At 43.1% G+C, this 144,036-nt stretch overlaps 5 protein-coding genes across 6 annotated transcripts in view; all 5 read left to right on the forward strand.

Annotated features, from left to right (window-relative positions):
- LOC311107934 (cyclin-J-like) overlaps nt 1-29,641 on the forward strand; it is a 35,890-nt gene extending 6,249 nt beyond the window's left edge. The window contains exons 3-6 of the mRNA XM_084150553.1: nt 681-891; nt 23,614-23,913; nt 25,885-26,044; nt 28,981-29,641. Of these exons, the coding sequence (XP_084006679.1) occupies nt 681-891; nt 23,614-23,913; nt 25,885-26,044; nt 28,981-29,509 (1,200 nt within the window). The 3' untranslated portion in view covers nt 29,510-29,641. The remainder of the gene's footprint in view (nt 1-680; nt 892-23,613; nt 23,914-25,884; nt 26,045-28,980) is intronic.
- A 29,180-nt stretch (nt 29,642-58,821) lies between these two features.
- Nucleotides 58,822-66,243, forward strand: LOC311107797 (vesicular integral-membrane protein VIP36-like). Its single transcript, XM_084150349.1, has 8 exons — nt 58,822-59,106; nt 62,209-62,327; nt 62,502-62,619; nt 62,806-62,888; nt 63,371-63,532; nt 63,862-63,976; nt 64,331-64,450; nt 64,639-66,243. The coding sequence occupies exons 1-8, from the start codon at nt 58,947-58,949 to the stop codon at nt 64,797-64,799; spliced, it is 1,038 nt and encodes a 345-aa protein (XP_084006475.1). The 5' UTR covers nt 58,822-58,946; the 3' UTR covers nt 64,800-66,243.
- A 313-nt stretch (nt 66,244-66,556) lies between these two features.
- LOC311107879 (transmembrane emp24 domain-containing protein 9-like) lies at nt 66,557-73,118 on the forward strand. The gene is made up of 5 exons (XM_084150462.1): nt 66,557-66,740; nt 67,733-67,833; nt 67,989-68,114; nt 68,240-68,386; nt 71,070-73,118. Exons 1-5 carry the CDS (start codon nt 66,593-66,595, stop codon nt 71,217-71,219), a joined length of 672 nt encoding a protein of 223 aa, XP_084006588.1. The 5' UTR covers nt 66,557-66,592; the 3' UTR covers nt 71,220-73,118.
- Nucleotides 73,119-73,571: 453 nt separating this feature from the next.
- Nucleotides 73,572-80,865, forward strand: LOC311107997 (beta-1,4-galactosyltransferase 7-like). The gene is made up of 6 exons (XM_084150629.1): nt 73,572-73,950; nt 74,701-75,033; nt 75,277-75,502; nt 76,042-76,125; nt 76,371-76,475; nt 79,601-80,865. The coding sequence occupies exons 1-6, from the start codon at nt 73,898-73,900 to the stop codon at nt 79,754-79,756; spliced, it is 957 nt and encodes a 318-aa protein (XP_084006755.1). The 5' UTR covers nt 73,572-73,897; the 3' UTR covers nt 79,757-80,865.
- Nucleotides 80,866-88,137: 7,272 nt separating this feature from the next.
- On the forward strand, nt 88,138-109,382 carry LOC311107935 (homeobox protein EMX1-like). 2 transcript variants are annotated; one of them, XM_084150554.1, is made up of 4 exons: nt 88,138-88,513; nt 88,617-88,945; nt 106,670-106,854; nt 108,045-109,382. In XM_084150554.1, exons 1-4 carry the CDS (start codon nt 88,479-88,481, stop codon nt 108,213-108,215), a joined length of 720 nt encoding a protein of 239 aa, XP_084006680.1. In that variant the 5' UTR covers nt 88,138-88,478; the 3' UTR covers nt 108,216-109,382. The 2 variants fall into 2 exon arrangements, with proteins under 2 accessions (XP_084006680.1, XP_084006681.1); XM_084150555.1 differs by having other exon boundaries at nt 88,138-88,945.
- Nucleotides 109,383-144,036: the final 34,654 nt, after the last annotated feature.

Raw genomic sequence — 144,036 nt, forward strand, 5'->3', positions numbered from 1 at the left:
CCCCTCCCCTTACCCACCATGGGAAACGCTGTCTCCCTCCTCTCACCCCCCCCCCCGACCTAAATTGAAATGTGTCTGAAATGTAGAATTGGGTTCTCTGTGGAAATGTACTGTGTAGGCCTGTCTGGTAGTTTGAATGTACTGTGTAGGCCTGTCTGGTAGTTTGAATGTACTGTGTAGGCCTGTCTGGTAGTTTGAATGTACTGTGTAGGCCTGTCTGGTAGTTTGAATGTACTGTGTAGGCCTGTCTGGTAGTTTGAATGTACTGTGTAGGCCTGTCTGGTAGTTTGAATGTACTGTGTAGGCCTGTCTGGTAGTTTGAATGTACTGTGTAGGCCTGTCTGGTAGTTTGAATGTACTGTGTAGGCCTGTCTGGTAGTTTGAATGTACTGTGTAGGCCTGTCTGGTAGTTTGAATGTACTGTGTAGGCCTGTCTGGTAGTTTGAATGTACTGTGTAGGCCTGTCTGGTAGTTTGAATGTACTGTGTAGGCCTGTCTGGTAGTTTTATTGTCAGACGTGGCCATCTATGTTTGTTATAACCTATGTTATATGAATTCTCTCACTCTCCACCTTGTTTCTATTCCCTCTGATGCTACCTTGTTCTCTCCATCCTTTTTCTTCCTCTACCTCTCCATTCCTTCTTCATTTTCTCCCATCTCCCATCTTCCTCTCCCTCTAGGAGTTGAAGCTGCCCGTGTACCGGGCCCACTCCCCTCAGATAGGGATGCGTCGGTACTTTGCAGACCTGCTGGCCATACTGTCTAACCGCTACCAGCTGTGCCCTACAGCCAGACACCTGGCCGTCTACCTACTGGACCTGTTCATGGACCACTACGACGTAGCCGTCAAACAGCTCTACGTCATCGCTCTGTCCTGCCTGCTCCTCGCCAGTAAGTACCATGAGGCTTTACAGAATTAAAGCTCTGTCAGTTTCCTTCAGCTGACACGGTGGAATTACACAGCATGTTAATGACGTTCCAAAAAAACTGTCATGAATGGTTATAAGATATGTTATAACTGTGTTATTACACACAGCCTAACCCTCTCAGTTCCCATCCAGAACCTTTTTAATTATAATTTACTCCAGTTTCCAGACGATGGCTGGCTGGAAAACCGTATATCATTTCTGGTGCTGTGGCTTTTCACATTGTTTAGGTAGAAACCCAGTCTCCGTGACTTTGTGAAGATGTCTGTATGTCTTCACTCGCACAGCTTTGATCCTGCCTTTGATAACGCGTCTGGGGGTTTTACCTCTGTGCTTTAGGCATGCCTGGTGGCACCTGTCAAGGTCAAAATGAATGTCCCACACAGCAACGCGTATGAAACCCATTAGAGCAGGAATAAAGACATAAAAGGAAACTTGGACCTGGGTTTTGTCAGATAGCTGATTGTGATCTTGGAGTCAGATTATACCATGATCTAGGCTTCTACTGCTGTTACTATGTGTAGCCTAGTTTGTGTAGGAGTAGTTGCTATAACTGGGTCTGTGTGTGTGGTGATTAACTGCTGGTCTGTGAGTCTGTACATTAACACAGCACACAGAGCATCGTGGGTAATTACACTAATGATGCCATCAAACTGGGAGTCTGGGACGGGGCCCGCTCACTGGGGAGACGTGCGTGAGGATTTTTTAGGGGGAGCTCGTAGAGTTCACTGGAAGACTAAATGGAAAGATGAAAATGTATTGACCAAAAACCCTGTTAGAGGATTCTCTGACTAGATGAATTAAGGAGTCTTTTGATTGTGTCTTTCAGTGAGAGAACAGTCAGACTCTTCTCTTAGCTGCCTCCCTCCCCCACCCGCTAGGTTCCTCTAGGGATCAGCTCTGTGTGATTGATGAAAGCTTGAAAGGCCTGTTTGATTCAAGGTTGTCCTGGTTGGGTTTGCTGTTTTAATATCCTGAGGGGCTGGAATCTGGCCTAGTTATTGAACTGGACTTCTCTGGCTGGTTGGTTGGTTGTTCAGTACTCAGTTCCTCCTGGCTTTCAGTTCTGATGCGCACTCTGCGCTGGGTTCGTTCTGTGTGTCCCAAATGCTACCCTATTCCCTATATACACTGTGCACAATTTATTAGGCAAGTTGTATGCTTGAGGATTAATTTGATTATTGAACAACTACATTCCTCTCGGTCAATCCAAAATGTTTAATAAACCTCAAACCTGAATATTTAAGAAAGTAAAAGTGAGGTTTTGGCTTTCTTTGGAGAATATCTATGTGCGCACTGGCACTGCATCGCAGTGCTAGCTGTGCCACTAGAGATCCTGGTTCGAATCCAGGCTCTGTCATAGCCGGCCGCGACCGGGAGACCAATGGGGCGGCGCGCAATTGGCCCAGCGTCGTCCAGGGTAGGGGAGGGAATGGCCTGCAGGGATGTAGCTCAGTTGATAGAGCATGGCGTTTGCAACGCCAGGGTTGTGGGTTTGATTCCCACAGGGGGTATGAAAAAAAATAAAAAATATATGCATTAACTGTAAGTCGCTCTGGATAAGAGCGTCTGCTAAATGACTAAAATGTAAATGTATTAGTGTGCAGAATTATTCTGCAACAAAATGAAAAGTTCCCCATCTCACCTGTTTATTTTCATCTGTTAAAGTGAGAATAATAAACAAACAACTCAACATTTACAAATAAACATTTCTGACATTTCAAAAAAACAAAAATCAGTGACCAATATAGCCACCCTTCTTTTCAATAACAGTCATAAGCCTTCCATCCATGGAGTCTGTCAGTTTCTTGATCTGTTGACGATCAACTTTTTGTGCAGCAGCAACCACAGCCTCCCAGACACTGGTCAGAGAGGGGTACTGTTTTCCTTCACCGTAAATCCACCGTTTTAAGAAGGGATCACACGTTCTCAATAGGGTTTTAGGTCAGGTGAGGAAGGGGGCCATGTCATTATTCTTTCATCTTTAAGGCCTTTACTGGCTAGCCACGCAGTGGAGTACTTCGATGCATGCGATGGAGCATTGTCCTGCATAAAAATCATGGTCTTCTTGAAAGATGCAGACTTTTTCCTGTACCACTGCTTGAAGAAAGTGTCTTCTAAAAACTGGCTTCAACCCATCTTCAACCCAAAAAGGTCCAACTAGCTCATCTTTAATAATACCAGCCCATACCAGTACCCCACCTCCACCTTGCTGGCGTCTGAGTTGAAGTGGAGCTCCGTTCCCGTTACTGATCCAGCCACGGGCCCATCCATCTGGTCCGTCAAGAGTCACTCTTCTCATCAGTCCATAAAACCTTATCTAAATCTGTCTTCAGATATTTCTTGGCCCAGTCTTGACGTTTCAACTTATGTGTCTTGTTCAGTGGTGGTCGGGTTTCAGCCTTCCTTACCATGGCCATGTCTCTGAGCACTGAACACCTTGTACTTATGGGCACTCCAGGTAGGTTGCAGTTCTGGAATATGACAGCACTGGAGGATAATGGGTTCCTGGTAGCTTCACGTTTGATTCTTCTGAAATCTTTGGCAGTTCATTTGCGTCTTTTTTTCTCAACACGGTTCTTGCGACCCTGTTGACTATTTGCAACAAAACGTTTGATGGTTCTGTGATCACGCCCCAATATCTTAGCAATTTCAAGAGTGCTGCATCCCTCTGAAAGGCTTTTTAAAATGTTTGACTTTTCAGAGTCAGTTAAATCTCTTTTTTGGCCCATTTTGCCTGAGGAAAAGAAGCTGCCTAATAATTATACACACCTTGATATAGGGTGTTGATCTCCTTAGGCCACACCCTCCCTCATTACACATACACATCATCTGATATGCTTAAATCCAATAAGCATTCCAGTTTATACAGCTTGGAGTTGGGAAATATGCATAATAATGATGATATGGTCAAAATACTGACTTGCCTAATCATTGTGCACACAGTGTAGTGCACTACTTTTGACCCGGGCCCTGGCTAAAAGTAGTGCACTAAATAGGGTATAGGGTTGCCGTTTGGTACTCAGCCTTTGACAGGCACACATTGTCTTTGTTAAAATTCCACGGGCTTCTGCGCTGGGTTAATTCATCACTGCCTCCATTGTGCCTCTCAACAGTCAGAACTTTAGCCTATAGGTAATATCGCTCTCTGGTCTCTCTCTCTCTCTCTCTCTCTCTCTCTCTCTCTGGTCTCTCTCTCTCTCTCTCTCTCTCTCTGGTCTCTCTCTCTCTCTCTCTCTCTCTCTGGTCTCTCTCTCTCTCTCTCTGGTCTCTCTCTCTCTCTCTCTCTCTCTCTCTGGTCTCTCTCTCTCTCTCTCTCTCTCTCTCTGGTCTCTCTCTCTCTCTGGTCTCTCTCTCTCTCTCTCTCTCTCTCTCTCTCTCTCTCTCTTCTCTCTGGTCTCTCTCTCTCTGGTCTCTCTCTCTCTGGTCTCTCTCTCTCTCTGTCTCTCTCTCTCTCTCTCTCTCTCTCTCTCTCTCTCTCTCTCTCTCTCTCTGGTCTCTCTCTCTCTGGTCTCTCTCTCTCTGGTCTCTCTCTCTCTGGTCTCTCTCTCTCTCTGGTCTCTCTCTCTCTCTCTCTGGTCTCTCTCTCTCTCTCTGGTCTCTCTCTCTCTCTCTGGTCTCTCTCTCTCTCTCTGGTCTCTCTCTCTCTCTCTCTCTCTGGTCTCTCTCTCTCTCTCTCTCTGGTCTCTCTCTCTCTGGTCTCTCTCTCTGGTCTCTCTCTCTGGTCTCTCTCTCTCTCTCTCCCTCTCTCTCTCTCTCTCTCTCTCTCTCTCTCTCTCTCTCTCTGGTCTCTCTCTCTCTCTGGTCTCTCTCTCTCTCGCTCTCTGGTATCTCTCTCTCTCTGGTCTCTCTCTCTCTCTCTGGTCTCTCTCTCTCTCGCTGGTCTCTCTCTCTCTCTCTCTCTCTCTCTCTCTGGTCTCTCTCTCTCTGGTCTCTCCCCTCTCTCTCTCTCTCTGGTCTCTCTCTCTGGTCTCTCTCTCGCTCTGGTCTCTCTCTCTCTCTCTCTGGTCTCTCTCTCTGGTCTCTCTCTCTCTCTCTGGTCTCTCTCTCTCTCTCTGGTCTCTCTCTCTCTCTCTCTCTGGTCTCTCTCTCTCTCTCTGGTCTCTCTCTCTCTCTCTGGTCTCTCTCTCTCTCTCTGGTCTCTTTCCTCAACCTGTCTCTCTCCCTGTGGTTGGATTATGTGTGTAATCTATTGATTTGTGTGTGTTTTCATAGACATTCACAGAAAGACGGGTAAAGAAAATTGTGGTTCTGTGGTATTTGTGTGTGTTGGTATTCGTCCGTAGTCCATTTGTGAGAGAAAGTTCTTCTTCCCAGTCAGTCACAGGGACATGAGACCTATTGTTCAAAGTCTGTCTATACATTTTAACATCCTTTCAACAAAGCCTTTTTCCTAAAGGAATCCATACCCTTTGAATTGTCGGATCATTTCAATGGTGCTCGTAGATGCCAAAAGTCCAGACACCCCATGAGCTCTGGTCAAAAGTAGTGCACTATATAGGGACTAGGGTGCCATTTGGGATGCAGACATTGTGTGTGTTCCCATGCACAGTGGCCCAGTGACTTCAACATTACTCATCCTGGCATCCCTCTCTTCTGTCCCTGAAGTCTGGACACTCTGCTCTGCATAGCAGCTATTTGTCCTCACTAATGACATCATTAGTGGTCCTCTGTAGCTCAATTGGTAGAGCTTGGCGCTTGTAACGCCAGGGTAGTGGGTTCGATCACCGGGACCACCCATACGTAAAAAAATTTATGCACACATGACTGTAAGTGGCTTTGGATAAAAGCGTCTGCTAAATGGCATATTATTTTATATTATCATAGACTTGACTCAATTGCTCTCGCATCTCTCTCTCAGCAGTCAGTGAGTTTGGCTCAGTTTTTATTTTTATTTTTTTCTTATTTATTTTTACAGTGTAGTGGTCTCTACATTTAAACTCTATGTTGCATGATGAGGACAGAAGTGGTGTCTTTCCAGTAGATATACAGCATTATGTTCACGCAATCTCATTGAGCTCAGATCATGTTGTTTCTCCAACATTGTATTGTCTCTATCTGTTCCCTCTCAATGAGCTCAGATGGCTGCTGACATTTTAGTTCTATGCTGTGTGTTATTCTGTACACGTCCCATGCTGCTGTCCTGCTACATGGAGCCTAGTAGCTGGAACTACGTAGGATCTGGTGGTACATTGGTTGAATGCGTTCAGTGGGTGGGTTTGAATGTTTTCTAATGGTTGTGTGTGTGTGTGGTTTGTTGCATTGTGTGTACCGGCTGTGGATGACCTGCAATAGGGTGGCTGACGGTTTGTGTTACAGAGAAGGGTCTTTTTTTTAAATTAATTTTTTTAAGACACACCACACACTGCAGCAGGCCTGCCTGGGGAACCCGGGGGTTGAAGGGTGGGGAGGGAGAGGGGCACCTGCCATATGCTCCATGAGGCAGGGCCAAACAAAAGCCTGTCAACAGGAGCAGCCAGCCCTGGCCCAGGGTGGGGGAGGGGGAAGGGTGCAGAGACACGGGGGTGGAGGTTATTGTGTGTTTTTGTGACTGACTGCAAGCGAGGTTGACGTGTCGAGGCTTCAGGCTTCCGCTTAGTATCTTATCTGACTAGAACGCCATTTCCAGGGGTATTTAGTTTATCAGATAAACCAGACGAGATCACAATACATCACTAAATCACTAGCCATTAAAGTGTTACTGCTAGGAGTGTTTCAGATGGCGTTATCCCCCACCATGGCCCCACTGCTAGGAGTGTTTCAGATGGCGTTATCCCCCACCATGGCCCCACTGCTAGGAGTGTTTCAGATGGCGTTATCCCCCACCATAGCCCCACTGCTAGGAGTGTTTCAGATGGCGTTATCCCCCACCATGGCCCCACTGCTAGGAGTGTTTCAGATGGCGTTATCCCCCACCATGGCCCCACTGCTAGGAGTGTTTCAGATGGCGTTATCCCCCACCATGGCCCCACTGCTAGGAGTGTTTCAGATGGCGTTATCCCCCACCATGGCCCCACTGCTAGGAGTGTTTCAGATGGCGTTATCCCCCACCATGGCCCCACTGCTAGGAGTGTTTCAGATGGCGTTATCCCCCACCATGGCCCCACTGCTAGGAGTGTTTCAGATGGCGTTATCCCCCACCATGGCCCCACTGCTAGGAGTGTTTCAGATGGCGTTATCCCCCACCATGGCCCCACTGCTAGGAGTGTTTCAGATGGCGTTATCCCCCACCATGGCCCCACTGCTAGGAGTGTTTCAGATGGCGTTATCCCCCACCATGGCCCCACTGCTAGGAGTGTTTCAGATGGCGTTATCCTCCACCATGGCCCCACTGCTAGGAGTGTTTCAGATGGCGTTATCCCCCACCATGGCCCCACTGCTAGGAGTGTTTCAGATGGCGTTATCCCCCACCATGGCCCCACTGCTAGGGGTGTTTCAGATGGCGTTATCCCCCACCATGGCCCCACTGCTAGGGGTGTTTCAGATGGCGTTATCCCCCACCATGGCCCCACTGCTAGGAGTGTTTCAGATGGCGTTATCCCCCACCATGGCCCCACTGCTAGGGGTGTTTCAGATGGCGTTATCCCCCACCATGGCCCCACTGCTAGGGGTGTTTCAGATGGCGTTATCCCCCACCATGGCCCCACTGCTAGGAGTGTTTCAGATGGCGTTATCCCCCACCATGGCCCCACTGCTAGGAGTGTTTCAGATGGCGTTATCCCCCACCATGGCCCCACTGCTAGGAGTGTTTCAGATGGCGTTATCCCCCACCATGGCCCCACTGCTAGGAGTGTTTCCGCTCTGTCTCACTCACCTTGACAGGGCCCAGGCAGGCACAACCAGTCCTGAGACTGGGCTGGGGCCCCTAAAGCACCTCTACCCCCCCCCTTCCACCTCCACCCCTGGGGGGGTTCGGAAACGAGCTGAGCGGTGCTTCAAAGAGATGTCGACCGCTGATGTTAAACGGGAGGGGGGCATGCAAAACAGCACATGTTTGAACTGAACCACTCGATATGTAGATGAACAGGATACCCCTACAGTCCTCCCCTCTCTCCCTCTACCGCTCGGTCTCTCTGATGCTTGATTGGAATTAAAGGAATTATGAGTCGATGGTAAAATTGTTATGCTCCAGGACAGTGATTTCTTCAAATGCTGCTTTTTTTCCCATCAGAAAAAAAAAGGTGAAAATAAAATAAAAACTGTAGGCTAGTTTATTATTTAATACTGTTGATGTATTATTGAATGATTTTGTGTTCTGGTTCTATAGAGGTCTTTATTTCTTACACAAATACCAGGCTAGGACTGAAATGTCATAACGCCATTTGAGTTATTGATTAGTGTTTCACTTTGGGGGGGGGGGGGGGCTTATGAGTGCCAGAGGCACAGTATGAGGGGGTCACCATTTCCCCCCCCTCTCCCTCGCCCCGAAAGTGTTCCACACCCCTTGGCAGGACACAAGATGAACCCCCCCCCCCCCCTCCCCGGCAGAGGGCCAAGGATTCTTCCTGGTCACCCAAGCGTTAGGCACTAGAGGTCAGAGGTCAGAATGGGTCTACATTGTGTGAACCGGCGGAGCCTATCGGACAGACTCACTCACTCATTGGGGTGGCGTTGTGAGGGGGGTTGTGGTGGAGCTGTGACCAATTTCATCTGAAAGAAAGACAGCACATTTTAAAGGAGTTTAAAGATATGAGAGGAAATTCCTCCAGAGACCGACACAGACAGAGAGGGAGAGAATTATACAGTGCCTTCAGAAGGTATTCACGCCCCTTGACTTTTTCCACATTTTGTTGTTACAGCCTGAATTTAAAATTGATTAAATTGCCATTTATTGTCACTGGCCTAAACATAATACCCCATAATGTCAAAGTGGAATGATTTTTTTCCACCTGAAAATTTTACAAATTAATGAAAAGCTGAAATGTCTTGAGTCAATAAGTATTCAACACCTTTTTTTTTATGTCAAGCCTAAATAAGTTCAGGAGTAAACATTTGCATAAAAAGTCACAAGTTGCATGGACTCACACTGTGTGTAATAATAGTGTTTAATATGAGTTAGGAATGACTGCCTCATCTCTGTACCCCACACATAAAATTATTTGTAATGTCCCTCAGTCGAGCAGTGAATATCAAACACAGATTCAACCACAAAGACCAGGGAGGTTTTCCAATGCCTTGGTGGCTGCATCATGTTATTGGTATGCTTGTAATAATTTACTGGGGAGTTTTTCAGGATACAAAAATAAACTGAATGGAGCTAAGCACAGGCAAAATCCTAGAGGAAACCTGGTTCAGTCTGCTTTCCACCAGACACTGGGAGATGAATTCACCTTTCAGCAGGACAATAACCTAAAGGCCAAATCTACACTGGAGTTGCTTACAAAGAAGACACTGAATGTTCCAGAGAGGCCGAGTTACAGTTTTGACTTAAATCTATGGAAGACCTGAAAAGGGTTGTCTAGCAACAATCAACAACCAATTTGACAGAGTTTGAAGAATTTTGAAAATAATAATGGGCAAATGTTGCGCAATTCAGGTGTGGAAAGCTCTTATAGACTTACCCAGAAAGACTCACAGCTGTAATCGCTGCCAAAGGTGGTTCTACAAAGTATTGACTCAGGGGTGTGAATACTTATATAAATTAGAGATTTCTGTATTTAATTTTTAGATTATTTAGATTTAAAAAACAAAACGTTTTCACTGTGTAGATTGGTGACCAAAAAGCAATTTAATACATTTTTAACACAACAAAATGTGGAATAAGTCAAGAGGTGTGAATACTTTTTGAAGGCGGTTTATCTATTAGGCTTGCGAAAGGGGGTTGGTGGATGTTGTAGGTTTTTGTAGTTTGATTTATTGATACTGTCTGTGACTGTAGAGGTGTGTTCTCTTTAGATTTGAATCATCTACGTATAGTTTTATAGGCTAGCAGTGCTAAAATTGTATTTCCCCTTCACATGAACTCCTTCAGAAGACTGAGGAGAGGTGATTATTTTAATGAAGAGTGCAGTGACAGGATGTAGCAGTGTGGTCATTCATAGAAATCAATACATTCTGTCTCTGTGGGTGAGGGAACGAGAAACACCATAACGGTAGTCTCCTTTCCTCTCTGTGACTTTAGTGAAGACCGTAACGGTAGTCTCCTTTCCTCTGTGACTTTAGCGAAGACCGTACTCTGTGACTTTAGTGAAGACCATAACGGTAGTCTCCTTTCCTCTGTGACTTTAGTGAAGACCGTAACAGTAGTCTCCTTTCCTCTCTGTGACTTTAGTGAAGTCCATAACGGTAGTCTCCTTTCCTCTGTGACTTTAGTGAAGACCGTACTCTGTGACTTTAGTGAAGACCATAACGGTAGTCTCCTTTCCTCTCTGTGACTTTATTGAAGACCGTAACAGTAGTCTCCTTTCCTCTGTGACTTTATTGAAGACCGTAACAGTAGTCTCCTTTCCTCTGTGACTTTATTGAAGACCGTAACAGTAGTCTCCTTTCCTCTGTGACTTTAGTGAAGACCGTAACAGTAGTCTCCTTTCCTCTGTGACTTTAGTGAAGACCATAACAGTATTCTCCTTTCCTCTCTGTGACTTTAGTGAAGACCATAACAGTAGTCTCATTTTCTCTGTGACTTTAGTGAAGACCGTAACAGTAGTCTCCTTTTCTCTGTGACTTTAGTGAAGACCGTAACAGTAGTCTCCTTTTCTCTGTGACTTTAGTGAAGACCGTAACAGTAGGCTCCTTTTCTCTGTGACTTTAGTGAAGACTGTAACAGTAGTCTCCTTTCCTCTGTGAATTTAGTGAAGACCGTAACAGTAGACTGCTTTCCTCTGTGAATTTAATGAAGACCGTAACAGTAGTCTCCTTTCCTCTGTGATAGTCTCCTTTCCTCTGTGACTTTAGTGAAGACCGTAACAGTAGTCTCCTTTCCTCTGTGACTTTAGTGAAGACCGTAATAGTAGTCTCCTTTCCTCTGTGACTTTAGTGAAGACCGTAACAGTAGTCTCCTTTCCTCTGTGACTTTAGTGAAGACCGTAACAGTAGTCTCCTCTCTGTGGAACATAAGTGATGGCTGCAACAGTGTTAATTTTTTCTTCCTCTCTCTGTAACTCTAGTAAAGAACATTCTCAGGTTTCTAAACTCCTTGAGCAGTAGTCTACCCCCCCCCAGAAGGTTCTCAGGTTTCTAAACTCCTTGAGCAGTAGTCTAATCCCCCCCCCCAGAAGGTTCTCAGGTTTCTAAACTCCTTGAGCAGTAGTCGTTTCTAAACTCCTTGAGCAGTAGTCTAACCCCCCCCAGAAGGTTCTCAGGTTTCTAAACTCCTTGAGCAGTAGTCTAATCCCCCCCAGAAGGTTCTCAGGTTTCTAAACTCCTTGAGCAGTAGTCTAATCCCCCCCAGCAGGTTCTCAGGTTTCTAAACTCCTTGAGCAGTAGTCTAACCCCCCCCCCCCCCAGCAGGTTCTCATGTTTCTAAACTCCTTGAGCAGTAGTCTAACCCCCCCCCAGAAGGTTCTCAGGTTTCTAAACTCCTTGAGCAGTAGTGTAACCCCCCCAGAAGGTTCTCAGGTTTCTAAACTCCTTGAGCAGTAGTCTACCCCCCCAGAAGGTTCTCAGGTTTCTAAACTCCTTGAGCAGTAGCCTAACCCCCCCCCCCAGAAGGTTCTCAGGTTTCTAAACTCCTTGAGCAGTAGTCTAACCCCCCCCAGAAGGTTCTCAGGTTTCTAAACTCCTTGAGCAGTAGTCTAACCCCCCCAGAAGGTTCTCAGGTTTGTAAACTCCTTGAGCAGTAGTCTAACCCCCCCCAGAAGGTTCTCAGGTTTCTAAACTCCTTGAGCAGTAGTCTAACCCCCCCCCCCCCAGAAGGTTCTCAGGTTTCTAAACTCCTTGAGCAGTAGTCTAACCCCCCCCAGAAGGTTCTCAGGTTTCTAAACTCCTTGAGCAGTAGTCTAACCCCCCCCAGAAGGTTCTCAGGTTTCTAAACTCCTTGAGCAGTAGTCTAACCCCCCCCCAGAAGGTTCTCAGGTTTCTAAAGTCCTTGAGCAGTAGTCTAACCCCCCCAGAAGGTTCTCAGGTTTTTAAACTCCTTGAGCAGTAGTCTAACCCCCCCCAGAAGGTTCTCAGGTTTCTAAACTCCTTGAGCAGTAGTCTAACCCCCCCCCAGAAGGTTCTCAGGTTTCTAAACTCCTTGAGCAGAAGTCTAACCCCCCCAGAAGGTTCTCAGGTTTCTAAACTCCTTGAGCAGTAGTCTAACCCCCCCCAGAAGGTTCTCAGGTTTCTAAACTCCTTGAGCAGAAGTCTAACCCCCCCAGAAGGTTCTCAGGTTTCTAAACTCCTTGAGCAGTAGTCTAACCCCCCCAGAAGGTTCTCAGGTTTCTAAACTCCTTGAGCAGTAGTCTAACCCCCCCAGAAGGTTCTCAGGTTTCTAAACTCCTTGAGCAGTAGTCTAACCCCCCCCCCAGAAGGTTCTCAGGTTTCTAAACTCCTTGAGCAGTAGTCTAACCCCCCCCAGAAGGTTCTCAGGTTTCTAAACTCCTTGAGCAGTAGTCTAACCCCCCCAGAAGGTTCTCAGGTTTCTAAACTCCTTGAGCAGTAGTCTAACCCCCCCAGAAGGTTATCATGTTTCTAAACTCCTTGAGCAGTAGTCTAACCCCCCCAGAAGGTTCTCAGGTTTCTAAACTCCTTGAGCAGTAGTCTAACCCCCCCCAGAAGGTTCTCAGGTTTCTAAACTCCTTGAGCAGTAGTCTAACCCCCCCCCCCAGAAGGTTCTCAGGTTTCTAAACTCCTTGAGCAGTAGTCTAACCCCCCCCCAGAAGGTTCTCAGGTTTTTAAACTCCTTGAGCAGTAGTCTAACCCCCCCACAGAAGGTTCTCAGGTTTCTAAACTCCTTGAGCAGTAGTCTAACCCCCCCCAGAAGGTTCTCAGGTTTCTAAACTCCTTGAGCAGTAGTCTAACCCCCCCCAGAAGGTTCTCAGGTTTCTAAACTCCTTGAGCAGTAGTCTAACCCCCCCCCAGAAGGTTCTCAGGTTTCTAAACTCCTTGAGCAGTAGTCTAACCCCCCCCAGAAGGTTCTCAGGTTTCTAAACTCCTTGAGCAGTAGTCTAACCCCCCCCCCCCAGAAGGTTCTCAGGTTTCTAAACTCCTTGAGCAGTAGTCTAACCCCCCCAGAAGGTTCTCAGGTTTCTAAACTCCTTGAGCAGTAGTCTAACCCCCCCCAGAAGGTTCTCAGGTTTCTAAACTCCTTGAGCAGTAGTCTAACCCCCCCCCAGAAGGTTCTCAGGTTTTTAAACTCCTTGAGCAGTAGTCTAACCCCCCCCCAGAAGGTTCTCAGGTTTCTAAACTCCTTGAGCAGTAGTCTAACCCCCCCCCAGAAGGTTCTCAGGTTTCTAAACTCCTTGAGCAGTAGTCTAACCCCCCCCCAGAAGGTTCTCAGGTTTTTAATCTCCTTGAGCAGTAGTCTAACCCCCCCCAGAAGGTTCTCAGGTTTCTAAACTCCTTGAGCAGTAGTCTAACCCCCCCCCAGAAGGTTCTCAGGTTTTTAAACTCCTTGAGCAGTAGTCTAACCCCCCCCAGAAGGTTCTCAGGTTTCTAAACTCCTTGAGCAGTAGTCTAACCCCCCCCAGAAGGTTCTCAGGTTTCTAAACTCCTTGAGCAGTAGTCTAACCCCCCCAGAAGGTTCTCAGGTTTCTAAACTCCTTGAGCAGTAGTCTAACCCCCCCCCCCAGAAGGTTCTCAGGTTTCTAAACTCCTTGAGCAGTAGTCTAACCCCCCCCAGAAGGTTCTCAGGTTTCTAAACTCCTTGAGCAGTAGTCTACCCCCCCCAGAAGGTTCTCAGGTTTCTAAACTCCTTGAGCAGTAGTCTAACCCCCCCCAGAAGGTTCTCAGGTTTCTAAACTCCTTGAGCAGTAGTCTAACCCCCCCAGAAGGTTCTCAGGTTTCTAAACTCCTTGAGCAGTAGTCTAATTCCTCAGCAGCACACCTGGGAAGAGAGAGGACATGCCTACTTCCTGCTGTTCTTACCTTTAACCTCTCTCTGGGCGCTCTACAGCCTCTCATCACACACGTCCAAGGCCGACTCGCAGCCCACTGCAAGGCAGTACTCCTGAGGGCTGTATCTATCTTGATGAGATGGTAAAGGAGAGGAGACCTATAGTTTCAGAAGAGGACAGGCATGCAGTTGGCTCAGCAGCTGAGGAATGAACCCTCTCTCTCTCTCTCTCTCTCTCTCTCTCTCTCTCTCTCTCTCTCTCTCTCTCTCTCTCTCTCTCTCTCTCTCTCTCTCTCTCTCTCTCTCTCTCTCTCTCTCTCTCTCTCTCTCTCTCTCTCTCTCTCTCTCTCTCTCTCTCTCTCTCACGCACATGCCTACAGCTCCTAGGTTAGTCACTGTGTTCATTTTGTTGACATGAAACAGAACAGGTTGTACTTGTAAAGAACAGAAATACTAAAAAGCAGCTGGCAGTACTAAATCACCCTTTTTGTATTTGTCCCTGTGAGTTCTACCTCTTTTCAGAAATGTAGTTTCAGTTGGAATAGGTTTTGTCTGCCCCTTGTTTTAAACACGCCCAATCAACAGCTAATACAGGTAGTAAACCAAAGAGCCATCATTGAAGACAATGAGAAGGCTGACAACACAATGTCCATACCGGTCCCCTAACCCTCCCAGGATGAAAGAGGGTTTTGTAGAGATGGTGGTGGGGGGTGTTCATGGTTGTGCCTGTGGACACAGGAGTCCAGCAGACCGACTAGACTACAGGAAATGATTGGTGAATGGGAAAGGAAGCGTAGACTGAGACTGGGTCCAGGCTGGAGAGGGCTGGGCCTGCCCTATACTAAAGCAGCTGGAGTGGTGGGTGGGTGTGAGTGAACAGAACAGCAGTTATTGTTTCCTGTTCTGGTTGTGAGACGCCATTACAGCCTGTGTGTTAACTGCCTCCTCTGGCCTGCTATAGCCTGCTGGTTAATGGCAGGCTGCAGCATCAGTAGTAAAACTCGCACTTGGTGACGACCCCATATATACAGCTGCAAAATTATCAGTTTCTCTGGTTTTACTATTTATAGGTATGTGTTTGGGTGAAAATAATATATATAATTTTTGTTTTATTCTATAAACTACTGACAACATTTCTCCCAAATTCCAAATAAAAATATTGTTATTTAGAGCATTTATTTGCAGAAAATGACAACTGGTCAAAATAACAAAAAAGATGCAGTGTTGTCAGACCTCGAATAATGCAAAGAAAATAAGTTCATGTTCATTTTTAAACAACACAATAGTAATGTTTTAACTTAGGAAGATTTCAGAAATCAATATTTGGTGGAATAACCCTGATTTTCAATCACAGCTTTCATGCGTCTTGGCATGCTCTCCACCAGTCTTTCACATTGATGTTGGGTGACTTTATGCCACTCCTGGCGCAGAAATTCAAGCAGCTCGGCTTTGTTTGATGGCTTGTGACCATCCATCTTCCTCTTGATCACATTCCAGAAGTTTTCAATGGGGTTCAGGTCTGGAGATTGGGCTGGCCATGACAGGGTCTTGATCTGGTGGTCCTCCATCCACACCTTGATTGACCTGGCTGTGTGGCATGGCGCATTGTCCTGATGGAAAAACCAATTCTTAGAGTTGGGGAACAATGTCAGAGCAAAAGGAAGCAAGTTTTCTTCCAGGACAACCTTGTACGTGGCTTGATTCATGCGTCCTTCACAAAGACAAATCTGCCCGATTCCAGCCTTGCTGAAGCACCCCCAGATCATCACCGATCCTCCACCAAATTTCACAGTGGGTGCGAGACACTGTGGCTTGTAGGCCTCTCCAGGTCTCCGTCTAACCATTAGACGACCAGGTGTTGGGCAAAGCTGAAAATTGGACTCATCAGAGAAGATGACCTTACTCCAGTCCTCTACGGTCCAATCCTTATGGTCTTTTGCAAACCTCAGCCTGGCTCTTCTTTGCTTCTCATTGATGAAGGGCTTTTTTCTAGCTTTGCACGACTTCAGCCCTGCCCCTTCAGCCTGTTTCGAACTCGCTGTGCCATTCTTTTTGTAGGTCACTTGATGTCATCCTACGGTTGTTGAGTGACATTCGAATGAGTTGGCGGTCATCCCGGTCAGTAGAGAGTCGTTTTCGCCCTCTGCCGGTCTGTAGCTTTGTTGTCCCCAATGTCTGCTGTTTGACCTTGTTCTTATGAACCGCCGTCTTTGAAATTTTAAGGACGGAAGCAACCTGACGCTCACTGTATCCCTCTGCCAGTAAAGCCAGAATTGAGCCCTTCTTTTCCTCACTCAACTTTCCTTTTCAACTCTTTTGGCATGGTCAATAGTTATTTTTTTGATTAATATTACTTTTGAGGTACTATTAGCACAGTTTTTGCCATCCAGCTGGTCCTATTGCAAGAGGATAGTGATGACCACAGCAGTGGTTTTTATACTTTTCCTCATCAAATAAGATTTGGTTCATGTGATCACCTAATCAGTACCTAATTCAGTAGAATGAGGTGTGCCTGTGTTGGAATTCAACAGACACTGGAATGGAATGGCTGTCATACATGTAGAGATGCTGATTTAAGAAAAATGTGCAGTGGTCTCTTAATTTTTTTCCACAGCTGTGTGTGTGTGTGTGTGTGTGTGTGTGTGTGTGTGTGTGTGTGTATATATATGTATGTATGTGTGTGTGTGTGTGTGTGTGTGTGTGTGTGTGTGTGTGTATGTATGTATGTATATATATATATATATATATGAGAGATGTTGGTGTTCACAGTTTGATGGTGTAAGGACTAAATACTCCCTAAGGTGGATTACACCAAAACCTCCAACACTCCTCTCCTGTCTCTTTGTTGCCATGACGTTAGTGCTGTGGTCAAAGCCAGTGTTGTTTTTTGACAGATGCTGTGATATTTTGATATCCAGAAGGGTGTGTACATTTTGTCCATAGACTGTTAATCCAAGCTATTGGGTTTTAGGACTTCTTCAGTAATACTCTAGTCGTGACTGTGGCACGTTCCTTCCAAACGCTGGGGAGGGTGACTGTGTGTCAGTGTTTGAGCGCCTTCCTGTGTCAATGTGTGTGTTTTAGTAGATGTGTATGTAACCTTGTCCATTCATTGTTTTTGAACAATGTTACATTGTGTGTCTGTACTCAGTACGGTATGCATGGGTATTGTACACATTTCCTGAACATACATTTAGCCATACTTCTGTAGAGGGTAGGCCTAGTTGTTGATGTTATCTCCCTCATATCAGTTCTCTCTGCCATCAGGGTGCCATGTGAGCCCATGTCAGCCCCCACTCCCAGTTTTCCTGCTGAAACGGGTTTATAGGAGAACCGAGAAGTGTATTAGGTGTTTTTAGGGAAATGTGCCAGAGCAATCTGACTCCTCACCCTTCCACACTCCTCCTCCCCCCTTCTCACTGTGAGAGAGGGAGGGAGGGAGGGAGGTAGTGGGGGTGAGAAAGGGAAGTGAAGGACTGTTTTTGGATTAGAGGCAAAATCATTTGGTGCTCATTGGCCACTCAGACACGTTAGACGGTGGCCTAAGGGCTGTTGCTATGGAGAGTTGAGGAGAATGTCTGGAGTGGTAGTGAACGGGTGCTGGTAAGTAGGTTGCTGGTAACGGGTGGTGGTAGTGAACGGGTGCTGGTAAGTAGGTTGCTGGTAACGGGTGGTGGTAGTGAACGGGTGCTGGTAAGTAGGTTGCTGGTAACGGGTGGTGGTAGTGAACGGGTGCTGGTAAGTAGGTTGCTGGTAACGGGTGGTGGTAGTGAACGGGTGCTGGTAAGTAGGTTGCTGGTAACGGGTGGTGGTAGTGAACGGGTGCTGGTAAGTAGGTTGCTGGTAACGGGTGGTGGTAGTGAACGGGTGCTGGTAAGTAGGTTGCTGGTAACAGGTGGTGGTAGTGAACGGGTGCTGGTAAGTAGGTTGCTGGTAACGGGTGGTGGTAGTGAACGGGTGCTGGTAAGTAGGTTGCTGCTGGTAGTGGTGATAAGGATATTGCTATAGAGTTACTGGCTTCTAGACGGGATGAGAGGACGGGGGATCAGATTTGAAAGACTTTGTTTTCAAATAAATCAGTCTTTGTTATTCTACAACAACGCCAGATCAAGTCCCCCCGCGGCCTAAAAAGACTGAAAAAGCCTCAGAGTCGTCTAGAGAGATCTTTTATATTGCTCTGTTAGCCTACCGAGTTGACATTTATAATACTGTAATAACTACGTATTAACAGTGGTCTAACGTTGTTAAATATACAGTTTGATGACAGTTTTTTGACTCATCACATACGCTGCTTCTACTGTTTTAATATCTATCACTTTATTCCTAGTTATATGTACATATCTACCTCAATTACCTCGTACCCCTGCACATTGACTCGGTACTGGTACCCCGTGTATATAGCCAAGTTATCGTTACTCATTGTGTATTAAATACATTTTATTATTACTTTTATTATTACGTGTTTTACTTTTCTATTATTTCATTATTTTCTTTCTCTGCGTTGTTGGGAATGTAGGTAAGCGTTTCACTGTTAGTCTACACCGAAGCATGTTACAAATACAATTCGGTGTGATTTGATTTGTAAGTCATGAGGGCAACGATCATTCTTAACTATGGGACATGATGAAATGTTGCAGGTTGGTAAGTTATCCCAGAGGGCTGTGTGCAGCCTACAGGGGTAAAGCTATGATATGGAGTCTTTACAGCTGGCTACCCCTCCCTGCAAGATCAACATGAAGCTGGAGACTCTCATCTCCCTCACTAACTTTAAGCATCAGTTGTCAGAGCACCTTACCGATCACTGCACCTGTACACAGCCCTTCTGAAATTAGCCCACTCAACTACCTCATCCCCATATTGTTATTTATTTTGCTCATTTGCACCCCAGTATCTCTATTTGCACATCATCTCTTGCACATCTATCATTCCAGTGTTAATACTAATTGTAATTATTTTGCACTATGGCCTATTTATTGCCTTACCTCCATAACTTGCTACATTTGCACACACTGTATATATATTTTCTATTGTATTTTTGACTTTATGTTTTGTTTATCCCATATGTAACTCTGTGTTGTTTTTTTCTGCACTGCTTTGCTTTATCTTGGCCAGGTCGCAGTTGTAAATGAGAACTTGTTCTCAACTGGCTTACCTGGTTAAATAAAGGTGAAATAAATAAATAAAATAAACATGGCCTCCTCCTCAGAGAAGGAATTAGTCTGTAAAGTAAAAACATGAAGGTCCATGTCCCATGTCCTTCTGACAGCCCTCCCTCCCTGGATGGATGGATGGATGATGGCTCTACTGTGTGTCTTTTACATTTCCATTGACTTTTTTGTGTGTTTTCACATGGACTGTTCCCCAACATGTATTATAAACAAAATCGCAGATTCAGATCAACCCATACAATTCTTTATTTGTATCTTATTACAGTGAGAATTCAATATTCTGGGGCACATTATAGGCCTGCTATGATTAAATAGCCAAGGCAATAGGAAACATTTTCCATGTATGAAACCCATGATTAGATAACCTAATATTTGTTTTGTAAATCATTGTATTGTCTGATGGGTCGTGTCTTCGGTGTATTACGGTAAAATGTCAAATCAATAGACTAGAAACACCCACAAGCCTCAATTTTGCGACACAGGATGCGCAATCCACTGATCTTCAGTGTTTCCCCTTCTAGAACGTGGATATTTAGGTCGGTCCAGATTGTTTTAAGATCAGTGTTTTTGATTTTGAAAAATAACTGCCCATCTGGTCGAGTTGAGCGAGTTGTTGTGAGTGAGAGAGCAGCACAGACCTCTTGAGAGACCCGACCACACCACAGCCCAGCCCAGCGAGGCGCGTTGTTCAGAAGAGTTTGTAACTCTAGACAAGGACTGGTAGGGTTGACGAGTGGACGCGGGGCAAGCATGGGTTGCAGACACAGCAAGGTGTGTGGCGGAATTTGCAAGAAAAATGTATTTATTCATATTTGTTGTGAAATCATCTAGGAAGTTAATTAGCGAACCGAGTGGTGTTTTGTTATTGTAGCTGCCATTGTCGCACCGATTCCTGGCACAACACAGGCGTGTTGATCACTTTTTAAATCGATCAAACAAAACTGTTTGTTAGTTTATAGCCTCATTTCCCATGTGCATTAATCTCGTGGATTTTACAACCGAGATTACACGTTCATTAACATCAGTGCTTTGCAACGGGTGATGTAGGCTATCAGTGAATTTGTGCAACGTTTTCTAAATTTTGATTGGAAACAGATGTGCTGCAAATAACTTCAGAAATGTAGTCTATCCTCAGATACTGACTTTTTCCCACGAGTTTGAAACCTACTTGTCAAATGTAGCGGTGCAGGGAACTAATCTGATGTAAATCTTCCGCATTAATTATAAGAAGTTGCAGGTTGGCCAGACATTGACAGTCACTGCTGATACAATGACACAGAAGGTTGAGATCATTGATACAATGGATCATCATCACCAGTAGATTATACACTGTATTCATTGATTGACACCCTATAGCCTACGTAGTCAGTGAATTACATCTGTCAAAGTTTCTACTTTCTGATCATATGAGTTGTTGGGTTTTTCTACATGGTTCACAAAATCAGTTCATGTTTTCTGTGACAACTACCGATAACTACAAACTGCTGCACTGTTTGTGATAGAACGGAAGTGACTTGAGGATATGAAAATTGTAATATTACATATGCAATTAAATGTATTTTTTTAGGCTACAGTTAATTAGATGTACTAGTACTGCCTCTTTGACATTTACAACCAGTGGCACAGGCTTATATTACATCCAGAAATTATACCCCAGATATGGATTATCCAGACATTTTACCCCAGATTGTACCACTTCTAGGAGGCATAGAGGAGAGCGACTACATGGATAAATCGTTAAGTTGAAGGGGATATCATTTCACTTATCTGTCAAACAGACACATTGAGACCACTTACACAGTTAAAAGCAGGGTGAATTCTTTGATTGATTAGCCAATATTCTCTTAGTGGATTCCTTCACGTATCAATGGGACCAGGTGGTGCTTGATATTAACACTCCCAACTCTCCTTGAGATGGAAAATTAATTTATTCTACACAAAATAAGTAAACACTTAGAGGTACTGCAAACCAAGCCGCTGGCAAGCTGCATAGCAGATCACAAAACCATCTGTTTGCCTGGTTGGCGCAGGCAACTGGAGAAGTGTGAAGGTCTGCTAGAGAGGGCTCGACAAGAGAAGCCTGGAGACACACTATGGACCATGATGAAAATACCACATGAAGAACCTCGGTGTTAATGAAATCTCAAGGAACATTTGTTTCTCCGCTTGAAAGACTTCATCACAGTCTAAAATAAATGTCCCTTAACTAAGTCTGAATGTTCTTTGCTGTGTTGAAGATGTGGTTTTATTTTTCTGAATTTCCTTTTGGTTGGCCTGGCTGTTTTTCTAGTTCTATCAACCTAGGGTACATTTCTGTGTCTTCTATGCTTGCACCTTTGACAGGCCACTTCTTTATTCTACAAGAAAATGTGACATTTTGGGCCCGTAAGTAAGCATTTCACTGTTGGTCTACACCTGTTGTCTACGAAGCATGTGACATATACAAGTTCCCCGCATAAAACTACAGTGTTAATATTAGGAAAGGCTTTAGGGTTGTCCCCGACATAAGAAATGATATATGTTGTTCGACCAAGAGTCGTCTGTTCTTTCGACCAATGGATCGGTCGATAGACACATCCTATGGGTTTTAATCAAATCAGCTATATGCACTGAGCTTGTCTGCTGCTTTAAGCACACTGTTTGATTAAATAATTAAGACACACGACTAGAGGGAGTCCGATCAGCAATTTATTTGATTGTGCCGGGCCGGGCTCAGACAGCGAGTGACTGTGTGACTAGCACCTGTTGTCTCCCTCTCCTCCCTGCTGCAGAGACCACTCCAGAAAAACGCATGTCAAATGTTAGAAATTGATTTGCATTTTAATGAGGGAAATAAGTATTTGACCCCCTCTCAATCAGAAAGATTTCTGGCTCCCAGGTGTCTTTTATACAGGTAACTAGCTGAGATTAGGAGCACACTCTTAAAGGGAGTGCTCCTAATCTCAGTTTGTTACCTGTATAAAAGACACCTGTCCACAGAAGCAATCAATCAATCAATCAGATTCCAAACTCTCCACCATGGCCAAGACCAAAGAGCTCTCCAAGGATGTCAGGGACAAGATTGTAGACTTACACAAGGCTGGAATGGGCTATAAGACCATCGCCAAGCAGCTTGGTGAGAAGGTGACAACAGTTGGTGCGATTATTCGCAAATGGAAGAAATACAAAATAACTGTCAATCTCCCTCGGCCTGGGGCTCCATGCAAGATCTCACCTCGTGGAGTTGCAATGATCATGAGAACGGTGAGGAATCAGCCCAGAACTACACGGGAGGATATTGTCAATGATCTCAAGGCAGCTGGGACCATAGTCACCAAGAAAACAATTGGTAACACGCTACGCCGTGAAGGACTGAAATCCTGTCAAAACTAAGTCATGTTTTGCAGAGGGGTCAAATACTTATTTCCCTCATTAAAATGCAAATCAATTCATAACATTTTTTACATGCGTTTTTCTGGATTTTTGTTGTTGTTATTCTGTCTCTCACTGTTCAAATAAACCAACCCTTAAAATTATAGACTGATCATTTCTTTGTCAGTGGGCAAACATACAAAATCAGCAGGGGATCAAATACTTTTTCCCCTCACTGTATACTAAGCCTACTAATGATAATGACATCACTTATTATTATAATGATGATCATAATAATAATCGTAATAACAAGGAGATCAAGGAAAAAGGAGGGTTGTTGTTATTATTATAAATACATAAAAATTGGACAATTTGGAACAGTGTAAACAACACTAAATAAATAATACCAGAGTCTTACGGAAAAAAATGTGTGAAGCCTTTATTACAGCATAACAAAGGTTAACAGCCGAATTTGTGAAAGTTTATCCGACATGTGGTTGCGTGAAACTTTGTGCTCACGGAATCAGTAGGCTATTAAACAAACAGGCAACAGAAGCAGGATCTGTCTTATTTCTGTAGATATATTGATGATTTATAAAGCCAGGCCCATTAACAGTTAGGCTATTGATTATAGACCTAATTAAGTTGGGGTTTCCTCTCTCCTCACTTAGATAATAAGGCGAGGGCTGTTTTCTCATCTCCTCATTCTGCTGCTACCTCCGCCGCATTGTTCTCAACACCAATATTCGGGTTAACTTTGCTATTATGCACATAGCAACATGGTCTAGGAAAGGGCGCCAATTCAACAGCGCGCTGATGTGTTTCAGAAACGTGGACAGCGACTACTATCCAACACGGGAGAAAATGCATTTATTATAAAATAATATTATTTTGTATTAGTGTTGCACCATTGTTCTTATGTAATATAACCATATACAATTTCAGTAGCACATGTCTTAGACTGATGGACTGTGCCATCCCCCTCCACAATGGATCAGTCCACTCAGACAGGAGCCAAACAGACAGGTGTCTTGTACACCATTTTTTTTTTTGGGGGGGGGGGCTACTGCTCGACTAAAGATCTCGGTCGACCAACAGCCTATCGACCAAACAATGGACCAGTCGACCTAAATGGGGTCAACCCTAAAAGGTTTTTGTATAGCCTACCTTCTAACCCCTCTCTCCCCCATAGGTAAGTTTGAGGAGAGGGAGGACCGGGTACCTAAGCTGGAGCAGCTGAACTCCCTGGGCTTCATGTGTTCTCTGAACCTTGTTCTCAACAAGAGAGACCTCATTAAGATGGAGCTGCTGCTGTTGGAGACGTTCAGCTGGAACCTGTGTATGCCCACCCCAGCCCACTTCATAGACCACTACCTCCAGGCCTCGGTGCAGGAGGGAGACCTGTACAACGGCTGGCCTCTCTCCTCCCTCTCCAAGACCAAAGGCTTTATGGACAAGTACACACACTACTTCCTGGAGGTGTCACTGCAAGGTGAGGGGTGATGAGGTGGATGGAGGGGTGATGAGGTGGATGGAAGGGTGATGGAGAGGTGATGGAGGGTGGATGGAGAGGTGATGGAGGGTGGATGGGGTGAAGGAATGAGAGCGAAGGGGGAAAGGTTAGAGGGATGGAGGGAAGGAAGAAAGGAAATAGAGGGACTGTTATGTAATATGTATAGCCTCTTGTGCTTGTCACAATTGGATTGAGTGAATCATGACATTTCTAACACTGTCTGTGTTCCTCTAGACCATTTCTAACAGTCTGTCTGTGTTCCTCTAGACCATTTCTAACAGCCTGTCTGTGTTCCTCTAGACCATTTCTAACAGTCTGTCTGTGTTCCTCTAGACCATTTCTAACAGCCTGTCTGTGTTCCTCTAGACCATTTCTAACAGCCTGTCTGTGTTCCTCTAGACCATTTCTAACAGCCTGTCTGTGTTCCTCTAGACCATTTCTAACAGTCTGTCTGTGTTCCTCTAGACCATTTCTAACAGTCTGTCTGTGTTCCTCTAGACCATTTCTAACAGTCTGTCTGTGTTCCTCTAGACCATTTCTAACAGTCTGTCTGTGTTCCTCTAGACCATTTCTAACAGTCTGTCTGTGTTCCTCTAGACCATTTCTAACAGCCTGTCTGTGTTCCTCTAGACCATTTCTAACAGTCTGTCTGTGTTCCTCTAGACCATTTCTAACAGTCTGTCTGTGTTCCTCTAGACCATTTCTAACAGTCTGTCTGTGTTCCTCTAGACCATTTCTAACAGCCTGTCTGTGTTCCTCTAGACCATTTCTAACAGTCTGTCTGTGTTCCTCTAGACCATTTCTAACAGCCTGTCTGTGTTCCTCTAGACCATTTCTAACAGCCTGTCTGTGTTCCTCTAGACCATTTCTAACAGTCTGTCTGTGTTCCTCTAGACCATTTCTAACAGCCTGTCTGTGTTCCTCTAGACCATTTCTAACAGTCTGTCTGTGTTCCTCTAGACCATTTCTAACAGTCTGTCTGTGTTCCTCTAGACCATTTCTAACAGTCTGTCTGTGTTCCTCTAGACCATTTCTAACAGTCTGTCTGTGTTCCTCTAGACCATTTCTAACAGTCTGTCTGTGTTCCTCTAGACCATTTCTAACAGTCTGTCTGTGTTCCTCTAGACCATTTCTAACAGTCTGTCTGTGTTCCTCTAGACCATTTCTAACAGTCTGCCTGTGTTCCTCTAGACCATTTCTAACAGTCTGTCTGTGTTCCTCTAGACCATTTCTAACAGTCTGTCTGTGTTCCTCTAGACCATTTCTAACAGTCTGTCTGTGTTCGTCTAGACCATTTCTAACAGCCTGTCTGTGTTCCTCTAGACCATTTCTAACAGTCTGTCTGTGTTCCTCTAGACCATTTCTAACAGTCTGTCTGTGTTCCTCTAGACCATTTCTAACAGTCTGTCTGTGTTCCTCTAGACCATTTCTAACAGTCTGTCTGTGTTCCTCTAGACCATTTCTAACAGTCTGTCTGTGTTCCTCTAGACCATTTCTAACAGCCTGTCTGTGTTCCTCTAGACCATTTCTAACAGTCTGTCTGTGTTCCTCTAGACCATTTCTAACAGTCTGTCTGTGTTCCTCTAGACCATTTCTAACAGCCTGTCTGTGTTCCTCTAGACCATTTCTAACAGTCTGTCTGTGTTCCTCTAGACCATTTCTAACAGTCTGTCTGTGTTCCTCTAGACCATTTCTAACAGCCTGTCTGTGTTCCTCTAGACCATTTCTAACAGCCTGTCTGTGTTCCTCTAGACCATTTCTAACAGCCTGTCTGTGTTCCTCTAGACCATTTCTAACAGTCTGTCTGTGTTCCTCTAGACCATTTCTAACAGCCTGTCTGTGTTCCTCTAGACCATTTCTAACAGTCTGTCTGTGTTCCTCTAGACCATTTCTAACAGCCTGTCTGTGTTCCTCTAGACCATTTCTAACAGTCTGTCTGTGTTCCTCTAGACCATGCATTCCTGAGTTTCCGTCCGTCTCAGGTGGCGGCGGCATGCGTAGCGGCGTCTCGTATCTGTCTCCAGATTTCTCCAAGCTGGACCACGTCTCTACACCTACTGACTGGATACACCTGGGAGCACCTCACCCAGTGCATCAAACTCATGCTGCTGTAAGTCTCTCACTCACTCACACACACACACACACACACACACACACACACACACACCTGGGAGCACCTCACACACTGCATCAAACTCATGCTGCTGTAAGTCTCTCACTCACTCACACACACACACACACACACACACACACACACACACACACCTGGGAGCACCTCACCCAGTGCATCAAACTCATGCTGCTGTAAGTCTCTCACTCACTCACACACACACACACACACACACACACACACACACACACACACCTGGGAGCACCTCACACACTGCATCAAACTCATGCTGCTGTAAGTCTCTCACTCACTCACAGACCTGGGACCACCTCACACACTGCATCAAACTCATGCTGCTGTAAGTCTCTCTCTGTCACTCACACACACACACACACACACACCTGGGAGCACCTCACCCACACACACACACACACACACACACACACACCTGGGAGCACCTCACCCAGTGCATCAAACTCATGCTGCTGTAAGTCTCTCTCTGTCACTCACTCACTCACTCTCACACACACACACACACACACACACACACACACACACACACACACACACCTGGGAGCACCTCACCCAGTGCATCAAACTCATGCTGCTGTAAGTCTCTCTGTCACTCACAGACCTGGGAGCACCTCACCCACACACACACACACACACACACACACACACACACCTGGGAGCACCTCACCCACTGCATCAAACTCATGCTGCTGTAAGTCTCTCTCTGTCACTCACACACACACACACACACACACACACACACACACACACACACACACACACTCACACACACACACACACACACCTGGGAGCACCTCACCCAGTGCATCAAACTCATGCTGCTGTAAGTCTCTCACTCACTCACACACACACACACACACACACACACCTGGGAGCACCTCACACACTGCATCAAACTCATGCTGCTGTAAGTCTCTCACTCACTCACAGACCTGGGACCACCTCACACACTGCATCAAACTCATGCTGCTGTAAGTCTCTCTCTGTCACTCACACACACACACACACACACACACCTGGGAGCACCTCACCCACACACACACACACACACACACACACACACACACACACCTGGGAGCACCTCACCCAGTGCATCAAACTCATGCTGCTGTAAGTCTCTCTCTGTCACTCACTCACTCACTCACACACACACACACACACACACCTGGGAGCACCTCACCCAGTGCATCAAACTCATGCTGCTGTAAGTCTCTCTGTCACTCACAGACCTGGGAGCACCTCACCCACACACACACACACACACACACACACACACACACCTGGGAGCACCTCACCCAGTGCATCAAACTCATGCTGCTGTAAGTCTCTCTCTGTCACTCACTCACTCACACACACACACACACACACACACACACACACACACACACACACACCTGGGAGCACCTCACCCAGTGCATCAAACTCATGCTGCTGTAAGTCTCTCTCTGTCACTCACTCACTCACACACACACACACACACACACACACACACACACACACCTGGGAGCACCTCACCCAGTGCATCAAACTCATGCTGCTGTAAGTCTCTCTGTCACTCACAGACCTGGGAGCACCTCACACACACACACACACACACACACACACACCTGGGACCACCTCACACACTGCATCAAACTCATGCTGCTGTAAGTCTCTCTCTGTCACTCACTCACTCACACACACACACACACACACACACACACACACCTGGGAGCACCTCACCCAGTGCATCAAACTCATGCTGCTGTAAGTCTCTCTCTGTCACTCACTCACTCACACACACACACACACACACACACACACCTGGGAGCACCTCACCCAGTGCATCAAACTCATGCTGCTGTAAGTCTCTCACTCACTCACAGACCTGGGAGCACCTCACACACTGCATCAAACTCATGCTGCTGTAAGTCTCTCACTCACTCACAGACCTGGGAGCACCTCACACAGTGCATCAAACTCATGCTGCTGTAAGTCTCTCACTCACTCACAGACCTGGGAGCACCTCACACACTGCATCAAACTCATGCTGCTGTAAGTCTCTCACTCACTCACAGACCTGGGAGCACCTCACACACTGCATCAAACTCATGCTGCTGTAAGTCTCTCACTCACTCACAGACCTGGGACCACCTCACACACTGCATCAAACTCATGCTGCTGTAAGTCTCTCTCTGTCACTCACACACTCACACACACACACACACACACACACACACCTGGGAGCACCTCACCCAGTGCATCAAACTCATGCTGCTGTAAGTCTCTCTCTGTCACTCACACACACACACACACACACACACACACACCTGGGAGCACCTCACCCAGTGCATCAAACTCATGCTGCTGTAAGTCTCTCTCTGTCACTCACTCACTCACACACACACACACACACACACACACACACACACACACACACACACACACACACACACACCTGGGAGCACCTCACACAGTGCATCAAACTCATGCTGCTGTAAGTCTCTCTCTGTCACTCACTCACTCACACACACACACACACACACACACACACACACACACACACACACACACACACACACCTGGGAGCACCTCACACAGTGCATCAAACTCATGCTGCTGTAAGTCTCTCTCTGTCACTCACTCACTCACACACACACACACACACCTGGGAGCACCTCACCCAGTGCATCAAACTCATGCTGCATTGTCTCTCTCACACAGAGCAGACACACACACCTGAGTGCAATTGCATGCTTGTATGCACAGACATACTCATATGCATTTTACCGAGCCAAACTCCATGCTAATTCTCTCATTGCTCACGTAGGTTAACTGTAAAAACATGACAATCCACTGTCTGCTTTCTCAGATAATAACAAATGTCTTGTTCTACCTCCCGTCTCTCCCCCTCTTCTCCACAGTGCCCATGACAGTGATGTGAAGGAGGCCAACAAACCCAAATCCACCCCTCCGTTGTCTCGTTCCTCCTCTCTCCAGTCCCACCCTCCTCCCTCTCACCTCTCCCCGGTCCCAGCCATCCAGAGACCAGCTACCTCCTCCACCTCCACCTCCCAGCAGCTCCTCTTCCAGCCCGGCCCAGTGGGCTTCCCACACCTCTCCCCCTCCCTGTCCCAGCTCCACGCGCTAGCGGACTCCCAGGCTTTGGAGCCTGCTGGGGTCAACATGTCTCAGGACTTCCTCCAGAGCCACAGGATGGGGCTGCTCACTGGGGCCACCACCATGACCTCCACAGCAAGGGCCTTCCCCTCCTATCCTAGCCTGACTTCGGGGCTCCAGCCTGGGGCTCGGGTGGCACCGCTGGCCTTGCAGGGCCCCATCTCCATACAGGTAGCCTTGGCAGCGGAGCCGCGACACTGCCTCAGCATGGCCTACAGCGGGGGGTACCTGGGGGGCGTGGGCTTCACGGCAGCGGGCTGCTTCGACAGGTGACGCCAGGAGACGGAGGAGAGGATGAACAGCAAACCACCCCGAGCCAGGGACAGGGAGCGCTGCACTCCTCTTCCATCACTTCTTCCTCCTCCTCTCCGCTCCCTGGCAGACCTCCTCTCTCTCTCCGTCAGCACCCCGTCCCCCTCCTCGGCCGCCCCCCGCCCCGCGCCCCCCACCCTCAGACAGAGACGGAGAGAAAGACTGCTCAAACGCAAGCAAAGGTCAAAGGGCACCGATGACCCCGTGGAGGTCATCACACTGACATGACACCTGATGTCACTGACTTGATGTTGAACACTGTGTTCCGATCACGTCACAGGAACATGATGCCAAGGCAGTAGCATTAACACTGTAGAATAGTCACCGTATGTCCCTGGTTGAGATACTGTTGTTATCACTGTGAACCAGAGGCTATGCAGCATGATTCCTCCTCATGCATCCTGTGTGTTGGCTGTCTGTGAATTCAGCTGGTTGAAGATTAAGTGCTGCTGGATCGCTCTCACTGTAATCCAAAAAATATTAACTCAACTGAAGAGGAGAAATGGATCAGTAAAGTGACACCTTGAGCTGCTGACTTGGGAACAGTGGTATGAAGTGTTATAAGTAGACATACCAGTGAGTTGAGGCTATGTCACTTGCTATGTCAGTATATAAAGGCTTTATGACTTTTATGCCAGTGAATAAAGGGATTATGTCACTTAAGTGCTACAGGGGTCCTCTGAGAATTCCTACCCATAATCCTCTCTGGATGGGGAGGGGAGGCCACAGAGTTCATTGTTCTGTCACAGCAGGGGAAATCCACAGTTAACATACCTATCATGTTTCTCTCCTTCCATCTTCCCTCCTTGAGAGAGAGATTCTAATTCTATGCTTGGAACTTTGAAGTGTACATAATAAAATGTAGCTGCCTTCTGCGTGAGTTGAAGACTAGTCTTGTTTCCATGAACCACAGTGTATATCAGGGACTTGATGTAACAGATTACTTGAATACGATGCCATTGAAACGTGCCGTAGCTTTTTATTTATATTGACATTTGTTAGTTGTTGCTTTATTTTCTATTCCTTGGTGGTTTATTTTCTATTCCTTGGTTAAGTTAGTTTTTTTTTATACCAGCGTGAAACACATTGTTTATTTTTTAATTAACATATTTTTTTGCCTTGTATAGCTACTGAATATTCAGGCTCAGGTTGTTAGGCTGAGGTTACCCAATCAGCTGTCGTCTTACTCTGTGCTGTTGAGTGTGCTTTAAGTAGATGCTAGCATGGCACCCAGGAGGGTTTCTCACGTCTCTACGTCTCTCAGAGGAAGAGGACCTGCCTTTTAAATAATATACCAAGATATATAAACACAGTACGTTTGCATCCTGGTGGAATCCGTGACCTTGCGGACGATGAAACACACAGCCCATCTGCAGCTTGTCATCACTAATTGCTTCCCACATTTCCAGCGCTGCGTTTCCCAAACTTCCACTTCCTGTTGGAACGCTGGAACGTAAACACGTCCAGATTCCCCGTCTGGGTCACAGGCCGTCTCGCTGGTTACTGTGGCGATGGCTGAAAATCTAAATCAGGGGCTCACTCAGAAGAATGTTAAGATAGAAATGTGCTGTTTTAGATCAGCTATGGGTATCTTGTGTAGAGCAGGGAATAATGGAAGCTCTATAAATCACATTTCTATCTGCAACAGTGTTAACTTCTGGTCCTTTTCTCTGTCGGTATCCTTTTTGAATGTGTATATTTGACTATGGTTGTACCTCGTCCCCAGCAGTTTTCAGACTTGGAACTATGCTGTTCCTACTAAGGCTGTGTTCTGGTTCTCAGAACATGTATGTTCAGATTCTCAATGTTCTAGGCTTAGATATCAGAGTATTTCATTGAACACTGTATGAAGCCTTCTTAAGCAAGATATCTGGCAAGCATCTGAAATGTGTCTAAACCTTTTATAGCATAAACATAACTTACTGTAGTCTAGATAGTATTTTACTACAAATGGAATGAAGGGCTTTGTAGACTACTGTATGTTGTTACTAGCAACCAAATGCATCTTCCTGACTGATCTCTTCTGAACTATGTTAATCCCACTCACTGTACGGTCATCACTACTTTTTATAGACACAAGGATTCTGCCTTTTAACTTTGTACAGTTTGTTGTTTTACATTCCTATTATTTTAAGTGGATTTTATTTACTCCTGTTCTTCCTGTGTTAATAAAGATGGATGCAGTCGGTGTGGAGTACTGGGTCATATTCATTAGGCACCAAACGGAAGAAGACTGACAAACAGGGAGGGACTACATGAGCTTGTCCAATAAGAAAGCTTGTTTTCTGTTGCAAAACATTTTTGCTACGGTGTGACATTTTGAATACGACCGTTTTAGATAAAGAACTCGCTCTTCCCTCACTAAAAAGCTACTTCTCACTGAGGTCTCGAGGTGCAATATGTTTTTTGTTGGTAGAACCATAGCATTAGAATGTTGTGTTCTGTTTCTATGGCTAGAACTCTTCTCTCACAGCCATCACTGTCTAGCTCTCACCACTGGTGCATCTTTTATAACTTATTCCTTGACATTATTGTGTGATTTGACTCAACCTTGATCCTTGCTGCCAGAAAGCAGAGAGCTCTGAACACTATGACGATGTTGCAAATTGCAGCCTTGACTGGCGTACAGTACGTATTGCTATAGCGATACTGTGCATTCTTTCTATGTACACAGAACTGTGCTGATAGCAAACATCCACACTACTTGTCCAATGAAATGACACCAGAAATGTCCCACTATTTTTGTAAGGGTGTTTTTGTAGTCTTTGTTAATGTGACACGGAAAGATAAAGGGGTTTCTTTTATCAGATGAGCCATTGAAATAAACAAAAATGAACTGAGTATCTTCACTGAGTCCGCGTGTTCTTTTGTTTGACGATATTTAGGCTATTGATTATCGTTTACAAGTTATTGTATGGTATGAAATATGGGCACGGCCTTCCTGAAACAATTATGTGTCCCAAATGGCAACCTAGTGCCTATATGGCTCTGGTCAAAAGAAGTGCACTATATAGGGTGTCATTTGGGCAACACTCAATATCTTACACCAATCCAGTCATGTCAGGTCATCGACATGTTTCATTGAAGAGGGGAAACATTCAACAATGATACATTTTCACATTATTCAAACAGGACATTTGCCTAGCTCAGTGTTTCCCTAAGGTTGGTCCTGGTCCTGGTCCTGGTCCTGGTCCTGGTCCTGGGCCCCCCTCCCCCCCCACAGAGACCATTTGGGCCACACAGACCATCTGTAGAGACTAGTGAAGACACCAGCCACACAGACCATCTGTAGAGACTAGTGAAGACACCAGCCACACAGACCATCTGTAGAGACTAGTGAAGACACCGGCCACACAGACCATCTGTAGAGACTAGTGAAGACACCGGCCACACAGACCATCTGTAGAGACTAGTGAAGACACCAGCCACACAGACCATCTGTAGAGACTAGTGAAGACACCAGCCGCACAGACCATCTGTAGAGACTAGTGAAGACACCAGCCACACAGACCATCTGTAGAGACTAGTGAAGACACCAGCCACACAGACCATCTGTAGAGACTAGTGAAGACACCGGCCACACAGACCATCTGTAGAGACTAGTGAAGACACCGGCCACACAGACCATCTGTAGAGACTAGTGAAGACACCAGCCACACAGACCATCTGTAGAGACTAGTGAAGACACCAGCCACACAGACCATCTGTAGAGACTAGTGAAGACACCGGCCACACAGACCATCTGTAGAGACTAGTGAAGACACCGGCCACACAGACCATCTGTAGAGACTAGTGAAGACACCAGCCACACAGACCATCTGTAGAGACTAGTGAAGACACCAGCCGCACAGACCATCTGTAGAGACTAGTGAAGACACCAGCCACACAGACCATCTGTAGAGACTAGTGAAGACACCAGCCACACAGACCATCTGTAGAGACTAGTGAAGACACCGGCCACACAGACCATCTGTAGAGACTAGTGAAGACACCGGCCACACAGACCATCTGTAGAGACTAGTGAAGACACCAGCCACACTGCCCTGTTGTAGAGACTAGTGAAGACACCGGCCACACAGACCATCTGTAGAGACTAGTGAAGACACCAGCCACACAGACCATCTGTAGAGACTAGTGAAGACACCAGCCACACAGACCATCTGTAGAGACTAGTGAAGACACCAGCCACACAGACCATCTGTAGAGACTAGTGAAGACACCAGCCACACAGACCATCTGTAGAGACTAGTGAAGACACCAGCCGCACAGACCATCTGTAGAGACTAGTGAAGACACCAGCCACACTGCCCTGCTGTAGAGACTAGTGAAGACACCAGCCACACAGACCATCTGTAGAGACTAGTGAAGACACCAGCCACACAGACCATCTGTAGAGACTAGTGAAGACACCAGCCTCACAGACCATCTGTAGAGACTAGTGAAGACACCAGCCACACAGACCATCTGTAGAGACTAGTGAAGACACCGGCCACACAGACCATCTGTAGAGACTAGTGAAGACACCAGCCACACAGACCATCTGTAGAGACTAGTGAAGACACCGGCCACACAGACCATCTGTAGAGACTAGTGAAGACACCAGCCACACAGACCATCTGTAGAGACTAGTGAAGACACCAGCCACACTGCCCTGCTGTAGAGACTAGTGAAGACACCAGCCGCACAGACCATCTGTAGAGACTAGTGAAGACACCAGCCACACAGACCATCTGTAGAGACTAGTGAAGACACCAGCCACACTGCCTTGTTGTAGAGACTAGTGAAGACACCGGCCACACAGACCATCTGTAGAGACTAGTGAAGACACCAGCCACACAGACCATCTGTAGAGACTAGTGAAGACACCAGCCTCACAGACCATCTGTAGAGACTAGTGAAGACACCGGCCACACAGACCATCTGTAGAGACTAGTGAAGACACCAGCCACACAGACCATCTGTAGAGACTAGTGAAGACACCAGTCACACAGACCATCTGTAGAGACTAGTGAAGACACCAGCCACACAGACCATCTGTAGAGACTAGTGAAGACACCGGCCACACAGACCATCTGTAGAGACTAGTGAAGACACCGGCCACACAGACCATCTGTAGAGACTAGTGAAGACACCAGCCACACTGCCCTGTTGTAGAGACTAGTGAAGACACCGGCCACACAGACCATCTGTAGAGACTAGTGAAGACACCAGCCACACAGACCATCTGTAGAGACTAGTGAAGACACCAGCCACACAGACCATCTGTAGAGACTAGTGAAGACACCAGCCACACAGACCATCTGTAGAGACTAGTGAAGACACCAGCCACACAGACCATCTGTAGAGACTAGTGAAGACACCAGCCGCACAGACCATCTGTAGAGACTAGTGAAGACACCAGCCACACTGCCCTGCTGTAGAGACTAGTGAAGACACCAGCCACACAGACCATCTGTAGAGACTAGTGAAGACACCGGCCACACAGACCATCTGTAGAGACTAGTGAAGACACCAGCCACACAGACCATCTGTAGAGACTAGTGAAGACACCAGCCACACAGACCATCTGTAGAGACTAGTGAAGACACCAGTCACACAGACCATCTGTAGAGACTAGTGAAGACACCAGCCACACAGACCATCTGTAGAGACTAGTGAAGACACCGGCCACACAGACCATCTGTAGAGACTAGTGAAGACACCGGCCACACAGACCATCTGTAGAGACTAGTGAAGACACCAGCCACACTGCCCTGTTGTAGAGACTAGTGAAGACACCGGCCACACAGACCATCTGTAGAGACTAGTGAAGACACCAGCCACACAGACCATCTGTAGAGACTAGTGAAGACACCAGCCACACAGACCATCTGTAGAGACTAGTGAAGACACCAGCCACACAGACCATCTGTAGAGACTAGTGAAGACACCAGCCACACAGACCATCTGTAGAGACTAGTGAAGACACCAGCCGCACAGACCATCTGTAGAGACTAGTGAAGACACCAGCCACACTGCCCTGCTGTAGAGACTAGTGAAGACACCAGCCACACAGACCATCTGTAGAGACTAGTGAAGACACCAGCCACACAGACCATCTGTAGAGACTAGTGAAGACACCAGCCTCACAGACCATCTGTAGAGACTAGTGAAGACACCAGCCACACAGACCATCTGTAGAGACTAGTGAAGACACCGGCCACACAGACCATCTGTAGAGACTAGTGAAGACACCAGCCACACAGACCATCTGTAGAGACTAGTGAAGACACCGGCCACACAGACCATCTGTAGAGACTAGTGAAGACACCAGCCACACAGACCATCTGTAGAGACTAGTGAAGACACCAGCCACACTGCCCTGCTGTAGAGACTAGTGAAGACACCAGCCGCACAGACCATCTGTAGAGACTAGTGAAGACACCAGCCACACAGACCATCTGTAGAGACTAGTGAAGACACCAGCCACACTGCCCTGTTGTAGAGACTAGTGAAGACACCGGCCACACAGACCATCTGTAGAGACTAGTGAAGACACCAGCCACACAGACCATCTGTAGAGACTAGTGAAGACACCAGCCTCACAGACCATCTGTAGAGACTAGTGAAGACACCGGCCACACAGACCATCTGTAGAGACTAGTGAAGACACCAGCCACACAGACCATCTGTAGAGACTAGTGAAGACACCAGCCACACAGACCATCTGTAGAGACTAGTGAAGACACCAGCCACACAGACCATCTGTAGAGACTAGTGAAGACACCAGCCACACTGCCCTGTTGTAGAGACTAGTGAAGACACCAGCCACACAGACCATCTGTAGAGACTAGTGAAGACACCAGCCACACAGACCATCTGTAGAGACTAGTGAAGACACCAGCCACACTGCCCTGCTGTAGAGACTAGTGAAGACACCAGCCGCACAGACCATCTGTAGAGACTAGTGAAGACACCGGCCACACAGACCATCTGTAGAGACTAGTGAAGACACCAGCCACACAGACCATCTGTAGAGACTAGTGAAGACACCAGCCGCACAGACCATCTGTAGAGACTAGTGAAGACACCAGCCACACAGACCATCTGTAGAGACTAGTGAAGACACCAGCCACACAGACCATCTGTAGAGACTAGTGAAGACACCAGCCACACAGACCATCTGTAGAGACTAGTGAAGACACAAGCCACACAGACCATCTGTAGAGACTAGTGAAGACACCAGCCACACAGACCATCTGTAGAGACTAGTGAAGACACAAGCCGCACAGACCATCTGTAGAGACTAGTGAAGACACCGGCCACACAGACCATCTGTAGAGACTAGTGAAGACACCGGCCACACAGACCATCTGTAGAGACTAGTGAAGACACCAGCCACACAGACCATCTGTAGAGACTAGTGAAGTGGGGATCAGAGAAGCAGGGTGGGATGTGAAAAATTGTGAACATAAAAAAAAGAACTATCAAAATTACCTCCATGCTCTTTCAGTTATCCCAGCCTTCGATAGTGCTGTTGGAGGATATGGTAGTCAGGTCAAATAGTCCCTCTGTAGGGAGTGCAGTGGGGGTTATGGTGGGGTGGGGTGGGGTGGGCTTGGTGTAAGAGTAAGCAATGGACCATTCTCTCCAGGCTTTGTTTGTGAAGCTAAAATGTAGGGTGGCCGGCTTCCTTTTAATTTGTCTGTTGATGGAAAGGTGTGTGTGTGTGTGTGTGTGTGTGTGGTATTCATGGTGGGGACTCCTCACCTTGCTATTGTCTTCATGGGGTGGTGTGTGTCTGTGTCCACATGCTAATGAGGAATTTACTGGGGCTTCTTCAAGACAAACTGGGCAGGATCAGATTAATGTATTGTCCCAGGGATTAAATGTATTTTAAAGTTAAACCATAAATGACTATTTAGACTACTAGGCCTGTATTCCTTTAGAATTCATTCTCCATTTTAGGCCTGGATAAATGACAAATGTCATGATTTAAATCCCCTCCAACATTGACTATTAACATTAATGTAAACATTTTTTTGATAATTCTGTGACTGTCCAGTTCATAAAACCAGCAACTCGTGTAGAGTGGCCAAGCCTTTGGTGCGACCAGGGTTGGGTATATTACTTTTTAAATGTAATCCGTTACGGTTACTAGTTAGGCCTACCTGTCCAAAATTGTAATCAGGAGAGTAATTTTTGGATTACCCAAAATTAGTAAAGTAATCTCATTACTTTCATACCCAGCCATCACCTGTGTCTCAAGACATCACAAGACGCCTTGAGACGTTTCTTGAGACATTGCTGTTTTGAAGACGTGTCTTAAGACGTCTTAAGACACATTTCTAAGATGTGTATTGAGACACAATTTGTGTCTCAAGACACCCAATGCCATTTTGTGCCATGTCTTGAAGACATGCAATGGGACGCTATGGGACGTCTTTAGACAGCACCTGACAACATTTTATGTACAGTACCAGTCAAAAGTTTGGACACCTACTCATTCCAGGGTTTTTCTTATTTATTTTTTTTACTATTTTCTACATTGTAGAATAATAGTGAAGACATCAAAACTATGAAATAACACATATGGAATCATGTATTAACCAAAAAAAAGTGTTAAACAAATCAAAATATATTTTATATTTGAGATTCTTCAAAGTAGCCACCCTTGACTGTGGAGGCCAGGTCATCTGAAGCAGCACTCCATCACTCTCCTTCTTGGTCAAATAGCCGACAGCCTGGAGGTGTGTTGGGTCATTGTCCTGTTGAAAAACAAATGATAGTCCCACTAAGCGCAAACCAGACGGGATGGCGTAATGCTACAGAATGCTGTGGTAGCCATGCTGGTTAAGTGTGCCTTGAATTCTAAATACATCACAGACAGTGTCACCAGCAAAGCACCCCCAAACCATCACACCTCCTCCTCCATGCTTCACGGTGGGAACCACACATGCAGAGATCATCCGTTCACCTACTCTGTGTCTCACAAAGACACGGCGGTTGGAACCAAATATCTCAAATTTGGACTCATCAGACCAAAGGACAGATTTCCACCAATCCATTGCTCGTGTTTCTTGGCCCAAGCAAGTCTCTTCTTCTTATTGGTGTCCTTTAGTAGTGGTTTCTTTGCAGCAATTCGACCATGAAGGCCTGATTCACACAGTCTCCTCTGAACAGTTGATGTTGAGATGTGTCTGTTACTTGAACTCTGTGAAGCATTTATTTGGGCTGCAATTTCTGAGGCTGGTAACTCTAATTAACTTACCCTCTGCAGCAGAGGTAACTCTGGGTCTTCCACTCCTGTGGCGGTCCTCATGAGAGCCAATTTCATCATAGCGCTTGATGGTTTTTGCGACTGCACTTGAAGAAACTTTCAAAGTTCTTGGAATTTTCCAGATTGACTGACCATGTCTTAAAGGAATGATGGACTGTAGGCTGTGGGCTATTTGACCAAGAAGGAGAGTGATGGAGTGCTGCTTCAGATGACCTGGCCTCCACAGTCAAGGGTGGCTACTTTGAAGAATCTCAAATATAAAATATATTTTGATTTGTTTATCACTTTTTTGGTTACTACATGATTCCATATGTGTTATTTCATGGTTTTGATGTCTTCACTATTATTCTACAATGTAGAAAATAGTAAAAAATAAAGACAAACCCTTGAATGAGTAGGTGTGTCCAAACTTTTGACTGGTACTATATATTATTGAATAATAATAATAAAACAATATTCAAGTATTTTTATTATATAACATATTTTTCATTTAAATAAAAAATAAAATGATGAAAACCTCTGATTGATTGAGAGAGAGAGAGAGAGAGAGAGAGAGAGAGAGAGAGAAAGAAAGAGAAAGAGAGAGAGAGAAAGAGAGAGACAGAGAGAGAGAGAGAGAGAGAGAGAGAGAGAGAGAGAGAGAGAGAGAGACAGAGAGAGACAGAGAGAGACAGAGAGAGAGAGAGACCTGACTCCAGAGAAGACTGCCTAGAGAGACTATCTCTCTGGTTAGACAGCCTCATGTGCAGCCTTCCCAGTGTCCAGGCCACTCTTTTACATTTTAATTAATGTATACACTCACTACCTGTAAGTCGCTCTGGATAAGAGCGTCTGCTAAATGACAAAAATGTAAAATGTAATTCAAAACATTATCACAAAAGGCAAACAAAACATAATTAAAATACATGTGAGGATCACTCTGGCCTGCACTCATATTCCTGTTCATAAAGTTTGGAACTTTGGAATGTTCAACATATCAAATTCACAGAACATTCTTTAGTCAACTGACAGTTGATGCAAGACTCAAAACAACAGTCTGTCAAACCTGGAGGATTTACAATCAGATGTTCAACTTGACGTAAGCAAGCAAAGCATTTGAATGTATACTGAACAAAAATATAAAACGCAACATGCAACAATTTCAACGATTTTACTGTGTTACAGTTCATATAAAGGAAATCAGTCAATTGAAATAAATTCATTAGGCCCTAATCTATGGATTTCACATGACTGGGCAGGGGCGAAGCCATGGGTGGGCCTGGGAGGTCATACGCCCACCTACTGGGGAGCCAGGCCCACCTACTGGGGAGCCAGGCCCAGCCAATCAGAATGGGTTTTTCCCCACAAAAGGGCTTTATTACAGCCAGAAATACTCCTGAGTTTCATCAGCTGTCTGGGTGGCTGGTCTCAGGCGATCCCGCAGGTAAAGAAGCCGGATGTGGAGGTCCTTGGCTGGCGTGGTTACATGTGGTCTGTGGTTGTGAGGCCGGTTGGACGTATTGCCAAATTCTCTTAACACGACATTGTTAGAGAAATGAACATTCAGTTCTCTGGCAACAGTTCTTGTGGACATTCCTGTAGTCAGCATGCCAATTGCACGCTCCCTCAAAACTTGAGACATCTGTGGCATTGTGTTGTGAGAAATAAGCTTTTTGTGCATATGGAACATTTCTGGGATCTTTTATTTAAAATCATAAAACATGGGACCAACACTTTTTCATGTTGCGTTTATATTTTTGTTCAGTATATAATGTATGCTAGTCCAGAATAATATTATGTCAATATTAAGAAATATGTTGTTGACATCTTGTTTTAGCACTGCAACAATTTATATTGAAGACTCTGTTTAGCTAGCTAGCTAACGACTGTCATTAGCTTAGCTAAATTAGCTAAATCCAGGTTGTTACATTGTTTCAGTTGCCTATGGAGTCCTTCAGACATCAGACAGAGGGGAAGGGATCATGTCAAATTGTTCAACTTCAATGATATCTCAGCCCGATCACCACCTTCGTATTAAACGAACTGCAAAAATCTCTGAAGCTGGAGACTCTTATCTCCCTCACTAACTTTAAGCATCAGTTGTCAGAGCAGCTTACCGATCACTGCACCTGTACACAGCCCATCTGTAATTAGCCCACCCAACTACCTCATCCACATATTGTTATTTACATTGTTATTTATTTTGCTCATTTGCACCCCAGTATCTCTATTTGCACATCATCTTCTGCACATCTATCACTCCAGTGTTAATACTAAATTGTAATTATTTTGCACTATTGCCTATTTATTGCCTTACCTCCATAACTTACTACATTTGCACACACTGTCTATAGATTTTCTATTGTGTTATTGACTACGTTTTGTTTATTCCATATGTAACTCTGTGTTGTTGTTGTTTTTATCGCACTGCTTTGCTTTATCTTGGCCAGGTCGCAGTTGTAAATTAGAACTTGTTCTCAACTGGCTTACCTGGTTAAATAAAGGTTTAAAAAAAATGTTTTTCATGAAATTGGATGATATTTGGATGAAACCAGATCAAAGTATTTCATTTCATTTTCATTTTAGTCATTTAGCAGACACTCTTATCCAGAGCGACTTACAGTTAGTGAGTGCATACATAATTTTTTTTATATTTCATACTGGCCCCCCGTGGGAATCGAACCCACAACCCTGGCGTTGCAAACGCCACGCTCTACCAACGCTGGGCCAATTGTACGCCGCCCCATGGGTCTCCAGGTCGCGGCCGGCTACGACAGAGCCTGGATTCGAACCAGGATCTCTAGTGGCACAGCTACTACATTGGGGAGGGGACCAGTAACTTTATGATCAAACTTTATCAATGTAGAAGCAACAGTCATTTTTCATACTTTGGTCATCATACTTGTGGCGCAGTGGTCTAGTATGATGACCAAAGTATGAAAAAAGACTGTTGCTTCTACATTGATAAAGTTTGATCATAAAGTTACTGGTCCCCTCCCCAATGTCAAACACTTGGATTCATTATTAAGGGGATAGGGTCACATTACCCGAACTCTCATTTTAATACACCAATGGCAACATGAAATTCTCTTACCTAATATAAATAAGTACAGCCTTGTAACCAACATCGGAGAAGGCTTGTTTGCAGAGGGGCGTGGTTTATATACAGTGGGGAAAAAAAGTATTCAGTCAGCCACCAATTGTGCAAGTTCTCCCACTTAAAAAGATGAGAGAGGCCTGTAATTTTCATCATAGGTACACGTCAACTATGACAGACAAAATAAGAAAAAATTTGTAGGATTTTTAATGAATTTATTTGCAAATGATGGTGGAAAATAAGTATTTGGTCAATAACAAAAGTTTCTCAATACTTTGTTATATACCCTTTGTTGGCAATGACACAGGTCAAACGTTTTCTGTAAGTCTTCACAAGGTTTTCACACACTGTTGCTGGTATTTTGGCCCATTCCTCCATGCAGATCTCCTCTAGAGCAGTGATGTTTTGGGGCTGTCGCTGGGCAACACAGACTTTCAACTACCTCCCAAGATTTTCTATGGGGTTGAGATCTGGAGACTGGCTAGGCCACTCCAGGACCTTGAAATGCTTCTTACGAAGCCACTCCTTCGTTGCCCGGGCGGTGTGTTTGGGATCATTGTCATGCTGAAAGACCCAGCCACGTTTCATCTTCAATGCCCTTGCTGATGGAAGGAGGCTTTCACTCAAAATCTCACGATACATGGCCCCATTCATTCTTTCCTTTACACGGATCAGTCGTCCTGGTCCCTTTGCAGAAAAACAGCCCCAAAGCATGATGTTTCCACCCCCATGCTTCACAGTAGGTATGGTGTTCTTTGGATGCAACTCAGCATTCTTTGTCCTCCAAACACGACGAGTTGAGTTTTTACCAAAAAGTTCTATTTTGGTTTCATCTGACCATATGACATTCTCCCAATTTTTTATTTTATTTTTTATTTCACCTTTATTTAACCAGGTAAACCAGTTGAGAACAAGTTCTCATTTACAACTGCGACCTGGCCAAGATAAAGCAAAGCAGTGCGATAAAAACAACAACACAGAGTTACATATGGGGTAAAACAAAACAAAGTCAAAAATACAACAGAAATACATATAATATACAGTGTGTGCAAATTTAGCAAGTTATGGAGGTAAGGCAATAAAATAGGCTATAGTGCAAAATAATTACAATTAGTATTAACACTGGAATGATAGATGTGCAAGAGATGATGTGCAAATAGAGATACTGGGGTACAAATGAGCAAAATAAATAACAATATAGGGATGAGGTAGTTGGGCGGGCTAATTTCAGATGGGCTGTGTACAGGTGCAGTGATCGGTAAGGTGCTCTGACAACTGATGCTTAAAGTTAGTGAGGGAGATAAGTGTCTCCAGTTTAAGAGATTTTTGCAATTTGTTCCAGTCATTGGCAGCAGAGAACTGGAACGAATTGCGGCCAAAGGAGGTGTTGGCTTTGGGGATGACCAGTGAGATATACCCGCTGGAGCGCAGACTACGGGTGGGTGTTGCTATGGTGACCAATGAGCTAAGATAAGGCGGGGATTTGCCTAGCAGTGATTTATAGATGGCCTGGAGCCAGTGGGTTTGGCGACGAATATGTAGTGAGGACCAGCCAACAAGAGCGTACAGGTCACAGTGGTGGGTATTATATGGGGCTTTGGAGACAAAACGGATGGCACTGTGATAGACTACATCCAATTTGCTGAGTAGAGTGTTGGAGGCTATTTTGTAAATGACATCGCCGAAGTCAAGGATCGGTAGGATAGTCAGTTTTACGAGGGCATGTTTGGCAGCATGAGTGAAGGAGGCTTTGTTGCGAAATAGGAAACCGATTCTAGATTTAACTTTGGATTGGAGATTCTTAATGTGAGTCTGGAAGGAGAGTTTACAGTCTAACCAGACACCTAGATATTTGTAGTTGTCCACATACTCTAGGTCAGACCCGTCGAGAGTAGTGATTCTAGTCGGGTGGGCGGGTGCAAGCAGCGTTCGGTTGAAGAGCATGCATTTAGTTTTACTAGTGTTTAAGAGCAGTTGGAGGCTACTGAAGGAGTGTTGTATGGAATTGAAGCTCGTTTGGAGGTTTGTTAACACAGTGTCCAATGAAGGGCCAGATGTATACAAAATGGTGTCGTTTGCATAGAGGTGGATCTGAGAGTCACCAGCAGCAAGAGCGACGTCATTGATATACACAGAGAAAAGAGTCGGCCCAAGAATTGAACCCTGTGGCACCCCCATAGAGACTGCCATAGGTCCAGACAACAGGCCCTCCGATTTGACACATTGAACTCTATCTGAGAAGTAGTTGGTGAACCAGGCGAGGCAGTCATTTGAGAAACCAAGGCTATTTAGTCTGCCAATAAGAATGCGGTGGTTGACAGAGTCGAAAGCCTTGGCCAGGTCAATGAAAACGGCTGCACAGTACTGTCTATTATCGATCGCGGTTATAATATCGTTTAGGACCTTGAGCGTGGCTGAAGTGCACCCATGACCAGCTCGGAAACCGGATTGCATAGCGGAGAAGGTACGGTGGGATTCGAAATGGTCGGTGATCTGTTTGTTGACTTGGCTTTCAAAAACTTTTGAAAGGCAGGGCAGGATGGATATGGGTCTGTAACAGTTTGGATCTAGAGTGTCACCCCCTTTGAAGAGGGGGATGACCGCGGCAGCTTTCCAATCTCTGGGGATCTCAGACGTTACGAAAGAGAGGTTGAACAGGCTAGTAATAGGGGTTGCGACAATTTCGGCGGCTAGTTTTAGAAAGAAAGGGTCCAGATTGTCTAGCCCAGATGATTTGTAGGGGTCCAGATTTTGCAGCTCTTTTAGAACATCAGCTGTCTGGATTTGTGTGAAGGAGAAGCGGGGGGGGGGCATGGGCAAGTTGCAGCGGAGGGTGCAGCGCTGGTGGCCGGGGTAGTGGTAGCCAGGTGGAAAGCATGGCCAGCCGTAGCAAAATGCTTGTTGAAATTCTCGATTATTGTAGATTTATCGGTGGTGATAGTGTTTCTTAGCCTCAGTGCAGTGGGCAGCTGGGAGGAAGTGCTCTTATTTTCCATGGACTTTACAGTGTCCCAAAACTTTTTGGAGTTAGTGCTACAGGATGCAAATTTCTGTTTGAAAAAGTTAGCCTTTGCTTTCCTAACTGCTTGTGTATATTGGTTCCTAACTTCCCTGAAAAGTTGCATATCGCGGGGGCTATTTGATGCTAATGCAGTACGCCACAGGATGTTTTTGTGCTGGTCAAGGGCAGTCAAGTCTGAGGAGAACCAGGGGCTATATCTGTTCTTAGTTCTATATTTTTTGAATGGGGCATGTCTATTTAAGATTGAGAGGAAATTACTTTTAAAGAACAACCAGGCATCCTCTACTGACGGAATGAGATCTATATCCATCCAGGATACCTGGGCCAGGTCAATTAGGAAGGCCTGCTCGCTGAAGTGTTTTTGGGAGCGTTTGACAGTGATGAGGGGTGGTCGTTTGACCGCGGACCCGTTACGGACGCAGGCAATAAGGCAGTGATCGCTGAGATCCTGGTTGAAGACAGCGGAGGTGTATTTAGAGGGTAAGTTAGTCAGGATGATATCTATGAGGGTACCCATGTTTACGGATTTAGGGTTGTACCTGGTAGGTTCGTTGATAATTTGTGTGAGATTGAGGGCATCTAGTTTAGATTGTAGGATGGCCGGGGTGTTAAGCATATCCCAATTTAGGTCACCAAGCAGTACGAACTCTGAGGATAGATGGGGGGCAATCAATTCACATATGGTGTCCAGGGCACAGCTGGGGGCTGAGGGGGGTCTGTAGCAAGCGGCAACAGTGAGAGACTTATTTCTGGAAAGGTGGATTTTTAGAAGTAGGAGCTCAAACTGTTTGGGCACAGACCTGGATAGTATGATAGAGCTCTGCAGGCTATCTCTACAGTAGATTGCAACTCCACCCCCTTTGGCAGTTCTATCTAGACGGAAAATGTTATAGTTGGGGATGGAAATTTCAGAATTTTTGGTGGCCTTCCTAAGCCAGGATTCAGACACTGCTAGAACATCAGGGTTGGCGGAGTGTGCTAACGCAGTGAATAACTCAAACTTAGGAAGGAGGCTTCTGATATTTATGTGCAGAAAACCAAGACTTTTACGGTTACAGAAGTCAACAAATGATAGCTCCTGGGGAGTAGGAGTGATACTGGGGGCTGCAGCGCCTGGGTTAGCCTCTACATCACCAGAGGAACAGAGGAGGACTAGAATAAGGATACGACTAAAGGCTTTAAGAACTGGTCTTCTAGTGCGTTGGGTACATAGAATAAAGGGGGCAGTTCTCCGGGCGTTGTAGAAAAGATTCAGGGCATTATGTACAGAAAAGGATATGGAAGGATATGAGTACAGTTCAGGTAACCCTAAGCGTTGGGTAACAATGAAAGAGATAGCGTCATTGGAGGCATCGATTGAGCCGGTCTTGGCGTGTATGGGGGGTGGAACAAAGGAACTATATGAGGTAGTTTGAGAGGGACTAGGGGTTCTACAGTGAAATTGTATAATAAGAACTAACCCAAACAGCAATAGGCAAGGCATAATTGACATGGGAGAGAGGCATAAAGCAGTCACAGGTGTTATTAGAGAGAGCTAAGACACAACTGGAAATAGCGATAACGTTTGGGCTAAGACTAAACAGAATAAACAGGACAGGGTACCGTGTAAAGGAACAGTCCAGCAGGCATCAGCTGTGCAGCTGAGTGATCATAAGGTCCAGTGAACAGCAATATGTGAGTCCGAGAGCAGTTCAAATTGGTGCTTCAGCACAGCTAGCAGGGAGCACAGTTGTAGTTTGCGTGTGCTAGCGGGCCGGGGCTGGCAGATGGATCTTCGTGGTCGTCGCAACGGGAAGCCTGTTGAAACCACATCAGACTATTTCGTCGGCAAACCAGTCGTGTTGGATCGGCGGGGCTCAGTGTCAACACTAGGAGGTCCCGTCCGGTTGACAGAGAGGTAGATAGCCGGGAGATGGGCCTGAGGCTAGCTCAAGGCTAACTGGTGCTTGCTATAGGGCAATGGTAATCAGCCAACAACAGGTTGCAACTAGCTAGCTGGTTGTGATGATCCGGCGCTAGGGTCCAGTGATTCCGGCAGAAAGTCCAATAAGCTCTGGGTCGATAGCACGCTGGGTCGGTAGCACGCTGTGCAGACTGGCCGACGAATTGTCCAGGCTAGAGCTAGAGCTGGCTGGTGGATAGTGTAGGCCACGGACAGTGGTGAAGACGCTAACGGTAACTAATAGCAGGTAGCCAATTCAGATTGCGGCTACACTCAGATTGCGGCTACACTCAGCTAGCTAGCTGGTTGTGATGATCCGGCGCTAGGGTCCAGTGATTCCGGCAGAAAGTCCAATAAGCTCTGGGTCGATAGCACGCTGGGTCGATATTACGCTGTGCAGACTGGCCGACGAATTGTCCAGGCTAGAGCTAGAGCTGGCTGGTGGATAGTGTAGGCCACGGGTAGCCAATTCAGATTGCGTTACACACGTTTCAGCTTAAGGTTCTTGATGAAAGTTATAAAGAAATAATAGAATCCTTTCCACGTTGGGTGAGGCGGGTTGCAGGAAAGTATATTTAGTTAAAGAATGAAAGTAAAAATTGAGAAATATATACAAAATAGACAAAAAAAGAAAAACAAGAAACGGGATATTTACACAGGACGATGAAATAAAAGCGACCGCACTGCTACGCCATCTTGGGATCCTCTTCTGGATCATCCAAATGCACTCTAGCAAACTTCAGACGGGCCTGGACATGTACTGGCTTAAGCAGGGGGACACGTCTGGCACTGCAGGATTTGAGTCCCTGGCGGCGTAGTGTGTTACTGATGGTAGGCTTTGTTACTTTGGTCACAGCTCTCTGCAGGTCATACATTTTGATCACTGTTCTTGTGATCATTTTGACCCCACGGGGTGAGATCTTGTGTGGAGCCCCAGATCGAGGGAGATTATCAGTGGTCTTGTATGTCTTCCATTTCCTAATAATTGCTCCCACAGTTGATTTCTTCAAACCAAGCTGCTTACCTATTGCAGATTCAGTCTTCCCAGCCTGGTGCAGGTCTACAATTTTGTTTCTGGTGTCCTTTGACAGCTCTTTGGTCTTGGCCATAGTGGAGTTTGGAGTGTGACTGTTTGAGGTTGTGGACAGGTGTCTTTTATACTGATAACAAGTTCAAACAGGTGCCATTAATACAGGTAATGAGTGGAGGACAGAGGAGCCTCTTAAAGAAGAAGTTACAGGTCTGTGAGAGCCAGAAATCTTGCTTGTTTGTAGGTGACCAAATACTTATTTTCCACCATAATTTGCAAATAAATTCATTAAAAATCCTACAATGTGATTTTCTGGATTTTTTTTTCTCAATTTGTCTGTCATAGTTGACGTGTACCTATGATGAAAATTACAGGCCTCTCTCATCTTTTTAAGTGGGAGAACTTGCACAATTGGTGGCTGACTAAATACTTTTTTCCCCCACTGTAGCTAGATAGCTACTCTACTTGTGCCAACATTTGACTGTAGAGTGTCAGCAAATATAATTTAAAGTTTACACTATTCATCTATGGCAAAGATACTTATATGTTTCTGTGTCTGGTGTTAGCTAGTTACTGGCTAGCAAGGTCTTCATCTGTCTGGTTTTAGCTAGTTACTGGCTAGCTAGGTCTTCATCTGTCTGGTGTTAGCTAGTTACTGGCTAGCTAGGTCTTCATCTGTCTGGTGTTAGCTAGTTACTGGCTAGCTAGGTCTTCATTTGTGTCTGGTGTTAGCTAGTTACTGGCTAGCTAGGTCTTCATCTGTGTCTGGTGTTAGCTAGTTACCGGCTAGCTAGATCTTCACCTGTGTCTGGTGTTAGCTAGTTACTGGCAAGCTAGGTCTTCATTTGTGTCTGGTGTTAGCTAGTTACTGGCTAGCTAGGTCTTCATCTGTCTGGTGTTAGCTAGTTACTGGCTAGCTAGGTCTTCATCAGTCTGGTGTTAGCTAGTTACTGGCTAGCTAGGTCTTCATCTGTCTGGTGTTAGCTAGTTACTGGCTAGCTAGGTCTCCATCTGTCTGGTGTTAGCTAGTTACTGGCTAGCTAGGTCTCCATCTGTCTGGTGTTAGCTAGTTACTGGCTAGCTAGGTCTTCATCTGTGTCTGGTGTTAGCTAGTTACTGGCTAGCTAGGTCTTCATCTGTCTGGTGTTAGCTAGTTACTGGCTAGCTAGGTCTTCATCTGTGTCTGGTGTTAGCTGTTCCTGGCTAGCTAGGTCTTCATCTGTCTGGTGTTAGCTAGTTACTGGCTAGCTAGGTCTTCATCTGTGTCTGGTGTTAGCTAGTTACTGGCTAGCTAGGTCTTCATCTGTCTGGTGTTAGCTAGTTACTGGCTAGCTAGGTCTTCATCTGTCTGGTGTTAGCTAGTTACTGGCTAGCTAGGTCTTCATCTGTGTCTGGTGTTAGCTAGTTACTGGCTAGCTAGGTCTTCAGCCAGCATGGAACAAAACGGGGGGAAGGGTCGTTCAAAAAACTCATCCGTCAGTGCTGCTCTGAACCGTATCACAAGAGACATGCCAAACGGGAAATGTATAAAGAAAAATTGACATCATTGATGCAATTTCAATGTTGTTTGAGTTGCCTTGTGTAACACCAAATTTGCTTGAGATTATTTTACTGCAACACTGCTCACTGCGTCCAAATGTCTTGACATAGGCATATCAAAGAGCTGTCAGTCAAGGCGAGCTCATGAACATAAACTCCCCACCCACTCAGCCTGCCTTTTCAAACTTCCTGGTAGTTAGTCATGAGAGAAAAAGTACCTGGTAGTTAGTCATGAGAGAAAAAGTACTTTCTCAAATCTTTTGCATTTTAGTCACTCAAAAGGCTGAGTGGGTGGGGAGGCTCAAAGGGCTGAGTGGGTGGGGAGGCTCAAAGGGCTCTTACTAAACAGGTGAGACTGCAATTCTGGGATATCTTGTTCCGTTTAATTAAATAGAGAATACATCTACATGTTATGTCAAATATATCTCCAACATAAATGATAGAGAAATGTCTGGTGCATTTATGGATATTTTTTATTTTGTCTTATTGATCAGGGATGCCAACCTTACATGCTGCTGAGTAGATTGGATTTGTTTAGATTAACTGATGAGATAAATTATGACTATACATGAATCTGACATTTTTTTTAACATGTGGTTTGATAGTCATTGTGTAATGAACACGGCCTATTTCTCTTCTGTCAGGATACGAGGATGGAAGACGTCAGCAACTCAACTCAAAGTAAGCTGTCACCTAGCAAATACAAGTAAGAACACTGCATTGCAAAAAAGAACATAACACATGCAATGTTTATTTCTTCCCATGAGAAAAGACCGAGTGCTTAACTGATTCATTCTATTTTCAGACTGGGCTGGAGTCCTATCTGGTATCAAACACTAAGCCCTCATGGACTGTAGGGCTTTCTGCGTAAGGTGAGCTATTTATAATTGAAGTACAAGAACGTAGCAGGATAGTTGTGTTTTTGTTATTGATGTTGATGTTGCTGTATTTATGATATGACAGCTACACTGAACAAAGACATAAAACGCAACATGCAACAATTTCAAAGATTTTACTGAGTTACAGTTCATATAAGGAATATCAGTCAATTGAAATAAATTCATTAGGCCCATATCTATGGATTTCACATGACTGGGAATACAGATATGCGTCTGTTGGTCACAGATACCTTAATAAAAAGGTAGGGCCGTGGATCAGAAAACCAGTCAGTATCTGGTGTGACCACCATTTGCCTCATGCAGCAAGACACATCTCCTTCGCATAGAGATTATCAGGCTGTTGATTGTGGCCTGTGGAATGTTGTCCCACTTCTCTTCAATGGCTGTGCGAAGTTGCTGGATATTGGCGGGAACTGGAACCATGGAAGAACTGTGACGTTTTCAGCTTCCAGGAATTGTGTATAGATCCTTGCGACATGGGGCTATGCATTATCATGCTGAAATATGAGGTGATGGCGGCGGATGAATGGTAAGACAATGGGTCTCAGGATCTCATCACGGTATCTCTGTGCATTCAAATTGCCATCAATTGTCCGTAGCCTATGCATGCCCATACCATAACCCCACCGTCACCATGGGGCACTCTGTTCACAAGTTTGACATCAGCAAACCACTCTCCCACACGACACCATACACGCTCGATGTCTGCCATCTGCCAGGTACAGTTGAAACCGGGATTAATCCGTGGGGCCCCGTGTAGCTCAGTTGGTAGAGCATGGCGTTTGCAACGCCAGGGTTGTGGGTTCGATTCCCACGGGGGGCCAGTATGAAAAATTTATGCACTCACTAACTGTAAGTCGCTCTGGATAAGAGCGTCTGTTAAATGACTGAAATGTAAAATGCAAATGCACACTTCTCCAGCGTGTTAGTGTCCATCGAAGGTGAGCATTTTCCCACTGAAGTCGGTTACGATGCTGGACTGCAGTCAGGTCAAGACCCTGGTGAGGACGACGAGCACGCAGATTAGCCTCCCTGAGCCTTTTTCCGACAGTTTGTGCAGAAATTCTTCAGTTGTGAAAACCCACAGTTTCATCAGTTGTCCGGGTGGCTGGTCTCAGATGATCCCGGAGGTGAAGAAGTTAGATGTGGAGGAGGTCCTGGGCTGGCGTGGTTACACGTGGTCTGCGGTTGTGAGGCCGGTTGGACGTACTGCCAAATTCTCTAAAACTACGTTGGAGGCGGCTTAAGGTAGAGAAATGAACATTAAATTATCTGGCAACAGCTCTGGTGGATATTCCTGCAGTCAGCATGCCAATTGCACGCTCAATCAAAACTTGAGACATCTGTGGCATTGTGTTGTGTGACAAAACTGCACATTTTAGAGTGGCCTTTTATTGTCCTGTGTAATGATCATGCTTTTAATTAGCTTCTTGATATGCCACACCTGTCAGGTGGATGGATTATCTTGGTGAAAGGAGAAATGCTCACTAACAGGGATGTAAACAAATTTGTGCACATTTTAGAGAAATACGCTTTTTGTGCGTATGGATAATTTCTGGGATCTTTTATTTCAGCTCATGAAACATTGGACCAACACTTTACATGTTGCATTTATATTTTTGTTCAGTATAATTAATTTTTTCTTTCCTGTTATCATCATATCATAATGAAGCTTTGTATGTTTGTTCTCTGACTTACTTTTGTACTTTGTCTTCAGATTTGACATCAAAACAATAAAGATGGGGTCCTCCAACGTGCACCGGGAGGGCCCCAGGACCGCCAACATGTATTTATTAACAATCCCCATTAGTTCTTGCCAAGGCAGCAGCTACTCTTCCTGGGGTTTATTATGGATCCCCATTAGTTCCTGCCAAGGCAGTAGCTACTCTTCCTGGGATCCAGCAACATTAAGGCAGTTATATACAATTACAAATATTACATTTCATAACACTTTTCACAACACATTAAGTGTGTGCCCTCAGGCCACTACTGTGTAGAGTGAGTGTGTTATCATGTGTGTGTATGCATGTGTCTGTGCTTGTGTCTCTTCACAGTCCCCGCTGTTCCATAAGGTATGTTTTTATCTGTTTAAAAAAAAAATCTGATTCTACTGCTTGCATCAGTTACCTGATGTGGAATAGAGTTCCATGTAGCCATGGCTCTATGTTCCCCACAGCAAGCCTGAAAGTGACCAGAATATGGGTCTCTGTCTCAGGTGAGCTAAGTTATACTCTGTGGTACAGTGGTGCTAGTTTACAGTGGTGGTACAGTATTCCATGTTTTACTGTAATGTTATATATGATATAGAGCAAACTCAATTGTGTTTCTTCTTCCTACAAAGAACCCCCAGATTTACTTGGAGGGAAACCTCTGAGACCACTTAACAGATGGGATCCTCTGTCAGGGTATGTATGAGTTCATCGAAGAAGACTAGATCCTTGGGTTTTACCCCACTGATATCACAGAAACATTGATATTTTTCCACCACAAGTGTTTTTGGGCACCCCAACTAGATCTACAGGTACACATGGGCACTTCTGTAAACTTTGTGATGTCATGCGAACAAGCTGTTCTTCAGGAACAGATACCTACATTCTCATGTAGAGTCGTATCGCTGTAGTATCAATCACGACCATCTATTCTACGAATCTGAATATTTTGTAAAATGTCCATCTATTCTACGAAGCTAACATTAACATATCACATATATTGAGAAATAATGACATACTTAAAATGTGCTATTTGTATTTAACTGTTCTTCTGTCCTTACTTTAGCACATCAGAGGTATGCTGCAGCAAGTGTTGATTAAGTTTTCTTTAAATAAATATGTTAAATTGTTTTAAAACTGTTGTTTTGTCAAGTTTGTCCAAATCACTACAAGACAAACATGGAACCAATAAGTAAACAACTAAACCATAGAAATACGATTTATAGAAACTTGAAATGTCTTACTATTGATACATAAGACATCTTGAGACCATCTATAGATGCATCTTAAAGATGTCTTGACTTTTTAAGACACGTCTTAAGATGTCTTCACTGACATGTCTTAAGACGTAGTGATGGCTGGGTATGTTCAGTTACTTTTGGATTACTTTCCCTTTAAGAGGCATTACGAAACATTTACATTGACATTTTAGTCATTTAGCAGACGCTCTTATCCAGAGCGACTTACAGTTAGTGCATACATTATTTTTTATACCCCCCGTGGGAATCGAACCCACAACCCTGGCGTTGCAAACGCCATGCTCTACCAACTGAGCTACATCCCTGCCGGCCATTCCCTCCCCTAACCTGGACAACGCTGGGCCAATTGTGCGCCACCCCATGGGTCTCCCGGTCGCGGCCAGTTACGACAGAGCCTGGATTTGAACCAGGATCTCTAGTGGCACAGCTAGCACTGCGATGCAGTGCCTTAGACCACTGCGCCACTCGGGAGACAGGAATCCATCAAACGCATTTGGTGTGTCATCATAGTGGTTTCTGACTTCTGAATTTGCTCAGGTGGAACAAACTTAAAACTTGCAAGTTTTTCAATGTTGAATTGAATGTCATTGAGAAAACAGAAAGTATAATGTATTTTTTCGCAAACATCTTTTCTGAATTTAAAAGTAATCAAATCTTTTTTTTCTTTTTTCTTTATCAGATCACGTTACTGATTACATGTAGTTCCGAAGTTGTTCGGAACATTTCAGACGACTCTTTGCCCTGAATGAGTACCTGAAGGAACTTTGCAACGACAAGAATGTCTCTTTTTGGGACAACTTTGATTTGCTGTGGGAGCAACCAGCACTTTTTAAAAGAGAGGGGATTCACCCTAACTGCAGGGGTTCCAGGATTATTTCCAGCAACATCGAACTGTTTTAGAGACTGACGGACAGGTTCTGGTAGCGCTCCAGTTCTCCCTGTCAGAATAAGCAACAGAGGACTTGGAAACCATATCAACTCCTTTAGAAATGTCACTATGGTTATTGTGAGTAACCTAATTTATGTTCCTTTAACTCCGCCTTCTAGTGAGGTTATACAAACTGTTATCTCCTACCTTTCTAATAGATTGGAGACTGTCAGAAAACATGGTTGTAACTTTAATAATTTGGTTGTTATTCCATTGGTTACCTCAAGACAGATGCCCCAGGGGCAGAGTGGCCCACACTAACTGAATATGGCATTTTTAAATGTTAGAGCAATCACAAGTAAAACCTTTCTCGTGAATGACCTTATTACTGAGCGCAAAATTGATTGCATGTATGGACTTTATCCAACATGTTACTGGCCCCACCCATAACCACAGCCATACTCTGGATCTGGTTATTACCAAGGGGCTTTCTATTGACATATCCTTTATTGTTGATGTTGCTTTATCTGATCACCACTGTGGATTCTTTACTACCTTGTTGCCCAAAGCACAGGGTAATACTGAACGCATTATTAAGAAACACTATCTTACCTCTGAAGTCGCTACAGATTTTATTGAGTGTATGAACAATACTCCACCACCTATTCTGTCTTCCTCTTGTTATGATTTAGTTGATAACTTTAATAGCAAATTAAGGGCAACCATTGATGCCATAGCTCCAGTAAAGTTGGAAAAGCCACATCCAAACGGAGAGCCCCTTGGAGTGAGGAAACTAATCAATGAAAGAGAAATTGCAGAAAGGCAGATCGGAAGTGGAGAAAGTCAAAGTTGCAGGTCCATAATGATAGTCTGAGAGAGCAACTTGGCATATATAACAAGGCAATTAGAAATGCCAGAAGGGCTCATTTTTCTAACTTGGTCAATATTAATCAGAATAATTGGAGAGTGCTCTTCTCGACCTTTGATGGCCTGATAAATCCTACCCACACAAACCTATGTAAACTTTCCTCCACATCTAAATGTGATGAGTTTGCGGCATATTTCAGAGATAAGATAACCAACATTAGGCTGGGTATGAGTCAAGGCTAACCAGATAACCAACATTAGGCTGGGTATGAGTCAAGCAAGACCTGATGAGAAGTCTGATGATTTGTGCACTAGCCTACCACACAAAGGCACTATGGATTTCCCCTGGTTGAACAGACATGCTCAGGAAAGTAATATCACAACTTAAGCCTTCTACCTGCCTACTCGATCCTGTCCCCACCACCTTCTTCAAAACAGTTTTTAATTGCATATCTGAAAGCTATTGTTAATCACTCCCTGTTCACAGGCACTTTCCCCACTGCACTAAAAACTGCTCTGGTGAAACCCCTTCTGCAGAAAAGTAATCTAGATTCTTCAGCTCTTAGCAATTTTCGGCCAATCTCCAACCTTCCATTCTTAACCAAAATTCTGGAGAAATTGGTGTTCAAACAGCTAAATTATTTTTTACGTACCAACTGTATATTTTTCAAATTCCAATCTGGTTTTCGTACCCACCACAGCACTGAGACAGCCTTAGTTAAAGTGGTAAATGATCTTAGAGCCAACAGAGATGTCAAACAGCTCTCTGTCCTTGTACTCTTAGATTTAAGTGCTGCATTCGACACTGTTGACCATGATGTCCTTCTGGACCTCTCCGGTCCAGTTCTAAATTGGTTTAGGACCTATTTAACCAGTTGAGAATGTTTTGTCACCCTTGGTGAACATAACTCAGAGAAAATACATATCACATGGCGTTCCACAAGGTTCGATTTTGGGTCCAAGACTGTTCAGTTTATACACTGCTCAAAAAAATAAAGGGAACACTTAAACAACACAATGTAACTCCAAGTCAATCACACTTCTGTGAAATCAAACTGTCCACTTAGGAAGCAACACTGATTGACAATAAATGTCACATGCTGTTGTGCAAATGGAATAGACAACAGGTGGAAATTATAGGCAATTAGCAAGACACCCCCAATAAAGGACTGGTTTTGCAGGTGGTGACCACAGACCACTTCTCAGTTCCTATGCTTCCTGGCTGATGTTTTGGTCACTTTTGAATGCTGGCGGTGCTTTCACTCTAGTGGTAGCATGAGACGGAGTCTACAACCCACTCAAGTGGCTCAGGTAGTGCAGCTCATCCAGGATGGCACATCAGTGCGAGCTGTGGCAAGAAGGTTTGCTGTGTCTGTCAGCGTAGTGGCCAGAGCATGGAGGCGCTACCAGGAGACAGGCCAGTACATCAGGAGATGTGGAGGAGGCCAACAACCCAGCAGCAGGACTGCTACCTCCGCCTTTGTGCAAGGAGGAGCAGGAGGAGCACTGCCAGAGCCCTGCAAAATGACCTCCAGCAGGCCACAAATGTGCATGTGTCTGCTCAAACGGTCAGAAACAGACTCCATGAGGGTGGTATGAGGGCCCGACGTCCACAGGTGGGGGTTGTGCTTACAGCCCAACACCGTGCAGGACGTTTGGCATTTGCCAGAGAACACCAAGATTGGCAAATTCGCCACTGGCGCCCTGTGCTCTTCACAGATGAAAACGGGTTCACACTGAGCACGTGACAGACGTGACAGAGTCTGGAGACGCCGTGGAGAACGTTCTGCTGCCTGCAACATCCTCCAGCATGAGCGGTTTGGCGGTGGGTCAGTCATGGTGTGGGGTGGCATTTATTTGGGGGGCCGCACAGACCTCCATGTGCTCGCCAGAGGTAGCCTGACTGCCATTAGGTACCGAGATTAGATCCTCAGACCCCTTGTGAGACCATATGCTGGTGCGGTTGGCCCTGGGTTCCTCCTAATGCAAGACAATGCTAGTCCTCATGTGGCTGGAGTGTGTCAGCAGTTCCTGCAAGAGGAAGACATTGATGCTATGGACTGGCCCGCCCGTTCCCCAGACCTGAATCCAATTGAGCACATCTGGGACATCATGTCTCGCTCCATCCACCAACGCCACGTTGCACCACAGACTGTCCAGGAGTTGGCAGATGCTTTAGTCCAGGTCTGGGAGGAGATCCCTCAGGAGACCATCCGCCACCTCATCAGGAGCATGCCCAGGCGTTGTAGGGAGGTCATACAGGCACGTGGAGGCCACACACACTACTGAGCCTCATTTCGACTTGTTTTAAGGACATTACATCAAAATTGGATCAGCCTGTAGTGTGGTTTTCCACTTTAATTTTGAGGGTGACTCCAAATCCAGACCTCCATGGGTTGATAAATTTGATTTCCATTTGATAATTTTTGTGTGATTTTGTTGTCAGCACATTCAACTATGTAAAGAAAAAAGTATTTAATAAGATTATTTCATTCATTCAGATCTAGGATGTGTTATTTTAGTGTTCCCTTTATTTTTTTGAGCAGTGTATATACACTGAACGAAAATATAAATGCAACATGGAAAGTGTTGGTCCCATGTTTCATGAGCTGAAATAAAAGATCACAGAAATGTTCCATACGCACAAAAAGCTTATTTCTCTCAAATGTTGTGCACAAATTTGTTTACATCCCTGTTAGTGAGCATTTCTCCTTTGCCAAGATAATCCATCCACCTGACAGGTGTGGCATTTCAAGAAGCTGATTAAACAGCATGCTCATTACCCAGGTGCACCTTGTGCTGGGGACAATAAAGGCCACTCTAAAATGTGCAGTTTTTGTTACACAACACAATGCCACAGATGTCTCAAGTTGACAGAGCGTGCAATTGGCATGCTGACTGCAGGAATGGCTGGGCCTGGCTCCTCCGTGGGTGGGCCTGGCTGCTAAGTGGGTGGGCCTATGCCCTCCCAGGCCCACCCATGGCTGTGCCCCTGCCCAGTAATGTGAAATCCATAGATTAGAGCCTAATGAATTTATTTCAGTTGACTGATGTCCTTATATGAACTGTAACTCAGTAAAGTCGTTGAAATTGTTGCATTTATATTTTTGCTCAGTATATGTTAGCCTTGGCAGCATTATCAGAAAGCACAGAATTGATTTTCACTGCTATGCAGACCATACATAACTTTACATTTCCGTGTCACCAGAGGATTTTAGCTCCACGGATAAATTATTAGACTGTGTTAGGGATTTAAATACTTGGATGGCTCACAACTTCCTCCAGTTAAATCAAGACAAGACCGAGGTACCAATTGTTGGAGCCAAAGCACAGAGAGAGAATCTAGCTGCACATTTGAATTCACGTGCAATAAAGATAAAACAGTCAGTTCAGTTTGTCTCATTCTTTTTTTTCTTCTTATGTTTGTTGTGAATTAAGTATTTCAGCTTTTATTTTTCATTGTTTTTATTTGCGACCTTGTGGTGGGCCGTCACAGCAGGAAGTTACGAACTCTTCAAATAAACAAACTGATGCAGTGGCACCATCTAGTGGAGAAAGAGAGAAACGTCAGTACTGCCATTTGCAAAGTTGTGAAAATGTGCATACTTCGAACGTTTCAACTATAACCAAGCCCCTAATTGGTCGTTTCTGTTGACTTTAACTATGTGCTCATCTATGATTGGCTATAGTACTTTTTACCAACTATGAAAACATTCCGTACATGTGAAGTTGAAAGCGATAATCAAACAAAATACTGTTTGAACTTTGAAAGGTAACAATTAAAATATTATTTTCATATAGACGCTTATTTCAACAGCAACAAAAATAAGACACGGTCAAAGTTCCTGAACTGAAAAGTAACATAGGAACTATTTTAGTGGGAGTTGCTTTGTCCTACCCGGATCAGGAAGATGGTTATCCAGGATCCATGGTGTCTTTCCGAGGCAGCAAAATGAGAGGTTTTGGTACATTTATCAGCAGACCACTGCTTTTCCTATTACTTCACTTTACTCTAGTGCAATGCGATATAACTGACGGCAACGTAGAGCACTTGAAGCGGGAGCATTCGCTCATGAAACCGTATCAGGGTAAGTACGTTAACAGCTTGTGATAATGATTCTTCTTCTTCTGTGGGTTTTATGGCAGGCTACAACCCAAAAAGGTATATTGCCGCCACCAACTGAACGGGTTGAAAGCAAAACAAGGTAAAAATAAAATCCATATGTAATAGGGAAACTAACTTAATCCACCCAAATAAAAATAGTACATTGACAAAACAACTCCCACTTCTTAATTCTTCCAAATCTCCCTTCTTGGGCCTGAGAGGGTGGTACGGCTTGTGACAATATCCCATACAACTCCTTCGCTGAGATCTTTCAGCCCCAGGAACCGCTCCGCCGCATCCACAATGATTTCTGTGATAATGATAACTTGTATCTTGTCAGTAACGTTAGCTGCTAGGAGCCAGTCATACTAATTAGCTAGCTAGTATACTAATTAAGTAGCTAGTTTGCCAACTAGCCCAATAGTGGGCGACTGCAGCCCGCATTTCGGGGCGTTCCTGGAGCATCCCATTGGTTTCTTCATGAACAGCCTAACTATCAACCTTGCACACGGTGTCGCCCCCGCCTGTTGTGTACCCGAGAGAACCGTGCTAGTTACTCTGGAACACGGGAGGCGATACAGTGTGCACACGGGGTCGCCAAAGATTTTTGTATAACTAACCGAAGATGGACCACAGCCTGTCGTTTCCAACGGGAGCAATTGAATCATAGTGGGCATAACAAGCAAGGAGGTGGGCAGAGCCAAGCGAGAGCCTATTGGCTGTGAGCTGTGAGGGGAATGGCACCTCCTTACCTTCAGGCTCTGATCAGTCCCTACACCCAAACGAGGGCATTGCGTTCTTTCACCTCTGGCCTGCTGTTCCCCCTACCTCTGCGGAAGCACAGTTCCCGCTCAGCCCAGTCAAAACTGTTCGCTGCTCTGGCACCCCAATGGTGGAACAAGCTCCCTCACGACGCCAGGACAGTGGAGTCACTGACCACCTTCTGGAGACACTTGAAACCCCACCTCTTTAAGGAATACCTGGGATAGTATAAAAGTAATTATTCTACCCCCCCCCCCCCCCATACCCCACCCCCACAAAAAACAATAATAAAAATAAAGAATAATTAATAATAAAAAAATATATACAAATATATATATATATATATATATATATATATATATATATATATATATATATATATATATATATATTTATTTAAAAAATAAATAATAAAAAAACATTCCTACTTACAAAGCATGTAGATTTTTAATTACTTAAAAATCATACAATGTGATTTTCTGGATTTTTGTTTTGGATTCCGTCGCTCACAGTTGAAGTGTACCTATGATAAAAATTACAGACCTCTACATGCTTTGTAAGTAGGAAAACCTGCAAAATTGGCAGTGTATCAAATACTTGTTCTCCCCACTGTATATATGTATATGTATATATATATATATATATATATATATATATATATATATATATATATATATATATATATATATATATAAATTGTAAAGTTGTTGTCCCACTGGCTATCATAAGGTGAATGCACCAATTTGTAAGTCGCTCTGGATAAGAGCGTCTGCTAAATGACGTAAATGTATTAGGATGAAAGGCATGTAGGGAAACTAACAACGTTGCTCTGTCAAATAGAATATATCCTCTGTACTTGGAATCGAATCGCTTATGCTGGCTAGCTAGCTCATTTTAGATGGGAGTAGCAAAAGTTAGCAACTAGTTATCTAAAAAAGAAAAGACAAGTTACTCTTTAGCCCAAAACTTGTGTCCTTTGTCAATGTTATTAATGTTAGTGACGTTGACAATTCTTGTTCCTGAATGTATTTAGTTATTTGGTCCTCAAACTTGAACTATAGATATGACATTTCGAAAGTGAGGCGTTTACCGCAAACGGAATACACGTCATCTCACTCCCTCATCTGATTGCTCGGGTAGGCAGGCCTTCTGAGCCGGCATACGCGTCATCACACTCCCTCATCTGATTGCTCGGGAAGGTGGGCCTTCTGACTTTGTGGCTGTGGTAAAAAGTGACGACCCCTAGCCCTTGATCATGACTCTGTTCCATTACATTACACACAAGTCAAGGCGTCTTCTGTGTGTGTGTGTGTGTGTGTGTGTGTGTGTGTGTGTGTGGGGTGGGGTGGGGTGGGGTGGGGTTTGTCTTAAGGACCTTGTCTTTCATATCAGCAATAAATAATTTTCAAAAAACCAAAGGTTAAATTGATACACACCTTTTTATAGGGCTAGTGTTCCCACACGGCCATATCTCCATGTTACAGCGTGTGTTTGTGGAAGACAGACAGAAGACAGAGGGACCACCTGTGCTAATTAGCTATCTAGCATGCTCCTGTGTGTAATGGAAGAAGGCCATCAGAAACGTGTTGTCACTGAAAAAGACTGTTGTCTGCAACTGTGATAAAGCCGGTTAAAACATTGTACAGTAAGTGTATATTTAGCATTTGTGAAATAATTTTGATATGATATGGAAGTAGAGGGATTGATGTTTCTTGAACCATACCGCAATTGAGAATCGATTTAATGTTTAATGGAGTTTTTGTCTGTTCTTTGCTTCCAGAGCCAGTCTACCTATGAGATATCATATAAGGTCCTATATATTTTGTATTTGAAAGATTCTATCTCATTTATATGAAAGTTAGCTTAGTGGGTAAGAGCGTTGTGCCAGTAACCGAAAGATCGCTGGTTCTAATCCCCGAGCTGACTAGGTGAAAAATCTGTTGATGTGCCCCTAAGCAAGGCACTTAACCCTAATTGCTCCTGTAAGTCGCTCTGGATAAGAGCGTCTGCTAAATGACTAAAATGTAAATGAAAGTTAAGTTCCAAAGTTTTCCAAAACCATATTGCTAGCGAGGATTAATAATGTTTCTAAACATTAAAACAGAGCGTTGGGATCGTAGCTCACATGGAGCCAGCTGTCCTCCAAACCATCAGCTGAGAACCCAAGACTGGGACCGGCTGGAAGCAACCTTGGGCCCCCTTGGGTTCTCGAGAGCTGGGCTAGGGGTGGCAATGAGCGATTGATGCACAACGGAATTCTTCACATTCTTCTCCCATGTGTCCCTGAAATCCTGCTTGACTCTTCACCAAAATGTTTAAACAGGTGTTGGAAGCAGCCCATCCAGTCAGTGGGACTTCTGGGGGAGCACGCTAGTCACCAGCTCGTATGTGCGCCTGACGCCTGATGAGAGAAGTAAACAGGGATCTATTTGGAACACGGTGGTGAGTAAGGAACTAGCTTCTATGAAATGTATTCTGTTAGGCATTACAGACAGACAATACAGTCCACTCCCAAATCCGTTATAGCTTGATTGGAGAATATCTACATTTTAAACTGAATATGTCCAATTCATGGTTGAATTGATGATCCAATGTCATTTTGCTTTCTCTGTGCAGCCTGTTTATCTGAAAGACTGGGAGATGCACGTGCAGTACAAGATCCACGGGTCGGGGAATAAACATTTCCATGGAGATGGCATCGCCATCTGGTACACAAAGGAGAGACTTAATCCAGGTAATGCATCATCTTGCCAAAATAACATCTTTGTCATCAATCACTTCCTCATTCCAGTACAAAGCTTTGGCAATCCAATTAATAGACTAGTCTATGTGATGTGGTAGCACTGGGTTGTATTTCCCGTAAGCACTTCAGGTCTCAGTCATGTGCTCATCATATCTCGCCTCTTTGCCTTCCATTCAGGCCCAGTCTTTGGAAACCAAGATCATTTTGTTGGCCTGGCTTTATTTGTGGATACCTTCCGCAATGATCTCCATGGGATGGATGTAAGTGCAGCGTCTGGCTGGTTGACTTGACGTGATTCTTCCCTTGCAGGGTCTGTGTTTGGCAGCAATGCTAAGTTCCACGGCCTCGCCCTTTTTATAGACACGTACCATAACGATGAGGCGGCTGACGTGAGTTGATGCAGCTACATTTATCATTATTCTCCTGCGTTTAATTTCAATGTGATGGAAGGATTTTAATGTGATGTATTTTCTTTTGAGTTTCTTTGTTATTTTGTCATATGAAGCTTTTGAGTTGCTTTCTGATAAGGTCATTTTTTGTTACACCATGAACAGCACCTTTAATATGCTGCATTTGGTTTAGTACACATTTTGAATTACATGTACAAGTATTTTTGCATCACAGAGTAAGATGGATTGATTGGTAACTGAGTCAGGACTGGGATCAAATAATTGATTTACAATGTTTTATATAGAATATTTTCCTGTTTTTCTGTCCTTACATCCCTTGTGTTCCCCACTAGCGGTCCTTCCCCTACATCTCTGCCATGGTGAATAATGGTTCTCTGCCCTATGACCATGGGAAGGATGGACGTAACTCTGAACTGGGAGGCTGCTCTTCTGAGATCAGGAACAAAGACCATGACACCTACCTGGCCATTCGCTACTCCAAGAGCAGGCTCACGGTAGGAATCCCTTTTTAAATGATATAAATGACTCCAGTCCAGACATCTTGGACTGGTTTCCTAAACACAGATGACGCTAACCCTAGTCCTGGATTAAAAGGCTTAAAGGAGATGCTGGGAAACTGCAGTCTGGGAAACTGGCCTCTTGTGTTATGAAATATATGATTTTTTCCCCTATGTTATAGGGTACATGTTATGTAATTTACATTTTTGTCATTTAGCAGATGCTCTTATCCAGAGCGACTTACAAATTGGTGCATTCAACTTAGATGATACATTTCTATTCAAACAATGGCAATTGCTGAATTGTACCATTCTGATCTCTACAGGTGATGATTGACATTGATGATAAGAATGAATGGAAAGAGTGCATTGACATCTGGGGTGTCCACCTCCCCACAGGGTACTACTTTGGGGCTTCTGCTGCTACAGGGGATCTCTCTGGTAGGTTGGGTCAGGTTGGAGAGACTGATTATTGCTACAGGGGATCTCTGGTAGGTTGGGTCAGGTTGGAGAGACTGATTCTTGCTACAGGGGATATCTGGTAGGTTGGGTCAGGGTGGATTAAACGGAGACTGAATCTTTCAAGATGTAGATCAACTTTTTTTTTTTTTTTAGGTCTCGAACACAAATGTAAAAACTGCACACTGAGAAAGATAATGACTGACCTTGATTGAATTATTATTTAAAAAATCTTGCTGTGAACCAATAACTTGTTTGTCGTTTCACAGTCTGGCTTTGTCCATTGTACATCTGAAGTCTATGGTGATTGACGCTAAAACAACTCCCATGTTACAGATAACCATGACATAATCTCTATGAAGATGTACCAGCTGATGGTAGATCACACACCTGATGAGGACAGTCTGGACTGGACCAAGATTGAGCCGAGCGTCAGCCTGCTGAAGTCCCCCAAAGGTTGGTCGATTGATTTTATTTGATAAAGAAAACCCATTTCTGTTCTAACCAAATAGACAATAAAGATTGTATTCTATTTGACTACAGTCCGGTATGTCATCTTACTGTAGATCAGGCACAGTAGGTGAGTAGGCTTGTTAGAGTAAGAGTTAACCATGATCATTCTTCTTTCATTTTCTCTTTCACAGACAACATTGATGATCATACTGGTAACTTCCGAAGCACACCTCTTACTGGCTGGAAGGTCTTCCTGCTTCTGCTATGTGCTCTACTGGGAATTGTAGTTTGTGGTGTTGTAGGGGCTGTAGTCTTTCAGAAGCGCCAGGAAAGAAACAGGAGGTTTTACTGAGAGGGAAAAACATATTTCTATATGTGCGAGGTATTCGTAAAATGAACTGTTTGCGAAGAATACAGATTCAGCAACACATCCAAAGTGAATTTTCTAAAGATTGTAAAAATGTTTATCTGCTGAGGCACTGCGATGATGACAGTCACTTATGGTATCGTCCAATGTTTGTGAAATAACATTTTAGTCATTTTATCCAGAGCGACTTAGTTAGTGAGTGCATACATTTTTCATACTGGCCTCCCGTGGGAATTGAACCCACAACCCTGGCATTGCAAGCGCCATGCTCTACCAACTGAGCTACACGGGGGGCCATGACTTGTGGTTACTACCACGTATATGAGTGACCTTTTAATGGAGGCAGTTTGTTTTTATTCAACCTTTCCCCTGTTCTTTTTGCTTTCCTAGTACAGGGGATAATTGTTGTTTTGGATCGATCTGTAAAACACTGATTTGTTAAATAACTTTCAAAGGAAATCATTTTCACAACATTTTCTGTATAAGTTGTATAAAGATGATTTATTTTCACCTCATCTTTTTATACCATTGGGTTCTGAGTGATTGAGCTAATTCACATATGTATAGGATTTGATTTAGTTTAAAAAAAAATTAAACTAACTGCTCTTGACTTTGGGTTCAATATGATTGCTGCATTTCTGATGCTGATATGCTACGGGTTCCTTATCTGTCCTTTGCCAGATTTTCTCTCTGTGTGAAGTTTTCTTTGCTGACTTTGACAATATTTTGGGAGAACAACTACCACGACCATGTCAGACAGAATATATGAAGAATTTGCTAACTGTGCCACTAGAGATCCTGGTTCGAATCCAGGCTCTGTCGCAGCCGGCCGCGACCGGGAGACTCATGGGCGGCGCACAATTGGCCCAGCGTCGTCCAGGGTAGGGGAGGGAATGGCCGGCAGGGATGTAGCTCAGTTGATAGAGCATGGGTTGTGGGTTCGATTCCCACGGGGGGCCAGTATAAAAAAAAAAAAACTGTAAGTCGCTCTGGATAAGAGCGTCTGCTAAATGACTAAAAATGTAAGAATAATTTGGCTACTAATAATGCAACGGTCGATTATACCAACTACAGTTACGTTTTGACTTTATTATACCATGTGGACTGACACAGTGGCTGTTGGGAAGGATTTCAGGCACATTTTCATTTGGTAAGGCCTAATGGAGACTTTACAAATCTCTACAGTGAGATTCCACTACCTTTCTCATCTTGCATTAAATCCGTGGGAATTGTGTTTTTAATTTTACGTCATTTAATGATTCTTTAATGATTCTGCATAAAGTGTTTATTTCCTTCGAGGTGGCTGCTTATACATATTATTTGAGTGGAAATATAACCTTTACTGTGATTTTAATGATTCAAACTGAACATGGCCATTGTTGAGTTATCCTGTAAGACTCAATAAAACTGGTCTCTCCAAATGAGTAAACTCCGTGTCTTCTAATGTGTAGTCCTAATGCTTACATATCATTTGGTGTTTGTGTGACAGACAGTACACACGTTTGCCCTGGACTTCTTCCAGCAAAGCTCTACTACTGATTAAATTAATTGTCTAAATTAAAGACCATGATCAGTTAATTACTTTCATTCGTTTTGTTAGTGTTTGGTTGGAGAAAAAAAAACGCGCATGATCATGGAACCGGAAGAACATTACTTAACTACAATAACCACAAGTCTAACTCGAGTGTTGATTGGACGATGGCAAGCAATAGGTTACGTGGCATTGGTATCTGCGCAGACTCAGATCACAACATCCTTCGTTTATCACCGCCTGGAAGATGGTGGCAGTCAAAATGCGTTCTTGTGTGTTGTCACTTTTACTTTTGAATGTTTATTACACCGTCGTCTCCTCGCTGTACTTTCACATCGGGGAGACTGAGAAGAAATGCTTTATAGAGGAAATTCCGGATGAAACGATGATCATCGGTCAGTATCTTGTATCCATTGGGATTGCTATGCTATTTAGCCTTGGGAAGTCAGCTAACGTTAACAGCTAGCTCGTCAAACTACCTTCCGAGTTCGAGTTAGCTAACAGTTAGCCAGCAATCTAGTTATCTAGCCAGCCAACATTAAATGCGTCTGTACAGGGGGATGTAAACTTACTTTTCAGTTGACAGACTTGACTGAGTAAAGCCCTTTTCTGTTGACAGACTTGGCTAGGTAGTTACACAACTTCATGAGCAGGCTAACTAACCAGTTAGCTAACGTTAGTTATACAAATCAAATCCAATTGTTTTGGTCGCATACACATATTTTCAGATGGTATCGCAGGTGCGAAATGCTAATGTTTCTATCTCAACAGTGCAGTAATACCTAACAACACAAAACAACAGACACTTGTCATATTGATGTCCTCAGCTAGCTACAACTATCATATTTTCGACGCCAGGACAGCGGAGTCACTCACCACCTTCCGGAGACATTTGAAACCCCACCTCTTTAAGGAATACCTGGGATAGGATAAAGTAATCCTTCTACCCCCCCAAAAAATTGTAAAGTGGTTATCCCACTGGCTATAGGGTGAATGCACCAATTTGTGAGTCGCTCTGGATTAGAGCGTCTGCTAAATGACGTAAATGTGCCCTTGAGCAAGGCACTTAACCCTAATTGCTCCTGTAAGTCGCTCTGGATAAGAGCGTCTGCTAAATGACTAAAATGTAAATGTAAAATGATATTTTCAATATGTCACACTTGCTTTGGATACTTGAATACATATAAACCATATCTAGTGTAACATCATATTTTACTGTCGTACCATCCATGTCCATATCCACTTCCTGTTAACATACTGTAGGCCCTGCCCAGAAACAACCCTTGGCCCTAACAGTTTACCCCCCTAACTAGGCACTTGTAAGAATAGGACCAGTAAAAGCAGTCATTGGCTGGCATGTGTAAACATTTGCATTTTTTTTTTTTAGGAAACTATCGTACACAATTGTACGACAAACAGAAAGAAGAGTACCTTCCTGCCACACAGGGTCTGGGGATGTTTGTTGAGGTTAAAGACCCTGATGAGAAGGTAGGATGTTATACTCTGCAACCAGTATCATTCACTTCATATGATATTCTTTGAGAGAAGCCTGTGAGAAGAATTATGACCAAAGCTGTATTGAATTGAATAGTAATTATACTGAAAAAGTGTTGCTTCCTCTGTGTTTCCTGTCTGGACTCTAGGTGATCCTGTCTCGTCAGTACGGCTCGGAGGGAAGATTCACCTTCACCTCTCACACCCCAGGAGAACATCAGATCTGCCTTCACTCCAACTCCTCCAAGTTTGCCCTCTTCGCTGGAGGAATGCTTGTAAGTGCATTAGTGGGGAAGAAGGAAAAGGCTATTGCACTCAATGTGGGGCAATAAGAATTGTTTTGAAAATACCGATGTTGATGCTCCTCTCAATTGTTGTGAACCACCCTTTGTTTTCTCAGAGAGTTCACCTGGACATCCAAGTGGGAGAGCACACCAATAACTATGCAGAGATTGCAGCCAAAGACAAGCTGACAGAGCTGCAGCTGAGAGTGAGACAGCTGGTGGAGCAGGTGGACCAGATCCAGAAGGAGCAGAACTATCAAAGGGTGAGTACATCAGCTGTCCTGCTGAGTAAAGCCCTGGACACACCGGTCAGCTGTCCTGCTGAGTAAAGCCCTGGACACACCGGTCAGCTGTCCTGCTGAGTAAAGCCCTGGACACACCGGTCAACTGTCCTGCTGAGTAAAGCCCTGGACACACCGGTCAACTGTCCTGCTGAGTAAAGCCCTGGACACACCGGTCAGCTGTCCTGCTGAGTAAAGCCCTGGACACACCGGTCAACTGTCCTGCTGAGTAAAGCCCTGGACACACCGGTCAGCTGTCCTGCTGAGTAAAGCCCTGGACACACCGGTCAGCTGTCCTGCTGAGTAAAGCCCTGGACACACCGGTCAACTGTCCTGCTGAGTAAAGCCCTGGACACACCGGTCAGCTGTCCTGCTGAGTAAAGCCCTGGACACACTGGTCAGCTGTCCTGCTGAGTAAAGCCCTGGACACACCGGTCAACTGTCCTGCTGAGTAAAGCCCTGGACACTTGAAAAAGAAAAGGAGAGCTGCACACTCTAGGAGCTCAGATGCAATAATTTAATAACCTAATAACCAACGTTTCCACAGACAAGCTGTCTTCATCAGGGTATAATGACAAACACTGCGGGTCACTAGTTTATATAGTGTCAAAGGACACACACAGGTGTCTGTAATCATGGCCGGGTGTGGCCTGATTATCATTGGTTAATTCACAGATAAACAGAACCTATAAAAAACATGAATAGATAGCATACGGTCATAGATACAACTTGGCTACATAGGCCCACAAATATTTACAATGAATAGCAAAATCACTATAATCCCAAGAATGGCTTCAAATCAAAGTCTACGTTGAGACCGAAGGGAGCAAGTGTCTTTTAAATGAAAGATCCAGGCAGCCTCTCGTTTTAACAATAAGTTGTCGAGGTCACCCCCTCTCCTAGGGAGAGTGACATGTTCGATGCCGATATAACGTAGGGACGAAATCGAGCGGTTCGCTTCCAAAAAGTGGGCAGCGACTGGGTATGTCAAGTTTTTGCAACTAATGGTGCTACGATGCTCCAAGATTCGTACTTTTTAATTTGCGCTTTGTTTTACACACACAATTTTTACCACAAGGACAGGTTATAAGATAAATAACTGCCTTAGTGGAGCACGTAATAACACCTTTGATTGGGATCTGTTTCCCTGTTTGGGGGTGTTGGAAGGATCTACATTTGTAAGTGCCATTGCATTGAGCGCCGCCATTACACTTGTAGTTTCCATACGGTAGAGGCGCAAATAGATATTTAGGGGTGGTAAATCCGAGTTTACCAATTGATCTCTGAGATTTCTGCCCGCGAGAATACAACCAAGGGAGGGTCCGAGAAAACGTTACCAATACTGTCATCGGATCTTAGAATGTGCCAATGTTTGAGCTATTCCCTTAATTTGTTCAGAGCACTTAGAATAGCGTGTCATTAGAACGCAAGAATGCTTATTTTTGTGAGACTGTCCTTGAAAGAGATCAGGTCTCGATTTGTTTTGAATTTTCTCAATGGCAGTATTAATCTGACCATTTCTGTACCCCCTCTCCATGAATTTTCTTTGCGTCTCAGCCATATTTCTGTCAATCTGATTTGTTTTTTGCAAATTCTTTTGATTTGATAGAATTGGATGTAGGGCAAACTGTTTTTCAAGGGAAGTGGGTGACAACTATCAGCCCTCAATAAACTGTTACGATCAGTAGGTTTCCTGTGAAGATCAGTGTATAGAACATTATCCTCACACAAAATCAGAAGATCAAGGAAACTGATTTGATGTGTGTCAGATTGTATAGTAAATCTCAGGTGCTCAGAACACGAGTTAAGAAAAGCATTGAATGCCTGGAGCTGTTTTGAATCACCCCTCCATAGAACAAAAATATCATCAATGTACCGTTTCCAAATAATAATGTTAGGCAAGAAAACATTTTTGAGAGGATTGAAAATTGACTTTCTCCATGTAACCCAAATACAAATTAGCATAGTTAGCCATAGGGGATCCCATAGCAGTACCCTTCGTCTGAAATAAATAAATAATTTAGAAACATGAAGTAGTTGTGTGTGTGAGTACTATTTCAGCCAATGTTATAATGCATGCACTGGAAGGTAGTTCATTTGGGTCACGTTGCAGAAGAAAATGTTCCATGGCTCCTGAGTAAAGCCCTGGACACACCGGTAGTGTTTGCTGGCCATGAGTACTTGGCACCTCTGAACAGAGTGCCGGCTGTAATTTTCAAACCGATTCTACATGTAGAAAAAGGCTAAAATAATGTCAGTCAGACGTCTACTGGCGGGTGGGGTGGTCCCTTAAACACACAGAGCGGAATGAACGCTAGACGAACAAGACTTCCATTTGGTGCAATGTTTTCTCCTTAAAATATCAAAGTCTGTTCAAGGCAAAGTTTGATTTAAGACATTTGCTGAATTCCAAATCGACCTCTAGTTCCCACACTCTAGCCACTCCTGTAGATCTGAGGGGATTGGATAGATATAAGCATTCGAGTAACAGCTTAATATAGTCTTCTGAATGGCTGGGTGGAAATATCGTCATATATTTCTTCCACCTATCCAATCCTGTCAGATCTACTAGTGAGTAGGGGTCAAGTTGGAATTCAGAAATGAATGGCCTTGGCTTGTGTGCTACTATTTGTATTTTATAAAAGCTTTGCTCTGTCTCTTTCAGTACCGTGAGGAGCGCTTCAGGCAGACCAGTGAGAGCACCAACCAGAGGGTTCTGTGGTGGTCCATCGTTCAGACATTGATCCTGGTGGCCATTGGCTTCTGGCAGATGAGACACCTCAAGAGTTTCTTTGAGGCCAAGAAATTAGTGTAGACCTGCACTCTCATTTTGTTGTTTATCTGAGTCCGGGTTGGGGATCATTTCGGTTTCAAGTCAGTCAATTCAGGAAGTGAACTTTAACTCTATTATTGAATTGAAAATTCCCCCATTGTTTTCTATGATGCTTTTTTCATTCATCAATTCAGTTTGAATTCACTTCCTAAATTGATAAGTGAATTGATCCCAACCCTGGTCTGAATGCAGTACTCAAACGTCAGTCAGAATGCGTGTTTGCTCCCAGAGGTATGTGTGCAGACTGGTGAGGTTACCATCCTATCAGTGAAAACCACCCAATTATTTTTATTTTGAGAGGGCACTGCTTTTGGATTTTTAAGACCCTTTTGTGACTTTGATATTCTCCATCCCTGTTTCTGTAAGATATAAGTCTGCAATTAGTTTTATTTATGATCCTCTACAGTATGCTATATGTTTTACTTTTGGCTGGGAATTTTTTTATTTTATACTATTGATGATATCAAACATTGGACTGATGATATCAAACATTGTTCTTCGAAGGTTAAAACCACCTGTATTTTTTTCACATCATACCCCACCCCCTTTGACAACCCACAATATGTAGCACTGTTGTGACTGTCAGTCATTTTCCAGGTGGCATCTCTTCTCTCAAACTGATTAGAGACAATGTTTTCACCGTACTTGCATTGTGATGGGGTTTTGTTACTGCCCGAGAGAGATCACCTATTTTGGTTTAGAGCCATACAACAGAAATGGTGACTTGATTTATGAAACTTATTTTTGGTCATGTGTGCGTACTGGTCTTTACGTTTTTTTTTTTTTTTTGCTTCAAATTAATGTACGTTTCAACCCCTGATGTATTTTGTGTCGTCGTGGTCTGTGTGTTTAGAAACAGAAAGACATCCAGAATATGCAGAATTTTAAATGAAGATCTTGAAAATTGGGAACCTTCTCCTGTCTTGTTAACCAGTATCTGTATTCCCAAAGCACCTCGGAGTAGGCCTGCTAATCTAGTATCTGTTACCACTTGTTATTAATTTTGATTTTAAAAGGCTAAACGGATCCTAGCTCAGCACTTCTACTCTGAGACGCTTTCTGAATACGGGCTCTGTCTGTGTTTTTATTTAATGGTCAATTTATAAAGCTGGTAAGTGAGACAAGAAACATGACATTTTGGTTAAAGGGTGGCGCTAGAGTGTCTGATGTTTTTAATATGGTCGTTTTATGGAAAACAAAAGTTGTGTGAAATACTAGCTATGCATTTGCTGAAGTAAGAAAGCAGTTCACACAGTTTCTCCCTAACTTGCTGAATACAGTGCCAAAGATGTTCCCTTATCACAATCCATTGGCTTGATGGTGGTCAAGTGAATATTGATTTTGAAAGAGATTTGCTTGTTTTTTCATCTATACTGCATATCTAAGTGAACCTGGAGAGGTGGTGTTTTTGGCTTCTGTTTTATCCATTTCCTTTCTGCAAATACTCAGGTAGAGTTATGAAGACACTGATTTAATTCAATAAATAACTGCTGTCCAGGTTTACAGTTTGCTCCAGTTCTCATCATGTACAAGGAGTTGGTTCGTGGGTAAACATCCATTGTACACTTGAAAAGTACTTAGCCAGAAAGCAGTCCTTGCTTCTTGTCAATCATAAAACAATTTGAACTATACTGTATCATTTTTGCAAAAATATATTTTTGTTCAGATAATCTGTTTCTCCTTAATGTTCCCAAAACTATTCTTTAATGAGTTAGTTCGTCATTGGTTAGTTTTTTCATTTGTTAATGGTTAGATTGAGTATGATATTTTAATTAGTTGGTGATGGTTTGTTTTGGGTGGGGGGATTTTAATTTTAGATTCTGTAAATGTGAAAACTTGTCTAAATCGCACTAAAAAATAAAGTTTTATGACCTTTGGCTAGCCAGCTTGAATTACTATTTTCCAACGACACTTTGCCAAACAAAAATAGATCAGACTTGGGTCCATCCATATGGAATGCCTTCTATAGTTCCCCAACTGCATAGGAACGTTTAGTCTTGATAATGTGTTTCTCCCGGAAATGTCGTAGGTGATATTTTCTTGAGTAGAAGATCTTTAGAGAACTAACGAATTATGTCAATGTATAGTTTATGTTGCTATACTTTTTTTGTTTCACGAAATCCACGGGTCTCGTGTGCGGTAGGACAAGGCGGGTATGAACAACATTTCCCTTGCTCCTATATGTTGCTACGTGTCCACCCGGGCGTCTTCATTACGCCGATTCTGTTTCAAAACGTTTCTTAAACGGAAGGAAACGGGGCGGGACCTACCCGAATGTGTCCAATGGAAATTCTCGTTTTAGTTGCAACACGTTTTGCAACAGTTTGGACTAATGATTACACCCCTGCTAGAGAGCTAGCTAGTTATTAGCCAGCGTCAAGCCAAGGCTTTGCCAATGTAATAAGAACATTGGCACTGCATTTCACGTTCAGTAACCAAAGGCGTAATGTGACATTTCGAGGAAGAATATGACAAGAATATCAGTTGGACATCAAAATCGGACTGCAAAGGAGAGAGCCGGGAAGAATGGAGAAGTTCTATTGTAGAGTCACGACAACGAGATTCTCTGTTTCTTGAGTAACTACTGTCAAAATCTGAGGAATAGCAATACTGTGTTTTTCTGTGCAATCTTGAAGCTGTTGTCCTTTGCAACTTTTAAAATGATGTATTCATCAAGAAGAAAACCAGTCCTCTATTTCAAAGAAGACAGACGGTAAAACATAACGGTAGTCGGTAGCCCTGATGTTCACGATGAGAGATTATCCTATCCTAGATTGATTAGTCTAGAGGAGGGAACAGATTTATGCATTTCAAGACATTAGCAAACTAGTAGAATGTTTCATTTTTATCTACTAGCGAGGCCTATGTGAATTATAACAATACACTACTACTGTAGATACACTAAAGCCTCTATCTCTGGCTATGACATTGGGACGCTAGCCTATTTCTCTAAAACGTTTAAGAATGCAGCTGGTGTAAATGGTTTGCAGTCAGGTGTTTAATTATATCTCACATAATTTCTTAGTATTGTACAACCTCAGAAATGAGACACCAAAAGAGTAATCAGTCATTAGTTGACTACAATAGAAGTGTGTTGTTCTCAAATGTTGTTGTGTGAAATAATGTTGGTGCATTGATTTTAGTTCGTTTGCTGGTAAAATTGCATGATAGTATTTTAAATCAGCCATTCTTTATAATCTAGACGTAGCTATTGCATACAGTGTGTATGGGTTTCGTTGTGCAAGCGTTTAGTGTACAATACTAATGCCTAACTGAGTTATTGAAACATGTAAACTATTAGCTAATGTTTTCCAATGGCATTGTGATGTGTCTTACGTCCACTAAACCTCTCACTTTTACATGCATGGCACGTGATCAATTTGTGGGTTAAGGTGTGCAAGACAACATTGATTGACTTCACTACATTGCTCAATATGAGACTTGCTATTACTTTTACTTTCAGATTCTGGTCTGGGAAATGCACAGTTTACAAACTCTTTGGTCTGTGTATGGTGCTGGTACTGGTCTCCCTCCTATGGCTCCAACTCAGCTGTACAGGAGACATGAGCCGGGTTGTAGTGGATGACGGACGCCTCCTCCATCAGCCCTGTCCGCTGGAGAGACGGGCATCCGCTGCGGACAACCCTTCCTGGGGTCCTCACAAGCTGGCCCTCCTGATACCTTTCCGGGAGAGGTTTGAGGAGCTGCTGGTGTTTGTCCCCTTCATGCACACCTTCTTGAACAACAAGAAAATACTGCATAAGATCTTCGTAATCAACCAGATGGATCACTATCGGTAAGTGATGGAAGACGTTATGTTGCCTTGTTAGTCATTAGGCCTACAACAGAAGCGCTGTCACTGTCTAATCCGAAGGCCACAACATATTCTGTTCTATTTCAGTCCAGTGGTTGTTGATGAATTCTGATTGGCACAGGGGAACTATAGTCTGGATGTGTGCCTAGTTGATTTGCGCCTCACCAAAGAAATATTGATTCCTACTGGAAGTAAATTATTAGTTCCAGCCATATCTCACCACAGGTTCAACAGAGCCTCTCTCATTAACGTTGGTTACATGGAGAGTGGTAACGACACGGATTACATCGCCATGCACGATGTGGACTTGTTACCTCTGAATGAAGCGCTGGACTATGGATTCCCAGAGGAGGGCCCTTTCCACGTGGCCTCGCCAGACCTGCACCCCCTCTACCACTACAAGACATACGTGGGAGGAATCCTGCTGCTCACCAAACAGCATTATCACATGGTAGGTTAGCCTATTGTTAAGTTAATCATTCATTATCCATAATAATAGACAGCACTTCAAACCATGCACATATTCAAATCAAATTAATTGTCACATGCGGCGAATATACAACTGGTGTAGACTTTACCGTGAAATGCTTGCTTAAGAGCCCTTCCCAATGATGCAGAGTTTAAAAATAGTAACACAAGAGGAATCAAAATAAAATACACAAGAATAGAGCTATATACAGAGAGTACCAGAAACAGATCAATGTGGAGCTATATACAGGGAGTACCAGTACCAGATCAATGTGCAGAGGTACGAGGTATTTGAGGTAGATATGTACTTGAAGGCAGGGTAAAGTGACTAGGCATCAGGATCGATAATAATAATTGCACGATTGTTCGTGGTGGTGGTGTGCTGTTAACTGTGTCATGTTCTGTGTTCCTGAAGTGCTGTTTTAACTGTCATGTTCTGTGTTCCGGAAGTGCTGTTTTAACTGTCTCATGTTCTGTGTTCCGGAAGTGCTGTTTTAACTGTCATATTCTGTGTTCCGGAAGTGCAACGGCATGTCCAACCGGTTCTGGGGATGGGGGAGAGAGGACGATGAATTCTACAGGAGACTAAGAACTGCTGGATTACAGGTAAACCTGGACTGTCCTTGCGTGTCACAAAGCGACAGAGATAGCTCTAGGAAGTTTGGTTAATCCCTGAAGTTACTCTAAAAGAATGACAAGCCAATGAATGATAACCCTCAGTATCTGACACATCTTCCCTACATTGTAGAAAAACTCATAGTACGTTTGCATGTAGACCAGCAAAACAGCTGCCGCCACGTCTCTTAAGTACTATGAATAATATCATCAATCTCTCATTTTCTGTTTGCCAGCTCTTCAGACCCAGGGGGATAAAAACAGGGTATGAAACCTTTCGCCACATCCATGACCCTGCCTGGAGGAAGAGAGACCAGAAGAGAATGGCTGCACAGAAACAGGTAGAGATGCATTCACTGGAAACTACTACCATGTTATATTGTTACAGTGCCTTGCATAAGTATTCATCCCCCTTGGGCGTTTTTCCTATTTTGTTGCATTACAACCTGTAATTTAAATTGATTTTTATTTGGATTTCATGTAATGGACATTCACAAAATAGTCCAAATTGGTGAAGTGAAATGAAAAAAATAACTTGTTTCAAAAAATTCAAAAAATTAAATAACGGAAAAGTGGTGCGTGCATATGTATTCACCCCCTTTGCTATGAAGCCCCTAAATAAGATCTGGTGCAACCAATTACCTTCAGAAGTCACATAATAAGTTAAATAAAGTCCACCTGTGTGCAATCTAAGTGTCACATGATCTGTCACATGATCTCAGTATATACAGTTGAAATCGGAAGTTTACATACACCTTAGCCAAATACATTTAAACTCAGTTTTTCACAATTCCTGACATTTAATCGTAGTCAAAATTCCCTGTCTTAGGTCAGTTAGGATCACCACTTTATTTTAAGAATGTGAAATGTCAGAATAATAGTAGAGAGAATGATTTATTTCAGCTTTTATTTCTTTCATCACATTCCCAGTGGGTCAGAAGTTTACAAATACTCAATTAGTATTTGGTAGCATTGCCTTTAAATTGTTTAACTTGGGTCAAACGTTTCGGGTGGCCTTCCACAAGCTTCCCACAATAAGTTGGGTGAATTTTGGCCCATTCTTCCTGACAGAGCTGGTGTAACTGAGTCAGGTTTGTAGGCCTCCTTGCTCGCACACGCTTTTTCAGTTCTGCCCACAAATGTTCTATAGGATTGAAGTCAGGGCTTTGTGATGGCCACTCCAATACCTTGACTTTGTTGTGCTTAAGCCATTTTGCCACAACTTTGGAAATATGCTTGGGGTCATTGTCCATTTGGAAGACCCATTTGCGACCAAGCTTTAACTTCCTGACTGATGTCTTGAGATATTGCTTCAATATATCCACATAATTTTCCTTCCTCATGATGCCATCTATTTTGTGAAGTGCACCAGACCCTCCTGCAGCAAAGCACCCCCACAGCATGATGCTGCCACCCCCGTGCTTCACGGTTGGGATGGTGTTCTTCGGCTTGCAAGCACTCCCCTTTTTCCTCCAAACATAACGATGGTCATTATGGCCAAACAGTTCTATTTTTGTTTAATCAGACCAGAGGACATTTCTCCAAAAAGTAAGATCTTTGTCCCCATGTGCAGTTGCAAACCGTAGTCTGGCTTTTTTATGGCGGTTTTGGAGCAGTGGCATCTTCCTTGCTGAGCGGCCTTTCAGGTTATGTGGATATAGGACTTGTTTTACTGTGGATATAGATACTTTTGTACCTGTTTCCTCCAGCATCTTCACAAGGTCCTTTGCTGTTGTTCTGGGATCGATTTACACTTTTCGCACCAAAGTACGTTCATCTCTAGGAGACAGAACGGGTCTCCTTCCTGAGCGGTATGACGGCTGCGTGGTCCCATGGTGTTTATAATTGCGTACTATTGTTTGTACAGATGAACGTGGTACCTTCAGGCGTTTGGAAATTGCTCCCAAGGATGAACCAGACTTTTTTTTCTGAGGTCTTGGCTGATTTCTTTTGATTTTCCCATGATGTCAAGCAAAGAGGCACTGAGTTTGAAGGTAGGCCTTGAAATACATCCATAGGTACACCTCCAATTGACTCAAATGATGTCAATTAGCCTATCAGAAGCTTCTAAAGCCATGACATATTTTTCTGGAATTTTCCAAGCTGTTTAAAGGCATAGTCAACTTACTGTATGTAAACTTCTGACCCACTGGAATTGTGATACAGCGAATTATAAGTGAAATAATCTGTCTGGAAACAATTGTTGGAAAAATTACTTGTGTCATGCACAAAGTAGATGTCCTAACCAACTTGCCAAAACTATAGTTTGTTAACAAGAAATGTGTGGAGTGGTTGAAAAACGAGTTTTAATGACTCCAACCTAAGTGTATGTAAACTTCCGACTTCAACTGTATACACCTGTTCTGAAAGGCCCCAGAGTCTGCAACACCACTAAGCAAGGGGCACCACCAAGCAAGCAGCACCATAAAGACCAAGGAGCTCTCCAAACAGGTCAGGGACAAAGTTGTGGAGAAGTACAGATCCGGGTTGGGTTATTAAAACATATCTGAACCTTTGAACATCCCACGGAGCACCATTAAATCCATTATTAAAAAATTGAAAGAATATGGCACCACAACAAACTCACGGACCAGGCAAGGAGGGCATTAATCAGAGGCAACAAAGAGACCAAAGATAACCCTGGAGGAGCTGCAAAGCTCCACAGCGGAGATTGGAGTATCTGTCCATAGGACCACTTTAAGCCGTACACTCCACAGAGCTGGGCTTTACGGAAGAGTGGCCAGAACAAAGCCATTGCTTAAAGAAAAAAATAAGCAAACACATTTGGTGTTCGCCAAAAGGCATGTGAGAGACTCCCCAAACATATGGAAGAATGTACTCTGGTCAGATGAGACTAAAATTTAGCTTTTTGGCCATCAAGGAAAACGCTATGTGTGGCACAAACCCAACATCTCTCATCACCCCGAGAACACCAGCATCATGGTGGCAGCATCATGCTGTGGGGGTGTTTTTCATTGGCAGGGACTGGGAAACTGGTCAAAATTGAAGGAATGATGGATGGCGCTAAATACAGGGAAATTCTTGAGGGAAACCTGTTTAAGTCTTCCAGAGATTTGAGACTGGGACGGAGGTTCACCTTCCAGCAGGACAATGACCCTAAGCATACTGCTAAATAAACACTTGAGTGGTTTAAGGGGAAACATTTAAATGTCTTGGAATGGCCTAGTCAAAGCACAGACCTCAATCCAATTGAGAATCTGTGGTATGACTTAAAGTGGTAGGCATGTTGTGTAAATCAAATGAGACAAACCCCCCCCCAAAAAATCCATTTTAATTCCAGGTTGTAAGGCAACAAAATAGGAAAAATGCCAAGGGGGGGTGAATACTTTCGCAATCCACTGTATATGTTGCATTCAGAGATAGACAAATACTGGATATATTTATTTTGGTTTTATTTCTAATCACAGTACTGACATTTATTCTATTCTCTCCTTGTTTTTGGAAGGAACAATTCAAGGTTGACCCTGAGGGCGGGTTGACTAACTTGCAGTACAAGGTGGAGTCGAGACACGAGCTGACTATTAGTGGAGCCCCTGTCACTGTCCTCAACACCAAACTGGAGTGTGACACGGACAAGACTCCCTGGTGTCTGCTGAACTAAGATGGCCCCCCATGATAGACCCATGCTGCCTCTCATCTGGGTTATGTTCATTATCCACCAAAACAGAAGAAAACAAGACTAAAACAGGAAGGGACTACCTGAACTTCTCCAATGAGAAACGCTTGTTTTTGTGTGCCCTAATTAATATGACCCTGGTACTACAGAGGGGGGTGTTCACCCTGCTTGCTGTGCTAGCTGAGACCGTTTCTGATCCGGAGGACATGGCTGAAACAAACAACCGCACCAGAAGACATGGGTACCATCTTCTGGCCGGCCCAGAGGAGAGGTTTTGGCCTTTTGACGTTTGAACCCAGCAACACCTTCCCTCATTGGAGAGATGGAATGTATTTATAAACGAGCTATATTATGTTATCCTTTTGAACTGCAGCGTAGCTGTCTGACTTGCATTCAGAACTGTGAGTGACTGGATCTCATGCAGGCCTAACTTCAGGGGGCTTTCAACGAGAGACACTTTGCCAATATTGACTATACATGAAAGGAAGGGTGTACTGAAATAATAAGCAATGGCCTTTGTATCTGTTTATCCAGGGACCGACCAGGACCAACCCTGCTTAGCTTCAAAGGCCAGCCAGCAGTGGGATGCAGGGTGGTCTGCTGCTGAGTGTGATCCCAATGGACCATTTGCACTTTTCAGAAATCCGTTCTCTGTCCTTCAGTTGAAGTCTGCTATACTGTCTGGTTTAATGTATTATCATCAGAGTTAGTTTACATATGAAAGGGTTTTCTTTCTGACATTGGATTGGCATGCCACTTCCATGATCCATAGCGCTGTATTCTCATCCGGTATCCATTGTGACCCATCATGTGATCAACTGGTAGTGAGTTGAGTATCAGAGTGCCATTTTGGGTTTGTTGTTGATGGTAAATCAGCTTTTAAAGGTTTACAGTTTTGCTTTAGAAGGTTTTCAGAGACCGACTAGACGTTATGAAAGTATGTTTAGGTAATGCTGAAGCATATGTTACAACAGTGTGGCCATATACCATACTGCTGTAATGTCTTTTTGAATGACGAGACAAGTCAACGGTACCGAAAAATGTATTTGTACAATATTCAGTATTTATATAAAGTTATGATTCAAAACCCCAGGAAAAACATGCATTCGTATTCTCGTTATAACGGTCTTCATTGTACATAATATGATTAACACATCTGTATTGTATTTTCAGTACTTAACATGATCTATTTGATCCATTTGAGTTCTGTCTGACAGAAGACCATTGTACTTAAGCTTCGTTATGTTGACATCCCTAACTATAATTGAAAATGCTACAGTACTTGTTTCAGTTTAAACCTTCTCAGGAAATGCATATAGGGCTAGTTAACTGATATAATAATAATAATAATTATTATTATTATTTAACTGATGACAGGGCGGCAGGTAGCTTAGTGGGTAAGAGCGTTGTGCCAGTAACCGAAAGGTCGCTGGTTCTAATCCCCGAGCCGACTAGGTGAAAAATCTGTCGATGTACCCTTAAGCAAGGCACTTAACCCTAATTGCTCATGTAAGTCGCTCTGGATAAGAGCGTCTGCTAAATGACTAAAATGTAAATGACACTTTGCTTGAGAGTGTAAATGAAGGTGTGTAGCCTCTTGTGAGGTCATCAGGTTTAGATTTCAGGTGCTTAAAGCGACCACTAGCCTGTCATACCAGGTGTGACTTTAATCTTACTGATCCTGTAAACAGACATTAATGAGGGCTTCTACACACAAATGCAGTCAACCCTGCATTGTCTCACTGGTTATAGACAAGCACCATTTTGAATCTACCAAGATGTCTACAATAGCCTGTGTCTGAAATTCTGAAATGTAGCATATGGCATTGTAAGTTTATAAAATCAGTCATAACTCGTTATGCATTTAAAGTCTGCTCAAGACTGCAGCAGTTAGGCTTATTTCTGCTTCATGGCAATGAAAAGTGTCATTGCATTTAAATACCATAGGGAGCAAGCTACCATATGTAATACCCTGGCCATATACGATCATGGTTGTGTGCCTTTTATAGCCTGATAATTATAGAATAGACTATAACACATTTATTTCATAAACACAAACTGAGTCTCACGCAATGGCAACTTTGCCTAATTTTGGGGGCGGGCGTTTGCCGAACCCCAATGGAATTCGTTTTCAATTAGATCGTTATTCATTTGAATATCACAATGAAAACCTTTAGGCCTGTCTACTGAATAATTATTACCTTTGATTGTGGTGATTTGTCACTTCAGCCCCGCATGCAAAGCCCCTGTCTGAAGTCTTTGTTAGGTCATAATTGATCCATCGGCTCTCGACCTGAATACGGCGCCATCAGGACAGGTTTACACTAATCTCCTCAAAGTAGTTTCTGACTCGATGGGACCACACCTCTCAGGCCCTCTGATCTATCTGTTGAGGCGGGGTATAAAGCCCTCGCCTCCCGCCTGGAGAAGGAGCCACATTGAGCCATACTCAACCGCGCACCATGACGAGAGGAAGCCTGAACGCGAGTTCCCTCAACGGGACATCTTCTTTTTATAGTGAGCAACGGACCTCTCCTCATGGTTGCCAAACACGATTATATCAAGGACACGGACAAAAAAAGCGTGCTCCTTCAGTAATGAAGTTATCCATTCCGTGGGTCCTTCCCGGGAAGCAGCCGGACAACAAGCCATGCACATCCAGCAACCAGGCGGTGGCGCACAGCAGCATCCGGCGATGCTGACTTGGGCGCATCTGGGAGACACAAATTCACGTCACCCAGTTTACTACCAGCATCTAAGTGGTTATAATCAAGTTCTGTATAACAGTAATATTTCACGGTTAATTTATGTCGTTAATGTTTCCGACTTTTATCGTTATGGCCCAAGGGATGTTAGCCCACATTATAGGTCTCGCGTTGAATTGTCTTGTAAAACTGATGATCTGACTCCTCTATTAATTACAAATAGAATATGGAATAGGTGTCATTGTGATTAATGTATAATTAAGAATATATTGGAAATGAATGTTTGTTTTCTCTCTGCAGGACAACTGGGCAGTCTATCTAGGGGAATCTTCGTGCGGAGATCCGGCAGGAGAATCCGCACCATCTAGACCGACAATCAGCTGACTAAACTAGGAGAGGTGTTCAGTAAGCAGCGGTACATGTCCCGGACGGAGAAGATGCTTCTGGCCTCATCGCTGAGACTGAACGAGACACAGGTCAATGTCTGGTTCCAGAACAGGAGAACGCGGTGGATGAAGGCCCACGGTGACATGGCCTGTGTACCGGAGAGACACACGCACAGTGAAACATTGAGCAAGGAGGAGGATGAGTTGATTTCCGTGGACAATGACGAGTCATGGGTGTATTTTTGATTTGTATTATATTAGTAAATGTCTTGAGGCCATCACACACATTCATGATGATTCTTGAATTCTTATTCTTGTCAAACAAGAGAGAGACTTGCCTATATTTTACAACTGTGTGGCTTGGCATGGGATGCTTTAGCTCATCAATCAGCTATCAACTAGGCTATGAGTCAATTCAGATTTAGCCATATCATTTTTGTAATATATTTTATATTCCTCTTTCACAACATTCCTTATGTGATTAACCCCCCCCTCTCTCTCTTCCTTTTCACACTGACTTTTTATTGGGTTTCTTTTCAGTTTATGTGGTGGCATTTATCCACATACCGAACCCAGGATATAGGCCTAGCCTTCTAAACTGAACCCAGGATATAGGCCTAGCCTTCTAAGCTGAACCCAGGATATAGGCCTAGCCTTCTAAACTGAACCCAGGATATAGGCCTAGCCTTCTAAGCTGAACCCAGGGTATAGGCCTAGCCTTCTAAACTGAACCCAGGGTGTAGGCATAGCCTTCTAAACTGCTGTTTTTTCTGTTGTTAATGTGGCATTTTTTCAACTGATTACTGTCTCTATATTGTTGTTTTGATTGATATTTTCTAGCTACTTGATGTGCAATTCTCTTGTATTTTTTTAATAATAAAACTTTGGCCTATAGCTGAGAAATGGTGTATAATATATAGAAAGTGTAGTGTCCAAAACAGCAAGTGTGGATGTATTAAAGAACACACTATTTGCTGCAAATAACCATAGGCTACATAAAGATATTGTCCAAATCGACTAATTCTAATGTACTCCGATGACAATAGTGTGATTGACACAAGACTGCAGGTATAGTACCAAACTGAGTGACTAATACATTATGGGCCACTACAGTCTTGTTTATTCGTTTTCAATGAGTAAAGAAGTCCCTCCAGGCAAACTGGCCCTCACTTAACCAGGTATTATGTTCCTAGAAGCCAGGTGTGTGGAGGTAAAAGCTTAAAGTCAGACCCAACACTGACATTCTTCTCCCTAATTGACCTTTATGGACTCGAGCTGACAGAGACAGGACATGTTTGTGCGCGAGAGTAAATGCATCAGACAGCCCCGCGAAAGAGACAGCAATTATAGGGGCACAAAACGTTCCACAATTTGAGCCTAAATATGCTTCAAGGTTCAATTGCAATTAGGTAGTAGATGGAAGATGCCATTATGTAGATATTAGAAAATAATACGCCTGAAATTAATGAACATTATATAATTAATAACGAATAAAGTTATAGTAATTCGGGTACATTAGAAAAATACATATCGTTGAATTGAAAATAGGTAATTATGAAAAATAGAAGCCCTTGTATTTTTTATTAAAATATATATATCATGAATTCTATCCCAGATCTGATTTGAACATAACATCAATATTATCTTAAAAAGCAAAGGTTTTTGCTCAACCTGCACTGTTTACTGAGACCATCAACATCCACTAGAGGGCATTGACCACATAATTAGAGCTCCCCAAATAACCAATAATTCACTTGACATCATTCATTTACCACCAAATTAAATGTAAATGAAAATAAATTATTAGACCAGCACAAGATTTGACAAAATTATTACATTTACATTTTACATTTACGTCATTTAGCAGACGCTCTTATCCAGAGCGACTTACAAATTGGTGCATTCACCTTACATGCCCCTCAACTTTACATTTGACAGATGTACCTAACTAGGGCTGTACTGTTACTATTTGAATTGATAAAGTTATTATTAAAATACTGAATTGATATCATCAACGACAATGTACATTTTAAGGGAACTGTTTTCTTCCTTCCGTTCCTCATTCAATGTACTGAAACTATATAAAAGGTAATCTGTAATGACCTGATGTGTTGATGAATGTTCCATTCAACAGAGTTCTGTAACACTGCTCATGTTTTTAATGTCCTCTATATTGTAGCTTACTATATAGAATAAAATAAATGGCAGCCATTTACCATAACACATCCTATGTCTGTTCCTTTCTGAATAGAGTAACCTCATTCCATGTAAAAGGGACTTAACTCCAGTTAGCCGATTCAAGGCAGACCATGCAGGGGGACAATAATCACATTTTAACTCAGCTTCACACCCCTGCGTGCATACAAAAACCCCAGCTGCTTAATACCTCCTTTCAGACCAGCAAAATCTGTCATTAATTGCCAGAGGCAAAATTAATAGTTGTTAATGGCCGCCTGAATCAAAGGCTCCGGGGCTAGATCTGCCAGTAAAACCTATTAATTCTATACAGGGGGACTGGGGGTTATAGGATTGGTATAGGGGACAAGAGGGGTGGAGACTAAACTCCTTTGGGACTCAAAGGGCTCTTTGGCCCTTGGTGGTTCACATCATCTTCCTCAGAGCAGATCATGAAAGATGGAAGCAGGGGGGCTTTTGTGGTTCGTCCTGATTATTTCTCCCCTGAAAGGACTGACATCTGTCCTGGGTTCCTGGTACTGGCTGGGTCTCTGATCTACTGGTACCCCCCCCCCCCCCGCACTCCTCTCCCTCAACAACATCTAAGATGGTAACTACCCAAGAGGGAGGGACGGTACCCTGGACATAACGCAAAGAGGACATAACTCAGCAAAAAAAGAAACTTCCCTTTTTCAGGACCCTGTCTTTCAAAGATAATTTGTAAAAATCCAAATAACTTCACAGATCTTCACTGTAAAGGGTTTAAACACTGTTTCCCATGCTTGTTCAATGAACCATAAAACAATTAATGAACATGCACCTTGTGGAACGGTCGTTAAGACACTAACAGCTTACAGACGGTAGGCAATTAAGGTCACAGTTATGAAAACTTAGGACACTAAAGAGGCCTTTCTACGGACTCTGAAAAACACCAAAAGAAAGATGCCCAGGGTCCCTGCTCGTCTGTGTGAACGTGCCTTAGGCATGCTGCAAGGAGGCATGAGGACTGCAGATGTGGCCAGGGCAATAAATTGCAATGTCCGTACTGTGAGACGCCTAAGACAGCACTACAGGGAGACAGGACGGACAACTGATCGTCCTCGCAGTGGCAGACCACGTGTAACAACACCTGCACAGGATCGGTACATCCGAACATCACACCTGCGGGACAGGGACAAGATGGCAACAACAACTGCCCGAGTTACACCAGGAACGCACAATCCCTCCATCAGTGCTCAGACTGTCTGCAATAGGCTGAGAGAGGCTGGACTGAGGGCTTGTAGGCCTGTTGTAAGGCAGGTCCTCACCAGACATCACCGGCAACAACGTCGCCTATGGGCACAAACCCACCGTTGCTGGACCAGACAGGACTGGCAAAAAGTGCTCTTCACTGACGAGTCGCGGTTTTGTCTAACCAGGGGGGATAGTCGGATTCACGTTTATCGTTGAAGGAATGAGCGTTACACCAAGGCCAGTACTCTGGAGCGGGATCGATTCGGAGGTGGAGGGTCCGTCATGGTCTGGGGCGGTGTGTCACAGCATCATTGGACTGAGCTTGTTGTCATTGCAGGCAATCGCAATGCTGTGCGTTACAGGGAAGACATCCTCCTCCCTCATGTGGTACCCTTCCTGCAGGCTCATCCTGACATGACCCTCCAGCATGACAATGTCACCAGCCATACTGCTCGTTCTGTGCGTGATTTCCTGCAAGACAGGAATGTCAGTGTTATGCCATGGCCAGCAAAGAGCCCGGATCTCAATCCCATTGAGCACGTCTGGTACCTTTTGGATCGGAGGTTGAGGGCTAGGGCCATTCCCCCCAGAAATGTCTGGGAACTTGCAGGTGCCTTGGTGGAAGAGTGGGGTAACATCTCACAGCAAGAACTGGCAAATGTGGTGCAGTCCATGAGGAGGAGATGCACTGCAGTACTTAATGCAGCTGGTGGCCACACCAGATACTGACTGTTACTTTTGATTTTGACCCCCCCCCTTTGTTCAGGGACACATTATTACATTTCTGTTAGTCACATGTCTGTGGAACTTGTTCAGTTTATGTCTCAGTTGTTGAATCTTGTTATGTTCATACAAATATTTACACGTGTTAAGTTTGGTGAAAATAAACACAATTGACAGTGAGAGGACGTTTCTTTTTTTGCTGAGTTTATTTCCCAGACATTTGACCTTAGTCAAAAAATACCTCTTTAGCTGACCTATTCTCAAAAGGAGTTTCATTTAGCAGACCTATATGCCTATTCTGTAAAGTATTTCATTTAGCAGACCTATAGGCCTATTCTGTAAAGTATTTCATTTAGCAGACCTATAGGCCTATTCTGTAAAGGACTTTCATTTAGCAGACCTATAGGCCTATTCTGTAAAGGACTTTCATTTAGCAGACCTATTGGCCTATTCTGTAAAGGACTTTCATTTAGCAGACCTATAGGCCTATTCTGTAAAGGACTTTCATTTAGCAGACCTATAGGCCTATTCTGTAAAGGACTTTCATTTTGTAGACCTATGTGAAGGATTTTCAGTCCACAGTGGTTTTGGATGCCTTGATAAAAAAATAAAAAATCCTAGTCAACCTCAGAGATATTTTGTAGTTACTCCCTAGAATTAACATGTTCAAATTATTAGAGGTGGCTTTAAAGGTTAGGACTAGTCTGATCTTTGACCTAGAATTCAATTGATCAATCAACCTACAGGTGCCACTGTCAGCTATGGGCTATAAGATAGGAAAGAGCAGAATCATTCATTTGTGTGATAACCTTTTTTATGGTTTTCTATTAGGAGGCCAATTTCCTAGATTTTAGGGACCATTTGGGCACTGGACATAGGGCATAATAAACTTGGTATAAGTAAGTTATAATTAGTAAATCATTAACAAGAAAATCCTTCATATTATGGTGCTTCTGATTTAATATGATATCACTTTGCAACATTGAAATAAACGCATATGGATAGGCTATTATTAGTCACAAGTCAATTCAATAGAGCATAAACCACTCATTTAGACTAACAAAATGGCTGTCATGCGCTAGGCTACACGGTCCTATCTGCGCATGCCCACCACACCTCTGTCACCGAGGTTTGAGAGCAGGTATTGAGTCTGACGAGTGACAGATTCTTTCTCAAAGGCTTAGCCTACTGATCCTCTCTCCTAATACAGCACAGTCCAAAAGTGGTTTCCAGGTGTGATGAGACTGAGACAAGAGCCAGGCTGTCAATAAACCTAAAGGAATCACAGACTAATAGATCTGACGCTGCAGTGGTAGCTAGAACCGAAACTTGATTTTTGCCATTATTGTTACAGCAGAGAAAACCGGTCGATAACCTATTGAAGACAAGTGTCGGAGACAACTGAACTGGCATCTTCAGGCAACCCGCTTCCAGAGGTCCACCGGTATTGGCAAGAAGGTTTGCACGCGCAAGGGACTGCGAGTTATGGATTTCCCGGGAACTGTTCTACTAGTAGTGTTGTGAGTTTTTCTCTTTTGCATCACCTGTTTTATAACAGTGTTATTGAATATATTACTAGAAATATATAAACTATAGCCTATTTGTGATCATGTACCAACATAGTAAGAAATGTTTTACCATCGAATCCCTGGTTGGGAAAGACTTGAACTCTTCGACTACCGGGGACGAACCGATCAGACCCACAGCGCTGAGGTTCACGGAATCAATTCACCCGGCGCCCTTTGGGAGTTGTTTCCAGAACTCCGGCAGGACTTTATACAGCAGTCCAGACATGATGTTCCCTGACCCGGGTACACACACAGGGAACTCCGGTATGCCCCTGCATCCTCTCCAGCTTCCATCGCAGCCTTTCTTCAACCCGCATCAGAGAGACACGTTGAATTTCTACCCGTGGGTTCTTCGAAACAGATATCTCGGACACAGGTTCCAAGGTAAGCGAACAACTACTTTAATTTAATGAATATTCCAAAGTTATTTTCAATAATATCATATATTTGGGCATATCCTTGTTATTGCATGGTTGAAAAAGACACGTATGGGGACATATTACAATGACCGTACGCATTAGAACTCTATAGTTCACTGATGGAAGAAATGTCCTTATGATCCCTGAACATGCTAGGTATGGTATTTTATTAAGGAAACAAATAATGTCTAAAAGGGTAGTAAACAAAGCAACAAAAACAGGATCAATGCAAATTATTAAAACTACTGAAATCTGTTTGCAGAGGAAAACGTTTAAACATCCAACTATAGTTAATTTCTTTCTTAAGTTAGGTCTATGCATTATTGGTAAATTTTCAGAGATTGGACGCATTAAAATAAATAGACTATATTGTTTATTTTTATTCATTTAAAATGCACATCGAAGCCATTGCACTTTCTTATAATGTATGTTCCCAAAAAGTTGATAGGAGATCAAATGTCTAATACGTTGAATAATAATAATAACACTAGGGTAAATTAATTTAAATGTGTAAGCTGTATGCAATTGTTCAAATAAAATAATATAAAATAAGAACAATATTTATCTAACAAATAGGCCTATAATCAAGATTTATTTCCCATTTGCCTACCCATTCGATTTAGGTTTTGCACCATTCAGAAAGTTTAATTGTAAGCAGTGGTGGGAAAAGTACCTAAATTGTCATACTTGAGTAAAAGGAAAGATACCTTAACAGAAAATGACTCAAGTTAAAGTGAAAGTCACCCAGTAAAATACGACTTGAATAAAAGTCAAAACGTATTTGTTTTTAAATATATCTAAGTATAAAAAGTAAATGTAATTGCTAAAATATACTTAAGTATCAAAAGTACAAGTATAAATCATTTCACATTCCTTATATTAAGCAAACCAGACGGCACGATTTTTTATTGTTTTATTTTTAATTTACGGATAGCCAGGGGCACACTCCAAAACTCAGACATAATTTACAAACGAAGCATTTGTGTTTAGTGAGTCCGCCAGATCAGAGGCAGTAGGGATGATCAGGGATGTTCTCATGATAAGTGCCTGAATTTGACCATTTTCCTGTCCTGCTAAGCATTCAAAATGTGACGAGTGCTTTTGGTGTCAGGGAAAATGTATGGAGTAAAAAGTACTTTAAAGTATTTTTACTTAAATACTTTACATCACTGATTATAAGGATTTTTTTCTCTCAAATATTTAGATATAATTAACTAATATTTAATTGGATAATTTAATATGAACGTTATTTGGATTAAAAGTAACAAAAGACAGGAATATTGTAATATTATTAGTTTATAATAATATTATAGTATTATAACAAATAATAACAGCTATAATCAACAATCAACAAATAATAACAATATTATTTAATTCAAATTTGCTTTGGGTTCAACTTTAGATTTAAAGGCTGCACATTTCTGATAAGACAATAACTATTTGAAAATGGGCCCAATATAAAAGTCTTTAGCATCCAAATAAAGCCATGAGAGAAATTGAATATTGGATAATCTCAGTATTCAGTGACCAAAACCTTAAATATTCTCACTCAAGCTATTTGCAGTGCATACTTGCAATAAATGGTGAACATCCTTACTAACTGATGCTGGGCGGTCCTCAAAAACAAAGCAATTTGTTAAACCAGACAGATCAATAACTTTCAACGCTCACCTCGTTGACTCAGTGGACAGCAGTGGTTAGCCACATCAGGTGTGCTGTCAGGTATGTTACTCTCTGATCAGCCAGCCCAGGGCCGTATTCACAGTGTCTCAGAGTATTTTTATTTTATTTTTTTTATTTCACCTTTATTTAACCAGGTAAGCCAGTTGAGAACAAGTTCTCATTTACAACTGCGACCTGGCCAAGATAAAGCAAAGCAGTGCGATAAAAACAACAACACAGAGTTACATATGGGGTAAACAAAACATAAAGTCAAAAATACAACAGAAAAATATATATACAGTGTGTGCAAATGTAGCAAGTTATGGAGGTAAGGCAATAAATAGTGCAAAATAATTACAATTAGTATTAACACTGGAATGATGGATGTGCAAGAGATGATGTGCAAATAGAGATACTGGGGTGCAAATGAGCAAAATAAATAACAATATGGGGATGAGGTAGTAGGGTGGGCTAATTTCAGATGGGCTGTGTACAGGTGCAGTGATCGGTAAGGTGCTCTGACAACTGACGCTTAAAGTTAGTGAGGGAGATAAGAGTCTCCAGCTTCAGAGATTTTTGCAGTTTGTTCCAGTCATTGGCAGCAGAGAACTGGAAGGAATGACGGCCAAAGGAGGTGTTGGCTTTGGGGATGACCAGTGAGATATACCTGCTGGAGCGCATACTACGGGTGGGTGTTGCTATGGTGACCAATGAGCTAAGTATGAGTGCAGATCTAGGATCAGTTTTGCCTTTTAGATCATAATGAATAAGATTAAATGGAGATGTTGGACCTGATCCCAGATCAGCACTCCTCCTCTTTATGGTCCTGTCCAGGTAACCTTCAGGGTGTACTTCAGTCAGGTAATCGGTGGGAGTCAGAGATTGTTGTCACTGTTGCTCAGATCAGGAGCTCAGATAAAGTGTCTTTGTTTACAGACACAGCAGATCCACTCACTGATGGTGTCCAATAACCATGAAAACTAATGTTTAGACAAGGCTAACTACAGACAGGAGGATTGAGAGGAGAGGATTAGCCATCATGACTGTCACTTACTGTTAGGGATGGATGGGAGATGTATTTTCTTTCATACTCCCCCACTTCCTGAGAGGTTGAGAGAGTGAGAGAGAGAGAGAGAGAGAAAGAAAGAGAGGAGAGAGAAAGAGAGGAGAGAGAAAGAGAGGAGAGAGAAAGAGAGGAGAGAGAAAGAGAGAGAGAACGAGAGGAGGGAGAAAGAGAGGAGAGAGAAAGAGAAAGAGAGGAGAGAGAGAGAGAGAAAGAAAGAGAGGAGGGAGAAAGAGAGGAGAGAGAAAGATAGGAGAGAGAAAGAGAGGAGAGAGAAAGAGAGGAGAGAGAGAGAAAGAAAGAGAGGAGAGAGAAAGAGAGGAGAGAGAAAGAGAGGAGAAAGAGAGAGAGAGAGAAAGAAAGAGAGGAGAGAGAAAGAGAGGAGAGAGAAAGAGAGGAGAGAGAAAGAGAGGAGAGAGAGAGAGAGAGAGAGAGAGAAAGAAAGAGAGGAGAGAGAAAGAGAGGAGAGAGAAAGAGAGGAGAGAGAAAGAGAGGAGAGAGAGAGAGATGAGAGAGAAAGAGAGGAGAGAGAAAGATAGGAGAGAGAAAGAGAGGAGAGAGAAAGAGAGGATAAAGAGAGAGAGAGAGAAAGAAAGAGAGGAGAGAGAAAGAGAGGAGAGAGAAAGAGAGGAGAGAGAAAGAGAGGAGAGAGAAAGAGAGGAGTGTAGCCTTTTGGGTGCATTTCAGTGTGTAGCCTTTTGGGTGCATTTCAGTGTGTAGCCTTTTGGGTGCATTTCAGTGTGAAGCCTTTGGAGTGCATTTCAGTGTGTAACCTTTGGGGTGCATTTCAGTGTGTAGCCTTTGGGGTGCATTTCAGTGTGTAGCCTTTGGAGTGCATTTCAGTGTGTAACCTTTGGAGTGCATTTCAGTGTGTAGCCTTTGGGGTGCATTTCAGTGTGTAGCCTTTTGGGTGCATTTCAGTGTGTAACCTTTGGGGTGCATTTCAGTGTGTAACCTTTGGGGTGCATTTCAGTGTGTAACCTTTGGAGTGCATTTCAGTGTGTAACCTTTGGAGTGCATTTCAGTGTGTAACCTTTGGGGTGCATTTCAGTGTGTAGCCTTTGGGGTGCATTTCAGTGTGTAGCCTTTGGAGTGCATTTCAGTGTGTAGCCTTTGGAGTGCATTTCAGTGTGTAGCCTTTGGAGTGCATTTCAGTGTGTAACCTTTGGAGTGCATTTCAGTGTGTAACCTTTGGAGTGCATTTCAGTGTGTAACCTTTGGGGTGCATTTCAGTGTGTAGCCTTTGGGGTGCATTTCAGTGTGTAGCCTTTGGAGTGCATTTCAGTGTGTAGCCTTTGGAGTGCATTTCAGTGTGTAGCCTTTGGGGTGCATTTCAGTGTGTAACCTTTGGAGTGCATTTCAGTGTGTAGCCTTTGGAGTGCATTTCAGTGTGTAGCCTTTGGGGTGCATTTCAGTGTGTAACCTTTGGAGTGCATTTCAGTGTGTATGGGATTGTTATGGGATTGTTATCATCAGGAAGGAGGGCAGATAGTTCATTCACCCATCTCATCTCCCCATGGTCTGATGGTCTGGAGGTTTGCTTTGACACGTTTTTATTCATTAGGAGGTGTTGAATGTCAGGAGATACGTGCCGGAGGTTAACTGATAGGATAACAGGGCATTGTAAACATTCTATTCCAAACATATTGGATAGTTCATAGAATGCTCCTATTCTTTTAGTTGTTTTAGTCTTTGGTTTATAATCAATCAATCAATCACTCAGATAAAGACGGACTGCATGAGGAGGATAAAACATTATCATTACTTGCATGTAAAATCCTAATAGATTATAATTTTGTATGTAAAGAATAGTTTATGCTGGAATTTATAGTTTTCTTTTCATATTCAATAATTATCTCTCTACATGTATACTTTATAGTCCATTTAGTGAGAAATGGAAATAGACCATCCCTTATTTACCGCCATCCGACTCCCTCCATATTCATCCATCCAGGGTTAGAATGAGAGATTGGCCCCCCACCACCACCACCCAGTGTGTAGCTGACTGCTGACAAGACCAGTCTTGTTGGGTGCCAGGGGACTGGTGTTACTGGTGATGAACACAGCTCTCTGGCTGGCGCTGCCATCTGCTCCCTGGTAGTCATGTTGGAGGCATGTCCCCCCATGTTCCCGCCACCCGCTGAGGACAGGCCAGAGTGTTGAAGGCTCATCCCCTGGAGGTTATTCCCTCTGTGGCAGGGGGCTGAGCCACCATTACAGTTTAGGATTAGTATTCACAAAGAGCCTCAGCGTTGCAGTGCTGATTTATGATCAGGTCCCCCCCTGTCCATATCAATTATATTTATTATGATCTATAAGGCCAAACTGATCCTAGATCAACACACTTACCGAGCGGAGGACTGAGCAGAACCAGCATTAGGGTCCAGCCTGGTGAGTTCCTCCCCGGTCTCAGTCTTCTCCGGTGGGATGTGAGTGGAGGTGACACCACTAATGCCATAGAACAGATGATGCCAGTCTGACTGTCTATCTGACGGGCTAACCCACCAGCCAGAACTAGCATGGTGCTCACCAGTGTGTGATAGGAGGGCACATTCTCAAGGAAAATCATATTGTTTCTTTCCTTATCAATAAATCACTATATTAGGTGAAAACGACAATAGTTACTGCTGTTAAAAATTAAGACTTTAACGTGAGATATATATTACATTATTACAATTTATTTCATTCAGCCTGATGCTGAGATTTAGAAAATATACCACAAAATGGAGATACTATTTAGTTATTTTATTTTATTTTAGAGCATGGATCCTAAAACCAGGAAATCCTATGACTTCGGTGACAGTGTGGCTTGCTGGTGTTCAGTGCCCCTTGAGACGCATTAAGACTAAAGCTTTCATCACCTGCATCTGTAGTGGACCTCTATTGACATTCTTCTGTTCTACCAGAGCTGTGCTCCTCACATTCTCTCTCTTCAGAGGTGTCTCTGTTGTTTGTCCTCTGATTTCCAAAGCGTTTTCAGCGCGCCAGCTGTAGATGGCTGTCAATGACAGTCCCGTGACAGAAAGAAAATATGCATTCTTTAGTTAGCTAACACAGCTGAAGTGCTGAAGAGCATACCGTATTTGGAGCAGACACCAATATACAGTTATCCATTACATTGTTAGTGCTATAGCCTATTTACTGTGGCAGTAAGTGGTGCTACAGTGCTTTCAGAAAGTATTCACACCCCTTTGACTTTTTCCACATTCTGTTGTGTTACAGTCTGAATTTTAAATGGATGAAATTGAGATTTTGTGACACAGTAAACATTTGCTTAACAAGTCACATAAGTGGCGTGGACTCACTCTGTGTGCAGTAATAGTGTTTAACATGATTTTTGAATGACTACCTCATTGCTGTACCCAACACATACAATTATCTGTAAGGTCCCTCGGCCGAGCAGTACATTTCAAAAACAGAATCAATCACAAAGACCAGGGAGGTTTTTTCAATGCCTCGCAAAGAAGGGCACCTGTTGGTAGATTAAAACAAATAAAAATAAGGTGACATTGAATATCCCTTTGAGCATGGTGAAGTTATTAATTACACTTTGGATGGTGTATCAGTACACCCAGTCACTACAAAGATACGGGCATCCATGAGGCCAATGTTGACTTTAAAACAGTTACAGAGTTTAATGGCTGTGATAGGAGAAAACTGAGGATGGATCAACAACATTGTAGTTACTCCACAATACTAACCTAAATGACAGAGTGAAAAGAATGAAGCCTGTACAGAGTAAAAATATTCCAAAACATGCATCCAGTTTGCAATAAGGCACTAAAGTAAAAATGTGGCTAAGAAATGTCCTGAATACAAAGCGTTATGTATGGGGCAAATCCAACACAACACATCACTGAGTACCACTCTTCATATTTTCAAGCATGGTGGTGGTTGCATCATGTTATGGGTATGCTTGTCATCGGCAAGGACAAGGGAGTTTGGAGCTAATCATGGAGCTAAGCATAGGCAAAATCCTAGAGGAAAACCTGGTTCAGTCTGCTTTCCAACAGACACTGGGAGACAAATGCACCTTTCAGCAGGACAATAACCTTAAAACACAAGGCCAAATATACACTGCAGTTGCTTAACAATGATGACATAGACTGTCCCTGAGTGGCCTAGTTACAGTGTTGACTTAAATCCTCTTGAAAAAAATCTATGTCAAGACTTGAAAATGGCTGTCTAGCAATGATCAACAACCAACTTGACAGAGCTTGAAGAATTTTTAAAAGAATTTAAAAAAAAGAATAATATGCAAATAATTATTGTACAATCCAGGTGTGCAAAGCTCTTATAGACCTACCCAGAAAGACTCACAGCTGTAATCGCTGCCAAAGGTGATTCTGACATGTATTGACTCAGGGGTGTGAATACTTACGTAAATGAGATATTTCTGTATTTCATTTTCAATATATTTGCAAAAATGTCTAAGAACATGTTTTGACTTTGTCATTATGGGGTGTTGTATGTAGATGGGTGAGAGAAAAAAAATCTATATATCCATTTTGAATTCAGGGTGTAACACAACAAAATGTGGAATAAGTCAAGGGGTATGAATACTTTCTGAACTGCTCTTTCCATGACATAGAGCAGGGGTCTCCAACCTTTTCTAGCATAAGAGCTACTTCTAAAAAATTAAACATGTCTTGAGCTACACATTTTGTTTTAGCCATTAAATAGGCACATTCCTATTTTCTCCTCTTCCCCGGGTCCTTTAGTGTACAAGAGAAAGTAGTGCACTATGTTTTCTGCCATTTAAATTACAGGTTGTAATGCAACAAAATAGGAAAAACGCCTAAGGGGGATGAATACTTTTGCAAGGCGCTGTAAGTACCTTTGAACAGGGTATGGTAGTAGGTGCCTGGCGCACTGTTTTGTGTGAAGAACTGCAACGCTGATGGGTATTTCACGCTCAACAGTTTCCTGTGTGTATCAAAGAATGGTCCACCACCCAAAGGACATCCAGCCAACTTGACACTACTGTGGGAAGCATTGGAGTCAACATGGGCCAGCATCCCTGTGGAACGCTTTCGACACCTTGTAGAGTCCATGCCCTGAGGAATTGATGCTGTTCTGAGGACAAAATGGGAGGGGTACAACTCAATAGGACGGTGATCTTAATGTTTTGAACGCCCAGTGTATATTAATCTGTGCATGGGGAAAAACATTGTTGTAGCATTGTTTTGAGTAGAAGGTGTAGTGACTTGTTTTTTGTCTTGTAAAAAGCCACCAGTACAAGCTGATGAAACCTACTATTAGCTACAATTAGCAGGTGCTAATAAGAAATAATATTTTTTTATTTGATTTATTAGGATCCCCATTAGTCGATGCCAGTGGCGACAGCTAGTCTTACTGGGGTCTGACACGTAATGAAAAAGACATTACAGACAAAATACTTTACAATTTACATACATTTAAAAACATGTAGTGTGTGTGTGTGTGTGTGAGCATATATCAGTTAGACATACATGTCAGTACATACACACAACAAGTAGGTCACATGGGGGAGAGGCGTTGTGCCATGAGGTGTTGCTTTATTTGGTTTTTGAAACCAGGTTTGCTGTTCACTTGCGCTATATAAGATGGAAGGGAGTTCCATGCACTCATGGCTCTGTATAATACTGTACGTTTCCTTGAATTTGTTCTGGACCTGGGGACTGTGAAAACATCCCTGGTGGCATGTCTGGTGGGGTAAGTGTGTGTGTCAGTGCTGTGTGTAAGTTGACTATGCAAACAATGTGGAATTTCCAACCCGTTAATGTTTCTTATAAAAACAAGAAGTGACGCAGTCAGTCTTTCCTCAACTCTTAGCCAAGAGAGACTGGCATGCATAGGATTAATATTAGCCCTCTGATTACAATGAAGAGCAAGACGTGGGGCTCTGTTCTGGACCAGCTGCAGCTTAACTAGGTCTTTCTCTGCAGCTCTGGACCACACGACTGGACAATAATCAAGATAAAACTAGAGCCTGCAGGACTTGCTTTGTGGAGTGCGGTGTCAAAAAAGCAGAGCATCTCTTTATTACGTACAGACCTTTCCCCATCTTTACAACTAATGAATCTATATGTTTTGACCATGACAGTTTACAATATAAGGTAACACCAAGTAATTTAGTCTCCTCAACTTGTTCAACAGCCACACCATTCATTACCAGATTCAGCTGAGGTCCAGAACTTAGGGAATGATTTGTACCAAATACAGTGCTCTTTGTTTTAGAGATGTTCAGGACCAGTTTATCACTGGCCACCCATTCTAAAACTGACTGCAACTCTTTGTTAAAGGTTTCAGTGACTTCATTAGCTGTGGTTGCTGATGCGTATATGGTTGAATCATCAGCATACATGGACACACATAGAAAAGAGCAGAGGGCCTAGAGAGCTGCCCTGCGGTACACCACACTTTACATGTTTGACATTAGAGAAGTTTTAATTTAACCCTCTGAGTTCTATTATATAGATAGCTCTGAATCCACAGTATGGCAGAGGTTGACAAGCCATAACACATGTTTTCTCAACAACAGGTTAAGGTAAAAAAAATCAAAGGCTGCACTCAAATCTAACAGTACAGATCCCACAATCTTCTTATTATCAATTTCTTTCAACCAATCATCAGTCATTTGTGTCATTGCAGTACATGTTGAGTGCCCTTCTCTATAAGCATGCTGAAAGTCTGTTGTTAATTTGCTTACAGAGAAATAGCATTGTATTTGGTCAAACACAATTTTTTTCCAACAGTTTGCTAAGAGCTAGCAGCAAGCGGATAGGTCTGCTGTTAGAACCAGTAATGGCCTCTTTACCACTCTTGGGTAGCGGAATGACTAGTGCAGCGGGTTATTCCAGGCCTGCCAAAGAAGATATTAAGAGTTGACCATAAGCACATATGATTTGTTATGATAGAGAAGAAATACATAGTTGTTTCCACAGACAGTGCTTTCATTTAAACTAATTTAACTGTTGGTCTGTAGCAGAGAGTATCAGGTCAGTTTCTAACTGTGTTTATATTAGCATGACATTATCTCTAAAATAGTGTAGACATAATGCTTCATCATAGCAGTATCACAACAAGGTATTTCCATAGTACATTAGTCCTATGTTCAGTACACCTTTACAGCTGGTGTACCATAGCTTCAGTATTTGCTAATCCAAGGTCATGGTCAAGTTTGATGGCTTCTCTGTATCCATCTCCTTTCAGAGATGCTCCATCTTCGGTCCATGTTTTGCATGTGAATGAATATGGCTGGACACTGTAGCCCTACTGTCACCGATGTAATGTAGTGCCATTCATTTGGTTTGACAGACGCATCATTGCTCACAGCTTCGGTGCATCCCACACACTGTCCCTCAACTGCCGAGCTGTAACCGACTTTTGCGTACACGTGTTTGAGGTTATATTTGTGCTGCAAGGTTTCTTTTCAAGCCAGGCACAACCTTTTCATGCGGTGGTCAAATCATTTATTAATGGATTTGCTTATGTAAAATTTTTAGTTTTTTGTATGTGTCATTTTAATAAACGAACCCTAATCCCGGGAGTGCAGATGTTGGGCCTGTGGCGAGAACAAAGTCACGTACACAATGAAACTGAAAAACAAGGACATTTTACTATTGCCCTGTGTTGAATGAAATCAGGCATGTGCATATGATTCAATTTGGTTAATTGCACAACACTTTGTCTTCACATCAATCATTTTTTTGCATTTTTCCAGCCCAAGATATTTACGTATGATTTCATACAAGGCGTTACTAAACGCTTAGGTTTCATGCTCAGCGTTGAATACACTTAAGGCCCTACACAAATGAGCTTAATGTCACAATATAGAGGAGAAGTCACTGAACCTGCCATCTACAGTGGTAATATAACCCTCTAGTTCTGAATAAACCTACCATCTACAGTGGTAATATACAGTTGAAGTCGGAAGTTTACATACACTTAGGTTGGAGTCAGTAAAACTCGTTTGTCAACCACTCCACACATTTCTTGTTAACAAACTATAGTTTTGGCAAGTCGGTTAGGACATCTACTTTGTGCATGACACAAGTAATTTTTCCAACAATTGTTTACGGACAGATTATTTCACTTATAATTCACTGTATCATGATTCCAGTGGGTCAGAAGTTTACATACACTATGATGACTGTGCCTTTAAACAGCTTGGAAAATTCCAGAAAATGATGTCATGGCTTTAGAAGCTTCTGATAGGCTAATTGACATCATTTGAGTCAATTGGAGGTGTACCTGTGGATGTATTTCAAGGCCTACCTTCAAACTCAGTGTCTCTTTGCTTGACACCATGGGAAAATCAAAAGAAATCAGCCAAGACCTCAGAAAAATAATTGTAGACCTCTACAAGTCTGGTTCATCCTTGGGAGCAATTTCCAAACACCTGAAGGTACCACGTTCATCTGTACAAACAATAGTACACAATTATAAACACCATGGGACCACGCAGCCGTCATACCGCTCAGAAAGGAGACGCGTTCTGTCTCCTAGAGATGAACGTACATTGGTGCGAAAAGTGTAAATCAATCCCAGAACTTCAGCAAAGGACCTTGCGAAGATGCTGGAGGAAACAGGTACAAAAGTATCTATATCCACAGTAAAACGAGTCCTATATCGACATAACCTGAAAGGCCGCTTAGCAAGGAAGAAGCCACTGCTCCAAAACTGCCATAAAAAAGCCAGACTACGGTTTGCAACTGCACATAGGGACAGAGATCGTACTTTTTGGAGAAATGTCCTCTGGTCTGATGAAACAAAAATATAACTGTTTGGCCATAATGACCATCGTTATGTTTGGAGAAAAAAGTGGGAGGCTTGCAAGCAGAAGAACACCATCCCAACCGTGAAGCACGGGGTGGCAGCATCATGCTGTGGGGGTGCTTTGCTGCAGGAGGGACTGGTGCACTTCACAAAATAGATGGCATCATGAGGAAGGAAAATTATGTGGATATATTGAATTAAGACATCAGTAGTTAAAGCTTGGTCGCAAATGGGTCTTCCAAATGGACAATGACCCCAAGCATACTGCCAAAGTTGTGGCAAAATGGCTTAAGGACAACAAAGTCAAGGTATTGGAGACCTCAATCCTATAGAAAATGTGTGGGCAGAACTGAAAAGGCGTGTGCGAGCAAGGAGGCCTACAAACCTGACTCAGTTACACCAGCTCTGTCAGGAGGAATGGGCCAAAATTCACCCAACTTATTGTGGGAAGCTTGTGGAAGGCTACCCGAAATGTTTTACCCAAGTTAATTTAACAATTTAACAATTTAAATTGTGAAACAATTTAAAGACAATGCTACCAAATACTAATTGAGTGTATGTAAACTTCTGACCCACTGGGAATGTGACGAAGGAAATAAAAGCTGAAATAAATCATTTTCTCTACTATTATTCTGACATTTCACATTCTTAAAATAAAGTGGTGATCCTAACTGAAATAAGAAAGGGAATTTTTACTAGGATTAAATGTCAGGAATTGTGAAAAACTGAGTTTAAATGTATTTGGCTAAGGTGTATGTAAACTTCTGACTTCAACTGTAACCCTCAAGTTCTGAATGAACCTGCCATCTACAGTGGTAATATAACCCTCTAGTTCTGAATGAACCTGCCATCCACAGTGGTAGGATACCCCATAGCTTCTGAATGAACCTGCCATCCACAGTGGTAGGATACCCCATAGCTTCTGAATGAACCTGCCATCCACAGTGGTAGGATACCCCATAGCTTCTGAATGAACCTGCCATCCACAGTGGTAGGATACCCCATAGCTTCTGAATGAACCTGCCATCCACAGTGGTAGGATACCCCATAGCTTCTGAATGAACCTGCCATCCACAGTGGTAGGATATCCCATAGCTTCTGAATGAACCTGCCATCCACAGTGGTAGGATACCCCATAGCTTCTGAATGAACCTGCCATCCACAGTGGTAGGATACCCCATAGCTTCTGAATGAACCTGCCATCCACAGTGTTAGGATACCCCATAGCTTCTGATTGAAATGGGAATCAGTATTGAAACTAGACGATATACACTGAACAAAAATATAAATGCAACATGCAACAATTTCAAAGATTTTACTGAGTTACAGTTCATATGAGGAAATCAGTCAATTGAAATAAATAAATTAGGCCCTAATCTATGGATTTCACATGACTGGGAATACAGATATGCATCTGTTGGTCACAGATACCTTAAAAAAGTATCTGGTGTGACCACCATTTGCCTCATGCAGCGCAACACATCTCCTTCACATAGAGTTGATCAAGCTGTTGATTGTGGCCTGTGGAATGTTGTCCCACTTCAATGGCTGTGCTAAGTTGTTGGATATTGGCGGGAACTGGAACATGCTGTCATACACGTCGATCCAGAGCATCCCAAACATGCTCAATGGGTGACATGTCTGGTGAGTATGCAGGCCATGGAAGAACTGGGACATTTTCAGCTTCCAGGAATTGTGTGCAGATCCTTGCGACATGGAGGTTGTGCATTATCAAGCTGAAACATGAGGTGATGGAGGCGGATAAATGGCATGACAATGGGCCTCAGGATCTCGTCCTGGTATCTCTGTGCATTCAAATTGCCATCAATAAAATGCAATTGTGTGCGTTGTCCGTAGCTTATGCCTGCCCATACCATAACCCCACTACCACCATGAGGCTCTCTCTGTTCACAACGTTGACATCAGCAAACCGCTCGCCCACATGACACCATACACACTGTCTGCTATCTGCCCGGTACAGTTGAAACCGGGATTCATCCGTACAGAGCACACTTCTCCAGCGTGCCAGCGGCCATCGAAGGTGAGTATTTGCCCACTGAAGTCGGTTACAACACCGAACTGCAGTCAGATCAAGACCCTGGTGAGGACGACAAGCATGAAGATGGTTTCTGACAGTTTGTGCAGAAATTATTCGGTTGAGCAAACCCACAGTTTCATCAGCCCTCCGGGTGGCTGGTCTCAGACGATCCCGCAGGTGAAGAAGCTAGATGTGGAGGGCTGGCGTGGTTACACGTGGTCTGCAGATGTGAAGCTGGTTGGACGTACTTCCAAATTCTCTAAAACGACGATGGAAGCGGCTTATGGCAGAGAAATGAACATTCAGTTATCTGGGTACAGCTCTGATGGCCATTCCTGTAGTCAGCATGCCATTTGCATGCTCCCTCAAAACTTGAGACATCTGTGGAATTGTGTTGTGTGGCCTTTTAGTGTCACCAGCACAAGGTGCACCTATGTAATGATCATGCTGTTTAATCAGCTTCTTGATACGCCACACCTGTCAGGTGGATGGATTATCTTGGCAAATGAGAAATGCTCACTAACAGGGATGTAAACAAATTTGTGCACAACATTTGAGACAAATTAGCTTTTTGTGCGTATGGAACATTTCTGGGATATTTAATTTCATCTCATGAAACATGGGACCAACAGTTTACATGTTATGTTTATATTTTTGTTCAGTATAGTTCTAGAGGTTTTTATTGAGTCTAGCCTAAGAGAAGTGTACACAAAGATTTATGGAATAACTTGCTTTAACAGTACTGTTAAAAAGTAATACATGTGATTAATGTCTTTGTTACGTTTTGCGCAACTAGTCAATCTCCTAATTAAAGTATCTTTATTTTGAAACACTTTGATCTGAATATATGCTTCACAATAAACATACGCTTATACGGGCCCTCTGTGTGTTCTCTTTGGGTCACGACCAATGTTCTCTCCAAAAAATGTAGGCACTGAGCAAATTTCAGGTCTGCTGAGCGCAAACTTGAACTTTGTGAAAACTCTTGTGCAACTTCCAGCGCGTGTTTACTGTGAACACTGAGGCTGTACCCGCTTAAAGTTGCAGTTTCAAATAGTAGGCTACTGTGGCTATTTGATCATAACGTAGGCCTACCAGAGTGGCATACCATCAACAACAATGGATCAAATGTCTGGTCAATATAGATCTACATTCCATGAGTTAAAAAAAAAGAAACAACATTAACCTGTTTATCCACTAGTCCTTCAGACAAGGAGGTGACTGAAAATGTTTGTTGTGGTGTTGCTGCAAGAAACCATTTAACAAAATAAAAATCATTATTATTCCCATACCATTATTACAGAGAATCAGACCAATTATGCTACCCTCTGCCTGTTGGCTACATAGCTTATTCAAGCATGTCTCAAAATAGAACACTGCCCCTTTAAGACAAAAAAAAAATAGCTCTTTACCTGACTGGCTTTTCACAGATGTCTAGAAATGTACAGGTTTTGTGCTCTTGTAGGAAGCAATCACTCCCCCATTGCTGACTACAAATGATCTATAACTGGGCTAATAACTCACTAAATAGAAAGGATATGAACAAACGTGCACACGTGGTTACATGCAACACTGTCCAGTTCAAAGTGAATGGCACAGATCCATATATGGCAATGGTCTATTGACATATAGGCCTACTGCAGCTCTGATTGGTTGTGCCGCACCGGTCTGGTCTGTGTAGAGTACGGGCCTGACCCGTGCCTGTCAATGCAATATAATCCTACTGCAGTGCGTTCTGCCTACAACTAAATCTCTTGTTGAAAGTCCCAGTCCCTTTATCTGTCACCAGTTCAGATTGTGCTGGAGATGGATGTCATCCATGGTGGCTGAACCAACATGTCACTGTCAATTATGCAACACTACTATTTCCTAATTGTGATTACATTCAACACAACTATTTCCTAACTGTGATGATATTCAACACAACTATTTCATAACTGTGTGATGACATTCAACACTACTATTTCCTAACTGTGATGACATTCAACACAACTATTTCCCAACTGTGATGACATTCAACACTACTATTTCCTAATTGTGATTACATTCAACACAACTATTTCCTAACTGTGATGATATTCAACACTACTATTTCATAACTGTGTGATGACATTCAACACTACTATTTCCTAACTGTGATGACATTCAACACACTATTTCCCAACTGTGATGACATTCAACACTACTATTTCATAACTGTGATGACATTCATCACTACTATTTCCTAACTGTGTGATGACATTCAACACTACTATTTCCTAACTGTGATGACATTCAACACAACTATTTCCTAACTGTGATGACATTCAACACAACTATTTCCTAACTGTGTGATGACATTCAACACAACTATTTCCTAACTGTGTGATGACATTCAACACAACTATTTCCTAACTGTGATGACATTCAACACAACTATTTCCTAACTGTGATGACATTCAACACTACTATTTCATAACTTTGTGATGACATTCAACACTACTATTTCCTAACTGTGATGACATTCAACACAACTATTTCCTAACTGTGATGACATTCAACACTACTATTTCATAACTGTGATGACATTCAACACTACTATTTCCTAACTGTGTGATGACATTCAACACTACTATTTCCTAACTGTGATGACATTCAACACAACTATTTCCTAACTGTGATGACATTCAACACTACTATTTCCTAACTGTGTGATGACATTCAACACAACTATTTCCTAACTGTGTGATGACATTCAACACAACTATTTCCTAACTGTGATGACATTCAACACTACTATTTCCTAACTGTGATGACATTCAACACTACTATTTCCTAACTGTGATGACATTCAACACTACTATTTCCTAACTGTGATGACATTCAACACTACTATTTCCTAACTGTGATGACATTCAACACTACTATTTCCTAACTGTGATGACATTCGACACTACTATTTCCTAACTGTGATGACATTCAACACTACTATTTCCTAACTGTGATGACATTCAACACTACTATTTCCTAACTGTGATGACATTCATCACAACTATTTCCTAACTGTGATGACATTCAACACAACTATTTCCTAACTGTGATGACATTCAACACTACTATTTCCTAACTGTGATGACATTCAACACTACTATTTCCTAACTGTGATGACATTCAACACTACTATTTCCTAACTGTGATGACATTCAACACTACTATTTCCTAACTGTGATGACATTCATCACAACTATTTCCTAACTGTGATGACATTCAACACTACTATTTCCTAACTGTGATGACATTCAACACTACTATTTCCTAACTGCGATGACATTCAACACTACTATTTCCTAACTGTGATGACATTCAACACTACTATTTCCTAACTGTGATGACATTCAACACTACTATTTCCTAACTGCGATGACATTCAACACTATTATCTCCTAACTGTGATGACATTCAACACAACTATTTCCTAACTGTGATGACATTCAACACTATTATCTCCTAACTGTGATGACATTCAACACAACTATTTCCTAACTGTGATGACATTCAACACTACTATTTCCTAACTGTGATGACATTCAACACTACTATTTCCTAACTGTGATGACATTCAACACTACTATTTCCTAACTGTGATGACATTCAAACGTGATGTGTAATGCATACAGTATATCATCTCCATAACGATAAATGAGTCTACATTCTAGAACAAGCATGTGGAATGAGGTGTGGTGTGGTAGCATTGTGAAACGGAGGGATAACATCGGCACAACCTAACATTACTAGCTTTTACCTGTACATGAATCAATTACACACGTTATGGGAAAGTGTCACGAATGATGAGTCAAGCGAAGAAGCCCATCGGGCACATTGATATGGCTAATACTGACCTAGAGAGCAGCATGCCATACGTTTCAACACTGATGTTCTCCTTATTCAGTTCTTTGTCCTCTTTTTGAGGTGTAATTGGACCAGCTATTAATCACAAACAACAACATAGCCGACAAACAAAAAGACTCAGTAAAAACCATTCGTATCAGTTTGCTTAGTTGTGCAGCAGTTAGTATACTATAGTTTCTCTCTTTACGCCGTCTCTTTACACATACAACAGGAGCTGCTATGGTGTCGTTCATGTCAGTCTAACCCTCTACTTCCTCTACTTCCTCTCCTCGCTCTAGGTGAGGACAGCAGCCCAGAGAACCTGCTCCTTCATGGGCCTTTCTCTCGCAAGCCGAAGCGCATCCGGACAGCCTTCTCCCCCTCGCAGCTCCTCAGGCTGGAGAGGGCCTTTGAGAAGAACCACTATGTGGTGGGAGCAGAGCGGAAGCAGCTCGCCAGCGGCCTCTGCCTCACAGAGACACAGGTGAGTGTGAGGGGGACTCAGCGATCTTGAACGCACCCTAAACCCCTAGGGCCTAAAAGCCAATTTGTGCTTGATCCGTAAATGTGGAGCCTCTGGAGGCCAAATCGAGCTCCGTACCACATCGTCGTGCTCCTCGGAGGGCTCCGTATAGCTCTACATTAACATGATTGGTTGACGGTCGGTGGGCGCGGGAGGTCCAGTATGAACACAAACTCACTTCCTTCACAACTTCCTTCACAACAGCTCTGCTCAGCGAAGCGCAGGACGTATACATGCCCTGACTTTAGAGGTCGTATCACAGTAAATGCTGTAGGGCCACTGCAGAAGTCGGATTTACCATGCAGAAGCCTTTAAGGCATGGCCGCATTCCAGAGCACTGAAACAGGGGATATGAGTAGACTCGTAAGTCAGAACTCCACAACACCCCCTCAACCAACATATAGCAAAATCAGGTTTCTCAACCACAAGTTTTGTCCTACAGTAGCTATCGGGATGGGCAAGGTGATGCCAATAAATTATGTAGTTAATTTCACTATTATTATTTATGACTTCATTTCCCTAATAAACATCAGAAACACGCTGCTGATCAACGGCAATTTAGGCTTTTTACAATCATCTCATGCAATATATCATACATTGAACTTTTAATTTCAAAGGAATTAGACCAATAATTTAATCAAGCTTGTAAATGTGATGTAAAAATGCCAACCAGACAATGCCTGAAAAATGATATAGAAATATGTTGCTATTTGCAAACAGCTGTAAAGAACGAAAGTATGTGAATTTTTAATTTTTATTTTATTTCACCTTTATTTAACCAGGTAAGCCAGTTGAGAACATGTTCTCATTTACAACTGCGACCTGGAAGCCTTAGGCAAGGCAATGTTTGGCAGTACTATAGAAGAAATATGGAAGCAATAACAGTTTTACACCATGTGAAATATTGTGTTGGTATTATTGCTATTACACTTTGGAAAAAGCTTTGCTTAAAAATCATACATGCAGACACTTCTATAACTAGTAAAGGTACATTTACTGAAGAAAATGTGTGTGCTTGCTTCAGCTGTCTCAAAGTTTTTTCATGGAAGTGGAAGAACGAGTAGTAGTAGTTTTTACAGCAAGCACATATATATATTTTTTGCCAATGTTTCTTCCAGTACTAAACGACGTCTCTCCTTACTCTCTCCCAGGTAAAGGTTTGGTTCCAGAACAGGAGGACGAAGCACAAGAGACAGAAGCTGGAGGAAGAGTCACCGGAGGCTCAGCAGAAGAGGAAAGGAAGCCAGCACATCAGCCGCTGGAGGGTGGCTACTCAGCAGGGCAGTAGCCCCGAGGACATCGACGTCATCTCAGAGGACTGACGTTACGTCGTTATCACCTTGATTAAAACCATCGTAAATCATTCATCATGAACGCAGCCTGACTGATTGCTGACTGACTTGTGTCTGAATATCGGCAGTCTGTGTGCTCCTCTGAACACATGGTTTGACCTTTGACACAACCTGTTGTTGATTTAAAAAAAAAAAAAACAGATGAACAATTACAATGAAAACGATCACTGCTTTATGTTGGACAGAAGAAGGCCAAGTGTATCATGTTATTACACAGCTCTGACTGCTGTAAACGTGGTGGAAATCTGCATTTGGTCTATGTTGCTTTCCGTAGCGACACAAACTACTGAAGAGAGACTGTTTGACTGGGAGGAATCTTTCAATACAGTTTGTAACTCTATTGTCTACCTGAACTTGACATTGTCCTTCCTCACACTCACATTTAACAAAACATCATCACTGTTTTAGCGTTTTCAGTTTGTTGATGTGTAACTGTACAATGCTAAATATGCACAATATGTTTGTGGTAAAAAAATAAATAAGCCATTGGTATGATAGCTATAGAGGAACCTTCTAGAACCTGCTGATTCTGTTTAGGATTTTGTTTGTCTTAATTATAGTCTTTAGACCAGTCCCACTGAAAGGTAGGCCACTACAGACAATAAATCATACAGATTTGTTACTCCTGAAATATGTTTTTGAGTAGCACATTGGAATAATTTGGACAATGTTAATTGTAAGTATTTATGTAAATCTAAAAAAGGTACTCTACACATCTTCTGTCCTTGTTTTGTTTCCTCTGGATTTAAAAAATGCTGTTTTTGTCTAGTTTGTTACTCTTTAAATTCATTGCAAGTTTGTTTTTGCTTTTGACAAATATTTGATAAATTCTATTGAGACCATGTAGAATGTACAGTGCAGGCACATTACAACTTGTCCACAAGAATGACATGAAAAACAAATGTACCTCAATACTACATTTATTTCAGCAACCATTACCATTCCTGTGATATCATGTTATGTAGCACTTCCCGTAGTGAAATATATATTTTTATTTGTTTTAAATAGATGTTAGAAATAATGCACTATAAGTAGGCATACACTTTGATTTTATTTTAACCTATGCCCCGAGAGTGAACGTTTTTGTACTTTCTGTGTGTGGTCAGATTACTTTGGAAAATAAAAACATCGACATAACATTATTTGTACAATAATACTGATATATATATATATATATATATATATATATATATATATATTATGTGCGAGAATGTCTAAGCGTTAATTTAATAACCTATTTTCAACATCTATAATTGTCGACATGTCATCGCGTCAAACGTCAAACACATATCGGTTAAATGACAACTTGAAAAGTAAATTGTGATACACGATGATTTGGTATTTGTTATTTGGTCTACACATTTGAAGAACAGCAGTTTTTGCGAGCTGCAGTTGAATAGTCCAAGCTACACATCAGCATATGTTTGTGAAATTAATAAAAACTTTTTTTTAAATAAAAAAAAGTACAGAAAGCCTAGGTTATAAACCTTTATCTTGTGTTATTATATTATCCATAAGAAACGCCAGTCTGCAGACAGCTTTTATTATTTGTCCTATCCTAAATTATAGGCTATAATAGGGTTATTAACAATTAGCCTAGATTATAAATACACTTTTTGACGAAAACATAAAACATAATGAGGTTCTTTAGACGGCAATAGGCCTATTAATTTGGGCCAATCATTTTTTTCAATGTATTCTCCGTCTGTAACTCAATGAGACACTGAATTGGTTGCGATGGGTGCATGGCCGAATACGACGATACGTTCAAAGCGACATGAAGCAAGTTTAACAACTCAGAGTCACTACACACTCCGTCTTGCGCTCTTCAAAGGACGTCTTTCACCAGAAACATTATTGTGCCAGAGATGCTTTTCTTTCCGGACACACCGGAAGGACTTATGGAACACTTACAACAGAAAAAATAGAGAATGGCAAATATAATTGATTAGACTAATCGTTCGGAAAATATTTAAAGCCGTAAACCTTCAGCCGAAAGAGTTTCAGAAAAGGTATGTCAGACTCAGAATCAAACGCATTTTTTTTATTCACATTTTTGCCATGAATGAGATGAGGATATGGCAAACAACTTCACTGTTCTGATATGCCGACACACAGAGATGAGGAACCTTTTCTGGGAATTACGTCAGATCACCGTCAATACGGATGAGAAAGAGACAATCATAGCGAGAGATGTGTCGGGCCAAACGGACATGATCAACCCAACAACAGGTCAAAACCCGTCCCTGCTATTATTACTAACACGACATTTCCTCCTTACTAAAACGGCTTTCTTTGAGTAATAGAGACAAGTCTTGCGTGAGCCATATTATTAATAGTCCAAGCTTTTAGTTTATTTCGAGTCATGCTGTAGCCTAATCAAATAGCTTATAGGCCTACAATATGCGTTTTATTTGGACAATAGTCGACCGTTAGCCTATCCTGGAACAGAACAGAATATAATAGAATATGGAATAGTATATAGCTTGCTTATTCCGTAACATGTATGTCAATATAGTATAATCAATGATATATGGAGAATGGTCCCTGAGTGGTCAGCCATTGTTCTTCATACTCAAATTGTCCCTAATTTCCTTCTACGTTTAATTTTATTCTATGTCACCATTGTTGTGTTTTATAGTCAGCTTGTACTAATGTAGATTGACGAAACATTGCTTGAAGGGCCTCTGCTGGGCCTGGGTTTTTACCAGCTGGAAAATGAATTCATATCACCTTTATGCGTTGTGATTTACACCTGCTAATTCTTCAAGCCCCGAGCAATTGAGAGGTGTTAGTATTGCGTCATTTTCATCACCTTTTTACAATAGACAGCCTCATTATCGGCAGATAAGCACATAAACTGTGAACAAAATGTAGGAGCAATCTATTCATATTCTCGTTAATTGGGACTGAATATTTTTTCAGGGTTCAATTACATACTCAATTACAAACTTTCAGACACATTGATGATACAAGCATTAAAATAGGTACAGTAAAAAGAGCCAAGGCCTATAGGAGAATGGCAAACATGATTTCCAGGATTTTGTTAAATTGATACAGCTGTTTCTGTTCTGCTTGATGCATGAGTGGAACGCAAACCAGCTCTCTTTTAATAATCCTAAATAATCTTATTGGTACTGTTGGAGTGGGGATTAATCTCTAGCATATTTAGTATATAGTATAGTAGGCATATAGTATAGTATAGTTGATTATATTATATTATAAACTGGGTGGTTCGAGCCCTGAATGCTGATGGCTGACAGCCGTGGAATATCAGACGGGTATGACAAAACATGTATTTTTACTGCTCTAATTACATTGGTAACCAGTTTATAATAGCAATAATGCACCTCGGGGGTTTGTGGTATATGGCCAATATACCACGGCTAAGGGCTGGATCCAGGCACTCCGTGTTGCGTTGTGCTTAAGAACATCCCTTAGCAGTGGTATATTGGCCATATACCACACCCCCTTGTGCCTTATTGCTTAAGTATAGTGTAGTACAGTATTGTATATCACAGTATAGTACAGTATAGTATAGTACAGTACAGTACAGTACAGTACAGTACAGTATAGTATAGTACAGTATATTATAGTATAAAGGGGAAAGGGTAAAGGGGATACCTAGCCAGTTGTACAACTGAATGCATTCAACTGAAATGTGTCTTCCGCATTAAACCCAACCCCTCTGAATCAGAAAGGTGCGGAGGGCTGCCTTAATCGACATCCACGTCCGTGGTGCCAGGGGAACAGTGGGGGAACTGCCTTGCTTAGGGGCAGAACGACAGATTTTTACCTTGACAGCTCGGGGATTCGATCCAGCAACCTTTCGGTTAGTACAGTATAGTATATTATAGTATAGTACAGTGCAGTGCAGTACAGTACAGTATGGTATTGTATAGTAAAGTAGTATTGTATAGTAGTATAGTATATTATAGTATAGTAGTATAGTAGGCATAATCTACTATAGATTATAGATTTGAAGATTGTAGATTATTTAGTAGTAGATTTATTATAGTCTGTTCCAGAGCCATATATTTAGAGAGTTGGGACAACTTATTATAATCTGTTCCAGAGCCATATATTTAGAGAGTTGGGACATTGTATTATAATCTATTCCATAGCCATATATTTAGAGAGTTGGGACAACTTTAAGAACATTTTCTAATTCTAGACATTCCGTTACATATCATTGTTTAAATATTCCCCATGTAATATTAACGGGGAGCTAACATGGCAGCCATACAATGTTGTAGTGTAAATGCATCATAATGCAAAAACCTCAATGTCCCAACTCTCTAAATATATGGCTCTGGAACAGATTATAATACAATGTCCCAACTCTCTAAATATATGGCTCTGGAACAGACTATAATAAGTTATCCCAACTCTCTAAATATATGGCTCTGGAACAGATTATAATAAGTTGTCCCAACTCTCTAAATATATGGCTCTGGAACAGATTATAATACAATGTCCCAACTCTCTAAATATATGGCTCTGGAACAGACTATAATAAGTTGTCCCAACTCTCTAAATATATGGCTCTGGAACAGATTATAATACAATGTCCCAACTCTCTAAATATATGGCTCTGGAACAGATTATAATAAGTTGTCCCAACTCTCTAAATATATGGCTCTGGAACAGATTATAATAAATTGTCCCAACTCTCTAAATATATGGCTCTGGAACAGATTATAATAAATTGTCCCAACTCTCTAAATATATGGCTCTGGAACAGATTATAATAAGTTGTCCCAACTCTCTAAATATATGGCTCTGGAACAGATTATAATACAATGTCCCAACTCTCTAAATATATGGCTCTGGAACAGATTATAATAAGTTGTCCCAACTCTCTAAATATATGGCTCTGGAACAGATTATAATAAGTTGTCCCAACTCTCTAAATATATGGCTCTGGAACAGATTATAATAAGTTGTCCCAACTCTCTAAATATATGGCTCTGGAACAGATTATAATAAGTTGTCCCAACTCTCTAAATATATGGCTCTGGAACAGATTATAATAAGTTGTCCCAACTCTCTAAATATATGGCTCTGGAACAGATTATAATAAATTGTCCCAACTCTCTAAATATATGGCTCTGGAACAGATTATAATACAATGTCCCAACTCTCTAAATATATGGCTCTGGAACAGATTATAATACAATGTCCCAACTCTCTAAATATATGGCTCTGGTCTGTCCTATACCAAATGCCCTCGGTTCAGTTGTAGCCTTATGAACCCTGTGAGTGGTTCTATTTTATTCAGGGGAAAACATTTAGACACTTACTGCTACCTGCCTCCTTCGCGTTGCCATGGAAATTGGAAATTTAGAGGCACAAATAAAATACCAGATGGTAGAATGCATGTAGGTTCACAAAATGATCAGCTTTGTTCAGCAGCCACCATATCTCAAGAGAAATCAAGATAGATATTTATTGTTATGATTATATTAGGCTGTTGATATTTATAATAATAATTTAGACTACTCAAGTATTTCATATGTCTGGATTTCTTATGTTCATATCCCATTTTACATTTACTTTTATGTAGGTTAATTTATGCAGAGGATTCTACCATCTGGTATTTTATTTGTTGTTGATCCATCCTCAGTTTTCTCCTTTCACAGCCATTAAACTAGTTTAAAGTCACCATTGGCCTCATGGTGAAATCCCTGAGCGGTTTCCTTCCTCTCCGGCAAGTAAGTTAGGAAGGACATCTGTATCTTTGTAGTGACTGGGTGTATTGATACACCATCCAAAGTGTAATTAATAACTTCACCATGCTCAAAGGGATATTTCAATGTCTGCTTTTTGTTTTATTTACCCATCTAGCAATAGGTCCCCTTCTTTGCGAGGCATTGGAAAACGTCCCTGGTCTTTGTGGTTCAATCTGTGTTTGAAATTCACTGCTCGACTGAGGGACCTTACAAATAATTGTATAATAAGTGTGGGGTACAGAGATGAGGTAGTCATTCAACAATCATATTAAACACTATTATTGCACACAGAGTGAGTCCATGCAACTTATTATGTGACTTGTTAAGCAAATGTTTACTCCTGAACATATTTAGGCTTTCCATAACAAATGGGTTGAATACTTATTGACTGTCAGCTTTTTATTTTTAATTAATTAGTAAAAACATTCTAAAAACATAATTCCCACTTTGACATTATGGGGCATTGTGTGCAGGCCAGTGACCAAAAATCCCAATTTAATCAATTTTAAATTCAGGCTGTAACACAACAAAATGTGGAAAAAGTCAAGGGTTGTGAATACTTTCCGAAGGCACGGTATGTCAGTGTTGAATACTTAATGTAATAAAGTGACATCTCCACCTACAGTTGAAGTCGGAAGTTTACATACACCTTAGCCAAATACATTTAAACTCAGTTTTTCACAATTCCTGACATTTAATCCTAGTAAAAATTCCCTGTCTTAGGTCAGTTAGGATCACCACTTTATTATAAGAATGTGAAATGTCAGAATAATAGTAGAGAGAATGATTTATTTAAGCTTTTATTTCTTTCATCACATTCCCAGTGGGTCAGAAGTTTACAAATACTCAATTAATATTTGGTAGCATTGCCTTTAAATTGTTTAACTTGGGTCAAATGTTTCGGGTAGCCTTCCACAAGCTTCCCACAATAAGTTGGATGAATCAGGTTTGTAGGCCTCCTTGCTCACACACGCTTTTTCAGTTTTGCCCACACATTTTCTATAGGATTGAGATGTTGCTTCAATATATCCACATAATTTTCCTTCCTCATCTATTTTGTGAAGTGCACCAGTCCCTCCTGCAGCAAAGCACCCCCACAGCATGATGCTGCCACCCCCGTACTTCACGGTTGGGATGGTGTTCTTCGGCTTGCAAGCAACCCCCTTTTTCCTCCAAACATAACGATGGTCAACAGTTCTATTTTTGTTTCATCAGACCAGAGGACATTTCTCCAAAAAGTACGATCTTTGTCCCCATGTGCAGTTGCAAACCGTAGTCTGGCTTTTTTATGGCGGTTTTGGAGCTTCCTTGCTGAGCGGCCTTTCAGGTTATGTCAATATAGGACTCGTTTTTACTGTGGATATAGTCACTTTTGTACCTGTTTCCTCCAGAATCTTCACAAGGTCCTTTGCTGTTGTTCTGGGATTGATTTGCACATTCGTACCAAAGTACGTTCATCTCTAGGAGACAGAACGCGTCTCCTTCCTGAGCGGTATGACGGCTGCGTGGTCCCATGGTGTTTATACTTGTGTACTATTGTTTGTACAGATGAACGTAGAGGTCTACAATTCTTTTTCTGAGGTCTTGGCTGATTTCTTCTGATTTTCCCATGATGTCAAGCAAAGAGGCACTGTGTTTGAAGGTAGGCCTTGAAATACATCCACAGGTACACCTCCAATTGACTCAAATGATGTCAATTAGCCTATCAGAAGTTTCTAAATCCATGACATCATTTTCTGGAATTTTCCAAGCTGTTTAAAGGCACAGTCATCATAGTGTATGTAAACTTCTGACCCACTGGAATTGTGATACAGTGAATTATAAGTCAAATAATCTGTCTGTAAACAATTGTAGGAAAAATGTATTGTGTCATGCACAAAGTAGATGTCCTAACCGACTTGCCAAAACTATAGTTTGTTAACAAGAAATGGTGGAATGGTTGAAAAACAAGTTTTAATTACTCCAACCTAAGTGTACGTAAACTTCTGACTTCAACTGTACATCGTTATCTTTTTAAGTTCTAAATACTTAACTGTTTTGTGTTTTATGATTTATTTTACACTAAATTGCATTATGTATTCTGAACTATAACGACTGAAGTTACTTAAACCTGAATATTTGTTGTAGTGAACATACACATTTTGAGTCCCTTCTACTTAAATTAACTTTCATTACACATTTTTGTGTAAGTAGCTCTGATTAGTAATTTTCAGTGGTCGTGTCTTAATGTTTAATATTGTTTTATGTATTTGATGATTTGTCATTTGAACCCACCTTAGCAGACACTGTCTCTTCCTCCTCAGGAAGCTGAATAGATTTGGCATGGGCCCTCAGATCCTCAAATAGTTATACAGCTGCACCATTGAGAGCATCCTGACTGGCTGCATCACCGCCTGGTATGGCAACTGCTTGGCATCCGACTGCAAGGCGCTACAGAGGGTGCCTCACTGGGGTCGAACTCCCTGCCATCCAGGACTTCTTTACCAGGCGTTGTCAGAGGAAGGCCCTAGAAATTGTCAGACTCCAGCCACCCAAGTCATAGACTGTTCTCTCCACACAGCAAGCGGTACCGGAGTGCCAAGTCTGTGGCCAAAAGGCTCCTGAACACCTTCTACCCCAAAGTCATAAGACTTCTGAACAGTTAATCAAATGGCTACCCAGACTATTTACATCGACTCCCTTTATTATTAATTTGAGTATCTTAATTTTTTTGCAATGGCTCTATTCACATTCACTAGACTACACACACACTCACACATGCTACACTGACACTCCAACACACACATACACACACACACACACACACACACACACACACACACACACACACACACACACACACACACACACACACACACACACACACACACATGTTCACGCTCTTCACATACGCTGCTGCTACTCTGTTTATTATCTATCCTGATTGCCTAGTCACTTTTACCCCTACCTACATGTACATACTGTATTACCTGAATTATCTCAACTACCTCGTACCCCTGCACATTGACTCGGTACCGGTACTCCTTGTATATAGCCTTGTTATTGTTATTTTATTGTGTTACTATTTCCTTTTTTAGTTAGCAAATATTTTTCATACTTTTTAACTCTGCTTTGATGTGAATGGGCTCGTAAGCAAGCATTTCACGGTAAAGTCTACACCTGTTGTATTCGGCGCATGTGACCAATAAAATTTGATTTGATTGTTGAGCACAGTACTCATTCCAGTTAGCTGCAAGCATTACAGGATACTGAATTAGCCTTTGTCATTAAGAGTGGTGCATATGACCTTGTTGATGGTGGGAATGGCTTGTCTCATTATTGAACGTCAATTTGCTTGAAGGTTTTGATATCCATTCATCATGATCAATTACACCTCATAGCACAACAAACTGCTTAATACTATTTTAGAAATATACTTTTCTTTCTTCAAACATGCATACACCATTTTTGTAAAAGTATAATAAAGTTTAAAAAATGTTGAACTACCCACAATCCTCTAAAAACAGAGACAAGTGGCAATATTACGTATTCTTAACTTGCAAAAACATAATAATTCTATATCAGCACAACACAGATAAATCAAGTGTTTTAATATCAATGTGTCTGACTATTACTTTATTATTTTAAGTAAATACGTAAAACATAATAGAATCAAGTAATAACAACTTATTTAATAAATGTTAGATTGACTTTAAAATAATAATAATAATAATCCTAACTTGTAAAAATCAATGACTTTAGATTTGAAGAATACACATAAATAAAGTTATATTTTTTCAATAACCTAATATTTGTTAAGAATACTCAAAAAACATTAAGTAATAGAACATCTGATTGACACCTGAGTGAGTACCACTTATATGATTTGAGTTCTACAGGCAGTTGGGGATGTTTGTGTAACCACTACTCAATTGCTTTAATGAGTTTACTTTAATTACTTTTTACAGTGTGTACTTGTGTGTGTGTTAGCGTATGTGTGTGTGTGAATGAGTGCATGTGTGTGTGTGTGTGTGTGTGTGTGCTTTAGTGTGTGTGTGTTAGCGTATGTTTGTGTGTGTCCTGTTCATCAGAAAATAGGTCAACAGCTTCCACAGGGTTAATTGTGATAATTATTGTGTTATTGATCAAAATGGAACTAATTAATACACGTTTCTTGTGTTCTTCGTTTAGTAGTGATTTTATAATCTAGCAAGTATTGAAGTGCAACAATTAAAATGAGTCAAATCAATATAATTAGTTATAGTTCCTCCTAACACCTAGTGGTTATACACTTATGTAAACATGATTAATGCTGTTATGATGATTAAAGTCCTTCAGATACAACCAGCCTGCAGTACAGGCCAGAGAGCATGAAGCCACAGTAGTTGTGTTTGGATCATGTAGCACGAGCTGCTATAGAGATCTGGCAGGGTAAAGGGTTAAGATAGGCTAGCAAATCAAATCAAAATCAAATCAAATTTTATTGGTCACATGCGCCGAATACAACAGGTGCAGACATTACAGTGAAATGCTTACTTACAGCCCTTAACCAACAAGGGTTAAGATAGGCTAGCAGGGTAAAGGGTTAAGATAGGCTAGCAGGGTAAAGGGTTAAGATAGGTTAGCAGGGTAAAGGGTTAAGATAGGCTAGCAGGGTAAAGGGTTAAGATAGGCTAGCAGGGTAAAGGGTAAAGATAGGCTAGCAGGGTAAAGGGTTAAGATAGGCTAGCAGGGTAAAGGGTTAAGATAGGTTAGCAGGGTAAAGGGTTAAGATAGGTTAGCAGGGTAAAGGGTTAAGATAGGCTAGCAGGGTAAAGAGTTAAGATAGGCTAGCAGGGTAAAGGGTTAAGATAGGCTAGCAGGGTAAAGGGTTAAGATAGGCTAGCAGGGTAAAGGGTTAAGATAGGCTAGCAGGGTAAAGGGTTAAGATAGGCTAGCAGGGTAAAGGGTTAAGATAGGCTAGCAGGGTAAAGATAGGCTAGCAGGGTAAAGGGTTAAGATAGGCTAGCAGGGTAAAGGGTTAAGATAGGTTAGCAGGGTAAAGGGTTAAGATAGGTTAGCAGGGTAAAGGGTTAAGATAGGCTAGCAGGGTAAAGAGTTAAGATAGGCTAGCAGGGTAAAGGGTTAAGATAGGCTAGCAGGGTAAAGGGTTAAGATAGGCTAGCAGGGTAAAGGGTTAAGATAGGCTAGCAGGGTAAAGGGTTAAGATAGGCTAGCAGGGTAAAGGGTTAAGATAGGCTCCCGAGTGGCGCAGCGGTCTAAGGCACTGCATCTCAGTGCTTGAGGCGTCACTACAGACCCCCTGGTTTGATTCCAGGCTGTATCACAACCGGCCGTGATTGGGAGTCCCATAGGGCGGCGCACAATTGGCCCAGCGTCGTCCGGGTTTGGCCGGTGTAGGCCGTCATTGTAAATACGAATTTGTTCTTAACTGACTTGCCAGGTTAAATAAAAATAAATGTAAGATGGGTTAGCAGGGTGATGGGTTAGCAGGGTAAAGGGTTAAGATAGGTTAACTGGGAAGGGCTAAGATAAGTTAGCAGGGTAAAGGGTTAAGATAGGTCTGGAAGAGTAAAGGGTTGACTTGCTTGACTTATTCCTTTTAGCTCCTAGTTGGTGAAGACAGTAAAGGGTTAAGTTGTCAGCATTGTTGAGTCTGTACAAATAGATGACAACTCACAACAAGCCCTGCAATCCCATAAATTATCAGCCCCAAATCTTCCCCGCCGTGTTACGGAGTGGAAAGTTTCCCTGACACGTGACAGTTCTACCACTGACACGTCATTCTTACTGCCTTTATCCATTTTGGATGTATTGTATGAATATACATTATATGTATAATCGTTTATTTTACTTTTGGTAGGTCTTTTGTCTGAGAGTAATTGCACGAAATTTACATTTACATATTGTATACAGTACAGGTTAATGTAATCCTTTTGTTAGTGTATAAAACATATGTTATGGATCTGATTGGACTGGTTTGACATTTCAAGATCAATGCACAATACGTATTTGATTTCATGTAAGAGTAGAATCATGCTCTGTGATGTCTGACATTGACTGAAGTAATCCCAGGGAATATTTATGTGATTGACAGGGCTGATGATGAAGGTAAGTGTAATGATGGGTGTCTAGAATTATGTTGAGACAGGAGAGTGGAGATGGGTGTCTAGAATTATGTTGAGGAGAGTGGAGATGGGTGGGCACCATGCAACCGAGGGTGTCATGCCTTGACGCAGGGAACTTCCAGAATAGTTGGATTTCTTCTAGTGCGATCAAATGTCTAATCTTGGAGCAGCGGTGGGTCTTCTATTGGTCAACCTCAATCACAGACCACATAGACACGGATGAGGATAGATATACTGGAGTTGAATACAGACAGTATGACCTCATTTGTTTTGTAGATTTGGATCCTCAGAAAGCTAGAGATAACATTTATAAAATGTAATGCACATAACATGCATTTTGATAAGTTCAACCTTTTTTCTAGACAATATGATTTGATCAAAGATAAGTGGCGTGATCATACATAACCAATTTTAGATATAGGAAAGAAGACATTTGTTATTTCTGCTAAGTCCCCCGGGCAGGTTCCATACTGTACCATCCCACCGTCCTGCTTGTCTTTATACCTTGTGGCATTAGCATCACGTGAGACAGGCACCTCCTGTCATCCACCTCCATTATGTCTGTCTGTCTGGAACCACTAGACCAGCTAGATTCGAAGCTCAGAAATTGCTGCTGTGGATGTGATGATACCATGACAAGAGCGGGAGTGATTTACAACCCAAATGATGTGATAATTACAGGTTAGCACGACCCGGGGAGCTAGTTAGCCGCTTTACAGACGGGAAGGGCCTGTTTCCTCGCCTGACACCTGTTTGGTCTGTAGTCATAGGCTACAGGGTACTAGAGAAAAGGGCAGCAGCTATAACCAATTATAGGGTGCTGCCAGTCAGAACCAGATTGCAATTGATTGGTTTTATGAATCAGAAGAAGAGGCTTTAAAGACGCAGTCTCAAACTTTTGTATAATTTCAGCCATTAGTTTTGAAAGTGGTGCTCACGAACCAAAAGTGGTCCCTGTTTTTTGTGTACTAGTCATCAGATTGTGCACTATGTCATCCATTTCGTATGATATGTTACGTCCTGCATTTTTTATTTTATTTTATTTAGCAATTCATACTATATGTTACGAATGTGTTGTGCTTAAGGTCCTGGAATGCATCTTTAATTAAAGTGTAATGAATATTGAAAAAAAAAATAATAATATGCCACTGGATAAAAATCAGGAAAATTCTAAAGGGTCAGCGAAATAAGCATTAGATTTGATTGTGTGTGTGTGTGTGTTGATGAGTCTTCCATCTCCACAGGAGCAGGGTGTTACGTTGGCAATAAGCTCTACTATAGCGTATAGTTGTGATCAGACTAACACCATTCAGACTTATCAAAACATGTTCATCACTGCCATTGAAACAACCACGACCTGTCTACACTAATCACAACACACTGACTGACAGTCACCTTAGCTATCGGATTGACCCAGAATGTCACAACCGAATAGACAAGTGTACTTAAGTGCTATCTTAATGCAAGGAAGAGATGTATACACCTAGCTATTTCTCACCCTGACAAACATGACTAATAACTCTTTCAGACGTAATAAACTTGTATTTACTATCATTAGAATAACACTGATTGGACTAGAATGAATCACCCGTTAGCAACCCTTAGGAACACCTGCCGCTGCAGAACTCTGTAGAACCGGACCTGCGGTTCCTTCAAACATAAGTAAAGTCACAGTTTTAAGTAAAAACACATAGTTTATTCTTACTTTGCTCCTCTTCTATACTCTTATTACAGTAACATAATGCTATCTGTTGCTCATCTCTCCATGGTCTAGGTCAGACTGGGTCCTAGTGTTTCTCATACAGTAGCCTACTATTGACCAATGCCAGACCAAATACTTGTTTGCGATCACAACTCTGAGAAACAGACATTCTCATTTTTGGCTCAGACCTTGACTGACAGTTGATTAATTGAGGACGTTGTCTGTTATACCAGCAACAGTTTTGCGTGGCTTTTAAGCAGACTTACCACTAATTAAGTCAATGCTACAAGACTTTTAGCCAAAGCCACTTTGTGCGTTATGTTCGCTGTGGTGGGGTGTAAAAATACCACAGCTATTACTGTATCATATCTAGCTGATGATTAATAAACATTGATGAGAGCCTTCTCTTCCCTTGCCAACGCCTCTCCTGCAGACTCCACCGTTAAAGGGGCAATCTGGGATTTGAACAACAACAAAGCGACCACTTGTTTTTGTAATCAGCTGAGGGATGGGGCTGGAGAAATGTAACCACTCACAAATTCATAGACGGCACTATGGTTGCAAGGACTGACCATCAATGACATTGAATATTATTATAATAATAATAATAATAATAATAATAATAATAATTATTATTATTATTATTATTATTATTATTATTATTATTATTATTATATATTTTGGGTTCTGATGGGGGTAGGACATTTGAACTAAGCTCATGAGGCTTTATAAGTTATATTCTTTAGGAATAAATGACTGTAAATCATTAATTTAAAAGTAAAAAAATGGATATACCAATCCCGGATTTCCCCTTTAAACTGACACTCTTCCCCATTAGCACTTCTTCCCTCCCTCACAGACAGACAGGCAGACAAAAAGACAGACAGACAGGCAGACAGAAAAACAGACAGCGAGAATCAACACTCGACAGCAGGTTTCCTCCGATGTGATCACGCATCTCTTAGTTGTGTTCTGTTGCTGCATTAGTATTTAAAGGGACCGGCCTGTTTCTCAGTTTCTCTCCTTTCCATTCCTCTGGCCTAGAAGGACCTTGTTATATTATATAGCTTGTATATAGAAATGACTGACGATGATGCTCATCCTTTCATGGATGTGTAAGACGGAAGTCAAAATCGTAGGTAATTTTTTGATGATCTGACCTGACAATGATCTAAAACAGGAAATGAAGACAGAAAGACAACAACTACTTGTACTCCCCTCAGATGACCCATAGACTGTATATGCCTACTCATGATGGAGATTCAGGGTTAGGGTTAGGGTGTTTGCCTACCCATGATGGAGATTCAGGGTTAGATTTGAGCCAGGATGTGGACATGAAGCTAGGCTTAGTGTTAGGGTTAGCATTAGGGTTAACATAAGCACCCAGGCTGGAATGGAGCTCCACCTCCGATAGGGTGAGACAGTGGAGAGGGTGAGTCAGGAAAGAGGGTGAGACAGGTGAGAAGGTGACAGGAGCGAGGGTGAGACAGGTGAGAGGGTGAGAATAGGTGAGAGGGTGAGACAGGAGAGAGGGTAAGACAGAAAAGAGGGTGAGACAGGTGAGAGGGTGAGACAGAAGAGAGGGTGAGACTGGTGAGAGGGTGAGACAGGAGAGAGGGTGAGACAGGTGAGAGGGTGAGACAGGAGAGAGGGTGAGACAGGTGAGAGGGTGAGACAGGTGAGAGGTTGAGTCAGGAGAGAGGGTGAGACAGGTGAGAGGGTGAGACAGGTGAGAGGGTGAGACAGGTGAGAGGTTGAGTCAGGAGAGAGGGTGAGACAGGTGAGAGGGAGAGGCAGGTGAGAGGGTGAGACAGGAGAGAGGGTGAGACAGGTGAGAGGGTGAGACAGGAGAGAGGGTGAGACAGGTGAGAGGTTGAGTCAGGAGAGAGGGTGAGACAGGTGAGAGGGTGAGACAGGTGAGAGGGTGAGACAGGAGAGAGGGTGAGACAGGTGAGAGGGTAAGACAGGTTCTTGGTTGTTTCAATGCAGGTGAAGGTTGATGACATGAGTTCTGGTAAAGTTCTGAAAGCAAGGTTCTCTACTGTGTTATTAATTCACAGACATGCCACACACACAGGTTACTGTAAGTTATTCATGGCTGTAGGCAGAGGCTTGTTCCACTGCTGTCTAGTCAGGCCTTTGTCGGGAAGAAATCTTTGGTCTTTTAAGGTGGTATGACTGGGATTAAACACCACCTCATCATTACTTTGTGGTTTCTTTTTATCAATGTTAAAATGTGAGGAGGGGTAAAAGCACCTAGCTATCTTAGATATGGAAAGAATTTGCATTAGCCCCAAGTGGGTATTGACTTAGAATGTTCAAAGTGGAGAGATCATGAGATATCGTGTGAGAGAGTTTTTTAGTATCTAACACTTGTTTCACAACGCTCACTAATTGCTGCTTTAAGCCGGAGAGGAGAATATTTTAATGCCTGCAGGTTAAACCAACGTTCAACACTCTCAGCGTCCCAAATGGTACCCTAACCTAACCTATCTACAGTAACTACCTTATCCCCCTTTAACCTATCTACAGTAACTACCTTATCCCCCTTTAACCTATCTACAGTAACTACCTTATCCCCCTTTAACCTATCTACAGTAACTACCTTATCCCCCTTTAACCTATCTACAGTAACAACCTTATCCCCCTTTAACCTATCTACAGTAACAACCTTATCCCCCCTTTAACCTATCTACAGTAACAACCTTATCCCCCCTTTAACCTATCTACAGTAACTACCTTATCCCCCCTTTAACCTATCTACAGTAACTACCTTACCCCCTTTAACCTATCTACAGTAACTACCTTATCCCCCTTTAACCTATCTACAGTAACTACCTTATCCCCCCTTTAACCTATCTACAGTAACTACCTTACCCCCTTTAACCTATCTACAGTAACTACCTTATCCCCCTTTAACCTATCTACAGTAACTACCTTATCCCCCCTTTAACCTATCTACAGTAACTACCTTATCCCCCCTTTAACCTATCTACAGTAACTACCTTATCCCCCCTTTAACCTATCTACAGTAACTACCTTACCCCCTTTAACCTATCTACAGTAACTACCTTATCCCCCTTTAACCTACCTACAGTAACAACCTTATCCCCCCTTTAACCTATCTACAGTAACTACCTTACCCCCTTTAACCTATCTACAGTAACTACCTTATCCCCCTTTAACCTACCTACAGTAACAACCTTATCCCCCCTTTAACCTATCTACAGTAACTACCTTACCCCCTTTAACCTATCTACAGTAACTACCTTATCCCCCTTTAACCTACCTACAGTAACAACCTTATCCCCCCTTTAACCTATCTACAGTAGCTACCTTATCCCCCCTTTAACCTATCTACAGTAACTACCTTATCCCCCTTTAACCTACCTACAGTAACAACCTTATCCCCCCTTTAACCTATCTACAGTAACTACCTTACCCCCTTTAACCTATCTACAGTAACTACCTTATCCCCCTTTAACCTACCTACAGTAACAACCTTATCCCCCCTTTAACCTATCTACAGTAGCTACCTTATCCCCCCTTTAACCTATCTACAGTAACTACCTTATCCCCCTTTAACCTATCTACAGTAACTACCTTATCCCCCCTTTAACCTATCTACAGTAACTACCTTACCCCCTTTAACCTATCTACAGTAACTACCTTATCCCCCTTTAACCTATCTACAGTAACTACCTTATCCCCCCTTTAACCTATCTACAGTAACTACCTTATCCCCCTTTAACCTACCTACAGTAACAACCTTATCCCCCCTTTAACCTACCTACAGTAACAACCTTATCCCCCCTTTAACCTATCTACAGTAGCTACCTTATCCCCCCTTTAACCTATCTACAGTAACAACCTTATCCCCCCTTTAACCTATCTACAGTAACTACCTTACCCCCTTTAACCTATCTACAGTAACTACCTTATCCCCCCTTTAACCTATCTACAGTAACTACCTTATCCCCCTTTAACCTACCTACAGTAACAACCTTATCCCCCCTTTAACCTATCTACAGTAGCTACCTTATCCCCCCTTTAACCTATCTACAGTAACTACCTTATCCCCCTTTAACCTATCTACAGTAACTACCTTATCCCCCTTTAACCTATCTACAGTAACAACCTTATCCCCCCTTTAACCTATCTACAGTAACAACCTTATCCCCCCTTTAACCTATCTACAGTAACTACCTTATCCCCCCTTTAACCTATCTACAGTAACTACCTTATCCCCCTTTAACCTATCTACAGTAACTACCTTACCCCCTTTAACCTATCTACAGTAACTACCTTATCCCCCTTTAACCTATCATCAGTAACTACCTTATCTCCCTTTAACCTATCTACAGTAACAACCTTATCCCCCCTTTAACCTATCTACAGTAACAACCTTATCCCCCCTTTAACCTATCTACAGTAACAACCTTATCCCCCCTTTAACCTATCTACAGTAACTACCTTATCCCCCTTTAACCTACCTACAGTAACAACCTTATCCCCCTTTAACCTATCTACAGTAACTACCTTATCCCCCTTTAACCTATCTACAGTAACTACCTTATCCCCCCTTTAACCTATCTACAGTAGCTACCTTATCCCCCCTTTAACCTATCTACAGTAGCTACCTTACCCCCTTTAACCTATCTACAGTAACTACCTTACCCCCTTTAACCTATCTACAGTAACTACCTTATCCCCCCTTTAACCTATCTACAGTAACTACCTTATCCCCCCTTTAACCTATCTACAGTAACTACCTTATCCCCCTTTAACCTATCATCAGTAACTACCTTATCTCCCTTTAACCTATCTACAGTAACAACCTTATCCCCCCTTTAACCTATCTACAGTAACAACCTTATCCCCCCTTTAACCTATCTACAGTAACAACCTTATCCCCCCTTTAACCTATCTACAGTAACTACCTTATCCCCCTTTAACCTACCTACAGTAACAACCTTATCCCCCTTTAACCTATCTACAGTAACTACCTTATCCCCCTTTAACCTATCTACAGTAGCTACCTTATCCCCCCTTTAACCTATCTACAGTAACTACCTTACCCCCTTTAACCTATCTACAGTAACTACCTTATCCCCCTTTAACCTATCTACAGTAACTACCTTATCCCCCCTTTAACCTATCTACAGTAACTACCTTATCCCCCCTTTAACCTATCTACAGTAACTACCTTATCCCCCTTTAACCTACCTACAGTAACAACCTTATCCCCCCTTTAACCTATCTACAGTAACTACCTTATCCCCCTTTAACCTATCTACAGTAGCTACCTTATCCCCCCTTTAACCTATCTACAGTAACTACCTTATCCCCCTTTAACCTATCTACAGTAGCTACCTTATCCCCCCTTTAACCTATCTACAGTAACTACCTTATCCCCCCTTGAACCTATCTACAGTAGCTACCTTATCCCCCCTTTAACCTATCTACAGTAGCTACCTTATCCCCCCTTTAACCTATCTACAGTAGCTACCTTATCCCCCCTTTAACCTATCTACAGTAACTACCTTATCCCCCCTTTAACCTATCTACAGTAGCTACCTTATCCCCCCTTTAACCTATCTACAGTAACTACCTTATCCCCCTTTAACCTATCTACAGTAACTACCTTATCCCCCTTTAACCTATCTACAGTAACTACCTTATCCCCCCTTTAACCTATCTACAGTAACTACCTTATCCCCCCTTTAACCTATCTACAGTAACTACCTTATCCCCCTTTAACCTACCTACAGTAACAACCTTATCCCCCCTTTAACCTATCTACAGTAACTACCTTATCCCCCTTTAACCTATCTACAGTAGCTACCTTATCCCCCCTTTAACCTATCTACAGTAACTACCTTATCCCCCTTTAACCTATCTACAGTAGCTACCTTATCCCCCCTTTAACCTATCTACAGTAACTACCTTATCCCCCCTTTAACCTATCTACAGTAGCTACATCACCTCACCAGCAGCTCTGTGAATTTCACATGTCACGATGAGACTTAATACAGTGTTATTATTCTGTAATTTTGTATAATGTTGTCTGATGAAAATGAACCCTTAAGCATTGTAATTGCTGAAAGTAAATTGACACTGTCAAGCTGGGCTTTGAGTAAATTATCCTTTAGACTCATGGCTGAACCATGAAACACAGCAGAATGGAATAGAATATAAACCAGCTCAGCTGGTAGAGCACGGCGCTTGTAACGCCTAGGTAGTGGGTTCGATCCCCGGGACCACCCATACACAAAAATGTATGCACGCACGACTGTAAGTCGCTTTGGATAAAAGCGTCTGCTAAATGGCATAATATTATTATTAATATAGCTATTAATAATATTAGGGATAATTTATTAAGCCCAGCCCAGCTTTACCATGTCAATTTACATTCAGAGATTATAATGTTTAAAGGTTCCTTTTCATTTGAAGGGTTCATGTAAAGGGTTTAAACTCCACTTGGAATTATGAGGTGATACAGTGTAAAGAGAGCTAACATATCCGAAGTGGAATGATTTCCAGAGCTTTTATGATATATTAATCATTTAGTTGGTGAGTAAATGAAGAACAAACTGAAGTAATAATAGGCTCAAAACAAATCTCGTTAAATAAGCGGAGAACAAATACCCAGAGTCCTATTGAGATCTCAATTAGCATTTTTTGCATAAATTCACGATTCTTTCCCAGAAATGTCATTTACATCGTTTATACTCAGAGCATGGCTAATTAATTTCCCCTCTAAACAGGAAATGTTTTTATTCAAATGAGATAGGCTTCCTCCTTAGCACACCTGTGCTGCATGAGCTTCCTAATTAAAAGTGGAATCCTGTAAATTTTTACATCCGCAAGCAGTGGTTCTTTTACCAAATATTGAGCAAGGTAGCAGTGTGTTAATTAATGTTATAACGAGAGGAGACAACGGGTTCAACGTCAGCTCATTAGCATAAAGTGCAACAACAGAAAGCCCTACCTGGCTGTGAGTCTCTAATACAGGCTGGGTTCAAATACTCAATACATTTAGCGTTTGCTCTGGCCTGCTTGTAGTGCCATATGGGCAGGGTTTGCACTTGGCCCTATTCTATTTGTCCATCAAGCTAGGCAAGCTCAATCAAGCGCAGATAAAGTAATTAAAATATTTAAATGATATCAGATAGTATTTGAACCCAGGTCTGGTGAGCAGCTATTCAATGTCCTCCTAGTTGGCGGAGGGCTCTCTGGGTAACATAGCCTGAGTTGTGCTCTGTTGTTGTGTTGTAGCTTGGGGCATTTCTAACACCACTAGGAGCTCTCCTTGGTGGCAAGGCATACAGCAGGAAACAATACGTTCATTATAATTCATAACTCATCATGTTCGACTCTCAAAAACCAACCTTAAGACAATGTAAAAGTCGTGTGTTTATGCTTTTGTTCTTCTGTTACCTGAAAGTGTAAATGACATATTTATTTTTGATTGAATCCCTCGTGGGTGTATTATTATGAACACTATTGTATGAGATGAAGGTTGAACCTGTATTATAAACTGGGTGGTTCGAGCCCTGAATGCTGATTGGCTGACAGCCATGGTATATCAGACCTTCTACCACAGGTATGACAAAACATTTATTTTTACTGCTCTAATTACGTTGGTAACCAGTTTATAATAGCAATAAGGCACCTCAGGTGTTTGTGGTATATGGCCAATATACCACGGCTAAGGGCTGTATCCAGGCACTCCGCGTTGCGTCGTGCTTAAGAACAGCCCTTAGCCGTGGTATATTGCTTAAATATTCACCTCAGGGAAATAGCAGATCGCCTTTTTTGCTTGATAAGCTGAAATCACATAAATTACAAAATATAATATAAAAATGTTTAGAGATGAAAGTAGGTGAAGAAGTCAAGTGCTTGTCCATTGACACAGTAAAATCCAGGGCTTGTATTCAACAAACATCCAAGAGTAGGAGTGCTGATCTGGGATCAGGTCCAACATCTCCATTTAATCTTATTCATTAATGATCTAAAAGGCCAAACTGATCCTAGATCTGCAGTCTTACTCTGGGACTCTATGTTAATACAGGTCCAGAGATCCTTTTTTCCCCCCTTCCAAAGCTGCTCCAGTCCTTTAACTCTATAGCTCCAGCTTCCCCCACCGTGCATATTAAACAGCAGGAGGAGGTAGGATGTTCCCAGCCCCACATCCTGCAAATTAGCAGCTCCATTTCCATCCATTTCCCTCCCGTAGTTTGGACAGCAGACGACAGAGCGGAACGCCAGGGCCTAAAGAGGATGGCCATTCGGGCCGCCTCAGATTCAAAACAACCTAGGGTGGTTATTACAAGGAAGGATTACCCAAATTCTCCCTGTATGCTCTGTTAACTTTTCCCTTTGTCGTCTCTCGACTCGTGACAGTCAGAGAAGTGCTCTCAGTATGGCCTCTTACAGGTTGTACTCTAGTGACAGTCAGAGAAGTGCTCTCAGTATGGCCTCTTACAGGTTGTACTCTAGTGACAGTCAGAGAAGTGCTCTCAGTATGGCCTCTTACAGGTTGTACTCTAGTGACAGTCAGAGAAGTGCTCTCAGTATGGCCTCTTACAGGTTGTACTCTAGTGACAGTCAGAGAAGTGCTCTCAGTATGGCCTCTTACAGGTTGTACTCTAGTGACAGTCAGAGAAGTGCTCTCAGTATGGCCTCTTACAGGTTGTACTCTAGTGACAGTCAGAGAAGTGCTCTCAGTATGGCCTCTTACAGGTTGTACTCTAGTGACAGTCAGAGAAGTGCTCTCAGTATGGCCTCTTACAGGTTGTACTCTAGTGACAGTCAGAGAAGTGCTGTCAGTATGGCCTCTTACAGGTTGTACTCTAGTGACAGTCAGAGAAGTGCTCTCAGTATGGCCTCTTACAGGTTGTACTCTAGTGACAGTCAGAGAAGTGCTCTCAGTATGGCCTCTTACAGGTTGTACTCTAGTGACAGTCAGAGAAGTGCTCTCAGTATGGTCTCTTACAGGTTGTACTCTAGTGACAGTCAGAGAAGTGCTGTCAGTATGGCCTCTTACAGGTTGTACTCTAGTGACAGTCAGAGAAGTGCTCTCAGTATGGCCTCTTACAGGTTGTACTCTAGTGACAGTCAGAGAAGTGCTCTCAGTATGGTCTCTTACAGGTTGTACTCTAGTGACAGTCAGAGAAGTGCTCTCAGTATGGCCTCTTACAGGTTGTACTCTAGTGACAGTCAGAGAAGTGCTCTCAGTATGGCCTCTTACAGGTTGTACTCTAGTGACAGTCAGAGAAGTGCTCTCAGTATGGCCTCTTACAGGTTGTACTCTAGTGACAGTCAGAGAAGTGCTCTCAGTATGGCCTCTTACAGGTTGTACTCTAGTGACAGCCAGAGAAGTGCTCTCAGTATGGTCTCTTGCAGGTTGTACTCTAGTGACAGTCAGAGAAGTGCTCTCAGTATGGCCTCTTACAGGTTGTACTCTAGTGACAGTCAGAGAAGTGCTCTCAGTATGGTCTCTTACGGAAAGTACAACTGACTGTACTATGTGACTCATTCCTATACCAGGATATTCTGACCTAGTTTAACACAGACACAATATGTCTAAGAACCTGGATACTGGTTTGATGTAACAGCTAGTTGTGTAAACATTTTTGTGCAGACACATCAAACTCAACTCAAACATCTGTTGTGTCAAAAAGCTGACCGTGAACCAGGCCATCAAGGAGTATAATTGTATAGTCACTTAACCTCAGTAGGCTACCAGACTCCATGTACAACACAGAGTTAAATCGATGCATTTATAAAAGTTGTAATCATAAGCATATGTACCAAAATCTGTTCTGTTATTTTGAGGCGCGTTAATCACCTAGCAGAAAGCTACATTTCTGTGGTCTCGTCTGTAACAAACGTGTGAATCTGGAAGGATTTCACAGCTAATAATTCATAAGCGCTTGCTAATCTCACTCTAGGAGTCTAATTAATGCCTAATTAAAAGCATAATTCTGATAATTATAATTTCTCACGTTTTTAAATGAGAGCGCCACAGAGCCGGGTAGAGAAGAGGAGGACGGGTGTCTATCCGAGCTGGAGCCAATTTATTGGGTGAAACAGATTCTAAAGTAAAAAGGGGTGGGAGGGTGAGAAAACAAGCTAGGTTGTGTTTACCAGACAAGAAAAGCTCAAGAATACAAGGCCTGAAAAAAAAAGCCATACTATGTACTCATGGTTATACAGTATTCATCTCTCTCTTGCAAATACCCATACTAGCGTACTACATACTTAATCTGCATACTATGTACTCATGGTTATACAGTATTCATCTCTCTCTTTCTGACCGTGTCCAAATACCCATACTAGCGTACTACATACTTAATCTGCATACTATGTACTCATGGTTGCATTCTATTTAGAACGTACCGTTTAGTATAAAGTATGCAGTATGCCACGGCCGCAACGCAGTAGCAGCTCCTGATTGGCTGAGTAGGTGGGGCGGGGCCGGGTGCAGGTGGATCTTTCCAAAGTCAACAGACAAGCATCGCATTAACCAGCCTGATAATAGCTAATTTCCAATTCGATTAATTTCTCTAAACTCTGAATAGAATAGGAATGGAGTTATAGGTGTACTCAGGCTGGTTATAGGCAGATAATCACATTCGACCGATATCGTAGCCCATATAGCCCATCTATACTATTTAAAATGGACTGAAGACAGAAACAGATAATTTGGTTATATTTCAACACATTAATTAGTCAAACCAAAGTGCTGTAACATATATACATTAAATAAAATAGCCTAGTACACGACAAAACTTTTCAAATGTTCAAATCAAAAGGCTATTGCACAGACAAACGTGGACAGTCAGGTGCATCGCAAATTCAGAACTTCAGAACCGCTGGACAGGAACATAATAGTTAGCTTATGAAGGGTGATGATCAGGACCAGGTGTGCAGATAGCTGATGAGATGCAGGTGCGGGTAATCGGGAGATCTCCCGCCTAGCAACGTCGCCCGGCAACCAGGCAGGGAGCGTTCAAGAACCTTCAGGAAACAGGAGATTCAGAGCAGAAAAACGGCAACACAGGCAGGAACCGACTCAGGACGCAGGGTTCATGACAGTACCCCCCCTCCGACGAACGCCACCGGGCGGACTACCCGGAGCTCCAGGATGGAGGCGGTAGAAGTCACGAAGGAGGTCAGCATCAAGGATCTGACGCCGAGGAATCCAACTCCTCTCCTCAGGACCATACCCCTCCCAGTCCACGAGATACTGGAAACCCCGGCCCCGCCGTCTGGAATCCATAATGCGGCGCACCGTGTAGGCAGGACCACCTCCGATCATCCGAGGGGGAGGAGGAGGAGGAGGAGGCGGAGGGGGCAACAGAGGACTGAGGAGAACAGGCTTGAGGCAGGACACATGAAAGGTGGGATGGACTCTGAGCGTTCTAGGTAACTTGAGTCGAACCGCAACAGGATTGATCACTTTCTCCACCACAAACGGACCAATGAACTTCGGTGACAGTTTCTTAGACTCAGTTCGCAGAGGAAGATCCCGTGTAGCCAACCAGACCCTATCTCCGATGGTATAGGTGGGGGCGGGAATCCGGCGGCGATTCGCCTGGAGCTGATACCGGTCAGAAACTCTAAGGAGGGCCTTTCTGGCCCGATGCCAGGTCCGGTGGCAACGACGAATGTGGGCCTGAACAGAGGGCACTGAGAGATCCCTCTCCTGAGAAGGAAACAAGGGAGGTTGGTAGCCATACAGGCACTGGAAAGGAGACATCCCAGTGGCAGATGTAGGGAGAGTAGTGTGGGCATACTCAACCCAAGGCAACTGAGAGACCCAGGAGGTGGGGTTGGAGGAGACAAGGCAGCGTAGCGTGGATTCCATCTTCTGGTTGGCCATCTCCGCCTGACCATTAGATTGGGGGTGAAAACCAGATGTTAGACTGACTGTAGCTCCAATGGCCAAACAGAAGGACTTCCAGACAGCAGAGGTAAACTGAGGACCACGGTCGGAAACTATGTCACTGGGCAACTGTGGACCCTGAAAACCTCCCTAACCAGGATCTTGCTTGGAAATGGGCACAAAGTGGGCGAACTAGCGAGCCGGGCAGTTTGACGGCCGCTGGGAACAAGTGGAGATGTAATGTCCCGAACTACCACAGTAGAGGCAGCGGTTGGTCTCACGTCTACGTTGGCGCTCCTCCTTGGTTAACCCGTGCCGCCCCACTTGCATGGGTTCAGAATCTGGAGGGAGGACCTCTCCACTAATCCCGTGTGATGGACAATGATCGACGCGTTCTGGTCCACCTCCTGACCCGAATGGAAACCGAGAAGCTGATTGATTGGACTGCTCCCATTGCTTCTCCCTCCTTCTCTCTCGAACTCTGTTATCCACCCGAATAGACAAAGCTACCAAACTGTCCAGGTCACTAGGCTCCGGATAGGAGATCAGCTCATCCTTGAGTTGCTCCGACAACCCCTGATAGAAAGCCGCTTGCAGTGACTCTTCATTCCACCCACTCTCCACAGCCAGTGTCCTGAATTCGATGACGAAGTCGGCAACTCTGCGAGCTCCTTGGCGAAGAGAAAACAGGCATTTAGCTGCGTCCTTACCTCGGACTGGATGGTCAAACAGCCTCCTCATCTCTGCCGTGAACTCCTGGTATGACGCCATGCAGGTGTCCTGTCGTTCCCATACGGCTGAAGCCCACTCCAGGGCTCTACCACGCAGCAATTCAATAACAAAGGCTATCCTAGCCTTGTCTGTGGCGTAAGAGTGGGGCTGTAGATCGAACACTAATCCACACTGCATAAGAAAGGAACGGCATCTTCCCAAATCCCCTTTATACTCATCAGGCGTCGGAACCTTGGGCTCACGGAAGGGCACAGCTCCAGAAGCGGCAGGCGAGAGGGGTGAAACCGGTGGTGGATTCTCCACCGGCAAACTGAGCTGAGCCTGGATCTTCGTCAGACTGGTAGAAAAGTTCAGAACCGACAACGCTATCTCCTGTAGCGCCGTGCTGTGTTGTCCCAACATCTTCTCCTGATGGGTAATGGCATGGCGAACAGAGTCCAGGTCCGCTGGGTTCATTTCTGGCCGGATCGTTCTGTCACGGTTTTCTAAGCCAGAACCCAGAAGCAGACCAGGACGAGGTGAGTTGAACGAAGGTGAATATTATTAACAGATTCAGAAAACGATGCAGAATAATCCAGGGGACAGAGCGGGCGGCGGAGATGAGTTGGTGGAGGTGAAGTGGCAGATCCAATGATGGCTCGGCAGCCGCCAACAACCAGGCAGGGGTTGGATGAAGGTTCCGGGAGAATGATGTTCATGGCTAACGATCCGGCATGGAATGGATGTCAGGTCAGAGCTTATGAAGGGTGATGATCAGGACCAGGTGTGCAGATAGCTGATGAGATGCAGGTGCGGGTAATCGGGAGATCTCCCGCCTAGCAACGTCGCCCGGCAACCAGGCAGGGAGCGTTCAAGAACCTTCAGGAAACAGGAGATTCAGAGCAGAAAAACGGCAACACAGGCAGGAACCGACTCAGGACGCAGGGTTCATGACAATCATGCGTGATTGCGTTGTTTCCCGCTATTCGTTGACGTCGGTATCACATCCCCATATCTAATTAACAGCTGACGTCAAAGCCGAATTGAGTATGACTTCCCGGCATTTAAAGTATTCAAAAAAAAATGTAAATGTTGCATACTATTAAACCGTTTTTTTTGGCATACTCGAAGGGTCTACTATTTAGGACTAATGTAGCCTATGGGTATTGGGACATAGCCAGTGTCTCTTTGCTGTTGAGGTGCTTCCATTGTCAGGCCCATGGTCATGCATCTTCCTCTGTGCTGTGGTTGGCGCATTCATGATTTACATTTTACATTTACGTCATTTAGCAGACGCTCTTATCCAGAGCGACTTACAAATTGGTGCATTCACCCTATAGCCATTGGGATAACCACTTTACACTTGTTTTTTTTTTTCGTAATAGATTTTTTATTTTTTTTAAAATATTATAAATGTTATTATTATTATTTATTTATTTTTTTTGATCAGGATGATATTGTTTCTGCTACTTCTCTTTAGATTGTATTAAAGTGTTATTTCTGTCATGAGGTGGAAAGGTGACAGGTTCTAGGTGTGGTATTGAGCAGGAAGCAGGAAGCGGAGGTGACAGGTTCTAGGTGTGGTATTGAGCAGGAAGCAGGAAGCGGAGGTGACAGGTTCTAGGTGTGGTATTGAGAAGGAAGCAGGAAGCGGAGGTGACAGGTTCTAGGTGTGGTATTGAGCAGGAAGCAGGAAGCGGAGGTGACAGGTTCTAGGTGTGGTATTGAGCAGGAAGCAGGAAGCGGAGGTGACAGGTTCTAGGTGTGGTATTGAGCAGGAAGCAGGAAGCGGAGGTGACAGGTTCTAGGTGTGGTATTGAGCAGGAAGCAGGAAGCGGAGGTGACAGGTTCTAGGTGTGGTATTGAGCAGGAAGCAGGAAGCGGAGGTGACAGGTTCTAGGTGTGGTATTGAGCAGGAAGCAGGAAGCGGAGGTGACAGGTTCTAGGTGTGGTATTGAGCAGGAAGCAGGAATTAGAGGTGTTAAATACAGTGGGGAAAAAAAGTATTTAGTCAGCCACCAATTGTGCAAGTTCTCCCACTTAAAAAGATGAGAGAGGCCTGTAATTTTCATCATAGGTACATGTCAACTATGACAGACAAATTGAGAAAAACAATTCCAGAAAATCACATTTTAGGATTTTTTATGAATTTATTTGCAAATTATGGTGGAAAATAAGTATTTGGTCACCTACAAACAAGCAAGATTTCTGGCTCTCACAGACCTGTAACTTCTTCTTTAAGAGGCTCCTCTGTCCTCCACTCGTTACCTGTATTAATGGCACCAGTTTGAACTTGTTATCAGTATAAAAGACACCTGTCCACAACCTCAAACAGTCACACTCCAAACTCCACTATGGCCAAGACCAAAGAGCTGTCAAAGGACACCATAAACAAAATTGTAGACCTGCACCAGGCTGGGAAGACTGAATCTGCAATAGGTAAGCAGCTTGGTTTGAAGAAATCAACTGTGGGAGCAATTATTAGGAAATGGAAGACATACAAGACCACTGATAATCTCCCTCGATCTGGGGCTCCACACAAGATCTCACCCCGTGGGGTCAAAATGATCACAAGAACGGTGAGCAAAAATCCCAGAACCACACGGGGGGACCTAGAAAATGACCTGCAGAGAGCTGGGACCAAAGTAACAAAGCCTACCATCAGTTACACACTACGCCGCCAGGGACTCAAATCCTGCAGTGCCAGACGTGTCCCCCTGCTTAAGCCAGTACATGTCCAGGCCCGTCTGAAGTTTGCTAGAGTGCATTTGGATGATCCAGAAGAGGATTGGGAGAATGTCATATGGTCAGATGAAACCAAAATAGAACTTTTTGGTAAAAACTCAACTCGTCGTGTTTGGAGGACAAAGAATGCTGAGTTGCATCCAAAGAACACCATACCTACTGTGAAGCATGGGGGTGGAAACATCATGCTTTGGGGCTGTTTTTCTGCAAAGGGACCAGGATGACTGATCCATGTAAAAGAAAGAATGAATGAGGCCATGTATCGTGAGATTTTTAGTGAAAACCTCCTTCCATCAGCAAGGGCATTGAAGATGAAACGTGGCTGGGTCTTTCAGCATGACAATGATCCCAAACACACTGCCCGGGCAACGAAGGAGTGGCTTCGTGAGAAGCATTTCAAGGTCCTGGAGTGGCCTAGTCAGTCTCCAGATCTCAACCCCATAGAAAATCTTTGGAGGGAGTTGAAAGTCTGTGTTGCCCAGCGACAGCCCCAAAACATTACTGCTCTAGAGGAGATCTGCATGGAGGAATGGGCCAAAATACCAGCAACAGTGTGTGAAAACCTTGTGAAGACTTACAGAAAACGTTTGACCTGTGCCATTGCCAACAAAGGGTATATAACAAAGTATTGAGAAACTTTTGTTATTGACCAAATACTTATTTTCCACCATAATTTGCAAATAAATTCATTAGAAATCCTACAATGTGATTTTCTGGATTTTTTTTTCTCATTTTGTCTGTCATAGTTGACGATCACCTATGATGAAAATTACAGGCCTCTCTCATCTTTTCAAGTGGGAGAACTTGCACAATTGGTGGCTGACTAAATACTTTTTTCCCCCACTGTACATGCAGCTCAAGTCACATGACCAGGCAATTAACCAATATAAATGCTTGTTAGGTTGAACATGCAAATCAGTCACATCTGTGACACTTTCAGTATTACACTTTTTAAGATGTAGATGTAGACTGTTTACATTCCATATATAATGTGCTCATGGCCCCTGATTTATAGTATGTATTATGTCATCGGAAGGTGTGGTGGTATAATCGTCAACACAACAGCTGTTCCCATGATGCACGGTGGCAGTCGTCCAAATCAATTATTCCACTTCCACCCTCAGCACAAAAATGATATTCTGTATCACTCATCAGACATGTGAACAGGTATCAACCTCATTCTGCTCTCCTGGTACCTCCAGATGCGTCACACACACCACATGGACTGTGGGACACAGCCTGGGTGAGTCACAAATGGCACCCTATTCCTTATTTAGTGCACTACTATTGACCGGAGCCCGATACGCCATGGTCAAAAGTAGTGCACTATAACGGGAATAGGGTGCCATTTGGGACGCAGCTCCTGTCTGTCTGGAAGGACGTTGCATCCGCCTCTGGTTGTCTGTATGGGACCTTGGTGTTGTGCTGTATCTCCCCCACAGCAGACAGAGTGCGGTTAAATACTTTATTACGGTACACCAATTTCCCCTCTGAAAATAACACATCTTCAGAAACCTACTATCAAAAAGTTCATCTTTATCTGCCATTCCTACTTATTGGTATGTATAAAAACCTTCACCTGCATAGATGTGTGTGGTGTTTAATGTAGAGAGAAATATAACTTTTTAACTTTTTTTCTGAAACTCTCCTCTGATTGGCTTTAGAGCTTAAACCAGTCTTATTAGACATGTCTGTTGTCTCTCCCTCCGGCACACCTGGCGCCGCTCTGGAGGTGAGAGCTTCGCCACCTCAGGTGTGGAGACATTGTCGCTTCTTTTCTGTGTCCCCCCCCCCCCCCTTTTCCAAAACAACAAAAGTGTTCTGTATTACAAACGCTGCAAACAAACTGTGAATTACAATAAGAAAAATAACTGAAGTTTGGTAGAAAAGAGAAAGAAAGTTCTTCCAATGTTCATGGATGTGTGACTCCTAATATGGACACTGTACATCTGAAATGTTGTATTATAAGGAGCAGGATACATTTGTGACTCTGTCCTAATATGGACACTGTACATCTGAAATGTTGTATTATAAGGAGCAGGATACATTCTGTCAGGCTTGTCTTTCTTTAATGTCATTACCTTCTATCTAGACAGGGGAAGAGCCGTGCCAAGAAACCCTGTGGCCTCTCTGACACATCTATCTTGGGGAACCTGTCGTAAGGTGGGGAGGTCGACCGGGAGAACACCCTGGGGCAGACCTGGAGTCTCAGAGTCCGCCTCTCCCCGCTGTCCTCTCCTGAGTCCAACCTGTAGCGGAGACGCCTCAGTCTGGAACGGAAGGAGGACCTGAAAGAGACCCTCCTCATCCTCCCTTGGGATTGGGAATGTTGGAACGGGAACATTTGGAAGCTACTGGAAGTCTGAGTCCCGATGGTGCTCCCTGCTGTAGATGTCTCCTCCAGTGGACCCTGATGGGAGCTGTGTCCTCCTCCTGGGTCCAGCAGACTGGCCTCCTGGCCATCCTCCAGGTCTCCAGTCTCACAGGTGACGATGGATGCAGTACCATCCTCCAGGTCTCCAGTCTCACAGGTGACGATGGATGCAGTACCATCCTCCAGGTCTCCAGTCTCACAGGTGACGATGGATGCAGTACCATCCTCCAGGTCTCCAGTCGCAGCGGAATAGGATACTGGTCTGATGGTATTGCTGCAATCTGGGTTGGGTAGATGGAAGGGAAAAAGAGAGGGGGAAAGAGGAGAGAGAGAGAGAGAAGGTTGAAGGGAAAGAGAGAGAAGGTGGGAAAGATGTAATTGTGGGGATCTGCCCTCTGTTTTCTGTCCTCCGTCAGAGCTCAATATTTAGATTTAATGCAAGACACACTACACTACTGTCCCTCCTTATCCCCATCAAATGAAATGGAAGTATACAATTACGGAAGTGATCAAGCAAATCTATTTTTACACAAATATTTTTGAAATGACAAATACTTTCTAAGAGACAAAACCATACAAGAACATCATACCAGCAGTAGTGATGCTGACGCAGTCTGGGCCGTCTGCTGGCTTCTGAGGGCTTGCTGGTGCAGATGGTAGTGGAACTGAGTCCAGCACTCCAGAATTCTCCTTTCCACAAGATGGATGAATTGGCTCCCAATGCTTTACCACCGACTGCACACACAATGGAGAGGGCCAGTCACTCACTCCTCAACACACCAACCCCCAACACCATGGACAGGGCCAGTCACTCACTACTCAATACACCGACCCCCAACACCATGGACAGGGCCAGTCACTCACTCCTCAACACACCAACCCCCAACACCATGGACAGGGCCAGTCACTCACTCCTCAACACACCAACCCCCAACACCATGGACAGGGCCAGTCACTCACTACTCAATACACCGACCCCCAACACCATGGACAGGGCCAGTCACTCACTACTCAACACACCGACCCCCAACACCATGGACAGGGCCAGTCACTCACTACTCAACACACCGACCCCCAACACCATGGACAGGGCCAGTCACTCACTACTCAACACACCGACCCCCAACACCAAGGACAGGGCCAGTCACTCACTACTCAACACACCGACCCCCAACACCATGGACAGGGCCAGTCACTCACTACTCAACACACCGACCCCCAACACCATGGACAGGGCCAGTCACTCACTACTCAACACACCGACCCCCAACACCATGGACAGGGCCAGTCACTCACTACTCAATACACCGACCCCCAACACCATGGACAGGGCCAGTCACTCACTACTCAACACACCGACCCCCAACACCATGGACAGGGCCAGTCACTCACTACTCAACACACCGACCCCCAACACCATGGACAGGGCCAGTCACTCACTACTCAACACACCGACCCCCAACACCATGGACAGGGCCAATCACTCACTCCTCAACACACCGACCCCCAACACCATGGACAGGGCCAGTCACTCACTACTCAACACACCGACCCCCAACACCATGGACAGGGCCAGTCACTCACTCCTCAACACACCGACCCCCAACACCATGGACAGGGCCAGTCACTCACTACTCAACACACCGACCCCCAACACCATGGACAGGGCCAGTCACTCACTACTCAACACACCGACCCCCAACACCATGGACAGGGCCAGTCACTCACTCCTCAACACACCGACCCCCAACACCATGGACAGGGCCAGTCACTCACTACTCAACACACCGACCCCCAACACCATTCTATTCTATCCTAGAACTGCTGCCATGTTCCTCCCTTAAAGGACTGACCTGAACAGAAGGTGGTGAGCAGCGTGTGTCACTCTCCCTGCTGATGTGGCTCTTGGTGCAGATGGAGGAGGGTTGGAAGTGGGATTGGGAGTGAGGCTGGGTGAGGGATTGGGAGTGGGATGGAAGGTTGGAGGGTTGGGAGAGGCTTGTGGAGTGGGAGAGAAGGGTGAGGGGTTGGGACTGGGTCTGGGTGAGGGGTTGGGAGTGGGATGGAAGGCTGCTATGCTCTCTGTGCAGCCTGAAAGATACTTCCACATGCCCACGCTTCTTTGGCTTCTTCCGCGGCTCAGAATTGAGTACAAACCACCTGCAAAAAAAACATATAAATGTGTTTCTTGCTCTTCTTTTGTGAGTAGTTCACAGATCACAGCTTTAAATGTATTTCTGCATGAGCTATATAAATATGATCTCTACAGTATACAGTATGCCACCAGATGGGGTACATCATATACAGTACATTACATCATGTACATTACATTTTATATATTACTGGTCCTCTGTAGCTCAGTTGGTACAGCATGGTTCTTGCAATGCCAGGATAGTGGGTTCGATTCCCGGGACCACCCATCCGTAAAAACATTATGCACGCATGACTGTAAGTCGCTTTGGATAAAAGTGTCTGCTAAATGGCCTGTATTAACATGACATCAGTGGAAATCAGTTTTCCTCAACGTACCCTTTGTTCCCGTCCTGCTTCTTGATAACATCCTCCAGCCTGAAGCTCACAGTACCCAGGAACTTATCAGGCAGGGCCAGTAGTGGGCGTCGGTGGTGGATGGTCAGGGTCAGGGCTTCGGTGGTGCCATCCCGGGGGGCCGAGGAGGGCAGGGGGAAGGTGAGCTCACAGTTCCAGCGGGGGGTCAGGGTACCGTGGATGACAGGGGTGGTGATTCTCCTCTGCCCCAGCTGGACGACAACGTAAGGGTTGCTGCCCCCATGGAAGCCCTTAGCTCTGAGGCCAGTGGCCCTCAACACAGTCACTGCCAGGTGGGAGGGGGGACCTTCACTGTACCCTGAAGTCACTGCCAGATTGGCCTGTGCACTACTATCCTCACTCTCCACAACAGGGCCTGATGACATCCTGCAGGGGATGAGGGTTAGAGTTAGAGTTAGGGTCAGGAACCCTGCTGTGTGGACAGTATTTTATAACTCATAATTCCAAATTGTGCATTAATCTGTGTTATTATTCTGTCTAGTCTTAGTTCTGTTTCCATACCTGTGTTTGGCTCACCCATCAGCTGATTCTGAACGACTCCGGAACTTTTAGTAATGATCAGGAGTTAGTGATGTCATAATGGATGTTCTTTAGAAGGAAGATTCTCCATGGTTCTACCTGAGGCTCAACATTCTCTGTTCAGTGTGTAATAGGGATATTAATAGCTGTCTGTTCTCATACACACCATCCCAAGCCTGATATATTTTTAATCGAAAGATAACAATCTCCAGCTCTTTGAGTTCTGGTTAACCAGTTGCCACAACATTGTCTTGAACAACCTCTGAAAACATCACTTCAAAAACACCTGCTGATTGAAATATGATTTCAGAAATGAGAAATTGTAACGTGTAAACAGTAATTAGTCATACCAGTTTCATGTCCATCTGTCTCTTAGCTAAATGATGTAGCCACAGAAATGAAGTTAAACCTCACACTGCATCACATGAATACATTCATTAGTTGCTAGTGAAGCTGTTGAAAGAACAAGGTATTTTGGATATAACATTTACATTTTACATTACATTTTAGTCATTTAGCAGACGCTCTTATCCAGAGCGACTTACAATTAGTGAGTGCATACATTTTTCATACTGCCCCCCCCCCCCCCCCCCCCCCTGTGGGAAACGAACCCACAACCCTTGCGTTGCAAGCACCATGCTCTACCAGCTGAGCTACAGGAGGGCCATGTGATGGATGGGATACAGCAGAAAACCGTCCATCCTGTGTCACATTGTTTGAAAACCTACTGTAGATTTGATAATAGTTCAGTGGTTGTGTTGATGTGTTACCGGGAACGCTTCAATGGTAATGACCTTGGCCCACCAGGCATTGCAATATGGCATACCTGATGCCCTTCCCAATCCTCCTGTGTTTGGTTCTGTAGGGTCAGTGTGATCTTATGTAGTAGTTGGCTCTGTATGTGTGACCAATCCCCCCCCACACCCCCAACCCCCACCCCCACCCCCACCCCACCACTCCCCTCCTGTCACAGTCCTAATCTTGGAGCAGAACCCTGCCAAGCCAGGACACCGGAAAAACACTGGTCTGTTGTGGTTGGATGATGCTCCAGTGCTCAGATTTCAGAGCGCCACAGTAAGAAGAAAAGCGAAATGAGCGTTTAGGCGCTAGTGTGAACTGCCTTTCGCACCAGACAGATTTCCGTCTCCCCATTATGGTTCCAGCTAACGTTCTCAGTGCTGATTCTCTCAGCGCGTTGTGTGGATTGCACATGCTCCCCCCGTTTAATGAGGCAGCATTAGCCAGAGAGAAGCAGTAATTAGACCAAGCGTCAGAGACGATGGAGTCACGGACAGATGGCATGCAAAGACAAGTCTCTCTTCTCTGTCTCCCTACCCCTTCTCCTCAGACTTCTTGTCCCACTGTAAGGTGGAAGACAGACGTGTCACTTGTCATTCTAACCTACAGTATGTTATCATCTGTTGATATTAATGTAAGGAT

This window comes from Coregonus lavaretus (assembly GCF_964263955.1).
Source record: "Coregonus lavaretus genome assembly, chromosome: 32".
Lineage (NCBI taxonomy): Eukaryota > Metazoa > Chordata > Actinopteri > Salmoniformes > Salmonidae > Coregonus > Coregonus lavaretus.

Excerpts from the sequence above, each read along its gene's own strand:
- LOC311107997 (XM_084150629.1), top strand. The coding sequence starts at position 73,898 with ATGATGTATTCATCAAGAAGAAAACCAGTCCTCTATTTCAAAGAAGAC. Across the intron at positions 73,951-74,700 it reads TATTTCAAAGAAGACAGACG|ATTCTGGTCTGGGAAATGCA; the intron begins GTAAAACATAAC and ends TTTTACTTTCAG. Across the intron at positions 76,476-79,600 it reads GAATGGCTGCACAGAAACAG|GAACAATTCAAGGTTGACCC; the intron begins GTAGAGATGCAT and ends TGTTTTTGGAAG.
- LOC311107879 (XM_084150462.1), top strand. The coding sequence starts at position 66,593 with ATGGTGGCAGTCAAAATGCGTTCTTGTGTGTTGTCACTTTTACTTTTG. Across the intron at positions 66,741-67,732 it reads GGATGAAACGATGATCATCG|GAAACTATCGTACACAATTG; the intron begins GTCAGTATCTTG and ends TTTTTTTTTTAG. Across the intron at positions 67,834-67,988 it reads TTAAAGACCCTGATGAGAAG|GTGATCCTGTCTCGTCAGTA; the intron begins GTAGGATGTTAT and ends TCTGGACTCTAG.
- LOC311107935 (XM_084150554.1), top strand. The coding sequence starts at position 88,479 with ATGGATTTCCCGGGAACTGTTCTACTAGTAGTGTT. Across the intron at positions 88,514-88,616 it reads ACTGTTCTACTAGTAGTGTT|TAAGAAATGTTTTACCATCG; the intron begins GTGAGTTTTTCT and ends GTACCAACATAG. Across the intron at positions 88,946-106,669 it reads TCTCGGACACAGGTTCCAAG|GTGAGGACAGCAGCCCAGAG; the intron begins GTAAGCGAACAA and ends TCCTCGCTCTAG.
- LOC311107797 (XM_084150349.1), top strand. The coding sequence starts at position 58,947 with ATGGTGTCTTTCCGAGGCAGCAAAATGAGAGGTTTTGGTACATTTATC. Across the intron at positions 62,889-63,370 it reads ATGATCTCCATGGGATGGAT|CGGTCCTTCCCCTACATCTC; the intron begins GTAAGTGCAGCG and ends GTTCCCCACTAG. Across the intron at positions 64,451-64,638 it reads CCTGCTGAAGTCCCCCAAAG|ACAACATTGATGATCATACT; the intron begins GTTGGTCGATTG and ends TCTCTTTCACAG.